Source organism: Narcine bancroftii, chromosome 8 (genome assembly GCF_036971445.1).
Source record: "Narcine bancroftii isolate sNarBan1 chromosome 8, sNarBan1.hap1, whole genome shotgun sequence".
Taxonomy (NCBI): Eukaryota; Metazoa; Chordata; class Chondrichthyes; order Torpediniformes; family Narcinidae; genus Narcine; species Narcine bancroftii.
The window spans coordinates 58901703-59043530 of NC_091476.1; the positions used below are offsets into that span (position 1 = coordinate 58901703).

Sequence of the window (141828 nt, forward strand, 5' to 3'; positions counted from 1 at the left end):
ACACACACATACAAACTCACACCCACGTACAAACTCACATATGCATACAGAAACAATCACACACACATTCAAACACACACACACACATTAAAAATACACACCAGCCCATTCACACACACACCCACATACATACAAACTCACACATCTACACACATACTCATACTCACACACATGCCTACACACACTCATATACACACACATACAAATATAATAACATATGTACACACCTAAACACACATACAAACACACACCCACACACTCACACACACGTACATACTCACACACACACCCACACACTCACTTAAACACACATAAAAGCATACTCACCCCACACACACATATCCATACACTCTCACACACACGTGCAAACAGACACTCACGCACTCACATGCAAACACACAAACCCACACACTCACACACTCACACACATACAGACACATACAAATGCACGTGCACACACATACACACACACACCCACACACACCCACAAACACTCACACACACAAACCAACACACCTTCACACACTCACATTCAAACACACAACCACACAAACACACACACACTCACACACACATATGCACTCATACAAATGAACACACACTCACAAACACACATGTAAACTCACACACACACATACAAACACACCCACACACACTCACATACAAATACTCACACACACACAAAACCACACGCACACACACTCACATACAAACACACACAAACAACCACACACATACACACACACATACAAACTCACACACACATTCACACACACACAAACCCACTCACATACGTACACATACACAAACGATCACACACATTCAAACACACACTCACACGCACGTTAACACACACACTCATATTCGCACACACTCACATTCACACACACTCACACACACATACATACAAACACACGCTCACACACTCACATTCAAACACTCACACACACAACCACACATGCACACACATACAAACATGCACACCCTCTCACACACACATATACAAACACACACCATAACGCACACATACAAACTCACACGCACGTACAAACTCACACACACACATACAGAAACAATCACACACACATTCAAACACACACTCACACACACATTAAAAAGACACACCAGCCCACACATACACTCACTCACACACACACATACAAACACACCTTCACACACACATTCACTCACAGACATGCTCACACATACCCACACACACACACAAATATAAACACACACACTCACATACAAACACACCTTCACACACACATTCACTCACAGACATGCTCACACATACCCACACACACACACAAATATAAACACACACACTCACAAACATATGCACATACTCACACTCACACACATAACCACACACATATATACACACACACTCAAACACACATACAAACACACACACTCACATATACACACATACACAAACTCTCACTCACAAACACACACTCAAACATATAAAAACATGCACCCAAAAACATTCACACACATTCAAACACACTCATACACACTTTTGCACACTCATAAAAATACACATAGCCACACAGATTCACACACTCACTCACACACACACACCCACACACACACACACATATACACTCACAAACACATACACATACATCCATTCACACATCCAAACACACACTCACACACACTTAAAACATCCACAAACAAACACACTCATTCACACACTCACACTCATATACAAATATGCCCTCACACTCACATACAAACACACACTCACACACACATACAGACACATTCAAATGCATGCACACACATACAAACACACCATCACACACACATACAAATTCACACACCCACACACTCCCACATACACACACGTACTCACACACACATCCACACACTCACTTACACACAAACATAAAAACATACACACCCCACACACACACACATCTATACACTCTCACACACACATACAAACAGACACTCACATGCAAACACACACCCACACAATCACACACATACAGACAAATACAAATGCACACGCACACACATACAAACACATACGAACACACACACATACAAACTCACACACACATTTGACACATACATACAAACACACACACCCACACACATACACAAACAAACACACCTTCACACACTCACATTCAAACACACACAACCACATACACACACTCACAAACACATAGGCACTCATACAAATGAACACACACTCACAAACACACATGTAAACTCACACACACACACACAAAACCACACCAACACACACTCACATACAAACACACACACACACAACCACACACACACACAACCACACACATACACACACACATACAAACTCACACACAATCACACACACACAAACCCACTCACATATGCACACATACACAATCACACACATTCAAACACACACACACACATTCAAACACACACTCACACACACATTAAAAATACACACCAGCCCATTCACACACACACCCACACACATACAAACTCACACACCTACACACATACTCATACTCACACACATGCCTACACACACTCATATACACACACATACAAATATAATAACACATGTACACACCTAAACACGCATACATACAAACACACACCCACACACTCACACACACATGAACATACTCACACACACACCCACACACTCACTTCCACACACATAAAAGCATACTCACCCCTCACACACATATCCATACACTCTTACACACACGTACAAACAGACACTCACGCACTCACACACATACAGACACATACAAATGCACGCGCACACACATACACCCACACACACTCACACACACATACAAACACTCACGCCCACACACACTCACACATACATGCTCACACTCACACAAAACCACAAGCAGACATATCCACACACACCTACACACACTCACACACACATACAAACACATACTCGCATAAACACACAGTCACTCAGACACACTCATGCACACATATACAAACACTCACAGTCATACACACATTCAAACACACTCATAGACACATTTACACACATAAAAATACACACAGCCACACACAAATATATACACACATACATGTATGTATACATGCACTCACACACTCACACACACCCACACATCTACACACACACACTCACATACACACACCCAAACACTCTCACATACACCCACTCACTCACACACACATTCAAATGCACCCTCACACACAAACACTCACACACATGACCACACACACATATACACATACACACTCACACAAACTCTCTCACACCCACATACAAACACATACACACGCACACACACATTCACAGACACACGTACAATACCCACTCACACACATGCACACACTCATAAACACACTCACAAACACATACACACACACCATACACATAAATACACACACACACATTCACCCACACAAATGCACACACACATACAAACACACCCTCACACATTCACACACACAAACTCACACACATACCAACACATCCTCAAACAATCACACATATTTTCACACACACACACTCTCTCACACATAGTCCCACATCTACACACATATGAACAGACACACTTACAATCACACTCACAAAGAAGCTCTTACACACCCACACACACTCACACACATATACACTCACAAACACATACACACACATCCACTCACACATACAAACACACTCTCACACACTTAAAACAACCACACACACATATACAAACACACCCTCACACGCTCACATACAAACACACACACTCTCACACACACATACAGACACATACAAATGCATGTGCACACACATACAAACACACAACCACATATACTCACACACACCTACATATTCTCACACACACCCACAAACAAGTACACACTCACACACAAACACACACATACATACACACACTCACACACTTATACACTCACAAACACATACACACATCCACTCACACATACAAACACACTCTCACACACTTAAAATAATCACATACACTCACACACATATACAAACACACATTCACATACAAACAGCCACACACCCCTACACACACAGACACATACAAATGCACGTGCACACAAATGCAAACACACAAAATCACACAAACACACACAAATACACACACATACAAACACATGCACACACTCACACACACACATATACAAACACACACCATAACACACGCAAATACAAACTCACACACACATGCAGAAACAATCACACACACATTCAAACACACACTCACACACACATTAAAAAGACACACCAGCCCACACATACACTCACTCACACACACACACACACACATACAAACACACCTTCACACACACATTCACTCACAGGCGTGCTCACACATACACCCACACACACACACAAATATAAACACACACACTCACTCACAAACATATGCACATACTCACACTCACACACATAACCACACACACATATACACACACACTCAAACACACATACAAACACACACACTCACATATACACACATACACAAACACTCACTCACAAACACACACTCACACATATAAAAACATGCACTCAAAAACATTCACACACATTCAAACACACTCATACACACTTTTGCACACTCATAAAAATACACATAGCCACACAGATTCACACACTCCCTCACACACACACACACCCACACACACACACTGACATATACACTCAGAAACACGTGCACATACATCCATTCACACATCCAAACACACACTCTCACACACTTAAAACATCCACAAACAAATACACTCATTCACACACTCACACTCATATACAAATACACCCTCACACTCACATACAAACACACACTCACACACACATACAGACACATTCAAATGCATGCACACACACATACAAACACACACCATCACACACACATACAAACTCACATACCCACACACTCTCACATACACACACATACTCACACACACACAGCCACACACTCACTTACACACAAACATAAAAACATACACACCCCACACACACATCTATACACTCTCACACACACGTACAAACAGACACTGACACACTCACATGCAAACACACACCCACACAATCACACACATACATACAAATACAAATGCACACGCACACACATACAAACACATACGAACACACACACATACAAACTCACACACACATTTGACACATACATACAAACACACACACCCACACACATACACAAACAAACACACCTTCACACACTCACATTCAAACACTCACAACCACATACACACACTCACAAACACATATGCACTCATACAAATGAACACACACTCACAAACACACATGTAAACTCACACACACATACAAACACACCCACACACACACTCACATACAAACACTCACACACACACAAAACCACACCCACACACACTCACATACAAACACACACACACAACCACATTATACACATACACACATACAAACTCACACACATTCACACACACACACAAACCCACTCACATATGCACACATACACAAACGATCACACACATTCAAACACACATTCATACGCACGTTAAAACACACACTCATATTCACACACACTCACACACACATACAAACACACCTCTGCACACTCACACACACTCGCTCACAGTCATGCTCACACATACACCCACACACATGCACACACATACAAACACTCACACATATTCACACATACTCACACTCACTCACAACCACAAACACACATAAGCAGACATGCACACACCTACACACACACACAAACACACACTTGCATGCACACAGACACTCGCATATGCATATGCACACATACATAAACACTCACTCACATATAAACACACTCATATACACACACATTCAAACACACTTATACACTCATTCACATACATACAAACACATCTTCACACACTCACTCAGACATGCTCTCACATACACCCACACACACTCATACACACATACAAACACAAACTCACACACAACTATGCACACATTTGCACACACCTACGCACACAAACGCACACAAACAAACACACACTCGCATACACACAGACACTCACATACGCACAGATACACAAACACTCACTCACATACAAACACACACTCATACACACACACATTCAAACACACTAATACAAACATTTACACACTTGTAAAAATACACACAGCCACACAAATTCACACACACACCCACTCACATACACACACATACACAAATGATCACACACACATTCAAACACACACTCACATGCACATTAAAACACACCTTCACATTCACACACCCACACACTCACACACATAAACACTTACTCACACTCACACACAACCACAAACACACATGCACACATGCACACACCTATACACACTCACACACATACAAACACACACTCACATACACACACAATCACTCAGACACACTCATACACACATATACAAACTCAGTCACACACACATGCACACATTCCAACACAATCATAGACACATTTACACACTCATAAAAATACACACAGCCACACAGATTCACACACACAGACACACACACACACACACACACACACACACACATATATATATATATATATACGTACACACACATACATATACAAACATCTCAAAATACTCACATCATGCACTCACACAAACCCACACATCTACACACACACACTCACATACACACACACCCAAACACTCTCACATACACCCACTCGCTCACACACACGTACAGACACTCACACACTCACATGTAAACACACACCCACACACTCACACACACATAGACACATACAAATGCACGCGCACACACATAAAAACACATATGAACACACACATACAAACTCACACACACATTTGACACACACACACATACAAACACACACACCCATACACACATATACACAAACAAACACACCTTCACATACTCACATTCAAACACACACAACCACACACACACAATCACAAACACATATGCACTAATACAAATGAACACATACTCACAAACACACATGTAAACTCACACACAAATATACAAACACACCCACATACACTCACATACAAACACACACACACAATCACACACATACACACACATACAAACTCACACACACATTTGACACACACACATACAAACACACACACCCACACACACATACACAAACAAAAACACCACACACTCTCATTCAAACACACACAACCACACACACTCACAAACACATATGCACTCACACAAATGAACACACACTCACAAACACACATATAAACTCACACACACACACATACAAACACACCCACACGCACTCACATACAAACACACACACACACAAAACCACACCCACTCATACTCAAATACAAACACACACACAACCACACACACACATACAAACTCTCACACACACACATTCACACACACACAAACCCACTCACATAAACACACATACACAAATGATCACACACATTCAAACACACTCTTTCTTTGGCTTGGCTTCGCGGACGAAGATTTATGGAGGGGGTAAAAAGTCCACGTCAGCTGCAGGCTCGTTTGTGGCTGACCAGTCCGATGCGGGACAGGCAGACACGATTGCAGCGGTTGCAAGGGAAAATTGGTTGGTTGGGGTTGGGTGTTGGGTATTTCCTCCTTTGCCTTTTGTCAGTGAGATGGGCTCTGCGGTCTTCTTCAAAGGAGGCTGCTGCCCGCCAAACTGTGAGGCGCCAAGATGCACGGTTTGAGGCGTTATCAGCCCACTGGCGGTGGTCAATGTGGCAGGCACCAAGAGATTTCTTTAGGCAGTCCTTGTACCTTTTCTTTGGTGCACCTCTGTCACGGTGGCCAGTGGAGAGCTCGCCATATAATACGATCTTGGGAAGGCGATGGTCCTCCATTCTGGAGACGTGACCCATCCAGCGCAGCTGGATCTTCAGCAGCGTGGACTCGATGCTGTTGACCTCTGCCATCTCGAGTACCTCGACGTTAGGGGTGTGAGCGCTCCAATGGATGTTGAGGATGGAGCGGAGACAACGCTGGTGGAAGCGTTCTAGGAGCCGTAGGTGGTGCCGGTAGAGGACCCATGATTCGGAGCCGAACAGGAGTGTGGGTATGACAACGGCTCTGTATACGCTTATCTTTGTGAGGTTTTTCAGTTGGTTGTTTTTCCAGACTCTTTTGTGTAGTCTTGCAAAGGCGCTATTTGCCTTGGCGAGTCTGTTGTCTCACATACATTAAAACACACACTCAAATTCACACACACTCACACACACACATACAAACACACCTCTGCACACTCATACACACTCGCTCACAGTCATGCTCACACAACCACAAACACACATAAGCACACATGCACACACCTACACACACACAAACACACACTTGCATACACACAGACACTCACATACGCATACGCACACATACATAAACACTCAGTCACATATAAACACACACTCATATACACACACATTCAAACACACTTATACACACATTCACATACATACAAACACATCTTCACACACTCACACACACTCACTCACAGACATGCTCACACATACACCCACACACACTCATACACACATACAAACACACAAACTCACACACAACTACACACACATATGCACACACCTACACACACTCACGCACACAAACAAACACACACTCGCATACACACAGACACTCGCATACACACAGATACATAAACACTCACTCACATACAAACACACTCTCATACACACGCACATTCAAACACACTAATACACACATTTACACACTTGTAAAAATACACACAGCCACACAAATTCACACACACAAACCCACTCACATACACACACACACACAAATGATCACACACACATTCAAACACACACTCGCATGAACATTAAAAAAACACTCACATTCACACACACTCACACATACAAATACACTTCCGCACACACACACTCACTCAGTCATGCTCACACATACTCCCACACACACTCATGCACACACACAAACACTTACACCTACACACTCGCACACTTACACACTTACTCACACTCACACACAACCACAAACACACATGCACACACCTATACACGCTCACACACATACAAACACACACTCGCATACACACACAATCACTCAGACACACTCATACACACATATGCAAACACTCAGTCACACACACATCCACACATTCCAACACATTCATAGACACATTTACACACTCATAAAATACACACAGCCACACAGATTCACACACACACTCGCACACACACACACACACATATATATATATGTATATATACATACACACACACACATAAATATACACACATCTCAAAATACTCACATACATGCACTCACAAACTCACACAAACCCACACATCTACACACACACTAACATACACACATACACCCAAACACTCTCACATACACTCACTCACTCACACACATATTCAAATGCACCATCACACACTCGCATACAAACACTCACACATGTGACCACACACACATACACACACGCACAAATTCTCTCACACCCACATACAAACACACACACACCCATACACACATTCACAGACACACATACACCCACTCACACATCTGCACACACTCATAAACACATTCACAAACATACACGCACACCCATACACATAAATACACACACACACAAATGCACGCACACACATACAAACACACCCTTACACATTCACACACAAACACACAAACTCACACACATACCAACACATCCTCAAATATTCACACATATTTTCACACACACACACTTTCTCTCACACATAGTCGCACAGCTACACACATATGAACACACACATTTACAAACACTCACCCCATACACATACAAACACACACATACAAACACACACATACAAACACACACATAAACACACATACAAACATACTAATGCACACATTTATACACTTGTAAAAATACACACAGCCACACAAATTCACACACACAAACCCACTCACATACACACACATACACAAATGATCACACACACATTCAAACACACACTCGCATGCACATTAAAAAACACTCACATTCACACATACAAATAACCTTCTACACACACACAAACACTCACACCCACACACTCGCACACTTACACACTTACCCACACTCACACACAACCACAAACACACATGCACACATGCACACACCTATACACGCTCACACACATACAAACACACACTCGCGCACACACTCACTCGCACACACTCGCACACACATTCAAATGCACCCTCACACACTCACATACAAACACACATACACACACCCATACACATACAGACACATACAAATGCATGTGCACACACATACGAACACACAACCACACACACACAAACACATAAATACACACACACATTCTCACACACACATACAAACAAACCCTCAAACATTTACACACTCACACAAACTCACACACATACCAACACATCCTCAAACATTCACACATATTTTCACACACACACTCTCTCTCTCACACATAGTCCCACATCTACACACATATGAATACACACACTTGCAAACACTCACACACACACAAAGAAACACTCACACAGCCACACACACTCACACACACAAACACCTTCACACACATGCACACAAATATTCACATACACATACAGACAGATCCACACACACTCACACACACATACACACTCATACAAATGTACACACACTCACACACACAAACACAGACTCACTCACACACGCATAGAATCTCACACACATACACACACATAAAAACACACACCGTTATACACACATACACACACAAACATACAAACTCACACACTCATACAATTCACACACCCACACACACTCACAAACACTCACACACATATACAAACACTCACACACATATACACTCACAACCACATACACATACATCCATTCACACATCCAAACACACACTCTCACACACTTAAAACAACCACAAACAAACACACTCATTCACACACACTCACACTCATCTACAAACACACCCTCACACACTCTCATACAAACACACACACTCTAATACACATACAGACACATACAAATACATGCACACACACATACAAACACACACCATCATACACACACACAAACTCACACACCCACGCACATACTCACACACCCACACACTCACTTACACACACACATAAAAGCATACACACCCCATGCACACACACATCTATAAACTTTCACACATATGTACAAACAGACACTCACACACTCACATGCCAACACACACACCCACACACTCACACACACATACAGACACACTCAAATGCATACTCAAACACATTCAAACACATACCAACCCACACACATACAAACTCACACACACATTTGACACACACACACATACATACAAACACACACACCCATACACACTCACACACAAACAAACACACCTTCACACACTCACATTCAAACACACACAACCACACACACACTCACACACACATATGCACTCATACAAATGCACACACACTCACAAACACACATGTAAACTGACACCCACACACATACAAATGCACCCACACACACTCACATACAAACACTCACACACACAACCACACACATACAAACACACGCACATACAAACTCACACACTTACAAACTCACACACACTCACACACACATTCACACATACAAACCCACTCACATACACAAACAATCACACACACATTCAAACACACACTCACACGCACATTAAAACACACACTCACATACACCCACACACATGCACACATACATACAAACACTCACACACATACACACATATTCACATTCACACACAACCACAAACACACATATGCACACATGCACACACCTACACACACATCTACAAACACACACTTGCATACAAACACACTCACTCAAACACACTCATGCACATATATACAAACACTTACAGTCACACACACATGTTCATATTCAAACACACTCATAGACACATTTACACACTCATAAAAATACACACAGTCACACAGATTCACACACACCCTCGCACATATATATGTATACACACACATACATATATACACATCTCAAAACACTCACATACATGCACTCACACACCCACACATCTACACACACACACTCACATACACACACACCCAAACACTCTCACATACACCCACCCACTCACACACATGACCACACACATACATACACAAACACTCTCACACCCACATACAAACACACACACCCACACACACATTCACAGACACACATACAACACCCACTCACACAGCTACACACACTCATAAACACACATACACACACCCATTAACATACAGACACATACAAATGCATGTGCACACACATACGAACACACAACCACACACACACAAACACATAAATACACACACACATTCTCACACACACATACAAACAAACCCTCAAACATTTACACACTCACACAAACTCACACACATACCAACACATCCTCAAACATTCACACATATTTTCACACACACACTCTCTCTCTCACACACATAGTCCCACATCTACACACATATGAACACACACACTTACAAACACTCACACACAAACACAAAGAAACACTCACACACCCCCACACACACAAACATATACACACCCTCACACACACATACACACAAACATTCACATACACATACAAACACACTCAATCACACCTACATATACCCACAAACATTTCTTCTTTGGCTTGGCTTCGCGGACGAAGATTTATGGAGGGGGTAAAAGTCCACGTCAGCTGCAGGCTCGTTTGTGGCTGACAAACATACGTACACACTAACACACACACACACTCACCCACATGCCAACACACACCCACTCACATACACAAACATATGCACTCACTTACACACCCAAACACACACACACATAGATACACACACACTCACACACATATACACTCACAACTCACATACACACACATCCACTCACACATACAAACACACTCTCACGCACTTAAAACAACCACACACACCCACACACACTCACACACATATACACTCACAAACACATACACACACATCCACTCACACATACAAACACACACTATCACACACTTAAAACAACCACACACACACCCACACAAACATATACAAACACACCCTCACACACTCACATACAAACACACACACACTCCCGCACACACATACAGACACATACAAATGCATGTGCACACACATACAAACACACAAACACACGCTCACACAAACACACTCACCCACACACACATACAAACACATCTTCAAACGCACTCACATTCAAACACACACCCACACATTCACACACTCCAACACACACATACACACTCATACAAATGTACACAATCTCACACACACACATGCTAACACATACCATTAAACACACTCTCACACACACATGCAAACTAATACACACATACACACACACTCATCCACACACACTCACTCACACACACTCACTCACACACACTCACACACACATTCAAATCCACCCTCACACACACATACAAACACTCACACACACAACCACACACACATACACACATATACACACACATGCACATACAAACACACACATACAAACTCACACACACACACATTCACACACGCACAAACCCATTCACATACTAACATACACAAACGATCACATACACATTCAAACACACACTCAGATGCACATTAAAACACACACAAACAAACACACACTTGCATACACACAGACACTCACATATGCACACATACACAAACACTCACTCACATACAAACACACACTCAAAAACACTTATACACACATATACACACTCATAAAAATACACACTGCCACACAGATTCACACACACCCTCACACACATATATGCACACACATACATATACACATATCCCAAAACACTCACATACATGTACTCACACACTCACACATACCCACACACCTACACAAACAGACTTACATACACACACACCCAAACACTCTCACATACACCCACCCACACTCACAGAAACACTCTCACACCCACATACAAAAACACACCCACACACATACATTCACATACACACATACAACACCCACTCGCACACCTACACACATTCATAAACACACTCACAACCACATACACACACACCCATACACATAAATACACACACACACATTCACACAAACTCGCACACACACATACCAACACATCCTCAAACACACACACACATATTTTCACACACTCTCTCACACCCACACATACTCCCACATCCATGCACATATGAACATACACACTTACAAACACTCACACACACATACACACTCACACACATACCCACACACTCACACTCAAACATTCACATACACATACAAACACACATCCACACACACCCACTAACATATGTATGCACTCACACACATATACACTCACACACATGCCACTTGCATACACACACACTCTCACTCACATACAAATACACACTCACACACATGCCACTTACATACACACACACTCTCACTCACATACAAATACACACTCACACACACACACACACTCCCTGCACACTCACACACACATACACATACACACAGGCTCAAACACACATACACACAAATATTCACATACAAATACAAACACACATCCACACACTCACACACATACCAACATATACTCACACACACCCACAAACATACATACACACTCACACACATACATTCACACACATGTCCACACAAACCCACTCATATACACCTACATATGCACTCACATACACACACAAAGACACACACATACACACACACTCATACATATACACTCACAAACACATACACACATCCACTCACACATGCAAACACACACTTAAAATAACCACACACACTCACACACATATACCAACACACACTCACATACATACACCCACACACCCCTACACACACATACAGACACATACAAATGCACGTGCACACAAATACAAACACACAGCATCACACACACATACAATTGACACACAACCACACACACTCACACAAACACACATCACACACACATACATTTGACACACAACCACACACACTCACACAAACACATTCACTCACACTCACATTCAAAAACACACACCCACACATTCAGACACACACATGCATACACACTCATACAAATGCACACACACACTCACACACACCATTAAACACACTCTCTCACACACATACAAACACACACACTCACTCGCACACACTCCCACACACATTCAAATGCTCCCTCACACACTCATATACAAACACTCACACACACAACCACACACATACACACATACAAACATGCACACACTCTCACACACACATATACAAACACACACCATAACACACATACAAACTCACACCCATGTGCAAACTCACACACACATACAGAAACAATCACACACACATTCAAACACACACTCACACACACGTTAAAAATACACACCAGTCCATTCACACACACACCCACACACATACAAACACACACACCTACACACATACTCATACTCACACACATGCCTACACACACTCATATACACACACATACAAATATAATAACACATGTACACACCTAAACACACATACAAACACACATCATCACACACATACAAACGCACACCCACACACTCACACACACATGCACATACTCACACACACACCCACACACACTTACACACACACATAAAAGCATACTCACCCCACATACACATATCTATACACTCTCACACACACACCCACACACACTTACACACACACATAAAAGCATACTCACCCCACATACACATATCTATACACTCTCACACACACGTACAAACAGACGCTCACACACTCACATGCAAACACACACACCCAAACACTCACACACATACAGACACATACAAATGCACGCACACACACATACTCACACACACTCACACACACAAACACACCTTCACACACTCACATTCAAACACACACAACCACACACACACACTCACACACACATATGGACTCATACAAATGAACACACACTCACAAACACACATGTAAACTCACACACACATACAAACACACCCACACACACAACCACACCCACACACACTCATACAAACACACACACAACCACACACACATACAAACTCACACACAAATACAAACTCACACACATATTCACACACACAAACCCACTCACATACACACACAAACACAAACGATCGCACACATTCAAACACACACTCACACGCACATTAGAACATACACTCACATTCACGCACACACATACAAACACACCTCTGCACACACACACTCTCACTCAGTCATGCTCACACATACACCCACACACACTCACACACACATACAAACACTCACGCCCACACACACTCACACATACATGCTTACACTCACACACAACCACAAGCAGACATATGCAGACACACCTACACACACTCACACACATACAAACACATACTCGCATAAACACACAGTCACTCAGACACACTCATACACACAAATACAAACACTCACGGTCATACACACATTCAAACACACTCATAGACACATTTACACACTCATAAAAATACACACAGCCACACACACATATATACACACATACATACATGTATGTACACATGCACTCACACACACCCACACATCTACACACACACACTCACATACACACACACCCAAACACTCTCACATACACCCACTCACTCACACACACATTCAAATGCACCCTCACACTCAAAAACACACACATGACCACACACACATATACACATACACACTCACACAAACTCTCTCACACCCACATACAAACACACACACCCACACACACATTCACAGACACACATACAACCACTCACACACCTGCACACACTCATAAACACACTCACAAACACATACACACACCCATACACATAAATGCACACACACACATTCACACACACAAATGCACACACAAATACAAACACACCCTCACACATTCACACACACAAACTCACACACATACCAACACATCCTCAAACAATCACACATATTTTCACACACACACTCTCTAACACATAGTCACACATCTACACACATATGAACACACACACTTACAATCACACTCACAAAGAAACACTCACACAGCCACACACACTCACACACATATATACTCACAAACAGATACACACCCACATCCTCTCACACATACAAACACACTCTCACACACTTAAAACGACCACACACACACATATACAAACACACCCTCACACACTCACATACAAACACACACACTCCCAAACACACATACGACACATACAAATGCATGTGCACACAAATACAAACACACAACCACACACACTCACACACACCTACATATACTCACACACACCCACAAACATACGTACACACATATGCACCCAAACACACACACACACTCACCCATACACTCACACCAAAATACACACACACACTCTCATACACACAAACATTCACATACACATACAAACACACATCCACACACACTCACCCACACACCCCTACACACACAGACACATGCAAATGCATGTGCACACAAATACAAACACAAAATCACACAAACACACACAAATACACACACATACAAACACATGCACACACTCACACACACATATACAAATACACACCATAACACACACACATACATACTCACACACACACATGCAGAAACAATCACACACACATTCAAACACACACTCACACACATTAAAAAGACACACCAGCCCACACATACACTCACTCACACACACACACATACAAACACACCTTCACACACACACTCACTCACAGACATGCTCACGCATACATCTACACACACACACAAATATAAACACACACACTCACAAACATATGCACATACTCACACTCACACACATAACCACACACATGTATACACACACTCAAAAACACATACAAACACACACACTAACATACACACATACACAAACTCTCACTCACAAACACACACTCACACATATAAAAACATGCACCCAAAAACATTCACACACACATTCAAACACACTCATACACACTTTTGCACACTCATAAATATACGCATAGCCATACAGATTCACACACTCCCTCACACAGACACACACACATACACTCACAAACACATACACATACATCCATTCACACATCCAAACACACACTCTCACACACAAACACACTCATTCACACACTCACACTCATATACAAATACACACTCACACACACATATAGACACATTCAAATGCATGCACACACACATACAAACACACACCATCACACACACAAACAAACTCACACACCCACACACTCTCACATACACACACGTACTCACACACACAGCCACACACTCACTTACACACAAACATAAAAAAATACACACCCCACACACACACATCTATACACTCTCACACACACGTACAAACAGACACTCACACACTCACATTTTAAGACACACCCACACACTCACACACATACAGACACATACAAATGCACACGCACACACATACTAACACATACAAACACGCACACATACAAACTCACACACACATTTGACACACACACATACAAACACACACCCACACACATACACAAACAAACACACCTTCACACACTCACATTCAAACACACACAACCACATACACACACTCACAAACACATATGCACTCATACAAATGAACACACACTCACAAACACACATGTAAACTCACACACACACATACAAACACACCCACACACACTCACATACAAACATTCACACACACACAAAACCACAACACACACACACACATACAAACACACACACACAACCACACACATACACACACATACAAACTCACACACACATTCAAACACACACAAACCCACTCACATACGCACACATACACAAACGATCACACACGTTCAAACACACACTCACACGCACGTTAACACACACTCATATTCACACACACTCACATTCACACACATACAAACACACCCTCACACACTCACATACAAACACACATACTCCCACACACACATACAGATACAAATGCATGTGCACACATATACAAACACACAACCACACACACTCACACACACCTATATATACTCACACACACCCACAAACATACGTACACACTCACACACATACACACACAAACACACACATACATACACACACTCACACACTTATACACTCACAAACACATACACACATCCACTCACACATACAAACACACTCTCACACACAAAATAATCACACACACTCACACACATATACAAACACACATTCACATACAAACACTCACACACCCCTATACACACAGACACATACAAATGCACGTGCACACAAATACAAACACAACATCACACAAACACACACAAATACACACACATACAAACACATGCACACACTCACACACACATATACAAATACACACCATAACACACACACATACATACTCACACACACACATGCAGAAACAATCACACACACATTCAAACACACACTCACACACACATTAAAAAGACACACCAACCCACACATACACTCACTCACACACACACACACACATACATACACACCTTCGCACACACACTCACTCACAGACATGCTCACACATACACCCACACACACACAAATATAAACACACACACTCACAAACATATGCACATACTCACACTCACACACATAACCACACACATATATACACACACACTCAAACACACATACAAACACACACACTCACATATACACACATACACAAACTCTCTCTCACAAACATACACTCACACATATAAAAACATGCACCCAAAACATTCACACACACATTCAAACACACTCATACACACTTTTGCACACTCATAAAAATACACATAGCCACACAGATTCACACACTCCCTCACACACACATACACTCACAAACACATACACATACATCCATTCACACATCCAAACACACACTCTCACACACAAACACACTCATTCACACACTCACACTCATATACAAATACACACTCACACACACATATAGACACATTCAAATACATGCACACACACATACAAACACACACCATCACACACACAAACAAACTCACACACCCACACACTCTCACATACACACACGTACTCACACACACAGCCACACACTCACTTACACACAAACATAAAAACATACACACCCCACACACACACATCTATACATTCTCACACACATGTACAAACAGACACTCACACACTCACATGCAAACACACACCCACACACTCACACACATACAGACACACACAAATGCACATGCACACACATACAAACACATATGAACACACACACATACAAACTCACACACACATTTGACACAGACACATACAAACACACACACCCACACACAAACACAAACAAACACACCTTCACACACTCACATTCAAACACACACAACCACATACACACACTCACAAGCACATATGCACTCATACAAATGAACACACACTCACAAACACACATGTAAACTCACACACACACATACAAACACTCACAGACACACAAAACCACACCCACACACACTCACATACAAACACACACACAACCACACACATACACACACACATACAAACTCACACTCACATACACACACATACACAAACGATCACACACATTCAAACACACACTCACACGCAGGTTAAAACACACACTCAAATTCACACACACTCACATTCACACACACACACACATACAAACATACCTCTGCACACTCACACACACTCGCTCACAGTCATGCTCACACATACACCCACACACACATACAAACACTCACACACATTCACACATACTCACACTCACACACAACCACAAACACACATAAGCACACATGCACACACCTACACACACACACAAACACACACTTGCATACACACAGACACTCGCATACGCATACGCACACATACATAAACACTCACTCACATATAAACACACACTCATACACACACATTCAAAAACACTTATACACACATTCACATACATACAAACACATCTTCACACACTCACACACACTCACTCACAGACATGCTCACACATACACCCACACACACTCATACACACATACAAACACACAAACTCACACACAACCACGCACACATATGCACACACCTACACACACTCACGCACACAAACAAACACACACTCGCATACACACAGACACTCGCATATGCACAGATACACAAACAATCACTCACATACAAACACACACTCATACACACGCACATTCAAACACACTAATACACACATTTACACACTTGTAAAAATACACACAGCCACACAAATTCACACACACTCACACACACAAACCCACTCACATACACACACATACACAAATGATCACACACGCATTCAAACACACACTCAGATGGAGGCGTGGCAAGATGGCGTAGGGAACGGACGTGCATTCCCGGTCTCCCCCAGGCAGTTATATAAATACCCGTTTTAAGAATATTTCTTTTCTGTTAAAAGACTTTGTTTTGTTTATCAATTGTTTTTAGTTTAAAATGGCAACAAAGATTAAGGAAAATAGAGTTCAAATACAGAACAAAACTACACTCTCCGACTTTGGAAGAAACTCGGCCTACTTGCCCAGACAGAACCACGGAGACAAGGCTGGAATTTTCTTTAGAACAGAGCTCATTAATTGGACTGTCGGATAAGCTGGCCTTGGACACCCCTCTGAAAGATTTTTAAAATGGCAACAAAGATTAAGGAAAATAGAGTTCAAATACAGAACAAAACTACACTCTCCGACTTTGGAAGAAACTCGGCCTACTTGCCCAGACAGAACCACGGAGTCAAGGCTGGAATTTTCTTTAGAACGGAGCTCATTAATTGGACTGTCGGATAAGCTGGCCTTGGACACCCCTCTGAAAGATGTTTAAAATGGCAACAAAGATTAAGGAAAATAGAGTTCAAATACAGAACAAAACTACACTCTCCGACTTTGGAAGAAACTCGACCTACTTGCCCAGACAGAACCACGGAGACAAGGCTGGAATTTTCTTAAGAACGGAGCTCATTAATTGGACTGTCGGATAAGCTGGCCTTGGACACCCCTCTGAAAGATGTTTAAAATGGCAACAAAGATTAATGAAAATAGAGTTCAAATACAGAACGAAACTACACTCTCCGACTTTGGAAGAAACTCGGCCTACTTGCCCAGACAGAACCATGGAGTCAAGGCTGGAATTTTCTTAAGAACGGAGCTCATTAATTGGACTGTCGGATAAGCTGGCCTTGGACACCCCTCTGAAAGATGTTTAAAATGGCAACAAAGATTAAGGAAAATAGAGTTCAAATACAGAACAAAACTACACTCTTCGACTTTGGAAGAAACTCGGCCTACTTGCCCAGACAGAACCACGGAGTCAAGGCTGGAATTTTCTTAAGAACGAAGCTCATTAATTGGACTGTCGGATAAGCTGGCCTTGGACACCCCTCTGAAAGATGGTGATGAATATTGATTTGAAATGTTTTATGAAGATAAATTGCAGTAATTGGCATTGGTTGCCCGTGAGTTTTAAAAATCCAGATAACATTAAAGTTTATTAGTGATTTTTTTTGGATGGAATATCGGAAGGATGAATTTATTATCTATAAATACAGAACAAAATTACATTCTTTGACTTTGGAAGAAATTTGACCTATTTGTCCAGACAGAGCTGGAGTTGGTGCTGGAATTTTCTCAAGAACAGAACTTATTAAAGTTGATTTCGGACTCCTTTTTGAAAGATGGCGACGAATGTTGATTTGAAATATTTGAAATATTTTCTGAAGATAAACATATATATGGAACTCCTTGACCTGCAATAAGGTTTATCAGTGAATTTTTTTTTTGGATGGAATATTGAAAGAGTGAATTTATTATCTGTGAGTATGCATACATTGCAAACAGATTTTAATAGTTTTGAAAAGTTTTTTTTTAAACTCAACAAGATCAGCTTAATATTGAGAAAATTGGAAAAAATGGAAACTTTATTATTAAATTTGGAAATTCAGTAGAAAGAAACTATGAACAAGATTGATGATTTATAAAATTAAAGTCGAAGGAACAATGTCCAAGAAGAGTTAAAAATTTTGAATAAGTTTTTCTTGAAAATAAACAATAATTTCAACTTAACATTGAGAAGATTGACAAAGTGGAAAATTTGGTATTAAATTGGGAAACACAGAAGAAAGAACATGAATAACATTGATGCTTTAGAAGATCAAGACCGAAGGAATTATGTTCAAGAAAATTTTAAAAGATTTGAAAAAAACTTTTTTTGAAAGTAAGCTACAAATTCAACTTGAGACTGAGAAGAATGGAAGATTCGGTGTTGAACTGGGATGTTCAGAGGTGTTTTAATTCAGTGGATGAAATTCAGGGAGACTTGAAAAAAAATTTTTTTTTGAACTTTTATTGATTGTAAACAATGTTTAACTCAGTGTTGGGAGGGTGGAAAGGGTGCAAAATTTAATATCAAGTTTGGATTTTCAAAAAAAAGAGTTTATGAATAAGATTGGTTAAATTGATGGACCGGGGTTTTATGGATATAAGAAATGATGATTTTTCGGTTTATACGTGTATTTTGTCTGCCTGGCGGGGGGAGGGAGTGGTACTTCTGCTCTCGAAAGTCATATGCCACTTGTGGTTTATACCACACCCATTTGGGTTTTTGGGAATTAACCACCACAAGGTGGTTTCCTAAGGGGTTAGGGGAGGTGGGGGGGGTCAAAATTTGAAAATTATTTAGTATCTATTATGTAATATTATACTAAGTCAATTTGAAATGAATGTATGGAGATACTATAAATAAATTTCAAAAAAAAACACACACTCAGATGCACATTAAAACACACACTCACATTCACAAACCCACACACTCACACACATACACACTTACTCACACTCACACAAAACCACAAACACACATGCACACACGCACACACCTATACACACTCACACACATACAAACACACACTCGCATACACACAATCACTCAGACACACTCATACAAACACTCAGTCACACACACATGCACACATTCCAACACAATCATAGACACATTTACACACTCATAAAAATACACACAGCCTCACAGATTCACACACACCCTTGCGCACACACACACTCATATATACTACATCTGTATGTATTCTTTGGCTTGGCTTCGCGGACGAAGATTTATGGAGGGGGTAAAAAGTCCACGTCAGCTGCAGGCTCGTTTGTGGCTGACAAGTCCAATGTGGGACAGGCAGACACGGTTGCAGCGGTTGCAGGGGAAAATTGGTTGGTTGGGGTTCGGTGTTGGGTTTTTCCTCCTTTGCCTTTTGTCAGTGAGGTGGGCTCTGCGGTCTTCTTCAAAGGAGGTTGCTGCCCGCCAAACTGTGAGGCGCCAAGATGCACGGTTTGAGGCGTTATCAGCCCACTGGCGGTGGTCAATGTGGCAGGCACCAAGAGATTTCTTTAGGCAGTCCTTGTACCTTTTCTTTGGTGCACCTCTGTCACGGTGGCCAGTGGAGAGCTCGCCATATAACACAATCTTGGGAAGGCGATGGTCCTCCATTCTGGAGACGTGACCCATCCAGCGCAGCTGGATCTTCAGCAGCGTGGACTCGATGCTGTCGACCTCTGCCATCTCGAGTACTTCGACGTTAGGGATGAAAGCGCTCCAATGAATGTTGAGGATGGAGCGGAGACAACGCTGGTGGAAGCGTTCTAGGAGCTCCGCTCCATCCTCAACATGTATTATATATATACATACACACACATACATATACACACATCTCAAAATACTCACATACATGCACTCACACAAACCCACACATCTATACACACACACTCACATACACACACACCCAAACACTCTCACATACACCCACTCACTCACACACAAATACAAACAGACACTCTCACACTCACATGCAAACACACACCCACACACTCACACACACATAGACACATACAAATGCATGCACACACAGATACAAACACATACGAACACACACATACAAACTCACACACACATTTGACACACACACACATACAAACACATACACCCACACACACACTCACAGACATACACACATACTCACACTCACACACACCTACACACTCATACACACACCTACACATTCACAGGCACACATACAACACCCACTCACACACCTGCACACACACATAAACACACTCACAAACACATATACGCACACCCATACACATAAATACACACACATTCACACACACAAATGCACACACACACACATTCACACACACACAAACTCACACACATACCAACACATCCTCAAACATTCACACATATTTTCACACACACTCTCTCTCACATAGTCCCACATCTACACACATATGAACACACACTTACAAACACTCACCCCACACACAAAGAAACACTCACACAGCCACACACACTCACACACAAACATACACACACACCTTCACACACACATATACACAAACATTCACATACACATACATATACTTCCACACACACTCACACACACACCTACATATACTCACACATACACACAAACATGTGTACACACTAACACACATACACTCACACACATGCCCACACACACCCACTCACATACACCCACATATGCACTCACTTACACACCCAAACCCACACACATAGATACACACACTCAAAAAAACATATACCTACACACATATACTCACATATACAAACACACTTTCGCACACTTAAAACAACCACACACACACACACTCACACACATATACAAACACGCCCTTTCACACTCACATACAAACACACACACACTCCCACACACATACAGACACATACCAATGCACATGCACACACATATTAACACACAACCACGCACTCACACAAACACACACTCACTCACACACGCATACAATCTCACACACCCACACACATACAAACACATCCTCAAACACACTCACATTCAAACACACACACACATTCACACACTCACACACATGCCCACACACACATACAGACTCACACAAACTCTCACACCCACATACAAACATACACACACCCACACACACATTCACAGACACACATACAACACCCACTCACACACCTGCACACACACATAAACACACTCACAAACACATACACACACACCCATACACATAAATACACACACACACAAATACACACACACATAAAAACACACCCTCACACATTCACACACACACACAAACTCACACACATACCAACACATCCTCAAACATTCACACATTTTCACACACACACTCTCTCTCACACATAGTCCCACATCTACGCACATATGAATACACACACTTACAAACACTCACACACACACAAAGAAACATTCACAGTCACACACACTCACACACACAAACATACACACACACATTCACACACATACACACAAACATTCACATACACATACAATCACATCCACACACACACATACACACTCATACAAATGTACAAACACACTCACACACACATGCAAACACACACCAAACACTCTCACACACACATGCAAACTCACACACGCATACAAACACACACATCCACACACACTCACTCACACACACATTCAAATGCATCCTCACACACTCACATACACTCACACATATGACCACACACACATACAAAACATACACACACACACACATACAAACTCACACACACTCACACACACACATTCACACACACAAACCCACTCACATACTTTTGTTAGAAACAGAATTTACCTTTAAAGAAATAGCTCGAGACAAAAATTGAGAACAAAGAACATTTATTATACAACAGTGCAAAGTTGGGTGCTTACCCTTACCCTGAGAATACACACACATACTAGGGCTCACCCAACTTTTATACAGTCAATTTCAGTATCAGAGTGCCCTCCCCTTTACATTCTTCTGTCCCCTGGATGGGTTTGGCATAGGCAATCCTTCCTGCCTATGTGCAGTTTCAGTACACTTGGAGGACCAGGGGGTATCCTGTGGGTGTCCCATCATGTCATTGTCCTTATTCACACCTTCCTGATTCTCGGGGCTACAGTCTCTTGGTATGCAGAGTTGACTCATCCTATCTAGGGTTGGCTAATTTAATATGTATAAATCTGTGTAAGGTTAGCTAATTAGATATGTAGGACTTGGTACTTCTATCTAGGGCTAGGAGACCTTTATCTGATCCAAACTACCTCAACTTCCTACATTCTATTGTACCTTACCATTCCTTATCTTAGTCTTATGGTGGCTCTTGTCACAAAGAAGATTCTTATGTTAATCGTGCTGACTCTGCTTTCCTGCATCCTAATCCCCAAGCTCATCCTGTTTGTACTGGTTACAGCCATTAACTGATGAATTTTAGTTTCTTCCATGTTCATAATTTTAGATCAATTTTCCCATCTCTCACACTAACACATACACAAACGATCACACTCACATACAAACACTCACACACATGCCCACACACACATACACACACATACACACTCACACAAATTCTTTCAGACCCACATACAAACACACGCACACACCAATACACACATTCACAGACACACATACAACACCCACTCACACACCTGCACACACAGATAAACACACTCACAAACACATATACGCACACCCATACACATAAATACACACACATTCACACACACAAATGCACAAAAACAAATGCACACACACATACAAACACACCCTCACACATTCACACACACACACACACAAACTCACACACATACCAGCACATCCTCAAACATTCACACATATTTTCACACACACACGCACTCTCTCTCACACATAGTCCCACATCTACACACATATGAACACACACACTTACAAACACTCATGCACACACACAAAGAAACACTCATACAGCCACACACACTCACACACACCTTCACACACACATACACACAAACATTCACGTACACATACAAACACATCCACACACACTCACACACACACCTACATGTACTCACACATACACACAAACATATGTACACACTAACACACATACACACACACATGCCCACACACACCCACTCACATACACCCACATATGCACTCACTTACACACCCAAACCCACAGACATAGATACACACACTCACAAACACATACACACACACATCCACTCACACATACAAACACACTCTCACACACTTAAAACAACCACACACACACTCACTCACATATACAAACACACCCTTACACACTCACATAAACACACACTCACTAACACACGCATACAATCTCACACACCCACACACATACAAACACATCCTCAAACACACTCACATTCAAACACACACCCACACATTCACACACTCACACATGCCCACACACACATACACACACATACACACTCACACAAACTCTCTCACACCCACATACAAACACACACACACCCACACTCACATTCACAGACACACATACAACACCCACTCACACACCTGCACACAGACATAAACACACTCACAATCACATACATGCACATCCATACACATAAATACACACACACATTCACACACAAATCCACACACACATACAAACACACCCTCACACATTCACACACACACACACACAAACTCACACACATACCAACACATCCTCAAACATTCAGACATATGCACTCTCTCTCTCTCACACATAGTCCCACATCTACACACATATGAATACACACACTTGCAAACACTCACACACACACAAAGAAACACTCACACAGCCACACACACTCACACACACAAACACCTTCACACACATGCACACAAATATTCACATACACATACAGACAGATCCACACACACTCACACACACATACACACTCATACAAATGTACACACACTCACACACACATGCAAACACACACCAAAAACTCTCACACACACACTCACTCACACACACATTCAAATGCATCCTCACACACTCACATACACTCACACATATGACCATACACACATACAAACATACACACACACGCACATACAAACTCACACACACTCACACACACACACATTCACACACACAAACCCACTCACATACTAACACATACACAAATGATCACACACATTCAAACACACACTCACGTGCACATTAAAAACACACATACAAACATTCACACACCCATACACACTCACACACACACTCATACACATACTAACAGATGCACACTCACATACACACACATACACACTCTCACTCACATACAAATACACACTCACACACATATAAACATGCACCCAAACACTCACACACACACACAAACATGCACTCACCTGTCATTCACACCAACATACACTCACACACACCCACACACACCCACTCACATACACACTAACATTCACATACACATACAAACACAATCCACACACACCTACATATACTCACGCAAACTCACTAACATATGTACGCACTCACACACACATACACTCACACACATGCCCACACACACCCACTCACCTACACCAACATATGCACTCATGTACACACACAAACACACACACATACATACACACACACTCACACACATATACACTCACAAACACATACACACATCCACTCACACATACAAACACACACTCTCACACTTAAAGTAACCACACACACCTACACACACTCACACGCATATACAAACACACCCACACACCCATACAGATGCATACAAATGCACGTGCATGCACAAACACACATCACACTCATACATTTGACACAACCACAAAAATCACACAAACACACTCACTCACACACGTACAAATTCACACACCCACACACGAATACAAACACATCCTCAAACACACTCACATTCAAACACACACTCACACATTCACACACCCACACATTCACACACACACATACGCACTCATACAAATGCACACACACACTCACACAAACACATGCAAACACACTCTCCCACACAAATGCAAACTCAGACACATACAAACACACACACATCCACACACACTCACTCGCACACACACTCACACACACATTCAAATGCACCCTCACACACTCACGTATGAACACTCACACACACAACCACACACATACACACACGTACATGCAAACTCACACACATACAAACTCACACACACATTGACACACACACAAACCCACTCACATACACGCACATACACAAATGATCACACACATTCAGACACTCACACACATTCACACACATACAAACATACCTTCACACACACTCACACACAGACATGCTCACTCATACAACCTACACACACTCACACACACATACAAACACACAAACTCACACACATACTAACACTCACACACAACCACACACACTTACACACACTCACACACACAAACAACCACACACTCGCATACACACAGACACTCGCATATGCACACATACACAAACACTCACTCGCATACAAACACACACTCATACACACACATTCAAACACACTTATACACACATTTACACTCTCGTAAAATACACACAGCCACACAGCACACACACCCTCACACACATATATACACACACATATACATATACACACATCCCAAAACACTCACATACATGTACTCACACACTCACACACACCCACACACCTACACAAATACCCAAACACTCTCACATATACCATCCACACACACTCACACAAACACTCTCACACCCACATACAAACACACACCCACACACTCATTCACATACACACATACAACACCCACTCACACCCTACACATCCATAAACACACTCACAAACACATACACGCACACCCATACACTTAAATACACACACATTCACAGACACAAATGCATACACACATACAAACACACCCTCACACATTCACACACTCACACACACATACCAACACATCCTCAAACACTCACACACATATTTTCACACTCTCTCACACACGCCCATACTCCCACATCCACGCACATATGAACACACACACACAAACACTCACACACCCATACACACTCACACACACCCACACACACACACTCACACACATACACACAAACGTTCACATACACATAAAAGCACACATCCACACACACTCACACACACCTACATATACTCACACACACCCACTAACATACGTACGCACTCACACACATACACTCACACACATGCCACTCGCATACACACACACTCTCACTCATTTACACTCACACACATAAAAAACATGCACCCAAACACACACACACATACACACAAATATTCACATACACATACAAACACACATCCACACACACTCACACACACACCTACATATACTCACAAACACCCACACACATATGTACACACTCACACACATACACTCACACACATGCCCACACACACCCACTCATATACACCTACATATGCACTCACATACACACAAACACACACATACATACACACTCACACAAATATACAATCACAAACACATACACACATCCACTCACACATACAGACACACTCTCACACACTTAAAACAACCACACACACTCACACACATATAGAAACACACACTCACATACAAACACCCACACAACCCTACACACACATACAGACACATACAAATGCATGTGCACACAAATGCAAACACACAACATCACACAAACACATACATTTGACACACAACCACACACACAAACACACACTCACTCACACAAACACACACTCACTCACACACCCACACACATACAAACACATCCTCAAACACACTCACATTCAAACACACACACCCACACATTCACACACTCACACACACATACACACTCATACAAATGCACACACACTGAGACACACCATTCAACACACTTTCTCACACACATGCAAACTCACATACATACAAACACACACACTCACTCGCACACACTTGCACACACATTCAAATGCACCCTCACACATTCATATTCAAACACTCATACACACAACCACACACATACAAACACATGCACACACACACATATACAAACACACACCATAACTGTCGGACTCTGGCTTTACTTTCATCCCTAACGTCGAAGTACTCGAGATGGCAGAGGTCGTCAGCATCGAGTCCACGCTGCTGAAGATCCAGCTGTGCTGGATGGGTCACGTCTCCAGAATGGAGGACCATCGCCTTCCCAAGATCGTGTTATATGGCTAGCTCTCCACTGGCCACCATGACAGAGGTGCACCAAAGAAAAGGTACAAGGACTGCCTAAAGAAATCTCTTGGTGCCTGCCACATTGACCACCGCCAGTGGGCTGATAACGCCTCAAATCGTGCATCTTGGCGCCTCACAGTTTGGCGGGCAGCAACCTCCTTTGAAGAAGACCGCAGAGCCCACCTCACTGACAAAAGGCAAAGGAGGAAAAACCCAACACCCAACCCCAACCAACCAATTTTCCCCTGCAACCGCTGCAACCGTGTCTGCCTGTCCCGCATCGGACTTGTCAGCCACAAACGAGCCTGCAGCTGACGTGGACTTTTTACCCCCTCCATAAATCTTCGTCCGCGAAGCCAAGCCAAAGAAGAAAGAAGAAAGAATTTAGTCTATGTGTAGTCTGAGTCCAGCGTGTTCTTTGAATGAAGTGATAGGAGAAGGTATTCGGTTCAACAGTCAATTTATTATACAGCACAAGAATAAAACTTAACAGAGCTCTGGGTCAATCGTTAGTTCATAGGTCACCTGCACAGTGAGCTACTCCCCAAGACTGACCCCTATTGTCAGTTGGCTCAGTTTATATAGGTCAACCTTATCATACAGAACAAAAGTTGGCTTCCTTTGCTAGATTTCATTATCATACAGAACAAAAGTTGTCTTCCTTTGCTAGATCTTTTTGCATAAGGGTTATCACAAGTCATCTCCTGTTTTGCAGATATCTGGGGTGTAGCACTCCCATCTTAATCCTTCAAGCCAGACTATCCTGTTGATTGGATCAGAAATTAATTCATCCCCAGATATTTCTAATCTGGCCAATTTCTGCTGTTCTCTTTAACACCTACTCCTGCCTTAATCTTCCTCCTAGACTGGTTTTCCATTCCCTTTGTTTCTTGCAGGCCATTCTTTGTTCTGGTCTGGTCTGTGTCTCCTGTGCTACTCACCACCTCCTTCAGTTTGAGCATTCCTCCTAAATCGTTTTATGCATTTCCTCTCCCTGTATTTGGGAGCAGACAATTTTGCTCAGCCAACTTTGCTCCATGCTGTGATTGCCACTTAATCGCATTCCTCTTTTCCCCTGAACCATGCAGTAAATATACACTTATTAATTATTTATTTATTTCATAATGTTTTAACCCCTAGATTCCAACAGTCCCCCTTTTGGTCTCATGAAAATGAGACCAACCACCTGTTACCTTATTAGACCGAGACCTCAGGAGTTATTGCAAGGGCCGGCATCTCTGACCTCTTGTAGTCACTATACTCTTGGGAGGGCAGTAGGGACAAATACATGCCTTGGGGTCTGGGGATGACTCTCTGTGACAACGCTCGTTGAAGCAGGCACTGGAGGCAGGGAAGGATGCACGGGATCAGGACCAACGCCAACACCACAACTCCAGCAACTAGCACTGCAGTCTGTATCCATCCCCAGGCTCCAGAGAACAAATTTCCCAGCCATGAGCTGCCCCAGGGTCGCCAGGTCTGAACCGGGACATGAGCTAATTTGCGAATGCCAGATGAAATCTCCTTTACTGCTTGCCCATTGTCATCGATTTTTAAACAACAATTAGTGAGATTCAATTTCCCACACACTCCCCCTTCAGTGGCTAACAAGTAGTCTAAAGCTAAGCGGTTCTGAAACACCGTGGCCCTAATCTGTTGCTGCTCTTCTGCCAACAGATCAAGGGCTGTGGCGGTGTCATTGGTGATAATTTCCAAAATAGCTTGTAAACGAATCAGACGGTTTAACATGTAAATTGGGGTTCGATATCCCCAAGACCCATTCTGGGCCCAAGTGGCAGGTCCGTAATAAGAAATAATGCGCTCTGGAGGCCAGTCCTCTCCCCACTCACCGATCTTTAAATCCCTCTTCTGGCGGAGCCCCTGATATACACGCGCTGCTAAAAGACGGGAGTCGTTCTGTGGTAACAGCACAAACTGTGGTTGAATGATACCTATACAGCACATTCCCCTCCAGTCTGGCTCCAAAAAAGTGTAAGCCGTATTCCCACAAATCCAATATAAACCCTCTGGGGCAAATCCGTGTGGATAGGGATGAGCCCAAAATTGTCTGAGTGAGGAAACCCCTTCATATGGATTAACGCCCGTGCAATTCCATACCACTTTCCCACGGGAGTTATCTGTTATAGGTCTGCAATTTGCTTCCTTCTGTGGGGACAGGAACCACCGGGGTCACTGAGGATGCCATCGAGGGAACTTCCCCAAGATTTTAATCCTTGTGCACCTCGAATCTCCTTTATAATGCTTGTCTTGCTCCTTCCTGATACATTCCTCTCCTAATGGGTGATTAGCTAGATGCCATGTCTGGCGGGGGAGCGTCTCATCTGCCGATCCGTGAAAACTCATCAACTCCCACACTTCCAGGGGCTCCCCGCTCCATGGCCATGATCCATCTCTTGTGGGTCCCCCACATGCCCAACAGTTTTTAACCCCCAAGAGTTCTGCCGTAGTTTGGCAAAGGTCTACCCATCTATTGTCACCTACTCTGTGAGTGGCAGCCTGGCGTTTAGCGTTGGCATAGATATCCCCCTTTTCTCTGTCCCATACGTATGGTTGTTTTCCCTTTTGCCACATGGGGTCCCACTGTATCCTCTGAATGGGAATTGAGCCCCCTTTCTCCTTATCTTGGTCTCCCTCCGGGGCACAAAACCATGTTACTCCTTGGGGACAGCGGTCTCGATTTGGCGTGAACTGTAAAGATCCCTTATTGAACTTAACATCATGGGGGGGCGTGGCAAGATGGCGTAGGGAGCGGACGTGCATTCCCGGTCTCCCCAAGGCAGTTATATAAATACCCGTTTTAAGAATATTTCTTTTCTGTTAAAAGTCTTTGTTTTGTTTATCAATTGTTTTTAGTTTAAAATGGCAACAAAGATTAAGGAAAATAGAGTTCAAATACAGAACTACACTCTCCGACTTTGGAAGAAACTCGGCCTACTTGCCCAGACAGAACCACGGAGTCAAGGCTGGAATTTTCTTAAGAACGGAGCTCATTAATTGGACTGTCGGATAAGCTGGCCTTGGACACCCCTCTGAAAGATGGTGATGAATATTGATTTGAAATGTTTTATGAAGATAAATTGCAGTAATTGGCATTGGTTGCCCGTGAGTTTTAAAAATCCAGATAACATTAAAGTTTATTAGTGATTTTTTTTGGATGGAATATCGGAAGGATGAATTTATTATCTATAAATACAGAACAAAATTACATTCTTTGACTTTGGAAGAAATTTGACCTATTTGCCCAGACAGAGCTGGAGTTGGTGCTGGAATTTTCTCAAGAACAGAACTTATTAAAGTTGATTTCGGACTCCTTTTTGAAAGATGGCGACGAATGTTGATTTGAAATATTTGAAATATTTTCTGAAGATAAACATATATATGGAACTCCTTGACCTGCAATAAGGTTTATCAGTGATTTTTTTTTTGGATGGAATATTGGAAGAGTGAATTTATTATCTGTGAGTATGCATACATTGCAAACAGATTTTAATAGTTTTGAAAAGGATTTTTTTTAAACTAAACAACAAGATCAGCTTAATATTGAGAAAATTGGAAAAAACGGAAACTTTATTATTAAATTTGGAAATTCAGTAGAAAGAAACTATGAACAAGATTGATGATTTATAAAATTAAAGTCGAAGGAGCAATGTCCAAGAAGAGTTAAAAATTTTGAATAAGTTTTTCTTGAAAATAAACAATAATTTCAACTTAACATTGAGAAGATTGACAAAGTGGAAAATTTGGTATTAAATTGGGAAACACAGAAGAAAGAACTTATGAATAACATTGATGCTTTAGAAGATCACGACCGAAGGAATTATGTTCAAGAAAATTTTAAAAGATTTGAAAAAAACTTTTTTTGAAAGTAAGCTACAAATTCAACTTGAGACTGAGAAGAATGGAAGATTCGGTGTTGAACTGGGATGTTCAGAGGTGTTTTAATTCAGTGGATGAAATTCAGGAAGACTTGAAAAAAAAAATTTTTTTTAAACTTTTATTGATTGTAAACAATGTTTAACTCAGTGTTGGGAGGGTGGAAAGGGTGCAAAATTTAATATCAAGTTTGGATTTTCAAAAAAAAGAGTTTATGAATAAGATTGGTTAAATTGATGGACCGGGGTTTGTTTTATGGATATAAGAAATGATGATTTTTCGGTTTATACGTGTATTTTGTCTGCCTGGGGGGGGGGAGGGAGTCATATGCCACGTGGTTTATACCACACCCATTTGGGTTTTTGGGAATTAACCACCATAAGGTGGTTTCCTAAGGGGTTAGGGGAGGTGGGGGGGGTGAAAATTTGAAAATTATTTAGTATCTATTATGTAATATTATACTAAGTCAATTTGAAATGAATGTATGGAGATACTATAAATAAATTTCAAAAAAAAAAAAGAATTTAACATCATACACTTGTCCATTATGCACACACTTACGTCCCGCGTGAGTCCCCACACAGTGTTCAGGAAAGTTAGTCCAATCAGCAAAGTACTGTTCTTTTTCGTTGTGCGACCCCCAGGCCGAGTGCACACACTTTGTACAGTGGTTTTCTACTCCAGCTCCTTCAAGGGCTCGGAATACCAGTACCCATAGTCCCCACATGGTATTCATCCCAGCTCCTTTCATTGTTTTGATGTCAATAAATTGATTATGCCGTCAACCACTGTTATACAGTCACCGTAGTCCAATAGTCTCTTTAAAAAGGGACGTTAAGTGTTCTTAGTCCGTGGTTGCTTCACAGGTTCTCAGTCACCTCCGTTCGAATCTGTTCCAGTGTCTGTGTAGGTGGGTCCGTTGCTGCACACTGACTCCAATGATACCATGTCTCACCTTTTCCTTGTAGTCGAACCGCGTGGGACGTCCTCTCCACCACTCTGTAGGGACCTGTCCACCTGGGCTCCGACCACTTTCTTTTGATGACCTTTAGCAGAAACCACTCCGCGACTGAAGGTATCGGTGTTTCCCCTTCTCTGTTGGGACTTGTGACCTGTTGTGAAAAATCTGACACCAGAGCCGTTAGTTTTTCATAATAAAGCTTGCATCCCATTGAACTTACCTCATTCTTCATAGTCTGAATTCCGGCTCCTGGTCCTGGAAACTGGTGCCCTGTTTGTAGTTCATATGGAGTAAATCCTGTCACAGAACTTACTGAACTCCTTATTGACATTAATGCCAGGGGCAAAGCATCCACCCAATTTAGTTTGGTCCGTGCCTGTACTTTCCCGATCTTACCTTTTATTGTTTGGTTCATCCTCTCCACTTTCCCTTGGGATTGTGGATGGTACACCGTTCCAAAGGCATGTTTCAATCCCAACATTGCTTCTACCTCCTGTAGATCGTTATTCTTAAAATGACTTCCATTATCGGACCTAATTTTTTTAGGAAATCCGTGTCTCGGAATATACTGGTTGATCAGGAATTTACATACCATCCTTGCATCTTGTCTTTTGGCAGGGATTGCCTCCGGCCACCCTGTGAACACATCTACTGCTACTAAGAGGTATCAATAGCCACTTACCCTCTCAATCATGTCCGTATAATCAAGTACGATTTCCTGCCCTGGTAACTTAGGTAGCGGGAACTGACCTTCATGTGGCTTTACAGTCGCCTTTACATTGAAAGTTATACATACCTCACACTCTCTAATATGGTTCTCCACCATCACCGGCAGGAAGGGGTGCCACCAATGTATCAAGTACCTTATCATCTGGTTCTTTCCACAGTGTGTTAGCCCATGCGCCTCCTCGAGGAGGGGTTTCATGAGTCCAGATGGTAAAACTGGCCTCCCGTCTATCGATCTCCATAATTCTTGATCCTTGGTTTCCCCCCTTTCCTCCCATACCATCCTTTCCTGAGGTGATGCCTTTGCTTGTTCCTGTACTATTACTTCTACCCTACACGGTGGTAATAAGTCATGTGCTGTTCTATCTGCCTGTATCATAATAAACTGAAGGCCGTATCCTGCTGCCCTTTTAGCGGCCATGTCTGCTTCCTGATTTCCCCGAGCCACCATCGTATCTGTTCTATCATGTCCTTTACATTTAAGAACTGCTAATGCCCTTGGCTTCAGGAGAGCCTCAGCCAGTTTCCTAACGTCCTTCTCGTGTTTAATTGGGGTCATTGCTGCTGTTAAAAACCCACTTCTAATCCATTGACTAAGTTCAACCTGTATTGTCCCTACCACATATGCCGAGTCTGTATATATATTGACCTCCTTCCCTTCTGCCCATTCTAATGCTGCTATCATTCCCTGTAGTTCTGCGAGTTGTGCTGACTCCTTTCCTCTCACTGTCCCTGTAATGATTTCTTTAAATCCTCCTGTAGTTTTTCGTACCACCGCATAGGCAGCTTTCAATCCATCTGTGGGGTGTCTGTAACAACACCCATCTGTAAACAAGGTTTCATCTGGTACTCTTAAGGGTGTAGCCTGTAAGTCAGGTCTTATTTTAATATCCTTCACTACCCTCTTCTCACAACAGTGTGGTTCTCCCTCTCCTATATTGTCTGCCATGTTAATGCCTTCATGGGTAAATGTAACATTTGGAGCATTCAGGATCTTTTCTAGTCTCGTCTGCCTTAGCGAAGTCATTGTAAATGCTGTCGAGCTCACAAATGCTACAATACTATGTGTTGTTAATACCGTCAGGCCATGTCCCATTACTATGTGTGCCACCTTTTGTAAAATCTTTGCTACTCCCGCTGCATGTCTCGTACATGGTGGGTGTCTGTCTTCCGTCGGGTCCAGTGTGACACTCACATACATGAGCACACATCTTCCACCCCCTTTTTTCTGAAAGAGAACACCATCAATTGTGTGTGCTTTTTCAGAAACATCCAAAAAGAAAGGTAGTTTATAATTTGGAATCGCCAAATCTGTAGCTGTTGTAAGAGCTTGCTTCAATAGAATAAAACTCATCTCAGCCTGTGCAGTCCAATCAAGTGTTGCTCCCAGATTCCTCATCCCCTGCTCATTCACCAAAGTTCGCAGTGGATGTGTCAACTCACCATACGATGGGATAAACTGCCTACTATAACCTGACAAACCCAAATACGAAAGCATCTCCTTTACTGTCTTTGGTTTTGGATGATGTAGTATCGCTGTTCGATGTGCAGGGGAAATCCCTGTGCCTTTCGCTGAGACCATTCTCCCTAAAAAGGTGACCACCTGCCTGCAGCATTGCAGCTTTGAGCGAGAGACTTTAAAGCCTGCCTTGAACAGCTGCACTAGCAGGAGACAGGTGGCCTCCAAACAGGAAGTATGATCAGGTGCTGCTAATAGGATGTCATCTACATACTGGATCAGAACTACCCCACCTGGCAGTGCTAGCCCCCCCCCAGCTGTTCTTTCAACACCTGATTGAAAATCCCTGGAGATAAGATGAAGCCCTGCGGAAGCCTAGTATACCACAACTTTCTACCTCTATACGTGAACGAAAACACATCTCTTAATGGTTCTGCCAGCGGCAAGCAAAAGAAAGCATTCGCTAAATCTATGCAAGAGAACCACTTGTGGTTAGGGGTTAAAGCAGTCATGGCAGTATATGGGTTTGGTACTGGAACTGTGGGTGTTCTCACAATACCATTGATGCGCCTTAAGTCATGGGCCATCTGATATTTGCCCGTGTCTTGTTTAGGAACAGGTAAGATGGGTGTATTCCAACTAGAACACGAATGTTCCAACACCCCTGAATACCTAAGGCCATCAATGGTATCTGCCAAACCTTCCTCAGCTTCAGGTTTGTGGGGATACTGCATCTGCCAAATAGGGGTGTAATCTGACAGTTCGAAGGTTATGGGATCAACCTGCTGACAAAAACCCACATCTGCTGATCCCACTGACCACAGGTTCTCAATCAGACTTGTCAGCCACAAATGAGCCTGCAGCTGACGTGGACATTTACCCCTCCATAAATCTTTGTCCGCGAAGCCAAGCCAAAGAAGACAAAGGAGGCTGAAAATGCCACTGGTGGAGACCCAGGGAGAGCGAGGAACGGAGATACAGCTGCCGTCAGCTCCACGCAGGCTTTGAACAGCCCATTCAAGGAGCCGATGATAGTTTTTTTTTTAAATCCCCTTCCATGGGGTCTCTGATTGGCAGCAGCTTCAAGGGTTGGCAGACTCTGGGTAAGCGGAGGACTGGAGCCGGGCACCAGAAAACGGAGAGACCAACCCCCGACTGAGAAGGAGAAGCAGAGGAGACAACCCAAGAGATGATGACCACGACGGCGGACCAATGAGGGGACTCTGCGGCTGGCGACTCAAGGTGAAGAACACATGGAGGCTGGGGGCTGCTGGAGACTGCTGTTGGGAGACTCGTGCTGGGCTTCAAATTGTTGAAGACTAGCTCGAAACTAGCTGAAGAGGAGCCAGGTATTGGAACTGGGATGGGAGGGGGTGCTGCAGGCACGGACTGTGTCGGAGGTTCGGATCTGGAGTTCGGGTTGCAATAGTTTGAATAGTTTGAATGTGGCTGAGGTGGCTGCAGAAGTGCTGGAGGCGAATCTACGAACACTCAGTGACGCTGGGGGGGAGGGGGGTGGGGACACTCTCTTTTGCTACTCTCTCTCTGACTGTAGAGGCACTTCTGGCAATTTCTGCCAGTGCAAAATCTGTCTGCCTGACAGTGGGCAAAAGCAATTTCATGGAGCATGACACTGTTTTATTACACGACAAAAAATTGAATGTCTATATGAACTGAGAGTCAGTTTTATTCCTCCCTAACCTGCTTCACCCTGTGTAACCAATTATATTGTATCATGCGTATTATTGTATTTCTCATAGTTCCGGAGCATATCTTTTCCCATGTTTCATTCTTTATCTTTATGTTTAGATCTTGTTCCCATCAGAGATCTTCCTTCTAAGTAATATAAGAAATAAAGAATTTGGACTCGATTTGGATGGAGCACAAAAAAGATTAATTATGATAGCCCTAGCTGTAGCAAAGAAATGTATTATGTCAACCTGGAAATTAGAAGACAACTTGAGAATACAACAATGGTACATAGAAATAAATAAATGTATTCCATTCGAAAAAATAACATATAATTTAAGAAATAACATCGCAATATTCGAACAAAAATGGGAACCATACATGAAATACAATAGAGAAATCCTACCATGGACCTCCACCACCTACAATGACAGAAGGAGAAGACAATGAAATGAATTGACTCAATATATAAAAGTAAAAGACAAAAGTAAAAATTTCTTGTTTATTTTTATTAAATTACGACATTGTTTAACGGGTTTAATGTATCTTATAGATTGAACTTTGAATAAATGGGAAGGAGGGGAGAGGGAGGGAGGGAAGGGAGGGGGGAAAAAGGGGAGAAAATGACTATATATTCAAGAGAAAAATGTCTGTATGTATTTTGGTCAGTATGGTTTATAGTGTGAAAAAAAAAAAAAAAATTTTAAAAAACCTGCTTCACCCAGAATCTTGACACTCAGCTAAGGTGAAGTTTAGGCTCATTTGCTCCAATAACTGTAATCAAGGCAGAGTGAGGAAGGGGGTGCCCCACTGTCTTGGGTAAACTTATACCTCTCATTTTGTTCATTTTAGATTGGTCACAGTGTTTGAGCTACCGAAAGAAAATAGACACACACACCGAGAGCAGTTCAGTTTATACAAAAGTTTATTACTAATTTAAAAGCTGATTTCACACTACAATATGCAAGCCCTTTCCAACTATACTTATCAACGCTTGGACTGGTCCCAACTGCCAAAGCGAGGCAACGACTGCACACTTGTAGTAGGTTGTCAGGGCGCCGGTAGCAGCTTCTCCACCTCCCCTGACCGGGACGTTGCTCGGACTCTGGCTGTTCTTCCTTCTTGAAAAGGGGTGTTCCCACCCCTCGGAGAGTCTAAACTTCAGCAGCAGGACCACAGGCTTATATACCCCAAAAACAATTAATCATGCGCCTACTCCTTCTAATATTTGTCAGTCAAAATCAAATTGAACATTACATTCTACAATTTAGAAGATTAATTATTATGGAACCAGGATGTTATGATTTCCTGGTTTATCTCGTAGATACAAAGACTTATTAAAACTTCTCGAGCAAGACAGGTTGTGACCAATTCGTCAATTTCAGAGTGTTGCATTTGACAACTGCTTTCCCTGGGCCTCACAGTGGAATTCCATTTCAAAGTGTATCTTCAGATAAGTCCCCATGGCTGAGTTTAATTACATCTGCTAGTTCTGAAAGTAAGGTGACCTGTGTGTGGACCCAGTGTCGTCAGTTCCACATAAGCAAAAAGCATCTGGGTACATGGTTTTAATCCTCCATTACACCCACACACAGTTTTCAAGTCTCAACTTGACAGCCACTCCTGATCATCAATGGGAAAAAAAACCTTTAATTCATGACATTTCACCAAAGGCTGAGAGAAATTCAGCAGGTCACATGGAAAACAAAGGGTAAATCCCTGATCTGGTGGCATGAATATCAAATTCTCCAATTTCCGCTGAGCCCCTCCCCATAACTCTTACCCTATCACACTGTGGTGCACTGTTAGACAGAATCAGACACAAACAAGGAAAAGACTGTACAACAGGCAAGCCTGGCCTTGCATGTACTTCTTGCCCGGCCTCATTAGTACTGTAGGCACTGCCTCACTCGTACTCCATTCCAAGACACACCAGTACTCCAGGATCAGACACACTCGTCTCCAGGCCGAGCTTTGCCAGTACTCCGGGCCCAGCCTCCCCAGTACTCCAGGCCCAGCCTCCCCAGTACTCCAGGCCCAGCCTCCCCAGTACTCCAGGCCCAGCCTCCCCAGTACTCCAGGCCCAGCCTCCCCAGTACTCCAGGCCCAGCCTCCCCAGTACTCCAGGCCCAGCCTCCCCAGTACTCCAGGCCCAGCCTCCCCAGTACTCCAGGCCCAGCCTCCCCAGTACTCCAGGCCCAGCCTCCCCAGTACTCCAGGCCCAGCCTCCCCAGTACTCCAGGCCCAGCCTCCCCAGTACTCCAGGCCCAGCCTCCCCAGTACTCCAGGCCCAGCCTCCCCAGTACTCCAGGCCCAGCCTCCCCAGTACTCCAGGCCCAGCCTCCCCAGTACTCCAGGCCCAGCCTCCCCAGTACTCCAGGCCCAGCCTCCCCAGTACTCCAGGCCCAGCCTCCCCAGTACTCCAGGCCCAGCCTCCCCAGTACTCCAGGCCCAGCCTCCCCAGTACTCCAGGCCCAGCCTCCCCAGTACTCCAGGCCCAGCCTCCCCAGTACTCCAGGCCCAGCCTCCCCAGTACTCCAGGCCCAGCCTCCCCAGTACTCCAGGCCCAGCCTCCCCAGTACTCCAGGCCCAGCCTCCCCAGTACTCCAGGCCCAGCCTCCCCAGTACTCCAGGCCCAGCCTCCCCAGTACTCCAGGCCCAGCCTCCCCAGTACTCCAGGCCCAGCCTCCCCAGTACTCCAGGCCCAGCCTCCCCAGTACTCCAGGCCCAGCCTCCCCAGTACTCCAGGCCCAGCCTCCCCAGTACTCCAGGCCCAGCCTCCCCAGTACTCCAGGCCCAGCCTCCCCAGTACTCCAGGCCCAGCCTCCCCAGTACTCCAGGCCCAGCCTCCCCAGTACTCCAGGCCCAGCCTCCCCAGTACTCCAGGCCCAGCCTCCCCAGTACTCCAGGCCCAGCCTCCCCAGTACTCCAGGCCCAGCCTCCCCAGTACTCCAGGCCCAGCCTCCCCAGTACTCCAGGCCCAGCCGCACCAGTACTCCAGGCCCAGCCGCACCAGTACTCCAGGCCCAGCCGCCCCAGTACTCCAGGCCCAGCCGCCCCAGTACTCCAGGCCCAGCCGCACCAGTACTCCAGGCCCAGCCTCCCCAGTACTCCAAGCCCAGCCTCCCCAGTACTCCAAGCCCAGCCTCCCCAGTACTCCAAGCCCAGCCTCCCCAGTACTCCAAGCCCAGCCTCCCCAGTACTCCAAGCCCAGCCTCACCAGTACTCCTGGCCCAGCCTCACCAGTACTCCTGGCCCAGCCTCACCAGTACTCCTGGCACAGCCTCACCAGTACTCCAGGCCCAGCCTCACTAGTACTCCAGGCCATCCTCCACTAGTACTTCAGGCCAGGCTTCACTAGTACTCTAGTCCCAGCTCCCCTCGTACTTCAGGCCAGCTACACTAATTCTCCAGGACCAGCCACACCAGTTTTCTAGACACAGTCTCATTAGTGCTCCAGTATCAGCCTCAACAGAACTCCAGGCCTTGCCACTCTCGTCATCCAGGCTCACGCTCACCTGATCTCCAGTCCCAGCCTCACCAGTACACCAGGACCAACCTCAGCAGTGCTCCAGGCCTGGCCACTCTAGTACTATACATCCAGCCTGACCAGTACTCCAGGCCAAGCATTACTAATACTCCAGAAGAAACATCACAAGCACACCAGGCATAGATTCATTAGAACTTCAGGCACGGCATCAGCAGTAGCCCAGGCTCTGCATCAGTAGTACACCAAGCCCAGTCCCACCAGTACTCCTGTCGGGGCCTCCCCGGTGCTCCGGGCGGCGCCTCCCCAGCACTCCAGGCCAAGCCTCCGCAGCACTCCAGGCCCGGCCTCCCCAGCACTCCAGGTCCGGCCTCCCCAGCACTCCAGGCCAAGCTCCACTATTACTTCAGGCCAGGCTTCACAAGTACTCTAGTCCCAGCTACCTCGTACTTCAGGCCAGCTACACTAATTCTCCAGGACCAGCCACACCAGTTTTCTAGACACAGTCTCATTAGTACTCGAGTATCAGCCTCCCCAGTACTCCAGGCCCAGCCTCCCCAGTACTCCAGGCCCAACTCCACTAGTACTTCAGGCCCGGTGTCACTAGTACTCCTGGACTAGCCTCACGAGTTCCCTAGGCTCAGCCACATTGGTACTCCTGTATCAGCCTCACAAGAACTCCAGACCTTGCCCTTCTAGTCATCCAGACTCACCCTCACCTGATCTCCAGTCCCAGATTCACCAGTACTCCACGCCCAGCCTTACCAGAACTCCAGGCCCAGCCTCAGTAGTACTCCAGGCCCAGTCTCACTAGTACTCCAGGCCCAGTCTCACTAGTACTCCAGGCCCAGTCTCACTAGTACTCCAGGCCCAGTCTCACTAGTACTCCAGGCCCAGTCTCACTAGTACTCCAGGCCCAGTCTCACTAGTACTCCAGGCCCAGTCTCACTAGTACTCCAGGCCCAGTCTCACTAGTACTCCAGGCCCAGTCTCACTAGTACTCCAGGCCCAGTCTCACTAGTACTCCAGGCCCAGTCTCACTAGTACTCCAGGCCCAGTCTCACTAGTACTCCAGGCCCAGTCTCACTAGTACTCCAGGCCCAGTCTCACTAGTACTCCAGGCCCAGTCTCACTAGTACTCCAGGCCCAGTCTCACTAGTACTCCAGGCCCAGTCTCACTAGTACTCCAGGCCCAGTCTCACTAGTACTCCAGGCCCAGTCTCACTAGTACTCCAGGCCCAGTCTCACTAGTACTCCAGGCCCAGTCTCACTAGTACTCCAGGCCCAGTCTCACTAGTACTCCAGGCCCAGTCTCACTAGTACTCCAGGCCCAGTCTCACTAGTACTCCAGGCCCAGTCTCACTAGTACTCCAGGCCCAGTCTCACTAGTACTCCAGGCCCAGTCTCACTAGTACTCCAGGCCCAGTCTCACTAGTACTCCAGGCCCAGTCTCACTAGTACTCCAGGCCCAGTCTCACTAGTACTCCAGGCCCAGTCTCACTAGTACTCCAGGCCCAGTCTCACTAGTACTCCAGGCCCAGTCTCACTAGTACTCCAGGCCCAGTCTCACTAGTACTCCAGGCCCAGTCTCACTAGTACTCCAGGCCTATTTCACTCGCACTACATGTGAAGCATAGTACTCCAGGCCCAGCTTTAATAGTACTTCTGACCCACCATCAAGAGCAATCCAGAACATTCTCACTAGTTCTCCAGGCCCAGTCTCACCAGTACTCCAGGTCTAGCCTCACCAGTACTCCTGGCCCAGCCTCACCAGTACTCCAGGCCAAGCTCCACTAGTACTTCAGGCCAGGCTTCACTAGTACTCTAGTCCCAGCTCCTTCGTACTTCAGGCCAGCTACACTAATTCTCCAGGACCAGATACAGTCTCATTAGTACTCCAGTATCAGCCTCCCCAGTACTCCAGGACCAGCCTCCCCAGTACTCCAGGACCAGCCTCCCCAGTACTCCAGGCCCAGCCTCCCCAGTACTCCAGGCCCAGCCTCCCCAGTACTCCAGGCCCAGCCTCCCCAGTACTCCAGGCCCAGCCTCCCCAGTACTCCAGGCCCAGCCTCCCCAGTACTCCAGGCCCAGCCTCCCCAGTAGTCCAGGCCCAGCCTCCCCAGTAGTCCAGGCCCAGCCTCACCAGTACTCCTGGCCCAGCCTCACCAGTACTCCTGGCCCAGCCTCACCAGTACTCCTGGCCCAGTGTTGAGCTCGTCGAAAGAACCAAAGACTTGTTGATCCAAACCAAGGCTTTTATTAGCAAAAGACCGGAGCTCTTCACAGGTGGCCGACCAGTCCGGAATGATCCGACCTGGCTAGGGACACAACCCTTTAAGGCCCAAACAATAGGTGTGGCTTAGCTCTCAGCCAATCGCTGTAAGCACAGTCTAGATACAGTAACTATATACACTATGTACATTGGTGATAGATCTGTACTATCACACCCAGCCTCACCAGTATTCCAGGCCCAGCTTCCCCTGTACTCCAGGCCCAGCCTCACCAGTACTCCAGGCCCAGCCTCACCAGTACTCCAGGCCCAGCCTCACCTGTACTCCTGGCACAGCCTCACCAGTACTCCAGGCCCAGCCTCACCAGTACTCCAGGCCAACCTCCACTACTACTTCAGGCCAGAATTCACTAGTACTCTAGTTCCAGCTCCCCTCGTACTTCAGGCCAGCTACACTAATTCTCCAGGACCAGCCACACCAGTTTTCTAGACCCAGTCTCATTAGTACTCCACTATCAGCCTCAGCAGAACTCCAGGCCTTTCCCCTCTCATCATCCAGGCTCACGTTCACCTGATCTCCAGTCCCAGCCTCACCAGTACACCAGGACCAATCTCAGCAGTGCTCCAGGCCTGGCCCCCTCTAGTACTATACGTCCAGCCTGACCAGTACTCCAGGCCAAGCATTACTAATACTCCAGAAGAAATATCACAAGCACACCAGGCATAGATTCATTAGAACTTCAGGCACGGCATCAGCAGTAGCCCAGGCTCTGCATCAGTAGTACACCAAGCCCAGTCCTACTAGTACTCCTGTCGGGGCCTCCCCGGTGCTCCTGGCGGCGCCTCCCCAGCACTCCAGGCCAAGCCTCCCCAACACTCCAGGTCCAGCCACCCCAGTACTCCAAGCCCAGCCTCCCCAGTACTCCAGGCCCAGCCTCACCAGTACTCCTGCCCCACCCTCACCAGTACTCCAGGCCGAGCCTCACGAGTACTCCAAGCCCAGCCTCCCGAGTACTCCAGGTCCATTCTCACCAGTACTCCAGGCCCAGCCTTACCAATACTTCTGGCCCAGACTCACCAGTACTCCAGACCCAGCCTCGCCAGGACTCCAGGCCCGGCCTCCCCAGCACTTCAGGTCCAGCCTCCCCAGTACTCCAGGCCCAGCTTCCCCAGAACTCCATGCCCAGCTTCCCCAGTACTCCAGGCCCAGCCTCCCCAGTACTCCAGGCCCAGCCTCACCAATATTCCAGTCCCAGCCTCCCCAGTACTCCAGGCCCAGCCTCACCAGTACTCCAGGCCCAGTCTCACCAGTACTCCAGGCCCAGCCTCGCAAGTACTCGAGGCCAAGCTCCACTAGTACTTCAGGCCAGGCTTCACTAGTACTCTAGTCCCAGCTCCCCTCGTACTTCAGGCCAGCTACACTAATTCTCCAGGACCAGCCGCACCAGTTTTCTAGACCGAGTCTTATTAGTACTCCAGTATCAGCCTCAGCAGAACTCCAGGCCTTGCCCCTCTCGTCATCCAGGCTCACGCGCACCTGATCTCAAGTCCCAGCCTCAGCAGTACACCAGGACCAGCCTCAGCAGTGCTGCAGGCCTGGCCCCTCTAGTACTATACGTCCAGCCTGACCAGTAATCCAGGCCAAGCATTACTAATACTCCAGAACAAACATCACAAGCACACCAGGCATAGATTCATTAGACCTTCAGGCACGGCGTCAGCAGTAGTCCAGGCTCTGCATCAGTAGTACACCAAGCCCAGTCCCACCAGTACTCCTGGCGGGGCCTCCCCGGTGCTTCTGGCCCGGCCTCCCCGGTGCTAGTCGCCTGGCCTCCCCGGTGCTCCTGGCCCGGCCTCCCCGGTGCTCCTGGCGCGGCTTCCCCGGTGCTCCTGGCCCGGCCTCCCCGGTGCTCCTGGCCCGGCCTCCCCGGTGCTCCTTGCGCGGCCTCCCCGGTGCTAGTGGCCGTGCCTCCCCGGTGCTCCTGGCCCGGCCTGCCCGATGCTCCTGGCCCGGCCTCCCCGGTGCTCCTGGCCCGGCCTCCCCAGCACTCCAGGTCCCGCCACCCCAGTACACCAGGACCAGCCTCCCCAGTAATCCAGGCCCAGCCTCACCAGTACTCCAGGCCCAGCCTCCCCAGTACTCCAGGCCCAGCCTCACCAGTACTCCAGGCCCAACTCCACTAGTACTTGAGGCCCGGTGTCACTAGAACTCCTGGACCAGCCTCATGAGTTCCCTAGGCTCAGCCACATTGGTACTCCAGAATCAGCCTCACAAGAACTCCATACCTTGCCCTTCTAGTCATCCAGACTCACCCTCACCTGATCTCCAATTGCACATTCACCAGTACTCCAGGCCCAGCCTCACCAGAACTCCAGACCCAGCTTCACTAGTACTTCTGACCCAGCATCAAGAGCAATCCAGGCCATTCTCACTAGTTCTCCAGGCCCAGCCTCACCAGTACTCCAGATCCAACCTCACCAGTACACCAGGCCCAGCCTCACCTGTACTCCAGGCCCAGCCTCACCAGTACTCCAGGACCAGCCTCACTAGTACACCAGGCCCAGCCTCACCTCTACTCAAAGGCCCAGCCGCACCAGTACTCCAGGCCCAGTCTCCCCAGTACTCCAGGCGCAGCCTCACCAGTACTCCAGGCCAGCCTCACCAGTACTCCAGGCCGAACCTCACAAGTACTCAAGGCCCAGCCTCACCAGTACTCCAGGCCCAGCCTCACCAGTACTTCAGCCCAGAGTCACTAGTACTGGACCAGCCTCACCAGTTCCCTAGGCCCAGCCACATTGGTACTCCAGTATCAGCCTCACCAGAACTCCAGACCTTGACCTTCTATTCCTCCAGACTCACGCTCACCTGATCTCCAGTCCCAGACCACCAGTACTCCAGGCCATCCTCACTAGTTCTCTAGGCCCAGCCTCACCAGAAGTCCAGGCCCAGCCTCAGTAGTACTCCAGACCGTCTCACTAGTACTCCAGGCCTATTTCACTCGCACTACATGTGAAGCTTCACCAGAACGGCAGGCCCAGCTTCACTAGTACTTCTGACCCAGCATCTAGAGCAATCCAGGCCATTCTCACTAGTTCTCCAGGCCCAGCCTCACCAGTACTCCAGATCCAGCCTCACCAGTACTCCAGGCCCAGCCTCACCAGTACTACAGGACCAGCCTCACTAGTACACCAGGCCCAGCCTCATCTGTACTCCAGGCCCAGCCGCACCAGTACTCCAGGCCCAGCCTCACCAGTACTCCAGGCCCAACTCCACTAGTACTTCAGCCCGGCGTCACTAGTACTCCTGGACCAGCCTCACCAGTTCCCTAGGCCCAGCCACATTGGTACTCCAGAATCAGCCTCACCAGAACTCCAGAACTTGACCTTCTATTCCTCAGACTCACCCTCACCTGACTTCCAGTCCCAGACCACCAGTACTCCAGGCCATCCTCACTAGTTCTCTAGGCCCAGCCTCACCAGTTCTCCAGGCCAAGCTCCACTAGTACTTCAGGCCAGGCTTCACCAGTACTCTAGTCCCAGATCCCCTCGTACTTCAGTCCAGCTACACTAATGCTCCAGGACGAGCCACACCAGTTTTCTAGACCAAGTCTCATTAGTACTTCAGTATCAGCCTCAGCGGAACTCCAGGCCTTGCCCCTCTAGTCATCCAGGCTCACACTCACCTGATCTCCAGACCCAGCCTCACCAGTAAACAAGGCACAGCCTCAGCAGTGCTCCAGGCCTGGCCACTCAAGTACTATACGTCCAGCCTGAGCAGTACTCCAGGCCCAGCATTACTAATGCTCCAGAACAAACATCACAAGCACACCAGGCATAGATTCATTAGACCTTCATGCACGGCGTCAGCAGTAGTCCAGGCTCTGCATCAGTAGTACACCAAGCCCAGTCCCACCAGTACTCCTGGCGGGGCCTCCCCGGTGCTTCTGGCCCGGCCTCCCCGGTGCTAGTCGCCTGGCCTCCCCGGTGCTCCTGGCCCGGCCTCCCCGGTGCTCCTGGCGCGGCTTCCCCGGTGCTCCTGGCCCGGCCTCCCCGGTGCTCCTGGCCCGGCCTCCCCGGTGCTCCTGGCCCGGCCTCCCCGGTGCTAGTGGCCCTGCCTCCCCGGTGCTCCTGGCCCGGCCTCCCCGGAGCTCCTGGCCCGGCCTCCCCGGTGCTCCTGTCCGGGCCTCCCCGCTGCTCCTGGCCCGGCCTCCCCAGCGCTCCAGGCCCGGCCTCCCCAGCACTCCAGGTCCCGCCACCCCAGTACTCCAGGACCAGCCTCCCCAGTAATCCAGGCCCAGCCTCACCAGTACTCAAGGCCCAGCCTCCCCAGTACTCCAGGCCCAGCGTCCCCAGTACTCCAGGCCCAGCCTCACCAGTACTCCAGGCCCAACTCCACTAGTACTTCAGGCCCGGTTTCACTAGAACTCCTGGACCAGCCTCATGAGTTCCCTAGGCTCAGCCACATTGGTACTCCAGTATCAGCCTCACAAGAACTCCAGACCTTGCCCTTCTAGTCATCCAGACTCACCCTCACCTGATCTCCAGTTGCACATTCACTAGTACTCCAGGCCCAGCCTCACCAGAACTCCAGACCCAGCTTCACTAGTACTTCTGACTCAGCATCAAGAGCAATCCAGGCCATTCTCACTAGTTCTCCAGGCCCAGCCTCACCAGTACTCCAGATCCAGCCTCGCCAGTACACCAGGCCCAGCCTCACCTGTACTCCAGGCCCAGCCTCACCAGTACTCCAGGACCAGCCTCACTAGTACACCAGGCCCAGCCTCACCTCTACTCCAGGCCCAGCCGCACCAGTACTCCAGGCCCAGCCTCCCCAGTATTCCAGGCGCAGCCTCACCAGTACTCCAGGCCCAGCCTCACCAGTACTCCATTCCCAGCCTCACAAGTACTCAAGGCCCAGCCTCACCAGTACTCCTGGCCCAGCCTCACCAGTATTCCAGGCCCAGCCTCCCCAGTACTCCAGGCCCAGCCTCACCAGTACTTCAGCCCGGAGTCACTAGTACTGGACCAGCCTCACCAGTTCCCTAAGCCCAGCCACATTGGTACTCCAGTATCAGCCTCACCAGAACTCCAGACCTTGACCTTCTATTCCTCCAGACTCACCCTCACCTGATCTCCAGTCCCAGACCACCAGTACTCCAGGCCATCCTCACTAGTTCTCTAGGCCCAGCCTCACCAGAAGTCCAGGCCCAGCCTCAGTAGTACTCCAGACCGTCTCACTAGTACTCCAGGCCCAGTCTCACTAGTACTCCAGGCCTATTTCACTCGCACTACATGTGAAGCTCCACCAAAACGGCAGGCCCAGCTTCACTAGTACTTCTGACCCAGCATCAAGAGCAATCCAGGCCATTCTCACTCGTTCTCCATGCCCAGCCTCACCAGTACTCCAGATCCAGCCTCACCAGTACTCCAGGCCCAGCCTCACCAGTACTACAGGACCAGCCTCACTAGTACACCAGGCCCAGCCTCACCTGTACTCCAGGCCTAGCCGCACCAGTACTCCAGGCCCAGCCTCACCAGTACTCCAGGCGCAGCGTCCCCAGTACTCCAGGCCCAACTCCACTAGTACTTCAGACCGGCGTCACTAGTACTCCTGGACCAGCCTCACCAGTTCCCTAGGCCCAGCCACATTTGTACTCCAGAATCAGCCTCACCAGAACTCCAGAACCTGACCTTCTATTCCTCAGACTCACCCTCACCTGACTTCCAGTCCCAGACCACCAGTACGCAAGGCCATCCTCACTAGTTCTCTAGGCTCAGCCTCACCTGTTCTCCAGGCCAAGCTCCACTAGTACTTCAGGCCAGGCTTCACCAGTACTCTAGTCCCAGATCCCCTCGTACTTCAGTCCAGCTACACTAATAATCCAAGACTAGCCACACCAGTTTTCTAGACCAAGTCTCATTAGTACTCCAGTATCAGCCTCAGCAGAACTCCAGGCCTTGCCCCTCTAGTCATCCAGGCTCACGCTCACCTGATCTCCAGACCCAGCCTCACCAGTACACCAGGCCCAGCCTCAGCAGTGCTCCAGGCCTGGCCACTCAAGTACTATACGTCCAGCCTGAGCAGTACTCCAGGCCCAGCATTACTAATACTCCAGAACAAACATCACAGGTACACCAGGCATAGATTCATTAGACCTTCATGCACGGCGTCAGCAGTAGTCCACGCTCTGCATCAGTTGTACACCAAGCCCATTCCCACCGGTGCTCCTGGCCCGGCCTCCCCGGTGCTCCTGGCCCGGCCTCCCCGGTGCTCCTGGCCCGGCCTCCCCGCTGCTCCTGGCCCGGCCTCCCCGGTGCTTCTGGCCCGGCCTCCCCGGTGCTCCTCACCCGGCCTCCCCGGTACTCCAAGCCCATCCTCCCCAGTACTCCAGGCCCAGCCTCCCCAGTACTCCAGGCCCAGCCTCACCAGTACTCCTGCCCCAGCCTCACCAGTACTCCAGGCCGAGCCTCACCAGTACTCCAAGCCCAGCCTCCCAAGTACTCCAGGCCCAGCCTCACCAGTACTCCAGGCCCAACTCCACTAGTACTTCAGGCCCGGTGTCACTAGTACTCCTGGACCAGCCTCACGAGTTCCCTAGGCCAAGCCACATTGGTACTCCAGTATCAGCCTCACCAGAACTCCAGACCTTGCCCTTCTAGTCATCCAGACTCACCCTCACCTGATCTCCAGTCCCAGATTCACCAGTACTCCAGGCCCAGCCTCACCAGAACTCCAGGCCCAGCCTCAGTATTACTCCAAACCGTCTCACAAGTACTCCAGGACCAGTCTCACTAGTACTCCAGGCCTATTTCACTCGAACTACATGTGAAGCCTCACCAGTACTCCAGGGCCAGCCTCACCAGTACTCCAGGCCCAGCCTCACCAGTACTCCAGGCCCAGCCTCACCAGTACACCAGGCCCAGCCTCGCATGTACTCCAGTCCCAGCCTCACCAGTACACGTGGCCCAGCCTCAGCAGTGCTCCAGGCCTGGCCACTCTAGTACTATACGTCCAGCCTGACCAGTACTCCAGGCGCAGCATTACTAATACTCCAGAACAAACATCACAAGTACAACATTAGAACTTCAGGCACGGCGTCAGCAGTAGTCCAGGCTCTGCATCAGTTGTACACCAAGCCCAGTCCCACCAGTACTCCTGGACGGGCCTCCCCGGTGTTCCTGGCCCAATCTCCCCGGTGCTCCTGTCCAGGTCTCCCCGGTGCTCCTGGCCTGGCCTCCCCAGTGCTCCTGGCCCAGCATCCCCGGTGCTCCTGGCCCGGCATCCCTGGTGCTCCTGGCCTGGCCTCCCCGGTGCTCCTGTCCCGGCCTCCCCGGTGCTCCAGTCCCGGCCTCCCCGGTGCTCCTGTCCCGGCCTCCCCAGTGCTCCTGACCCGGACTCGCCGGTGCTCCTGGCCCGGCTTCGCCGGTGCTCCTGGCTCGGCCTCCCCAGCACTCCAGGCCCGGCCTCCCCAGCACTCCAGGACCCGCCTCCCCAGTACTCCAGGCCCTGCTTCGCCAGTACTCCAGGCCCAGCCTCACCAGTACTCCAGGCCCAGCCACATTGGTACTCCAGTATCAGCCTCACCAGAACTCCAGACCTTGCCCTTCTAGTCATCCAAACTCACCCTCACCTGATCTCCAGTCCCAGATTCACCGGTACTCCAGGCCCAGGCTCACCAGCACTCCAGGCCCAGCCTCAGTAGTACTCAAGACCGTCTCACTAGTACTCCAGGCCCAATCTCACTAGTAGTCCAGGCCTATTTCACTCGCACTACATGTGAAGCCTCACCAGAACTCCAGGCCCAGCTTCTCTATGTGAGAGATGGGAAAACTGATCTAAAATTATGAACATGAAGGAAACTAAAATTCATACATCAGTTAATGGCTGTAACCAGTACAAACAGGATGAACTTGGGGATTAGGATGCAGGAAAGCAGAATCAGCACAATTAACATAAGAATCTTCTAGTCTTTGTGACAAGACTAAGATAAGGAGTGGTAAGGAACAATAGAATGTAGGAAGTTGAGGTAGTCTGGAACAGATAAGGGTCTCCTAGCCCTGGACAGAAGTACCAAATCCTACATATCTAATTAGTTAACCTTACAGAGATTTATACATGTTAAATTAGCCAACCATAGAAAGGATGAGCCAACTCTGCATATCAAGAGACTGTAGCCCCGAGAATCAGGAAGATGTGAATAAGGACAATAACATGAAGGGACACCGACAGGTTACCCCCTGGTCCTCCAAGTATACTGAAATTGCACGTAGGCAGGCAGGATTGCCTAATGCCAAACCTCTCCAGCAGGAGGCAGAAGAATGTAAGGGGGAGGGTATTCCAATACTGAAATCAACTGTATAAAAGTTGGGTGAGCCCCAGTATATGTGTGTATTCCCAGGGTAAGGGGAAGCACCCAACTTTGCATTGTTGCTGTAATAAATGTTCTTTGTTCTCAATTTTTGTCTCGAGCAATTTCTTTAAAGGTACTTCTATTTCTAACAAATGGGGGCTCGCCCGGGATCACACTCCCTCCACTGACAGAGTACCCCGACGACGAGAGTAGGTGCACCCCGGCTGATTCAGCTGGACTCACGGACGACGGGTGGCTGGTCAGTGGAAGAAGCGAGTGATATCCGAGAAGAGGCATTGAGAACTAACGACGGAAGGAAGCGCGCTAGAGCATTCCTACTGGAACCCGGTAAGACAAATTTTACTTGCCTCTCAGAATGGGAAATATGGGTAGCAAGGAAGAGAGTCCTGGTTCAGGATGTGAAGATCAGATAACTACATACAACCCGCCCGGGTTGATGTTATCTGAGTGGGGCACGGGAAGGACCCGTGGAAAGGACAAACTGACCATGGTCAGGTATTGTTGTAGGGACTGGGTTAAATACCCGATAAAAGGGAGCTCCGTGTACTGGCCAAAACTCGGATCCGAGATGACTGGATGTGTCAAGCATTGAACATCTGGCTCTATCAAAACCAGAGAGATAACCTAGAGAGCAGAGAATATGCAGCCTGCTGGCTTAGGGGATCATTTGATCAATTGGTTTTGAAAGAAAAAGAGTACAAGGACAAGAGAGAGGAGGAACCTTTTGTCCCTGAACCACAAGGGTGGGATGTGTTACATTCCCTCCCTCCACCTTATGTTCCTCCTATGCCGGCTCCTATCTTTCCTCCCCCTCCTATAACCTACCCTTCTGCACCTTCCCCACCTCCCCCACCACTAGAGAAGAGAGAAGAGAGCAGGAGTGGTATGATGACTCGCTCACAAAGCACTCGATTACCACCCCTGTTGACAGGAGAGAGAGGTAACTTTAATTCAGAACAGAGTGAGACTCTTCAGGAAGAAAGGGCAGAACCCTTTGATTCATTTCCCAGGGAGCAGGAACCCAGACCTAATAAGCTAGAAACCAACTGGATGAGACCACTGTGGGAAGTTCCCATGGGAGAGGGTCTCGGTTTCGTAAATGTGCCCCTGACCAGTACTGAAGTGCGTAACTTTAAGAAAGAACTGACCTCACTGATAGAAGATCCCCAGGGATGTGCCGAACAGTTAGACCAATTTTTGGGACCAAATATATATACAATATGGGGGTCTCGACATAGAATCCCCAGCAGGGGAACAATTGGTACTAACTGGTTTTGTTACCAACTCAGTCCCAGACATTAGAAGAAAATTACAAAAGACAGAAAATTGGCATGAGCAGGGAATAACCCAGCTTCTACAGATAGCACAAAAAAGCATTTGTCCAGACATCTGAGGATAAGCAGAAAGCAAAGGCTAAAATTTTAATGCAAGCAGTTAAAGGAATAGTAGATGAGTAACATGAAAAAAGGCAGGGACTGTGTGCCAGCTCCTGAATGTTGGGAGAAGTGCAGCGAGTGGGAGAGTAGAGACCAGAGATAATTTCATAAATCACGACTTCCCACTTCAGTCACTGACCAATATTGATTAAAATTCATGCTAAAATTTAAATGTCATAAAGGATCGTTTATCAATACTGTAGAATGAGCGAATTTAACTACCAGTTAATTCCAATTTATGAAATAAATTGTATTCAAATGTGATTTTGCACAGGGAGTACCTGAGAGTTGAGTGATGTTATAACATTTGCAGGGAGAAATGTTTGCGCAAATTGGGTGAGTTCTATACATCTTAACTTTAAGTGTATGTGAGATAAAGAAAGGATCTGATGTGTAAAGTGGCTGGATCAGCCAGTTGAAGGGGGAGTGTGCATGTCCCTTTAAGTGCACTGTGGCACTTGAAATTGAGGCTTCAGGCTCTTGTCTTGCAGTTAGAGGTATGGAGTCCTATCAATACATTTAGTACATTTCTTCTACACATTCAGCAGTCAAGGTCCGTGAGTTTAAAGGTCACCCACCTCTGGAGAATAAAGATACCTCTGGGGATTCCTATGGGGATTCCTATAAGTTTAATCATTCATTTCTCTGGTGCATTTTCCTCTGGAGTGAAATTAATGCCTCAGCACAATTTCTCTGTATTGCCGCTGTTATTTAATTCATGATAACTTTCCCCCATTCATCAGGTTTATATTTAAATCCGGTAGTGCGGAAGTTACATTGTAAATAATCACGGAGGTAAACCCTGCGCAACTGGATTCATCTTAATGGAGAAATAAACCTGCGAACTGGTCTATGGTGCTGTGTGAGTACTGCAATAGGTGGAATATGATTTAAATTGGTGGCGTAGTTCAGAACAATTGGGTGCATAAGAATAATAATATCATTAAGAACTCACAGATCTTGTACCAGATGCTATTCAGTACATCTTGACTTAAGGACTGGAGAAATTGGCATGTTAGAATGAGATTGGCATGGCACCAATATTTCTTGATTCAATAATGACTCCACAAGCTCCAGGATTCATGCAGCAGAACTTTTAAGTGGAATATAATAGAAACTAGCCTGTACTTAAATGATTGTGTGTGCAATCTTCATAAGAACATCTTTTAACTTTTTTTGGTGCCTGTTTTACAGACTGTTTTAAATAAGGCCAGCTCCTGTGAGCTGTGGCACAAGGCATTTTACTTAAGGCAGAACTAAAGGTTGAATATGTTTCAAGTTCTCTTGCAGGGGCTCTTGTGCTGCAATGTCTGTTATGTACTCACTCTAACAAATTGGAGGGTTGTGCCCCATACAGACAAGCAGCTCCAACTGCATTTTAATAAGGTCTAACATATTCAAAACCCATGGAAATATGGTTTGTGTTTCATTTTACAATTTTTACACTAACACAAAGGAAAGTCAGATTGTTATTCATTTTATTAAAATCTAGTGATTGGTTATATGTAAAAGCATGGCAAGAGGAACAACTAAAACCTGCCTGGGATGGTCCCTACTGTGTACTTTTAATTACAGACACCGCAGTACAAACAAGAGAAAAAGGCTGGACCCACATTCAAAGAATTAAACCAGCTACCGAACCACAGAATCACGACAGTCAAACTCAACCCTCCACCTGGCGTGCAGTGCCTCATCCTTCTGACCTGAAAGTGACACTACACCGTGAAAAAGTGCCGTAATGTTGTTTTTACCATTTATTGTATTGTTTAATTGTTGCTTCTCCATTTCTGGGACAGCACTTAATTACTCACAATGTATTAAGTCCTCCTGGGATAGGGGCAGCAGAGGTCACAATTATTTTCCTTTAGAATGTAGACAGGGCATAGATTTAATGTATAGTCATAGTGGGGTATGGGTTAACAAGGGATTCCAATACGGACCAGGGGAACTGAACAGCTTTAGTGGAGTACATCTAATTTGTATCTTAGCCTACACAGGTATTAAAGACAGGAGTTTTAAAGCGATAGCACAAAGGACATGGTGGGACAAAGACAGACAGAATGGTAGTCAGGATTGTACATGTTGCAGAGAGAGAGCACCCTCCCAGTGCTCCTGGCCCGGCCTCACCGGTGCTCCTGGCCCTGCCTCCCCGGTGCTCCTGGCCCTGCTTCCCCGGTGCTCGTGGCCCGGCCTCGCAGGTGCTCCTGGCCTGGCCTCCCCGATGGTCCTGGCCCGGCCTCCCCTGTGCTCCTTGCCCGGCCTCCCAGATGCTCCTGGACCAGCCTCCCCGCCGCTCCTGTCCAGGCCTTCCCTGCACTGCAGGCCCGGCCTCCCCAGAACTCCAGGCCCAGCCTCACCAGTACTCCAGGCCCAGCCTCACGAGTACTCCAGGCCCAGCCTCACAGTACTCCAGGCCGGGCCTCACAAGTACTCGAGGCCAAGGTCCACTAGTACTTCTGGCCAGGCTTCACCAGTACTCTAGTCGCAGCTCCCCTCATACATCAGGCCAGCCACACTAATTCTCCAGGACCAGCCACACCAGTTTTCTAAACCCAGTCTCATGAGTACTCCAGTATTAGCCTAAGCAGACCTCCAGGCCTTTCCACTCCAGTCATCCAGGATCACGCTCACCAGATCTCCAGTCGCAGCCTCACCAGTACACCAGGACCAGCATCAGCAGTGATCCAGGCCTGGCCCCTAAAGTACTATACGTCCAGCCTGACCAGTACTCCAGGCCCAGCATTACTAATACTCCGGAACAAATATCACAAGTACACCAGGCAGAGATTCATTAGAACTTCAGGCGCGGCGTCAGCAGTAGTCCAGGCTCTGCATCAGTAGTACACCAAGCCCAGTCCCACCAGTACTTCTGGCGGGGCCTCCCCGGTGCTCCTGGAGGTGCCTCCCCGATGCTCCTGGCCCGGCCGCCCCAGTGCTCCTGGACCGGCTTCCCCGGTGCTCCTGGCCCGTCCTCGCCAGTGCTCCTGGCCCGGCCTCCCCGGTGCTCCTGGACCGGCCTCGCAGGTGCTCCTGGCCCGGCCTCCCCGGTGCTCGTGGCCCGGCCTCCCAGATGTTCCTGTCCCGGGCTGCCTGGTGCTCGTTGCCCGGCCTCCTCGGTGCTCCAGGCCTCGGCTCCCAGGTGCTCCTGGCCAGGCCTCCCCGGTGCTCCTTTCCCGGCCTCCCCAGCACTGCAGGCCCGGCCGCCCCAGTACTGCAGTCCCGGCCACCCCAGCACTCCAGGCCCTGCCTCGCCAGCACTTCAGGTCCAGCCTCCCCACTACTCCAGGCCCAGCCTCCCCAGTACTCCAGCCCCTGCCTCCCCAGTACCCCAGGCCCAGCTTCATCAGTACCCCTGGCCCAGCCTCACCATTACACTAGGCCCATCTCCCCAGTACTCCAGGCCCAGCCTCACCACTACTCCAGGCCCAGCCTCACCAGTACTCCAGGCCCAGCCTCAACAGTACTCCTGGCCCAGCCTCACCAATACTCCTGGCCCATCCTCACCAGTACTCCAGGCCCAGCCTCGCAAGTACTCGAGGCCAAGCTCCACTAGTACTTCAGGCCAGGCTTCACCAGTACTCTAGTCCCAGCTCCCCTCGTACTTCAGGCCAGATACACTAATTCTCCAGGTCCAGCCACACCAGTTTTCTAGACCCAGTCTCATTAGTACTCCAGTATCAGCATCAGCAGACCTCCAGGCCTTGCCCCTCTAGTCATCCATGCTCACGCTCACCTGATCTCCAGTCCTAGCCTCACCAGTACACGAGGCCCAGCCTCAGCAGTGCTCGAGGCCTGGCCACTCTAGTACTATAGGTCCAGCCTGACCAGTACTCCAGGCCCAGCATTACTAATACTCCAGAAAAAAAATCACCAGTACACCAGGCATAGATTTATTAGAACTTCAGGCACGGCGTCAGCAGTAGCCCAGGCTCTGCATCAGTAGTACACCAAGCCCAGTCCCACCAGTGCTCCTGGCAGGGCCTCCCGGTGCTCCTGGACCGGCCACCCCGGTGCTCCTGGCCAGGCCTCCCTGGTGCTCCTTTCCCGGCCTCCCCGGTGCTCCTGGCCCGGTCTCCCCTGTGCTCCTGGCCCGGCCTCCCTGGTGCTCCTGGCCCTGCCTCCCCGGTGCTCCTGGCCCTGCCTCCCCGGTGCTCCTGGCCCTGCCTCCCCAGTGCTCCTGGCCTTGCCTCCCCGATGGTCCTGGCCCGGCCTCCCCGGTGCTCCTGGCCCGGTCTCCCCTGTGCTCCTGGCCCGGCCTCCCTGGTGCTCCTGGCCCTGCCTCCCCGGTGCTCCTGGCCCTGCCTCCCCGGTGCTCGTGGCCCGGCCTCCCCAGTGCTCCTGGCCTTGCCTCCCCGATGGTCCTGGCCCGGCCTCCCCGGTGCTCCTGGCCCGGCCTCCCAGGTGCTCCTGGACCAGCCTCCACGCCGGTCCTGTCCAGGCCTTCCCAGCACTGAAGGCCCGGTCTCCCCAGTACTGCTGGACAGGCCACCCCAGCACTCCAGGCCCGGCATCCCCAGCTCATCAGGTCCAGCCTCTCCAGTACTCCAGGCCCAGCCTCACCAGTACTCCAGGCACAGCCTCACCAGTACTCCAGGCCCAGCGTCACCAGTACTCCTGACCCAGCCTCACCAGTACTCCTGGCCCAGCCTCACCAGTACTCCTGGTACAGCCTCATCAGTACTCCAGGCCCAGCCTCACAAGTACTCAAGGCCAAGGTCCACTAGTACTTCAGGCCAGGCTTCACCAGTACTCTAGTCCCAGCTCCCCTCGTACTTCAGGCCAGCTACACTAATTCTCCAGGACCAGCCACAGCAGTTTTCTAGACCCACTCTCATTAGTACTCCAGTATCAGCCTAAGCAGACCTCCAAGCCTTGCCCCTCTCGTCAACCAGGCTCAAGCTCACCTGATCTCCAGTCCCAGCCTCACCAGTACACCAGGACCAGCCTCAGCAGTGCTCCAGGCCTGGCCCCTCCAATACTATACGTCCAGCCTGACCAGTACTCCAGGCCAAGCATTACTAATACTCCGCAACAAACATCACAAGTATACCAGGCATAGATTCAATAGAACTTCAGGCGCGGCGTCAGCAGTAGTCCAGGCTCTGCATCAGTAGTACACCAAGCCCAGTCCCAGCAGTACTTCTGGCGGGGCCTCCCCGGTGCTCCTGGCGGTGCTTCCCCGATGCTCCTGGCCCGGCCTCCCCGATGCTCCTGGCCCGGCCTCGCCGGTGCTCCTGGGCCGGCCTCGCCGCTGCTCCTGGCCCGGCCTCGCCGCTGCTCCTCGCCCGGCCTCACCGGTGCTCCTGCCCGGCGTACCTGGTGGTCCTGGCCCGGACTCCCCGGTGCTCCTGGCCCGGCCTCCCCGGTGCTCCTGGCCCGGCCTCCCCGGTGCTCCTGGACCGGCCTCCCCGGTGCTCCTGGCTCGGCCTCCCCAGCGCTCCAGGCCAGGCCTCCCCGTTGCTCCTGGCACGGCCTCCCCAGCACACCAGGTCCCACCTCCCCTGTACTCCAGTCCCAGCCTCCCCAGTTCTCCAGGCCCAGCCACACCAGTACTCCAAGCCCAGCCTCCCCAGTACTCCAGGCACTGCGTCCCCAGTTCTCCAGGCCCAGCCTCACCAGCACTCCAGGCCAAACTCCCCTCGTACTTCAGGCCAGTTACACTAATTCTCGAGGACCAGCCACACCAGTTTTCTAGAACCAGTCTCATTAGTACTCCAGTATCAGCCTCAGCAGACCTCCAGGCCTTGCGCCTCTAGTCATCCAGGCTCACGCTCACCTGATCTCCAGTCCAGGCCTCACCAGTACACCAGGACCAGCCGCAGCAGTGCTCCAGGCCTGGCCCCTCTAGTACTATATATCCAGCCTGACCAGTACTCCAAGCCAAGCATTACTAATACTCAGGAACAAACATCACAAGTACACCAGGCATAGATTCATTAGAACTTCAGGCACGACGTCAGCAGTCGTTCAGGCTCTGCATCAGTAGTACACCAAGCCCAGTCCCAGCAGTACTCCTGGCGGGGCCTCCCCGGTGCTCCTGGCCCAGTCTCCCCTGTGCTTCTGGCCCGGCCTCCCCGGTGCTCCTGGCCCGGCCTCCCTGGTGCTCCTTTCCCGGCCTCCCCGGTGCTCCTGGCCCGGTCTCCCCTGTGCTCCTGGCCCGGCCTCCCTGGTGCTCCTGGCCCTGCCTCCCCGGTGCTCCTGGCCCTGCCTCCCCGGTGCTCGTGGCCCGGCCTCCCCAGTGCTCCTGGCCTTGCCTCCCCGATAGTCCTGGCCCGGCCTCCCCGGTGCTCCTGGCCCGGCCTCCCAGGTGCTCCTGGACCAGCCTCCAGCCGGTCCTGTCCAGGCCTTCCCAGCACTGCAGGCCCGGTCTCCCCAGTACTGCTGGACAGGCCACCCCAGCACTCCAGGCCCGGCCTCCCCAGCACATCAGGTCCAGCCTCTCCAGTAATCCAGGCCCAGCCTCACCAGTACACCAGGCACAGCCTCACCAGTACTCCAGGCCCAGCGTCACCAGTACTCCTGACCCAGCCTCACCAGTACTCCTGGCCCAGCCTCACCAGTACTCCTGGTACAGCCTCACAAGTACTCCAGGCCCAGCCTCACAAGTACTCAAGGCCAAGGTCCACTAGTACTTCAGGCCAGGCTTCACCAGTACTCTAGTCCCAGCTCCCCTCGTACTTCAGGCCAGCTACACTAATTCTCCAGGACCAGCCACAGCAGTTTTCTAGACCCACTCTCATTAGTACTCCAGTATCAGCCTAAGCAGACCTCCAAGCCTTGCCCCTCTAGTCATCCGGGCTCACGCTCACCTGATCTCCAGTCCAGGCCTCACCAGTACACCAGGACCAGCCTCAGCAGTGCTCCAGGCCTGGCCCCTCCAATACTATACGTCCAGCCTGACCAGTACTCCAGGCCAAGCATTACTAATACTCCGGAACAAACATCACAAGTATACCAGGCATAGATTCAATAGAACTTCAGGCGCGGCGTCAGCAGTAGTCCAGGCTCTGCATCAGTAGTACACCAAGCCCCGTCCCAGCAGTACTTCTGGCGGGGCCTCCCCGGTGCTCCTGGCGGTGCTTCCCCGATGCTCCTGGCCCGGCCTCCCCGATGCTCCTGGCCCGGACTCGCCGGTGCTCCTGGGCCGGCCTCGCCGCTGCTCCTGGCCCGGACTCGCAGCTGCTGCTGGCCCGGCCTCACCGGTGCTCCTGCCCGGCGTACCTGGTGGTCCTGGCCCGGACTCCCCGGTGCTCCTGGCCCGGCCTCCCCGGTGCTCCTGCCCCGGCCTCCCCGGTGCTCCTGGACCGGCCTCCCCGGTGCTCCTGGCTCGGCCTCCCCAGCGCTCCAGGCCAGGCCTCCCCGTTGCTCCTGGCACGGCCTCCCCAGCACACCAGGTCCCGCCTCCCCTGTACTCCAGGCCCAGCCTCCCCAGTACTCCAGGCACTGCGTCCCCAGTTCTCCAGGCCCAGCCTCACCAGCACTCCTGGCCAAACTCCCCTCGTACTTCAGGCCAGTTACACTAATTCTCGAGGACCAGCCACACCAGTTTTCTAGATCCAGTCTCATTAGTACTCCAGTATCAGCCTCAGCAGACCTCCAGGCCTTGCGCCTCTAGTCATCCAGGCTCACGCTCACCTTATCTCCAGTCCAGGCCTCACCAGTACACCAGGACCAGCCGCAGCAGTGCTCCAGGCCTGGCCCCTCTAGTACTATATATCCAGCCTGAACAGTACTCCAAGCCAAGCATTACTAATACTCAGGAACAAACATCACAAGTACACCAGGCATAGATTCATTAGAACTTCAGGCACGACGTCAGCAGTCGTTCAGGCTCTGCATCAGTAGTACACCAAGCCCAGTCCCAGCAGTACTCCTGGCGGGGCCTCCCCGGTGCTCCTGGCCCAGTCTCCACTGTGCTTCTGGCCCGGCCTCCCCGGTGCTCCAGGCCCAGCCTCCCCAGCGTGGCAGGCCCGGCCTCCCCAGCACTGCAGCCCACTCATCCCAGCACTCCAGGCCCAGCCGCCCCAGTACTCCAGGCCCGGCCACCCAAGCACTCCAGCCCCAGCCTCCCCAGTACTCCAGGCCCAGCCTCCCCAGAACTCCAGACCTAGCCTCACCAGTTCTCCAGGCCCAGCCTCCCCAGTACTCCAGGCTCAGCCTCCCCAGTCCACCAGGCCCATGCTCACCAGTACTCTAGGCCCAGCATCACCAGTACTCCAGGCCCAGCCTCACGATTACTCCAGGCCCAGCCTCGCCAGTACTCCAGGCCCAGCCTCACCAGTACTCCAGGGCCAGCCTCACCAGTTCTCTAGGGCCAGCCTCACAAGTACTCCAGGCCCAGCCTCACCAGTACTCCAGGCCCAGCCTCACCAGTACTCCAGGACCAGCCTCACCAGTTCTCCAGGCCGAACCTCACCAGTACTCCAGGCCTATTTAACTCGCACTCCATGTGAAGCCTCCCAAGCACTCCAGTCCCAGCCTCCCCAGCACTCCAGTCCCAGCCACCTCAGGACTCCAGGCCCAGCCTCCCCAGCACTCCAGGCCCAGCCTCCCCAGCACTCCAGGTCCCGACTACCCAGTACTCCAGGCCCAGCCTATCCAGTACTCCAGGTACAGCTTCCCCGGTACTCTTGGCACAGCCTCACCAGTAATCCAGTCCCAGCCTCACCAGTACTCCAGGCCCAGCCTCCCCTGTACTCCAGGCCCAGCCTCACCAGTACTCCAGGCCCGGCCTCACATGAACTCATGGCCCGGCATCCCCAGTGCTCCTAGCGTGGCCTCGTCGGTGCTCCTGGCCCGGCCTCGCCGGTGCCCCTGGCCCGACCTCCCCGCTGCTCCTGGCCCGGCCTCGCCGGTGTTCCTGGCCCGGCCTCGCCGGTGCTCCTGGCCCGGCCTCGCGGGTGGTCCTGGCCCGTCCTCGCGGGTGCTCCTGGCCCGGCCTCCCCTGTGCTCCTGGCCCTGCCTCCCCGGTGCTCCTGGCCCGGCCTCCCCGGTGCTCCTGGCTCGGCCTCCCCAGCGCTCCAGGCCAGGCCTCCCCGGTGCTCCTGGCACGGCCTCCCCAGCACTCCAGGTCCCGCCTCCCCTGTACTCCAGGCCCAGCCTCCCCAGTTCTCCAGGCCCAGCCACACCAGTACTCCAAGCCCAGCCTCCCCAGTACTCCAGGCCCTGCGTCCCCAGTTCTCCAGGCCCAGCCTCACCAGCACTCCAGGCCAAACTCCCCTCGTACTTCAGGCCAGTTACACTAATTCTCGAGGACCAGCCACACCAGTTTTCTAGATCCAGTCTCATTAGTACTCCAGTATCAGCCTCAGCAGACCTCCAGGCCTTGCGCCTCTAGTCATCCAGGCTCACGCTCACCTGATCTCCAGTCCAGGCCTCACCAGTACACCAGGACCAGCCTCAGCAGTGTTCCAGGCCAGGCCCCTCTAGTACTATATATCCAGCCTGACCAGAACTCCAGGCCAAGCATTACTAATACTCAGGAACAAACATCACAAGTACACCAGGCATAGATTCATTAGAACTTCAGGCACGACGTCAGCAGTCGTTCAGGCTCTGCATCAGTAGTACACCAAGCCCAGTCCCAGCAGTACTCCTGGCGGGGCCTCCCCGGTGCTCCTGGCCCAGTCTCCCCTGTGCTTCTGGCCCGGCCTCCCCGGTGCTCCAGGCCCGGCCTCCCCAGCGTGAAAGGCCCGGCCTCCCCAGCACTGCAGCCCACTCATCCCAGCACTCCAGGCCCAGCCTCCCCAGCACTTCAGGTCCAGCCTCCCCAGTACTCCAGGCCCGGCCACCCCAGCACTCCAGGCCCAGCCTCCCCAGTGCTCCAGGCCCAGCCTCCCCAGAACTCCAGACCTAGCCTCCCCAGTCCACCAGGCCAATGCTCACCAGTACTCTAGGCCCAGCATCACCAGTACTCCAGGCCCAGCCTCACCAGTACTCCAGGCCCAGCCTCGCCAGTACTCCAGGCCCAGCCTCACCAGCACTCCAGGCCCGGCCTCCCCAGCACATCAGGTCCAGCCTCTCCAGTACTCCAGGCCCAGCCTCACCAGTACTCCAGGCACAGCCTCACCAGTACTCCAGGCCCAGCGTCACCAGTACTCCTGACCCAGCCTCACCAGTACTCCAGGCCCAGCCTCACAAGTACTCAAGGCCAAGGTCCACTAGTACTTCAGGCCAGGCTTCACCAGTACTCTAGTCCCAGCTCCCCTCGTACTTCAGGCCAGCTACACTAATTCTCCAGGACCAGCAACAGCAGTTTTCTAGACCCACTCTCATTAGTACTCCAGTATCAGCCTAAGCAGACCTCCAAGCCTTGCCCCTCTCGTCATCCAGGCTCACGCTCACCTGATCTCCAGTCCCAGCCTCACCAGTACACCAGGACCAGCCTCAGCAGTGCTCCAGGCCTGGCCCCTCCAATACTATACGTCCAGCCTGACTAGTACTCCAGGCCAAGCATTACTAATACTCCGGAACAAACATCACAAGTATACCAGGCATAGATTCAATAGAACTTCAGGCGCGGCGTCAGCAGTAGTCCAGGCTCTGCATCAGTAGAACACCAAGCCCAGTCCCAGCAGTACTTCTGGCGGGGCCTCCCCGGTGCTCCTGGCGGTGCTTCCCCGATGCTCCTGGCCCGGCCTCCCTGGTGCTCCTGGACCGGCCTCCCCGGTGCTCCTGGCTCGGCCTCCCCAGCGCTCCAGGCCAGGCCTCCCCGTTGCTCCTGGCACGGCCTCCCCAGCACACCAGGTCCCGCCTCCCCTGTACTCCAGGCCCAGCCTCCCCAGTTCTCCAGGCCCAGCCACACCAGTACTCCAAGCCCAGCCTCCCCAGTACTCCAGGCACTGCGTCCCCAGTTCTCCAGGCCCAGCCTCACCAGCACTCCAGGCCAAACTCCCCTCGTACTTCAGGCCAGTTACACTAATTCTCGAGGACCAGCCACACCAGTTTTCTAGAACCAGTCTCATTAGTACTCCAGTATCAGCCTCAGCAGACCTCCAGGCCTTGCGCCTCTAGTCATCCAGGCTCACGCTCACCTGATCTCCAGTCCAGGCCTCACCAGTACACCAGGACCAGCCGCAGCAGTGCTCCAGGCCTGGCCCCTCTAGTACTATATATCCAGCCTGACCAGTACTCCAAGCCAAGCATTACTAATACTCAGGAACAAACATCACAAGTACACCAGGCATAGATTCATTAGAACTTCAGGCACGACGTCAGCAGTCGTTCAGGCTCTGCATCAGTAGTACACCAAGCCCAGTCCCAGCAGTACTCCTGGCGGGGCCTCCCCGGTGCTCCTGGCCCAGTCTCCCCTGTGCTTCTGGCCCGGCCTCCCCGGTGCTCCTGGCCCGGCCTCCCTGGTGCTCCTTTCCCGGCCTCCCCGGTGCTCCTGGCCCGGTCTCCCCTGTGCTCCTGGCCAGGCCTCCCCGGTGCTCCTGGCCCGGCCTGCCCGGTTCTCCTGGCCCTGCCTCCCCGGTGCTCCTGGCACGGCCTCCCTGGTGCACCTGGCCCGGACTCCCCGATGCTCCTGTCCAGGCCTCGCCGTTACTCCTGGCCCGGCCTCGCCTGTGCTCCTGGCCCGGCCTCACCGGTGCTCCTGGCCCGGCCTCCCCGGTGCTCGTGGCCCGGCCTCCCAGATGTTCCTGGCCCGGGCTGCCTGGTGCTCGTTGCCCTGCCTCCTCGGTGCTCCAGGCCTCGGCTCCCAGGTGCTCCTGGCCAGGCCTCCCCGGTGCTCCTTTCCCGGCCTCCCCAGCACTGCAGGCCCGGCCGCCCCAGTACTGCAGGCCCGGCCACCCCAGCACTCCAGGCCCTGCCTCGCCAGCACTTCAGGTCCAGCCTCCCCACTACTCCAGGCCCAGCCTCCCCAGTACCCCAGGCCCAGCTTCATCAGTACCCCTGGCCCAGCCTCACCATTACACTAGGCCCATCTCCCCAGTACTCAAGGCCCAGCCTCACCAGTACTCCAGGCCCAGCCTCAACAGTACTCCTGGCCCAGCCTCACCAATACTCCTGGCCCATCCTCACCAGTACTCCAGGCCCAGCCTCGCAAGTACTCGAGGCCAAGCTCCACTAGTACTTCAGGCCAGGCTTCACCAGTACTCTAGTCCCAGCTCCCCTCGTACTTCAGGCCAGATACACTAATTCTCCAGGTCCAGCCACACCAGTTTTCTAGACCCAGTCTCATTAGTACTCCAGTATCAGCATCAGCAGACCTCCAGGCCTTGCCCCTCTAGTCATCCATGCTCACGCTCACTTGATCTCCAGTCCTAGCCTCACCAGTACACGAGGCCCAGCCTCAGCAGTGCTCGAGGCCTGGCCACTCTAGTACTATAGGTCCAGCCTGACCAGTACTCCAGGCCCAGCATTACTAATACTCCAGAAAAAAAATCACCAGTACACCAGGCATAGATTTATTAGAACTTCAGGCACGGCGTCAGCAGTAGTCCAGGCTCTGCATCAGTAGTACACCAAGCCCAGTCCCACCAGTGCTCCTGGCCCGGCCTCCCTGGTGCTCCTTTCCCGGCCTCCCCGGTGCTCCTGGCCCGGTCTCCCCTGTGCTCCTGGCCCGGCCTCCCTGGTGCTCCTGGCCCTGCCTCCCCGGTGCTCCTGGCCCTGCCTCCCCGGTGCTCGTGGCCCGGCCTCCCCAGTGCTCCTGGCCTTGCCTCCCCGATGGTCCTGGCCCGGCCTCCCCAGTGCTCCTGGCCTTGCCTCCCCGATGGTCCTGGCCCGGCCTCCCCGGTGCTCCTGGCCCGGCCTCCCAGGTGCTCCTGGACCAGCCTCCACGCCGGTCCTGTCCAGGCCTTCCCAGCACTGAAGGCCCGGTCTCCCCAGTACTGCTGGACAGGCCACCCCAGCACTCCAGGCCCGGCATCCCCAGCTCATCAGGTCCAGCCTCTCCAGTACTCCAGGCCCAGCCTCACCAGTACTCCAGGCACAGCCTCACCAGTACTCCAGGCCCAGCGTCACCAGTACTCCTGACCCAGCCTCACCAGTACTCCTGGCCCAGCCTCACCAGTACTCCTGGTACAGCCTCATCAATACTCCAGGCCCAGCCTCACAAGTACTCAAGGCCAAGGTCCACTAGTACTTCAGGCCAGGCTTCACCAGTACTCTAGTCCCAGCTCCCCTCGTACTTCAGGCCAGCTACACTAATTCTCCAGGACCAGCCACAGCAGTTTTCTAGACCCACTCTCATTAGTACTCCAGTATCAGCCTAAGCAGACCTCCAAGCCTTGCCCCTCTCGTCAACCAGGCTCACGCTCACCTGATCTCCAGTCCCAGCCTCACCAGTACACCAGGACCAGCCTCAGCAGTGCTCCAGGCCTGGCCCCTCCAATACTATACGTCCAGCCTGACCAGTACTCCAGGCCAAGCATTACTAATACTCCGGAACAAACATCACAAGTATACCAGGCATAGATTCAATAGAACTTCAGGCGTGGCGTCAGCAGTAGTCCAGGCTCTGCATCAGTAGTACACCAAGCCCAGTCCCAGCAGTACTTCTGGAGGGGCCTCCCCGGTGCTCCTGGCGGTGCTTCCCCGATGCTCCTGGCCCGCCCTCCCCGATGCTCCTGGCCCGGCCTCGCCGGTGCTCCTGGGCCGGCCTCGCCGCTGCTCCTGGCCCGGCCTCGCTGCTGCTCCTGGCCCGGCCTCACCGGTGCTCCTGCCCGGCGTACCTGGTGGTCCTGGCCCGGACTCCCCGGTGCTCCTGGCCCGGCCTCCCCGGTGCTCCTGGCCCGGCCTCCCCGGTGCTCCTGGACCGGCATCCCCGGTGCTCCTGGCTCGGCCTCCCTGGTGCTCCTGGCTCGGCCTCCCTGGTGCTCCTGGCCCGGCCTCGCCGGTGCTCCTGGGCCGGCCTCGCCGCTGCTCCTGGCCCGGCCTCGCCGCTGCTCCTGGCCCGGCCTCGCCGCTGCTCCTGGCCCGGCCTCACCGGTGCTCCTGCCCGGCGTACCTGATGGTACTGGCCCGGACTCACCGGTGCTCCTGGCCCGGCCTCCCCGGTGCTCCTGGCCCGGCCTCCCCGGTGCTCCAAGCCCAGCCTCCCCAGTACTCCAGGCACTGCGTCCCCAGTTCTCCAGGCCCAGCCTCACCAGCACTCAAGGCCAAACTCCCCTCGTACTTCAGGCCAGTTACACTAATTCTCGAGGACCAGCCACACCAGTTTTCTAGAACCAGTCTCATTAGTACTCCAGTATCAGCCTCAGCAGACCTCGAGGCCTTGCGCCTCTAGTCATCCAGGCTCACGCTCACCTGATCTCCAGTCCAGGCCTCACCAGTACACCAGGACCAGCCGCAGCAGTGCTCCAGGCCTGGCCCCTCTAGTACTATATATCCAGCCTGACCAGTACTCCAAGCCAAGCATTACTAATACTCAGGAACAAACATCACAAGTACACCAGGCATAGATTCATTAGAACTTCAGGCACGACGTCAGCAGTCGTTCAGGCTCTGCATCAGTAGTACACCAAGCCCAGTCCCAGCAGTACTCCTGGCGGGGCCTCCCCGGTGCTCCTGGCCCAGTCTCCCCTGTGCTTCTGGCCCGGCCTCCCCGGTGCTCCTGGCCCGGCCTCCCTGGTGCTCCTTTCCCGGCCTCCCCGGTGCTCCTGGCCCGGTCTCCCCTGTGCTCCTGGCCCGGCCTCCCTGGTGCTCCTGGCCCTGCCTCCCCGGTGCTCCTGGCCCTGCCTCCCCGGTGCTCGTGGCCCGGCCTCCCCAGTGCTCCTGGCCTTGCCTCCCCGATAGTCCTGGCCCGGCCTCCCCGGTGCTCCTGGCCCGGCCTCCCAGGTGCTCCTGGACCAGCCTCCAGCCGGTCCTGTCCAGGCCTTCCCAGCACTGCAGGCCCGGTCTCCCCAGTACTGCTGGACAGGCCACCCCAGCACTCCAGGCCCGGCCTCCCCAGCACATCAGGTCCAGCCTCTCCAGTAATCCAGGCCCAGCCTCACCAGTACTCCAGGCACAGCCTCACCAGTACTCCAGGCCCAGCGTCACCAGTACTCCTGACCCAGCCTCACCAGTACTCCTGGCCCAGCCTCACCAGTACTCCTGGTACAGCCTCACAAGTACTCCAGGCCCAGCCTCACAAGTACTCAAGGCCAAGGTCCACTAGTACTTCAGGCCAGGCTTCACCAGTACTCTAGTCCCAGCTCCCCTCGTACTTCAGGCCAGCTACACTAATTCTCCAGGACCAGCCACAGCAGTTTTCTAGACCCACTCTCATTAGTACTCCAGTATCAGCCTAAGCAGACCTCCAAGCCTTGCCCCTCTAGTCATCCGGGCTCACGCTCACCTGATCTCCAGTCCAGGCCTCACCAGTACACCAGGACCAGCCTCAGCAGTGCTCCAGGCCTGGCCCCTCCAATACTATACGTCCAGCCTGACCAGTACTCCAGACCAAGCATTACTAATACTCCGGAACAAACATCACAAGTATACCAGGCATAGATTCAATAGAACTTCAGGCGCGGCGTCAGCAGTAGTCCAGGCTCTGCATCAGTAGTACACCAAGCCCCGTCCCAGCAGTACTTCTGGCGGGGCCTCCCCGGTGCTCCTGGCGGTGCTTCCCCGATGCTCCTGGCCCGGCCTCCCCGATGCTCCTGGCCCGGACTCGCCGGTGCTCCTGGGCCGGCCTCGCCGCTGCTCCTGGCCCGGCCTCGCAGCTGCTGCTGGCCCGGCCTCACCGGTGCTCCTGCCCGGCCTCCCCGGTGCTCCTGGCCCGGCCTCCCCGGTGCTCCTGGCCCGGCCTCCCCGGTGCTCCTGGACCGGCCTCCCCGGTGCTCCTGGACCGGCCTCCCCGGTGCTCCTGCCTCGGCCTCCCCAGCGCTCCAGGCCAGGCCTCCCCGTTGCACCTGGCACGGCCTCCCCAGCACACCAGGTCCTGCCTCCCCTGTACTCCAGGCCCAGCCTCCCCAGTACTCCAGGCACTGCGTCCCCAGTTCTCCAGGCCCAGCCTCACCAGCACTCCAGGCCAAACTCCCCTCGTACTTCAGGCCAGTTACACTAATTCTCGAGGACCAGCCACACCAGTTTTCTAGAACCAGTCTCATTAGTACTCCAGTATCAGCCTCAGCAGACCTCGAGGCCTTGCGCCTCTAGTCATCCAGGCTCACGCTCACCTGATCTCCAGTCCAGGCCTCACCAGTACACCAGGACCAGCCGCAGCAGTGCTCCAGGCCTGGCCCCTCTAGTACTATATATCCAGCCTGAACAGTACTCCAAGCCAAGCATTACTAATACTCAGGAACAAACATCACAAGTACACCAGGCATAGATTCATTAGAACTTCAGGCACGACGTCAGCAGTCGTTCAGGCTCTGCATCAGTAGTACACCAAGCCCAGTCCCAGCAGTACTCCTGGCGGGGCCTCCCCGGTGCTCCTGGCCCAGTCTCCACTGTGCTTCTGGCCCGGCCTCCCCGGTGCTCCAGGCCCAGCCTCCCCAGCGTGGCAGGCCCGGCCTCCCCAGCACTGCAGCCCACTCATCCCAGCACTCCAGGCCCAGCCTCCCCAGCACTTCAGGTCCAGCCTCCCCAGTACTCCAGGCCCGGCCACCCAAGCACTCCAGGCCCAGCCTCCCCAGTACTCCAGGCCCAGCCTCCCCAGAACTCCAGACCTAGCCTCACCAGTACTCCAGGCCCAGCCTCCCCAGTACTCCAGGCTCAGCCTCCCCAGTCCACCAGGCCCATGCTCACCAGTACTCTAGGCCCAGCATCACCAGTACTCCAGGCCCAGCCTCACGATTACTCCAGGCCCAGCCTCACAAGTACTCCAGGCCCAGCCTCACCAGTACTCCAGGCCGAGCCTCACCAGTACTCCAGGACCAGCCTCACCAGTTCTCCAGGCCGAGCCTCACCAGTACTCCAGGCCTATTTAACTCGCACTCCATGTGAAGCCTCCCAAGCACTCCAGTCCCAGCCTCCCCAGCACTCCAGTCCCAGCCACCCCAGGACTCCAGGCCCAGCCTCCCCAGCACTCCAGGCCCAGCCTCCCCAGCACTCCAGGTCCCGACTACCCAGTACTCCAGGCCCAGCCTATCCAGTACTCCAGGTACAGCTTCCCCGGTACTCTTGGCACAGCCTCACCAGTAATCCAGTCCCAGCCTCACCAGTACTCCAGGCCCAGCCTCCCCTGTACTCCAGGCCCAGCCTCACCAGTACTCCAGGCCCGGCCTCACATGAACTCATGGCCCGGCATCCCCAGTGCTCCTAGCGTGGCCTCGTCGGTGCTCCTGGCCCGGCCTCGCCGGTGCCCCTGGCCCGACCTCCCCGCTGCTCCTGGCCCGGCCTAGCTGGTGTTCCTGGCCCGGCCTCGCCGGTGCTCCTGGCCCGGCCTCGCGGGTGGTCCTGGCCCGTCCTCGCGGGTGCTCCTGGCCCGGCCTCCCCTGTGCTCCTGGCCCTGCCTCCCCGGTGCTCCTGGCCCGGCCTCCCCGGTGCTCCTGGCTCGGCCTCCCCAGCGCTCCAGGCCAGGCCTCCCCGGTGATCCTGGCACGGCCTCCCCAGCACTCCAGGTCCCGCCTCCCCTGTACTCCAGGCCCAGCCTCCCCAGTTCTCCAGGCCCAGCCACACCAGTACTCCAAGCCCAGCCTCCACAGTACTCCAGGCCCTGCGTCCCCAGTTCTCCAGGCCCAGCCTCACCAGCACTCCAGGCCAAACTCCCCTCGTACTTCAGGCCAGTTACACTAATTCTCGAGGACCAGCCACACCAGTTTTCTAGAACCAGTCTCATTAGTACTCCAGTATCAGCCTCAGCAGACCTCCAGGCCTTGCGCCTCTAGTCATCCAGGCTCACGCTCACCTGATCTCCAGTCCAGGCCTCACCAGTACACCAGGACCAGCCTCAGCAGTGCTCCAGGCCAGGCCCCTCTAGTACTATATATCCAGCCTGACCAGAACTCCAGGCCAAGCATTACTAATACTCAGGAACAAACATCACAAGTACACCAGGCATAGATTCATTAGAACTTCAGGCACGACGTCAGCAGTCGTTCAGGCTCTGCATCAGTAGTACACCAAGCCCAGTCCCAGCAGTACTCCTGGCGGGGCCTCCCCGGTGCTCCTGGCCCAGTCTCCCCTGTGCTTCTGGCCCGGCCTCCCCGGTGCTCCAGGCCCGGCCTCCCCAGCGTGAAAGGCCCGGCCTCCCCAGCACTGCAGCCCACTCATCCCAGCACTCCAGGCCCAGCCTCCCCAGCACTTCAGGTCCAGCCTCCCCAGTACTCCAGGCCCGGCCACCCCAGCACTCCAGGCCCAGCCTCCCCAGTGCTCCAGGCCCAGCCTCCCCAGAACTCCAGACCTAGCCTCCCCAGTCCACCAGGCCAATGCTCACCAGTACTCTAGGCCCAGCATCACCAGTACTCCAGGCCCAGCCTGACCAGTACTCCAGGCCCAGCCTCGCCAGTACTCCAGGCCCAGCCTCACCAGTACTCCAGGGCCAGCCTCACCAGTTCTCTAGGGCCAGCCTCACAAGTACTCCAGGTCCAGCCTCACCAGTACTCCAGGCCCAGCCTCACCAGTACTCCAGGGCCATCCTCACCAGTACTCCAGGCCCAGCCTCACCAGTACTCCAGGACCAGCCTCACCAGTTCTCCAGGCCGAGCCTCCCCAGTACCCCTGGCCCAGCCTCCCCAGTACTCCAGGCTCAGCCTCACCAGTACACCAGGCCCAGCCTTACCAGTACTCCAGGCCCAGCCTCAGCAGTACTCCAGGCCCAGCCTCACCAGTACTCCAGGCCTACTTAACGCGCACTCCATGTGAAGCCTCCCAAGCACTCCAGGCCCAGCCTCCCCAGCACTCCAGTCCCAGCCTCCCCAGGACTCCAGGCCCAGCCTCCCCAGCACTCCAGGCCCAGCCTCCCCAGCACTCCAGGTCCCACCTACCCAGTACTCCAGGCCCAGCCTATCCAGTACTCCAGGTCCAGCTTCCCCGGTACTCTTGGCACAGCCTCACCAGTAATCCAGTCCCAGCCTCACCAGTACTCCAGGCCCAGCCTCCCCTGTACTCCAGGCCCAGCCTCACCAGTACTCCAGGCCCGGCCTCACATGAACTCATGGCCCGGCATCCCCTGTGCTCCTAGCACGGCCTCGTCGGTGCTCCTGGCTCGGCCTCGCCGGTGCTCCTGGCCCGACCTCCCCGCTGCTCCTGGCCCAGCCTCGCCGGTGCTCCTGGCCCGGCCTCCCCACTGCTCCTGACCCGGCCTCGCGGGTGCTCCTGGCCCGTCCTCGCGGGTGCTCCTGGCCCGGCCTCCCCAGTACTCCAGGCCCAGCCTCACCAGTAAACCAGGCCCAGCCTCCCCAGTTCACCAGGCCCTGCGTCCCCAGTTCTCCAGGCCCAGCCTCCACGTTTCTCCTGGCCCGGCCTCTCCGGTGCTCCTGGCCCAGCCTCCCCGGTGCTCCTGGCCCGGCCTCCCTGGTGCTCCTGGCCCGGCCTCCCAGGTGCTCCTGGCCCGGCCTCACCAGTACTCCTGGCACAGCCTCACCAGTACTCCAGGCCCAGCCTCACAAGTACTCAAGGCCAAGGTCCACTAGTACTTCAGGCCAGGCTTCACCAGTACTCTAGTCCCAGCTCCCCTCGTACTTCAGGCCAGCTACACTAATTCTCCAGGACCAGCCACACCAGTTTTCTAGACCCACTCTCATTAGTACTCCAGTATCAGCCTCAGCAGACCTCCAAGCCTTCCCCCTCTAGTCATCCAGGCTCACGCTCACCTGATCTCCAGTCCCAGCCTCACCAGTACACCAGGACCAGCCTCAGCAGTGCTCAAGGACTGGCCCCGCTAATACTATGCATCCAGCCTGACCAGTACTCCAGGCCAAGCATTACTAATACTCCGGAACAAACATCACAAGTATACCAGGCATAGATTCAATAGAACTTGAGGCGCGGCGTCAGCTGTAGTCCAGGCTCTGCATCAGTAGTACACCAAGCCCAGTCCCAGCAGTACTTCTGGCGGGGCCTCCCCGGTGCTCCTGGCGGTGCTTCCCTGATGCTCCTGGCGTGGCCGCCCCGATGCTCCTGGCCCGGCCTCGCCGGTGCTCATGGCCCAGCCTCGCCTGTGCTCCTGGCCCGGCCTTGACGCTGCTCATGGCCCGGCCTCGCCTGTGCTCCTGGCCTGGCCTCGCCGCTGCTCCTGGCCCGGCCTCACCGGTGCTCCTGCCCGGCGTTCCCAGTGGTCCTGGCCCGGACTCCCCGGTGCTCCTGGCCCGGCCTCCCCGGTGCTCCTGGACCGGCCTCCCCGGTGCTCCTGGCCCGACCTCCCCGGTGCTCCCGGCTCGGCCTCCCCAGCGCTCCACGCCAGGCCTCCCCGGTGCTCCTGGCTCGGCCTCCCCAGCACTCCAGGTCCCGCCTCCCCTGTACTCCAGGCCCAGCCTCCCCAGTACTCCAGGCCCAGCCACACCAGTACTCCAGGCCCAGCCTCACCAGTACTCCAAGCCCAGCCTCCCCAGTATTCCAGGCCCTGCATCCCCAGTTCTCCAGGCCCAGCCTCACCAGCACTCCAGGACAAACTCCCCTCGTACTTCAGGCCAGTTACACTAATTCTCCAGGACCAGCCACATTAGTTTTCTAGAACCAGTCTCATTAGTACTCCAGTATCAGCCTCAGCAGACCTCCAGGCCTTGCGCCTCTAGTCATCCAGGCTCACACTCACCTGATCTCCAGTCCAGGCCTCACCAGTACACCAGGACCAGCCTCAGCAGTGCTCCAGGCCTGGCCCCTCTAGGACTATATATCAAGCCTGACCAGTACTCCAGGCCAAGCATTACTAATACTCAGGAACAAATATCACAAGTACACCAGGCATAGATTCATTAGAACTTCAGGAACGACGTCAGCAGTCGTTCAGGCTCTGCATCAGTAGTACACCAAGCCCAGTCCCAGCAGTACTCCTGGCGGGGCCTCCCCAGTGCTCCTGGCCCAGTCTGCCCTGTGCTTCTGGCCCGGCCTCCCCGCTGCTCCTGGCCCGTCCTCGCGGGTGCTCCTGGCCCGGCCACCCCGGTGCTCCTGGCCCGGCCTCCCTGGTGCTCCTGGCCTGGCCTCCCCAGTACTCCAGGCCTAGCCTCACCAGTACTCCAGGCCCAGCCTCTCCAGTACACCAGGCCCTGCGTCCCCTGTTCTCCAGGCCCAGCCTCACCAGTACTCCAGGCTAAACTCCACTAGTACTTCAGGCCCGGCGTCACTAGTGCTCCTGGACCAGCCTCACGAGTTCCCTAGGCCAAGCCACATTGGTACTCCAGTATCAGCCTCACAAGAACTCCAGACCTTGCCCTTCTAGATATCCTGACTCACCCTCACCTGATCTCCAGTCCCAAATTCACCAGTACACCAGGCCCAGCCTTACCAGTACTCCAGGCCCAGCCTCAGCAAAACTCCACGCCCAGCCTCCCAGGACTCCAGGCCCAGCCTCCCCAGCACTCCAGGTCCCGCCTACCCAGTACTCCAGGCCCAGCCTATCCAGTACTCCAGGTCCAGCTTCCCCAGTACTCTTGGCACAGCCTCACCAGTAATCCAGTCCCAGCCTCACCAGTACTCCAGGCCCGGCCTCACATGAACTCATGGCCCAGCATCCACTGTGCTCCTAGCGCGCCCTCGTCGGTGCTCCTGGCCCGGCCTCCCCGCTGCTCCTGGCCCATCCTCGCGGGTGCTCCTGGCCCGGCCTCCCCGGTGCTCCTGGCCCGGCCTCCCCGGTGCTCCTGCCCCGGCCTCCCCAGTACTCCAGGCCCAGCCTCACCAGTACTCCAGGCCCAGCCTCCCCAGTACACCAGGCCCTGCGTCCCCAGTTCTCCAGGCCCAGCCTCACCAGTACTCCAGGCTAAACTCCACTAGTACTTCAGGCCCGGTGTCACTAGTGCTCCTGGACCAGCCTCACGAGTTCCCTAGGCCAAGCCACATTGGTACTCCAGTATCAGCCTCACCAGAACTCCAGACCTTGCCCTTCTAGTCATCCTGACTCACCCTCACCTGATCTCCAGTCCCAGATTCACCAGTACTCCAGGCCCAGCCTCACCAGCACTCCAGGCCCAGCCTCAATAGTACTCCAGACCGTTTCAATAGTACTCCAGGCCCAGTCTCACTAGTACTCCAGGTCTATTTCACTCGCACTACTTGTGAAGCCTCACCAGAACTCCAGGCCCAGCTTCACTAGTACTTCATACCCAGCATCAAGAGCAATCCAGGCCATTCTCACTAGTTCCCCAGGCCCAGCCTCACCAGTACTCCAGGCCAAGCTCCACTGTCCTTCAGGCTAGGCTTCAACAGTACTCTAGTCCCAGCTCCCCTCATACTTCTGGCCAGCTACACTAAAATTCCAGGACTCGCCACACCAGTATTCTAGACCCAGCTTCATTAGTACTCCAGTATCAACCTCAGCAGAACTCCAGGCCTTGCCCCTCTAGTCATCCAGGCTCACGCTCACCTGATCTCCATTCCCAGCTTTACCAGTACACGTGGCCCAGCCTCATTAGTGCTCCAGGCCTGGCCACTCTAGTACTATACGTCCAGCCTGACCAGTACTCAAGGCGCAGCATTACAAACCCTGCAGAACAAACATCACAAGTACACTAGGCATAGATTCATTAGAACTTCAGGCACGGCGTCAGCAGTAGTCCAGGCTCTGCATCAGTAGTACACCAAGCCCAGTCCCACGAGTACTCCTGGCGAGGCCTCCCCGGTGCTCCTGGCATGGCCTCGCCGGTGCTCCTGTCACGGCCTCCCCGGTGCCCCTGGCCCGGCCTCCCCGGTGCTCCTGGCCCGGCCTCCCCAGCGTGGCAGGCCCGGCCTCCCCAGCACTGCATCCCAATCATCCCAGCACTTCAGGTCCAGCCTCCCCAGTACTCCAGGCCCGGCCACCCCAGCACTCCAGGCCCAGCCACCCCAGTGCTCCAGGCCCAGCCTCCCCAGAACTCCAGACCTAGGATCACCAGTACACCAGGCCCAGCTTCCCCAGTACTCCAGGCTCAGCCTCCCCAGTCCACAGGGCCCATGCTCACCAGTACTCTAGGCCCAGCATCACCAGTACTCCAGGCCCAGCCTCACCAGTACTCCAGGCCCAGCCTCGCCAGTACTCCAGGCCCAGCCTCACCAGTACTCCAGGGCCAGCCTCACCAGTTCTCTAGGGCCAGCCTCACAAGTACTCCAGACCCAGCCTCACCAGTACTCCAGGCCCAGCCTCACCAGTACTCCAGGGCCATCCTCACCAGTACTCCAGGCCCAGCCTCACTTTTACTCCAGGACCAGCCTCACCAGTTCTCCAGGCCGAGCATCCCCAGTACCCCAGGCCCAGCCTCCCCAGTACTCCAGGCTCAGCCTCACCAGTACACCAGGCCCAGCCTTACCAGTACTCCAGGCCCAGCCTCAGCAGTACTCCAGGGCCAGCCTCACCAGTACTCCAGGCCTATTTAACTCGCACTCCATGTGAAGCCTCCCAAGCACTCCAGGCCCAGCCTCCCCAGGACACCAGGCCCAGCCTCTCCAGCACTCCAGGCACAGCCTCCCCAGCACCTCAGGTCCCGCCTACCCAGTACTCCAGGCCCAGCCTATCCAGTACTCCAGGCCCAGCTTCCACGGTACTCTTGGCACAGCCTCACCAGTAATCCAGTCCCAGCCTCACCAGTACTCCAGGCCCAGCCTCCCCTGTACTCCAGGCCCAGCCTCACCAGTACTCCAGGCCCGGCCTCACATGAACTCATGGCCCGGCATCCCCCGTGCTCCTAGCGCGGCCTCGTCGGTGATCCTGGCACGGCCTCGCCGGTGCTCCTGGCCCGACCTCCCCGCTGCTCCTGGCCCGGCCTCGCCGGTGCTCCTGGCCCGGCCTCCCCGCTGCTCCTGGCCCGGCCTCGCGGGTGCTTCTGGCCCGTCCTCGCGGGTGCGCCTGGCCCATCCTCGCGGGTGCTCCTGGCTCATCCTCGCGGGTGCTCCTGGCCCGGCCTCCCCGGTGCTCCTGGCCCGGCCTCCCCGGTGCTCCTGGCCCAGCCTCCCCAGTACACCAGGCCCTGCGTCCCCAGTTCTCCAGGCCCAGCCTCACCAGTACTCCAGGCTAAACTCCACTAGTACTTCAGGCCCGGCGTCACTAGTGCTCCTGGACCAGCCTCACGAGTTCCCTAGGCAAAGCCACATTGGTACTCCAGTATCAGCCTCACCAGAACTCCAGACCTTGCCCTTCTAGTCATCCTGACTCACCCTCACCTGATCTCCAGTCCCAGATTCTCCAGTACTCCAGGCCCAGCCTCACCAGCACTCCAGTCCCAGCCTCAATAGTACTCCAGATCGTCTCACTAGTACTCCAGGCCCAGTCTCACTAGTACTCCAGGCCTATTTCACTCGCACTACATGTGAAGCCTCACCAGAACTCCAGGCCCAGCTTCACTAGTACTTCATACCCAGCATCAAGAGCAATCCAGGCCATTCTCACTAGTTCCCCAGGCTCAGCCTCACCAGTACTCCAGGCCAAGCTCCACTGTCCTTCAGGCCAGGCTTCACCAGTACTCTAGTCCCAGCTCCCCTCATACTTCTGGCCAGCTACACTAAAATTCCAGGACTCGCCACACTAGTTTTCTAGACCCAGCTTCATTAGTACTCCAGTATCAGCCTCAGCAGAACTCCAGGGCTTGCCCCTCTAGTCATCCAGGCTCACGCTCACCTGATCTCCAGTCCCAGCTTCACCAGTACACGTGGCCCAGCCTCATTAGTGCTCCAGGCCTGGCCACTCTAGTACTATACGTCCAGCCTGACAAGTACTCAAGGCGCAGCATTACAAACCCTCCAGAACAAACATCACAAGTACACTAGGGATAGATTCATTAGAACTTCAGGCACGGCGTCAGCAGTAGTCCAGGCTCTGCATCAGTAGTACACCAAGCCCAGTCCCACGAGTACTCCTGGCGAGGCCTCCCCGGTGCTCCTGGCATGGCCTCGCCGGTGCTCCTGTCACGGCCTCCCCGGTGCCCCTGGCCCGGCCTCCCCGGTGCTCCTGGCCCGGCCTCCACGTTTCTCCTGGCCCGGCCTCTCCGGTGCTCCTGGCCCAGCCTCCCCGGTGCTCCTGGCCCGGCCTCCCCGGTGCTCCTGGCCCGGCCTCCCCGGTGCTCCTGGCCCGGCCTCCCCGGAGCTCCTGGCACAGCCTCACCAGTACTCCAGGCCCAGCCTCACAAGTACTCAAGGCCAAGGTCCACTAGTATTTCAGGCCAGGCTTCACCAGTACTCTAGTCCCAGCTCCCCTCGTACTTCAGGCCAGCTACACTAATTCTCCAGGACTAGCCACACCAGTTTTCTGGACCCACTCTCATTAGTACTCCAGTATCAGCCTCAGCAGACCTCCAAGCCTTCCCCCTCTAGTCATCCAGGCTCACGCTCACCTGATCTCCAATCCCAGCCTCACCAGTACACCAGGACCAGCCTCAGCAGTGCTCAAGGACTGGCCCCGCTAATACTATACGTCCAGCCTGACCAGTACTCCAGGCCAAGCATTACTAATACTCCGGAACAAACATCACAAGTATACCAGGCATAGATTCAATAGAACTTCAGGCGCGGCGTCAGCTGTAGTCCAGGCTCTGCATCAGTAGTACACCAAGCCCAGTCCCAGCAGTACTTCTGGCGGGGCCTCCCCGGTGCTCCTGGCGGTGCTTCCCCGATGCTCCTGGCCTGGCCACCCCGATACTCCTGGCCCGGCCTCGCTGGTGCTCATGGCCCAGCCTCGCCTGTGCTCCTGGCCCGGCCTTGCCGCTGCTCCTGGCCCGGCCTCGCCTGTGCTCCTGGCCTGGCCTCGCCGCTGCTCCTGGCCCGGCCTCGCCTGTGCTCCTGGCCCGGCCTCACCGGTGCTCCTGCCCGGCGTACCCAGTGGTCCTGGCCCGGACTCCCCGGTGCTCCTGGCCCGGCCTCCCCGGTGCTCATGGCCCGGCCTCCCCGGTGCTCCTGGCCTGGCCTCCCCGGTGCTCCTGGCTCGGCCTCCCCAGCGCTCCAGGCCAGGCCTCCCCGGTGCTCCTAGCTCGGCATCCCCAGCACTCCAGGTCCCGCCTCCCCTGTACTCCAGGCCCAGACTCCCCAGTACTCCAGGCCCAGCCTCACCAGTACTCCAAGCCCAGCCTCCCCAGTATTCCAGGCCCTGCGTCCCCAGTTCTCCAGGCCCAGCCTCACCAGCACTCCAGGCCAAACTCCCCTCGTACTTCAGGCCAGTTACACTAAATCTCCAGGACCAGCCACACTAGTTTTCTAGAACCAGTCTCATTAGTAATCCAGTATCAGCCTCAGCAGACCTCCAGGCCTTGCGCCTCTAGTCATCCAGGCTCATGCTCACCTGATCTCCAGTCCAGGCCTCACCAGTACACCAGGACCAGCCTCAGCAGTGCTCCAGGCCTGGCCCCTCTAGTACTATATATCAAGCCTGACCAGTACTCCAGGCCAAGCATTACTAATACTCAGGAACAACCATCACAACTACACCAGGCATAGATTCATTAGAACTTCAGGCACGACGTCAGCAGTCGTTCAGGCTCTGCATCAGTAGTACACCAAGCCCAGTCCCAGCAGTACTCCTGGCGGGGCCTCCCCGGTGCTCCTGGCCCAGTCTCCCCTGTGCTTCTGGCCCGGCCTCCCCGGTGCTCCTGGCCCGGCCTCCCCGCTGCTCCTGGCCCGTCCTCGCGGGTGCTCCTGGCCCGGCCTCCCCGGTGCTCCTGGCCCGGCCTCCCCGGTGCTCCTGGCCCGGCCTCCCCAGTACTCCAGGCCCAGCCTCACCAGGCCCAGCCTCCCCAGTACACCAGGTCCTGCGTCACCAGTTCTCCAGGCCCAGCCTCACCAGTACTCCAGGCTAAACTCCACTGTCCTTCAGGCCAGGCTTCACCAGTACTCTAGTCCCAGCTCCCCTCATACTTCTGGCCAGCTACACTAAAATTCCAGGACTGGCCACACCAGTTTTCTAGACCCAGCTTCATTAGTACTCCAGTATCAGCCTCAGCAGAACTCCAGGCCTTGCCCCTCTAGTCATCCAGGCTCACGCTCACCTGATCTCCAGTCCCAGCTTCACCAGTACACGTGGCCCAGCCTAATTAGTGCTCCAGGCCTGGCCACTCTAGTACTATACGTCCAGCCTGACCAGTACTCAAGGCGCAGCATTACAAACCCTCCAGAACAAACATCACAAGTACACTAGGCATAGATTCATTAGAACTTCAGGCACGGCGTCAGCAGTAGTCCAGGCTCTGCATCAGTAGTACACCAAGCCCAGTCCCACGAGTACTCCTGGCGAGGCCTCCCCGGTGCTCCTGGCATGGCCTCGCCGGTGCTCCTGGCACGGCCTCCCCGGTACCCCTGGCCCGGCCTCCCCGGTGCTCCTGGCCCGGCCTCCACGTTTCTCCTGGCCCGGCCTCTCCGGTGCTCCTGGCCCAGCCTCCCCGGTGCTCCTGGCCCGGCCTCCCCGGTGCTCCTGGCTCGGCCTCCCCGGTGCTCCTGGCCTGGCCTCACCAGTACTCCTGGCACAGCCTCACCAGTACTCCAGGCCCAGCCTCACAAGTACTCAAGGCCAAGGTCCACTAGTACTTCAGGCCAGGCTTCACCAGTACTCTAGTCCCAGCTCCCCTCATACTTCAGGCCAGCTACACTAATTCTCCAGGACCAGCCACACCAGTTTTCTAGACCCACTCTCATTAGTACTCCAGTATCAGCCTCAGCAGACCTCCAGGCCTTGCGCCTCTATTCATCCAGGCTCACGCTCACCTGATCTTCAGTCCAGGCCTCACCAGTACACCAGGACCAGCCTCAGCAGTGCTCCAGGCCTGGCCCCTCGAGTACTATATATCCAGCCTGACCAGTACTCCAGGCCAAGCATTACTAATACTCAGGAACAAACATCACAAGTACACCAGGCATAGATTCATTAGAACTTCAGGCACGACGTCAGCAGTCGTTCAGGCTCTGCATCAGTAGTACAACAAGCCCAGTCCCAGCAGTACTCCTGGCGGGGCCTCCCCGGTGCTCCTGGCCCTGTCTCCCCTGTGCTTCTGGCCCGGCCTCCCCGGTGCTCCAGGCCCGGCCTCCCCAGCGTGGCAGGCCCGGCCTCCCCAGCACTGCAGCCCACTCATCCCAGCACTCCAGGCCCAGCCTCCCCAGCACTTCAGGTCCAGCCTCCACAGTACTCCATGCCCAGCCTCGCCAGTACTCCAGGGTCAGCCTCACCAGTTCTCTAGGGCCAGCGTCACAAGTACTCCAGGCCCAGCCTCACCAGTACTCCAGGCCCAGCCTCACCAGTACTCCAGGGCCATCCTCACCAGTACTCCAGGCCCAGCCTCACCAGTACTCCAGGACCAGCCTCACCAGTACTCCAGGCCCAGCCTCCCCAGTACCCCAGGCCCAGCCTCCGCAGTACTCCAGGGTCAGCCTCACCAGTCCACCAGGCCCAGCCTTACCATTACTCCAGTCCCAGCCTCCCCAGTACCACAGGCCCAGCCTCTGCAGTACTCCAGGGTCAGCCTCACCAGTACACCAGGCCCAGCCTCCCCAGCACTCCAGTCCCAGCCTCCCCAGGACTCCAGGCCCAGCCTCCCCAGGACTCCAGGCCCAGCCTCCCCAGCACTCCAGGCCCAGCCTCCCCAGCACTCCAGGTCCCGCCTACCCAGTACTCCAGGCCCAGCCTATCCAGTACCCCAGGTCCAGCTTCCCCGGTACTCTTGCAACAGCCTCACCAGTAATCCAGTCCCAGCCTCACCAGTAATCCAGGCCCAGCCTCCCCTGTACTCCAGGCCCAGCCTCACCAGTACACCAGGCCCGGCCTCACATGAACTCATGGCCCGGCATCCCCTGTGCTCCTAGCGCGGCCTCGTCGGTGCTCCTGGCCCGGCCTCGCCGGTGTTCCTGGCCCGGCCTCCCCGCTGCTCCTGGCCCGGCATCGCCGGTGCTCCTGGCCCGGCTTCCCTGCTGCTCCTGGCCCATCCTCGCGGGTGCACCTGGCCCGGCCTCCCCGGTGCTCCTGGCCCGGCCTCCCCGGTGCTACTGGCCCAGCCTCCACAGTACACCAGGCCCTGCGTTCCCAGTTCTCCAGGCCCAGCCTCACCAGTACTCCAGGCTAAACTCCACTAGTATTTCAGGCCCGGCGTCACTAGTGCTCCTGGACCAGCCTCACGAGTTCCCTAGGCCAAGCCACATTGGTACTCCAGTAGTAGCCTCACCAGAACTCCAAACCTTGCCCTTCTAGTCACCCTGACTCACCCTCACCTGATCTCCAGTCCCAGATTCACAAGTACTCCACGCCCAGCCTCACCAGCATTCCAGGCCCAGCCTCAATAGTACTCCAGACCGTCTCACTAGTACTCCAGGCCCAGTCTCACTAGTATTCCAGGCCTATTTCACTCGCACTACATGTGAAGCCTCACCAGAACTCCAGGCCCAGCTTCACTAGTACTTCATACCCAGCATCAAGAGCAATCCAGGCCATTCTCACTAGTTCCCCAGGCCCAGCCTCACCAGTACTCCAGGCCAAGCTCCACTGTCGTTCAGGCCAGGCTTCACCAGTACTCTAGTCCCAGCTCCCCTCATACTTCTGGCCAGCTACACTAAAATTCCAGGACTCGCCACACCAGTTTTCTAGACCCAGCTTCATTAATACTCCAGTATCAGCCTCATCAGAACTCCAGGCCTTGCCCCTCTCGTCATCCAGGCTCACGCTCACCTGATCTCCAGTCCCAGCTTCACCAGTACACGTGGCCCAGCCTCATTAGTGCTCCAGGCCTGGCCACTCTAGTATTATACGTCCAGCCTGACCAGGACTCAAGGCGCAGCATTACAAATCCTCCAGAACAAACATCACAAGTACACTAGGCATAGATTCATTAGAACTTCAGGCATGGCGTCAGCAGTAGTCCAGGCTCTGCATCAGTAGTACACCAAGCCCAGTCCCACGAGTACTCCTGGCGAGGCCTCCCCGGTGCTCTTGGCATGGCCTCGCCGGTGCTCCTGGCACGGCCTCCCCGGTGCCCCTGGCCCGGCCTCCCCGGTGCTCCTGGCCCGGCCTCCACGTTTCTCCTGGCCCGGCCTCCCCGGTGCTCCTGGCCCGGCCTCCCCGGTGCGCCTGGCCCGGCCTCCACGGTGCTCCTGGCCCGGCCTCCCCGGTGCTCCTGGCCCGGCCTCCCTGGTACTCCTGGTCCAGCCTCCCCAGCACTTCAGGACCAGTCTCCCCAGTACTCCAGGCCCAGCCACCTCAGTATTCCAGGCCCAGCCTCACCAGTACTACAGGCCCAGCCTTCCAAGTACTCCAGGTCCAGCCTCACCAGAACTCCTGGCCCAGCTTCACCAGTACTCCAGTACTCCAGGCCCAGCCTCACCAGTAATCCAAGCCCAGACTCACCAGAACTCCCGCGCGAGCCTCACCAGTACTCCAGGCCCAGCCTCACCAGTACTTCAGGTCCAGCCTCACCAGTAATCCAGGACCAGCCTCACCAGTACTCCAGGACAAGCCTCACCAGTACTCCAGGCCCAGCCTCACCAATGCTCAAGGCCCAGCCTCCCCAGTATTCCAGACGCAGCCTCACAAGTACTCCAGTCCCAGCCTCACCAGTACTCCTGGCCCAGCATCACCAGAAGTCCAGGCCCAGCGTCACCAGCACTCCAGGCCCAGCCTCCCCACTATTCCAGGCCCCGCCTCACCAGTACTCCAGGCCCAGCCTCACCAGTACTCCTGGCCCAGCCTCACCAGTTCACTAGGGCCAGCCTCACAAGTACTCCAGGCCCAGCCTCACCAGCATTCCAGGCCCAGCCTCAATAGTACTCCAGACCGTCTCACTAGTACTCCAGGCCCAGTCTCACTAGTATTCCAGGCCTATTTCACTCGCACTACATGTGAAGCCTCACCAGAACTCCAGGCCCAGCTTCACTAGTACTTCATACCCAGCATCAAGAGCAATCCAGGCCATTCTCACTAGTTCCCAGGCCCAGCCTCACCAGTACTCCAGGCCAAGCTCCACTGTCCTTCAGGCCACGCTTCACCAGTACTCTAGTCCCAGCTCCCCTCATACTTCTGGCCAGCTACACTAAAATTCCAGGACTCGCCACACCAGTTTTCTAGACCCAGCTTCATTAGTACTCCAGTATCAGCCTCAGCAGAACTCCAGGCCTTGCCCCTCTAGTCATCCAGGCTCACGCTCACCTGATCTCCAGTCCCAGCTTCACCAGTACACGTGGCCCAGCCTCATTAGTGCTCCAGGCCTGGCCACTCTAGTACTATACGTCCAGCCTGACCAGTACTCAAGGCGCAGCATTACAAACCCTCCAGAACAAACATCACAAGTACACTCGGGATAGATTCATTAGAACATCAGGCACGGCGTCAGCAGTAGTCCAGGCTCTGCATCAGTAGTACACCAAGCCCAGTCCCACGAGTACTCCTGGCGAGGCCTCCCCGGTGCTCCTGGCATGGCCTCGCCGGTGCTCCTGGCACGGCCTCCCCGGTACCCATGGCCCGGCCTCCCCGGTGCTACTGGCCCGGCCTCCACGTTTCTCCTGGCCCGGCCTCTCCGGTGCTCCTGGCCCATCCTCGCGGGTGCTCCTGGCCCGGCCTCCCCGGTGGTCCTGGCCCGGCCTCCCCGGTGCTCCTGGCCCAGCCTCCCCATTACACCAGGCCCTGCGTCCCCAGTTCTCCAGGCCCAGCCTCACCAGTACTCCAGGCTAAACTCCACTAGTACTTCAGGCCCGGCGTCACTAGTGCTCCTGGACCAGCCTCACGAGTTCCCTAGGCCAAGCCACATTGGTACTCCAGTATCAGCCTCACCAGAACTCCAGACCTTGCCCTTCTAGTCATCCTGACTCACCCTCACCTGATCTCCAGTCCCAGATACACCAGTACTCCACGCCCAGCCTCACCAGCATTCCAGGCCCAGCCTCAATAGTACTCCAGACCGTCTCACTAGTACTCCAGGCCCAGTCTCACTAGTATTCCAGGCCTATTTCACTCGCACTACATGTGAAGCCTCACCAGAACTCCAGGCCCAGCTTCACTAGTACTTCATACCCAGCATCAAGAGCAATCCAGGCCATTCTCACTAGTTCCCAGGCCCAGCCTCACCAGTACTCCAGGCCAAGCTCCACTGTCCTTCAGGCCACGCTTCACCAGTACTCTAGTCCCAGCTCCCCTCATACTTCTGGCCAGCTACACTAAAATTCCAGGACTCGCCACACCAGTTTTCTAGACCCAGCTTCATTAGTACTCCAGTATCAGCCTCAGCAGAACTCCAGGCCTTGCCCCTCTAGTCATCCAGGCTCACGCTCACCTGATCTCCAGTCCCAGCTTCACCAGTACACGTGACCCAGCCTCATTAGTGCTCCAGGCCTGGCCACTCTAGTACTATAAGTCCAGCCTGACCAGTACTCAAGGCGCAGCATTACAAATCCTCCAGAACAAACATCAAAAGTACACTAGGCATAGATTCATTAGATCTTCAGGCACGGCGTCAGCAGTAGTCCAGGCTCTGCATAAGTAGTACACCAAGCCCAGTCCCACGAGTACTCCCCTCGCCGGTGCTCCTGGCACGGCCTCCCCGGTGCTCCTGGCCCGGGCTCTCCGGTGCTCCTGGCCCGGCCTCCCCGGTGCTCCTGGCCCGGCCTCCCTGGTACTCCTGGCCCAGCCTCCCCAGCACTTCAGGACCAGCCTCCCCAGTACTCCAGGCCCAGCCACCCCAGTATTCCAGGCACAGCCTCACCAGTACTACAGGCCCAGCCTTCCCAGTACTCCAGGCCCAGCCTCACCAGAACTCCTGGCCCAGCTTCAGCAGTACTCCAGTATTCCAGGCCCAGCCTCACCAGTAATCCAGGCCAAGACTTACCAGAACTCCCGCGCGAGCCTCACCAGTACTCCACGCCCAGCCTCACCCGTACTTCAGGTCCAGCTTCACCAGTACTCCAGGAGCAGCCTCACCAGTACTCCAGGACAGGCCACACCAGTACTCCAGGCCCAGCCTCACCAGTACTCCAGGCCCAGCCTCACCAGTACTCCAGGCCCAGCCTCCCCAGTATTCCAGACGCAGCCTCACAGGTACTCCAGTCCCAGCCTCACCAGTACTCCTGGCCCAGCCTCACCAGTAGTCCAGGCGCAGCCTCCACAGTACTCAAGGCCCAGCGTCACCAGCACTCCAGGCCCAGCCTCCCCACTATTCCAGGCCCCGCCTCAACAGTACTCTAGGCCCAGCCCCACCAGTACTCCTGGCGCAGCCTCACCAGTACTCCAGGCCCAGCCTTACCAGAACCCCAGCGCCAGCCTCACCAGTACTCCAGGCCCAGTCTCACCAGTACTCCAGGTCCAGCCTCACCAGTACACCAGGACCAGCATCACCAGTACTCCAGGCCCAGCCTCACCAGTACACCAGGCCCAGCCTCCCCAGTACTCCAGGCCCAGCCTCCCCAGTACTCCAGGCCCAGCCTCCCCAGTACTCCAGGCCCAGCCTCACCAGTACTCCAGGCCCAGCCTCCCCAGTACCCCAGGCCCAGCCTCCGCAGTACTCCAGGGTCAGCCTCACCAGTACACCAGGCCCAGCCTCCCCAGCACTCCAGTCCCAGCCTCCCCAGGACTCCAGGCCCAGCCTCCCCAGCACTCCAGGCCCAGCCTCTCCAGCACTCCAGGTCCCGCCTACCCAGTACTCCAGGCCCAGCCTATCCAGTACTCCAAGTCCAGCTTCCCCGGTACTCTTGGCACAGCCTCACCAGTAATCCAGTCCCAGCCTCACCAGTACTCCAGGCCCAGCCTCCCCTGTACTCCAGGCCCAGCCTCACCAGTACTCCAGGCCCGGCCTCACATGAACTCATGGCCCGGCATCACCTGTGCTCCTAGCGCGGCCTCGTCGGTGCTCCTGGCCCGGCCTCGCCGGTGCTCCTGGCCCGGCCTCCCCGCTGCTCCTGGCCCGGCCTCGCCGGTGCTCCTGGCCCGGCCTCCCTGCTGCTCCTGGCCCGGCCTCGCGGGTGCTCCTGGCCCATCATCGCGGGTGCTCCTGGCCCGGCCTCCCCGGTGCTCCTGGCCCGGCCTCCCCGGTGCTCCTGGCCCAGCCTCCACAGTACACCAGGCCCTGCGTCCCCAGTTCTCCAGGACCAGCCTCACCAGTACTCCAGGCTAAACTCCACTAGTACTTCAGGCCCGGCGTCACTAGTGCTCCTGGACCAGCCTCACGAGTTCCCTAGGCCAAGCCACATTGGTACTCCAGTAGCAGCCTCACCAGAACTGCAGACCTTGCCCTTCTAGTCATCCTGACTCACCCTCACCTGATCTCCAGTCCCAGATTCACCAGTACTCCACGCCCAGCCTCACCAGCATTCCAGGCCCAGCCTCACTAGTACTCCAGACTCTCACTAGTACTCCAGGCCCAGTCTCACTAGTATTCCAGGCCTATTTCACTCGCACTACATGTGAAGCCTCACCAGAACTCCAGGCCCAGCTTCACTAGTACTTCATACCCAGCATCAAGAGCAATCCAGGCCATTCTCACGTGTTCCCCAGGCCCAGCCTCACCAGTACTCCACTGTCGTTCAGGCCAGGCTTCACCAATACTCTAGTCCCAGCTCCCCTCATACTTCTGGCCAGCTACACTAAAATTCCAGGACTCGCCACACCAGTTTTCTAGACCCAGCTTCATTAATACTCCAGTATCAGCCTCATCAGAACTCCAGGCCTTGCCCCTCTCGTCATCCAGGCTCACGCTCACCTGATCTCCAGTCCCAGCTTCACCAGTACACGTGGCCCAGCCTCATTAGTGCTCCAGGCCTGGCCACTCTAGTACTATACGTCCAGCCTGACCAGGACTCAAGGAGCAGCATTACAAATCCTCCAGAACAAACATCACAAGTACACTAGGCATAGATTCATTAGAACTTCAGGCACGGCGTCAGCAGTAGTCCAGGCTCTGCATCAGTAGTACACCAAGCCCAGTCCCACGAGTACTCCTGGTGAGGCCACCCCGGTGCTCCTGGCATGGCCTCGCCGGTGCTCCTGGCACGGCCTCCCCGGTGCCCCTGGCCCGGCCTCCCCGGTGCCCCTGGCCCGGCCTTTACGGTGCTACTGGCCCGGCCTCCCCGGTGCTCCTGGCCCGGCCTCCACGGTGCTCCTGGCCCGGCCTCCCCGGTGCTCCTGGTTCGGCCTCCCTGGTACTCCTGGCCCAACCTCCCCAGCACTTCAGGACCAGTCTCCCCAGTACTCCAGGCCCAGCCACCCCAGTATTCCAGGCCCAGCCTCACCAGTACTACAGGCCCAGCCTTCCCAGTACTCCAGGTCCAGCCTCACCAGAACTCCTGGCCCAGCTTCACCAGTACTCCAGTACTCCAGGCCCAGCCTCAACAATAATCCAAGCCCAGCCTCACCAGAACTCCCGCGCGAGCCTCACCAGTACTCCAGGCCCAGCCATCACCAGTACTTCAGGTCCAGCCTCACCAGTAATCCAGGACCAGCCTCAGCAGTACTCCAGGACAAACCTCACCAGTACTCCAGGCCCAGCCTCACCAATACTCAAGGCCCAGCCTCCCCAGTATTCCAGACGCAGCCTCACAAGTACTCCAGTCCCAGCCTCACCAGTAGTCCTGGCCCAGCCTCACCAGTAGTCCAGGCGCAGCCTCCACAGGACTCCAGGCCCAGCGTCACCAGCACTCCAGGCCCAGCCTCCCCACTATTCCAGGCCCCGCCTCACCAGTACTCCAGGCCCAGCCTCACCAGTACTCCTGGCCATGCCTCACCAGTTCTCTAGGGCCAGCCTCACAAGTACTCCAGGCCCAGCCTCACCAGTACTCCAGGCCCAGCCTCACCAGTACTCCAGGGCCATCCTCACCAGTACTCCAGGCCCAGCCTCACCAGTACTCCAGGACCAGCCTCACCAGTACTCCAGGCCCAGCCTCCCCAGTACCCCAGGCCCAGCCTCCGCAGTACTCCAGGGTCAGCCTCACCAGTACACCAGGCCCAGCCTTACCAGTACTCCAGGCCCAGCCTCCCCAGTACCCCAGGCCCAGCCTCTGCAGTACTCCAGGGTCAGCCTCACCAGTACACCAGGCCCAGCCTCCCCAGCACTCCAATCCCAGCCTCCCCAGGACTCCAGGTCCGGCCTCCCCAGCACTCCAGGCCCAGCCTCCCCAGCACTCCAGGTCCCGCCTACCCACTACTCCAGGCCCAGCCTATCCAGTACTCCAGGTCCAGCTTCCCCGGTACTCTTGGCACAGCCTCACCAGTAATCCAGTCCCAGCCTCACCAGTACTCCAGGCCCAGCCTCCCCTGTACTCCAGGCCCAGCCTCACCAGTACTCCAGGCCCGGCCTCACATGAACTCATGGCCCGGCATCCCCTGTACTCCTAGCGCGGCCTCGTCGGTGCTCCTGTCCCGGCCTCGCCGGTGCTCCTGGCCCTGCCTCCCCGCTGCTCCTGGCCCGGCCTTGCCGGTGCTCCTGGCCTGGCCTCCCTGCTGCTCCTGGCCCGGCCTCGCGGGTGCTCCTGGCCCATCCTCGCGGGTGCTCCTGGCTCATCCTCGCGGGTGCTCCTGGCCCGGCCTCCCCGGTGCTCCTGGCCCGGCCTCCCCGGTGCTCCTGGCCCAGCCTCCCTAGTACACCAGGCCCTGCGTCCCCAGTTCTCCAGGCCCAGCCTCACCAGTACTCCAGGCTAAACTCCACTAGTACTTCAGGCCCGGCGTCACTAGTGCTCCTGGACCAGCCTCACGAGTTCCCTAGGCCAAGCCACATTGGTACTCCAGTATCAGCCGCACCAGAACTCCAGACCTTGTCCTTCTAGTCATCCTGACTCACCCTCACCTGATCTCCAGTCCCAGATACACCAGTACTCCACGCCCAGCCTCACCAGCATTCCAGGCTGTGAGAGATGGGAAAATTGACCTAAAATTATGAACATGGAAGAAACTAAAGTTCATCAGTAAAATGGCTGAAACCAGTTCAAACAGGATAAGTTTGGGGCTTAGGATGCAGGAAAGCAGAGTCAGCACGATTAACATAAGAATCTTCTATCCTTTGTGACAAGACCATAGGACTAAGATAAGGAATGGTAAGGTACAATAGAATGTAGGAAGTTGAGGTAGTCTGGATCAGATAAGGGTCTCCTAGCCCTGGACAGAAGTACCAAGTCATACATTTCTAATTAGCTAACCATACACAGATTTATACATATGAAATTAGCCAACCCTAGATAGAATGAGTCAACTCTGCATATCAAGAGACTGTAGCCCAGAGAATCAGGAAGGTGTGAATAAGGACAATGACATGATGGGGCACCCACAGGATACCCCCTGGTCCTCCAAGTGTACTGAAACTGCACGTAGGCAGGAAGAATTACCTATGCCAAACCCATCCAGGGGGCAGAAGAATGTAAGGGGGAGGGCATTCTGATACTGAAATTGACTGTATAAAAGTTGGGTGAGCCCCAGTATGTGTGTGTATTCCCAGGGTAAGGGGAAGCACCCAACTTTGCATTGTTGTAGTAATAAATGTTCTTTGTTCTCAATTTTTGTCTCGAGCAATTTCTTTAAAGGTACTTTAATTCCTAACAAATGGGGGCTCGTCCGGGATCACACTCCCTCCACTGACAGAGTACCCCGACGACGAGAGTAGGTGCACCCCGGCTGATTCAGCTGGACTCACGGGCGACGGGTGGCTGGTCAGTGGAAGAAGCGAGTGATATCCGAGAAGAGGCATTGAGAACAAACGGCGGAAGGACGCGCGCTAGAGCAGTACTGCCAGAACTCGGTAAGAGTATTTTACTTGTTCCTAAGTATGGGAATAGCGGACAGTAGAGATGAGAGTCCTGACACAGGACGTGACCACCAGATAGCTACGTACAGCCCGCTTGGGATGATGTTATCTGAGTGGGGCACAGGAAAGACCCGCGGTAAAGACAAACTGACGACGGTCAGGTATTGTTGTAATGAATGGGTGGGATACCCGGTTAAAGGGAGCTCCGTGTACTGGCCAAAATTCGGATCCGAGGATGAATGGATGTGTGAAGCTTTGAACTTATGGCTCTATCAAAACCAGCCAATGTTGAGAGCAGGGAACATGCAGCCTGCTGGCTCAAGGGATCCATTGAACAGCTGGTTTTGAATGAGAAAGAATCCAGGGATAAGAGAGAGGAGGAACCTCTTGTCCCTGAATCACAGGGTTGGGATGTGTTACATTCCCTCCCTCCACCCTATGTTCCTCCTATGCCGGCTCCTATCTTTCCTTCCCCTCCTATGACCTACCCTTCTGCACCTTCCCCACCTCCCCCACCACTAGAGAAGAGAGAAGAGAGCAGGAGTGGTATGATAACTTGCTCACAAAGCACTCGATTACCACCTCTGTTGGCAGGAGAGAGAGGTAACTTTAATTCAGAACAGCGTGAGACTCTTCAGGAAGAAAGGGCAGAACCCTTTGATTCATTTCCCAGGGAGCAGGAACCCAGACCTAATAAGCTAGAAACCAATTGGATGAGACCACTGTGGGAAGTTCCCATGGGAGAGGGTCTCGGTTTCGTAAATGTGCCCCTGACCAGTACTGAAGTGTGTAACTTTAAGAAAGAACTGACCTCCCTGATAGAAGATCCCCAGGGATGTGCTGAACAGTTAGACCAATTTTTGGGACCAAATATATATACAATATGGGGGTCTCGACATAGAATCCCCAGCAGGGGAACAATTGGTACTAACAGGTTTTGTTACCAACTCAGCCCCAGACATTAAGAGAAAATTACAAAAGACAGAAAATTGGCATGAGCAGGGAATAACCCAGCTTCTACAGATCACACAAAAAGCATTTGTCCAGACATCTGAGGATAAGCAGAAAGCAAAGGCTAACATTTTGATGCAAGCAGTTAAAGTAATAGTAGATGAGTAACATGGAAAAGGCAGGGACTGTGTGCCAGCTCCTGAATGTTGGGAGAAGTGCAGGGAGTGGGAGAGTAGAGACCAGAGATAATTTCATAAATCACGACTTCCCACTTCAGTCACTGACCAATATTGATTAAAATTCATGCTAAAATTTAAATGTCATAAAGGATCATTTTTCAATACTGAAGAATTAGCGAATTTAACTACCAGTTAATTCCAATTTATGAAATAAATTGTATTCAAATGTGATTTTGCACAGGGACTACCTGAGAATAGTGATGTTATAACATTTGCAGGGAGAAATGTTTGCGCAAATAGGGTGAGTTCTATACATCTTAACTTTAAGTGTATGTGAGATAAAGAAAGGATCTGATGTGTAAAGTGGCTGGATCAGCCAGTTGAAGGGGGAGTGTGCATGTCCCTTTAAGTGCACTGTGGCACTTGAAATTGAGGCTTCAGGCTCTTGTCTTGCAGTTAGAGGTATGGAGCCCTATCAACACATTTAATACATTTCTTCTACACATTCAGCAGTCAAGGTCCGTGAGTTTAAAGATCACCCACCTCTGGAGAATAAAGATACCTCTGGGGATTCCTATGGGGATTCCTATAAGTTTAATCATTCATTTCTCTGGTGCATTTTCCTCCGGAGTGAAATTAATGCCTCAGCACAATTTCTCTGTATTGCCGCTGTTATTTAATTCATGATAACTTTCCCCCATTCATCAGGTTTATATTTAAATCCGGTAGTGCGGAAGTTACATTGTAAATAATCACGGAGGTAAATCCTGCGCAACTGGATTCAGCTTAATGGAGAAATAAACCTGCGAACTGGTCTATGGTGGTGTGTGAGTACTGCAATAGGTGGAATATGATTTAAATTGGTGGCATAGTTCAGAACAATTGGGTGCATAAGAATAATAATATCATTAAGAACTCACAGATCTTGTACCAGATGCTATTCAGTACATCTTGACTTAAGGACTGGAGAAATTGGCATGTTAGAATGAGATTGGCATGGTACCAATATTTCTTGATTCAATAATGACTCCACAAGCTCCAGGATTCATGCAGCAGAACTTTTAAGTGGAATATAATAGAAACTAGCCTGTACTTAAATTATTGTGTGTGCAATCTTCATAAGAACATCTTTTAACTTTTTTTGGTGCCTGTTTTACAGACTGTTTTAAATAAGGCCAGCTCCTGTGAGCTGTGGCACAAGGCATTTTACTTAAGGCAGAACTAAAGGTTGAATATGTTTCAAGTTCTCTTGCAGGGGCTCTTGTGCTGCAATGTCTGTTATGTACTCACTCTAACAAATTGGAGGGTTGTGCCCCATACAGACAAGCAGCTCCAACTGCATTTTAATAAGGTCTAACATATTCAAAACCCATGCAAATATGGTTTGTGTTTCATTTTACAATTTTTACACTAACACAAAGGAAAGTCACAGATTGTTACAAAGTGCCGTAATTTAACATTTTTTTTCGTTTCTTTAATGGTTTATTCAGTTATTGTTGTATTTTACTTGTCTTTTGATTATTCAGTTATTGTTGTATTTTATTGCAGTTTTCAATGAGCTTTACATTTATTGTGTTTTATTCAGTTCTTATTGTATTTTATTGCAGTTTTCAATGAGCTTTACATTTATTGTGTTTTATTCAGTTCTTATTGTATTTTATTGCAGTTTTCAATGAGCTTTACATTTATTGTGCTTTATTCAGTTCTTATTGTATTTTAATGCTGTTTTTAATGAGCTTTACATGTATTGTTCATTGTTGTTTACTAATTTCTTTGGAATATTGTTCGTTAATGTTTTAAGCCCCCCTGGAATAGGGGCAGCAGAGGTTACAATTCAGCTCCTTTAGAATGTAGACAGGGCATAGATTTAATGTATAATCATAATGGGATATAAGGGATCCCAATACGGACCAGGGGAATTAAACAGCTTTAGTGGAGTACATCTAATTTGTATCATAGCCTACACAGGTATTAAAGACAGGAGTTTTGAAGCGATAGCACAAAGGACATGGTGGGACAAAGACAGACAGAATGGTAGTCAGCATTGTACATGTAACAGAGAGAGAGAGAGTTAATACATATGCTAATGTACACAGACAGGCTGCAACTCACAAGTTCAATGATATATATGCTAATGTTAGCAGACAAGCTGCAACACACAGTTAAATCACAAGAAACAATCCCCCCCCTGCTTGGTCACTTTTCATCACCCCATGAAAGGGAGCACCAGTTTCCAACAACGTGAGCTGCTTGACACTTTAATATCAGGCTCCAAACAGCCTTCGGAGATCGGTGGCCCTAGGGTTCGGGGCTGAAGAGGACATCAGATACGAGCCACAATCAAACGGAACCGCCTGACTACTGCTACTCGTTCGCTGCTGAAGGCAGCGCTTCTCATAGACTGCTACTCGTTCGCTGCTGAAGGCAGCGCTTCTCATAGACTGCTACTTGTTCGCTGCTGAAGGCAGCGCCTCTCACAGACTTCGTCGGGACAACACTTACAAAGGTCGTGTGCTTCAAAGACACTGCTTCAATATTTCAACGTATGGGATGGACTAGACTCTTTACTGAGAACTGGAGCCTGATACTCCAAACCCTAATAAGCAGCTGGACTCACTCCCCTGACCTTCATGGTGCTCCCCTACCTAAAGACTTTACACAGACATTACAATTCGGTTATTGACCAGCTGGGTAAAACTACACCTTACACTTGAAAGATCAGTGTTACTGATCTAAAAGAAAAGTGAGGAGAGGGGGGGGGGGGGATCAGTCACACTGACACTAGTAACCAAAGATCAGTAACACTGATCATGGTGAAAGATCAGTATTACTGATCTAAAAGAAAAGTGAGGATTGTGAGAGATGGGAAAATTGACCTAAAATTATGAACATGGAAGAAACTAAAGTTCATCAGTAAAATGGCTGAAACCAGTTCAAACAGGATAAGTTTGGGGCTTAGGATGCAGGAAAGCAGAGTCAGCACGATTAACATAAGAATCTTCTATCCTTTGTGACAAGACCATAGGACTAAGATAAGGAATGGTAAGGTACAATAGAATGTAGGAAGTTGAGGTAGTCTGGATCAGATAAGGGTCTCCTAGCCCTGGACAGAAGTACCAAGTCATACATTTCTAATTAGCTAACCATACACAGATTTATACATATGAAATTAGCCAACCCTAGATAGAATGAGTCAACTCTGCATATCAAGAGACTGTAGCCCAGAGAATCAGGAAGGTGTGAATAAGGACAATGACATGATGGGGCACCCACAGGATACCCCCTGGTCCTCCAAGTGTACTGAAACTGCACGTAGGCAGGAAGAATTACCTATGCCAAACCCATCCAGGGGGCAGAAGAATGTAAGGGGGAGGGCATTCTGATACTGAAATTGACTGTATAAAAGTTGGGTGAGCCCCAGTATGTGTGTGTATTCCCAGGGTAAGGGGAAGCACCCAACTTTGCATTGTTGTAGTAATAAATGTTCTTTGTTCTCAATTTTTGTCTCGAGCAATTTCTTTAAAGGTACTTTAATTCCTAACACAGGCCCAGCATCAATAGTACTCCAGACCGTCTCACTAGTACTCCAGGCCCAGTCTCACTAGTATTCCAGGCCTATTTCACTCGCACTACATATGAAGCCTCACCAGAACTCCAGGCCCAGCTTCACTAGTACTTCATACCCAGCATCAAGAGCAATCCAGGCCATTCTCACTAGTTCCCAGGCCCAGCCTCACCAGTACTCCAGGCCAAGCTCCACTGTCCTTCAGGCCACGCTTCACCAGTACTCTAGTCCCAGCTCCCCTCATACTTCTGGCCAGCTACACTAAAATTCCAGGACTCGCCACACCAGTTTTCTAGACCCAGCTTCATTAGTACTCCAGTATCAGCCTCAGCAGAACTCCAGGCCTTTCCCCTCTAGTCATCCAGGCTCACGCTCACCTGATCTCCAGTCCCAGCTTCACCAGTACACGTGACCCAGCCTCATTAGTGCTCCAGGCCTGGCCACTCTAGTACTATACGTCCAGCCTGACCAGTACTCAAGGCGCAGCATTACAAATCCTCCAGAACAAACATCAAAAGTACACTAGGCATAGATTCATTAGATCTTCAGGCACGGCGTCAGCAGTAGTCCAGGCTCTGCATAAGTAGTACACCAAGCCCAGTCCCACGAGTACTCCTGGTGAGGCCTCCCCGGTGCTCCTGGCATGGCCTCGCCGGTGCTCCTGGCCCGGCCTCCCCGGTGCCCCTGGCCCGGCCTCCCCGGTGCCCCTGGCCCGGCCTCCCCGGTGCTCCTGGCCCGGCCTCCACGTTTCTCCTGGCCCGGCCTCTACGGTGCTACTGGCCCGGCCTCCCCGGTGCTCCTGGCCCGGCCTCCACGGTGCTCCTGGCCCGGCCTCCCCGGTGCTCCTGGTTCGGCCTCCCTGGTACTCCTGGCCCAACCTCCCCAGCACTTCAGGACCAGTCTCCCCAGTACTCCAGGCCCAGCCACCCCAGTATTCCAGGCCCAGCCTCACCAGTACTACAGGCCCAGCCTTCCCAGTACTCCAGGTCCAGCCTCACCAGAACTCCTGGCCCAGCTTCACCAGTACTCCAGTACTCCAGGCCCAGCCTCAACAATAATCCAAGCCCAGCCTCACCAGAACTCCCGCGCGAGCCTCACCAGTACTCCAGGCCCAGCCATCACCAGTACTTCAGGTCCAGCCTCACCAGTAATCCAGGACCAGCCTCAGCAGTACTCCAGGACAAACCTCACCAGTACTCCAGGCCCAGCCTCACCAATACTCAAGGCCCAGCCTCCCCAGTATTACAGACGCAGCCTCACAAGTACTCCAGTCCCAGCCTCACCAGTAGTCCTGGCCCAGCCTCACCAGTAGTCCAGGCGCAGCCTCCACAGGACTCCAGGCCCAGGGTCACCAGCACTCCAGACCCAGCCTTCCCAGTACTCCAGGCCCAGCCGCCCCAGTAGTCCAGACCTAGCCTCACCAGTACTCCTGGTCGAGCCTCACCAGTGCTCCAGGCCCAGCCTCGCCAGTACTCAAGGCTCAGCCTACCTTGTCCACCAGGCCCATCTTCACCAGTACTCCAGGCCCAGCCTCACCAGAACTCCAGGCCCAGCCTCACCAGTACTCCAGGCCCAGCCTTGCCAGTAATCCAGGCCCAGCCTCACCGGTACTCCTAGGCCTGCCTCTCCAGTTCTCTAGGGCCAGCTTCACAAGTACTCCAGGCCCAGCCTCCCCAGTACTCCAGGCTCAGCCTCCCTTGTCCACCAGGCCAATCTTCACCAGTACTCCAGGCCCAGCCTCACCAGTACACCAGGCCCAGCCTCAACAGTACTCCAGACCTAGCCTCACCAGTACTCCTGGTCCATCCTCACCAGTACTCCAGGCCCATCCTCCCCAGTACTCCAGGCTCAGCCTCCCTTGTCCACCAGGCCCATCTATACCAGTACTCCAGTGCGAGCCTCACCAGTACTCCAGGCCCAGCCTCACCAGTACTCCAGGCCCAGCCTTGCCAGTAATCCAGGCCCAGCCTCACCAGTACTCCAGGGCCAGCCTCACGAATTCTCTAGGGCCAGCTTCACAAGTACTCCAGGTCCAGCCTCACCAGTACTCCAGGTCAAGCCTCACCAGTAATCCAGGCCCAGCCTCACCAGTACTCCATGTCCAGCCTCACCAGTACTCCAGGTCAAGCCTCACCAATACTCCAGGCCCAGCCTCACCAGTACTCCAGGCCCAGACTCACCAGTACTTCAGGCCCAGCCTCACCAGTACTCCAGGCCCAGGCTCCCCAGTATTCCAGGTGCAGCCTCACCAGTACTCCAGGCCCAGACTCACCAGTACTCCTGGCCCAGCCTCACCAGTACTCCAGGCCCAGCCTCCCCAGTACTCCAGGACCAGCGTCACCAGCGCTCCAGGCCCAGCCTCCCCAGTATTCCAGGCCCAGCTTCACCAGTACTCCAGGCCCAGCCTCACCAGTACTCCAGGCCCAGCCTCACCAGTACACCAGGCCCAGCCTCACCATTACTCCAGGCCTATTTCACTCGCTCTCCATGTGAAGCCTCCCCAGCACTCCAGGCCCAGCCTCCCCAGCACTCCTGTGCCAGCCTCCACAGGACTCCAGGCCCAGCCTTCCCAGCACTCCAGGCCCAGCCTCCCCAGCACTCCAGGTCCCGCCTACCCAGTAATCCAGGCCCAGCCTCACCAGTACTCCAAACCCAGCCTCCCCTGTACTCCAGGCCCAACCTCACCAGGCCCGGCCTCACATGAACTCATGGCCCGGCCTCCCCTGTGCTCCTAGCGCGGCCTCGCCGGTGCTCCTGGCCTGGCCTCCCCGGTTCTCCTGTCCCGGCCTCCCCGATGCTCCTGGCCCGTTCTCCCCAGTGCTCCTGGCCCGGCCTCGCCGGTGCTCCTGGACCGCCCTCCCCAGTGCTCCTGGCCCGGCCTACCCGGTGCTCCTGGCCCGGCCTCTTCGGTACTCCTGGCCCAGCATCACCAGTACTCCAGGCCCAGCCTCACCAGTACTCCTGGCCCAGCCTCACAAGTACTCCAGGCCCAGCCTCACCAGTACTCCAGGCCCAGCATCACCAGTACTCCAGGCCCCGCCTCACCAGAACTCCAGCGCCAGCCTCCCCAGTACTCCAGGCCCAGCGTCACCAGCGCTCAAGGCCTATCCTCCCCAGTCTTCCAGGCCCAGCCTCACCAGTACTCCAGGCCCAGCCTCACCAGTACTCCTGGCCCAGCCTCACCAGTACTCCAGGCCCAGCCTCACCAGTACTCCTGGTCCAGCCTCGCCAGTGCTCCTGGCCCGGCCTCCCCGCTGCTCCTAGCGCGGCCTTGCCGTTGCTCCTGGCCCAGACTCGCCGGTGCTCCTTGCCCGGCCTCCCCGCTGCTCCTGACCCGGCCTCGCCGGTCCTGCAGGCGTGGCCTCCCCGGTGCACCTGGCCCGGCCTCCCCGGTGCTCCTGGCCCGGCCTCTTCGGTACTCCTGGCCCAGCATCACCAGTACTCCAGGCCCAGCCTCACCAGTACTCCTGGCCCAGCCTCACAAGTACTCCAGGCCCAGCCTCACCAGTACTCCAGGCCCAGCATCACCAGTACTCCAGGCCCCGCCTCACCAGAACTCCAGCGCCAGCCTCCCCAGTCTTCCAGGCCCAGCCTCACCAGTACTCCAGGCCCAGCCTCACCAGTACTCCTGGCCCAGCCTCACCAGTACTCCAGGCCCAGCCTCACCAGTACTCCAGGCCCAGCCTCACCAGTTCTCCAGGCCCGGCCTCACATGAACTCATGGCCCGGCCTCCTCGGTGCTCCTAGCACGGCCTCGCCGGTGCTCCTGGCCCAGCCTCTCCGGTATTCCTGGCCCGGACTCCCCGCTGCTCCTGGCCCGGCCTCGCCGGTGCTCCTGGCCTGGCCCCCCCCGGTGCTCCTGTCCCGGCCTCGCCGGTGCTCCTGGCCCAGCCTCTCCAGTACTCCAGGCTCAGCCTCCCTTGTCCACCAGGCCCATCCTCACCAGTACTCCAGGCCCAGCCTCACCAGTACTCCAGGCCCAGCCTCCCCAGTACTCCAGGCTTAGCCTCCCCAGTACTCCAGGCTCAGCCTACCTTGTACACCAGGCCCATCTTCACCAGTACTCCAGGCCCAGCCTCACCAGTACTCCAAGCCCAGCCTCACCAGTACTCCAGGCCCAGCCTTGCCAGTAATCCAGGCCCAGCCTCACCAGTAATCCAGGCCCAGCCTCACCAGTACTCCTGGGCCAGCCTCACCAGTTCTCTAGGGCCAGCTTCACAAGTACTCCAGGCCCAGCCTCCCCAGTACTCCAGGCTCAGCCTCCCTTGTCCACCAGGCCCATCTTCAACAGTACTCCAGGCCCAGCCTCACCAGTACTCCAGGCCCAGCCTCACCAGTACTCCAGACCTAGCCTCACCAGTACTCCTGGTCCAGCCTCACCAGTACTCCATGCCCAGCCTCCCAAATACTCCAGGCTCAGCCTCCCTTGTCCACCAGGCCCATATATTACCAGTACTTCAGGCCCAGCCTCACCAGTACTCCAGGCCCAGCCTCACCAGTACTCCAGGCCCAGCCTCCCCAGTATTCCAGGCGCAGCCTCACCAGTACTCCAGGCCCAGACTCACCAATACTCCTGGCCCAGCCTCACCAGTACTCCAGGCCCAGCCTCCACAGTATTCCACGCCCAGCCTCACCCGTACTCCAGGCCCAGCCTCACCCGTACTCCTGGCCCAGCCTCACCAGTACTCCAGGCCCAGCCTCACCAGCACTCCAGGCACAGCATTACCAGTACTCCAGGCCCCGCCTCACCAGAACTCCAGCGCCAGCCTCACCAGTACTCCAGGCCCAGCCTCACCAGTACATTAGGTCCAGCCTCACCAGTACTCCAGGACTATTTCACTCGTACCATGTGAAGCCTCCCCAGCACTCCAGGCCCAGCCTCCCCAGCACTCCAGGCCCAGCCTCCCCTGCACTCCAGTCCCAGCCTCCCCAGGACTCCAGGCCCAGCCTCCCCAGCACTCCAAACCCAGCCGCCCCAGCACTCCAGGTCCCGCGTACCCAGTACTCAAGGCCCAGCCTTCCTAGTACTCCAGGTCCAGCTTCACCAGTACTCCTGGCACATCCTCACCAGTTATCCAGGCCCAGCCTCACCAGTACTCCAGGCCCCGTCACCCCTGTACTCCAGTCCCAGCCACCCCAGGATTCCAGGCCCAGCCTTCCCAGTACTCCAGTTCCAGCTTCCCCAGTACTCCTGGCACTGCGTCACAAGTACTCCAGGCCCAGCCTCACCAGTACTCCAGGCCCAGCCTCCCCTGTACACCAGACCCAGCCTCACCAGTACTCCAGGCCCGGCCTCACATGAACTAATGGCCCGGCCTCCCCGGTGCAGATAGCGCGGCCTCGCCGTTGCTCCTGGCGCAGCCTCGCCGGTGCTCCTGGCCCGGCCTCCCCGCTTCTCCTGGACAGGCCTCGCCGGTCCTTCTGGCCTGGTCTCCCCGGTGCACCTGCCCAGCCTCCACAGTGCTCCTTGCCCGGCCTCTCCGGTGCTCCTGGCGGGTTCTCTACGGTGCTTCTGGCCCGGCCTCCCCGGTGCTCCTGGCCCTGCCTCGCCGGTGCTCCTGGCCCGGCCTCGCCTGTGCTCCTGGCCATGCCTCGGCGGTGCTCCTGGTGCGGCCTTCCCGTTGCTCCTGGCACGACCTCCCCAGCGCTGCAGGCCCGGCCTCCCCAGCACTGCAGCCCACTCATCCCAGCACTCCAGGCCTAGCCTCCCCAGCACTACAGGTCCAGCCTCCCTAGTACTCCAGGCCCGGCCACCCCAGCACTCCAGACCCAGCCTTCCCAGTACTCCAGGCCCAGCCGCCCCAGTAGTCCAGACCTGGCCTCACCAGTACTCCTGGTCGAGCCTCACCAGTGCTCCAGGCCCAGCCTCCCCAGTACTCAGGGCTCAGCCTACCTTGTCCACCAGGCCCATCTTCACCAGTACTCCAGGCCCAGCCTCACCAGTACTCCAGGCCCAGCCTCACCAGGCCCAGCCTTGCCAGTAATCCAGGCCCAGCCTCACCAGTACTCCTGGTCCTGCCTCACCAGTTCTCTAGGGCCAGCTTCACAAGTACTCCAGGCCCAGCCTCCCCAGTACTCCAGGCTCAGCCTCCCTTGTCCACCAGGCCCATCTTCACCAGTACTCCAGGCCCAGCCTCACCAGTACTCCAGGCCCAGCCTCACCAGTACTCCAGACCTAGCCTCACCGGTACTCCTGGTCCAGCCTCACCAGTGCTCCAGACCTAGCCTCACCAGTACTCCAGGCCCAGCCTCACCAGTACTCCAGGCCCAGCCTCCCCAGTACTCCAGGCTCAGCCTCCCTTGTCCACCAGGCCCATCTATACCAGTACACCAGGCCGAGCATCACCAGTACTCCAGGCCCAGCCTCACCAGTACTCCAGGCCCAGCCTTGCCAGTAATCCAGGCCCAGCCTCACCAGTACTCCAGGGCCAGCCTCACGAATTCTCTAGGGCCAGCTTCACAAGTACTCCAGGTCCAGCCTCAGCAGTACTCCAGGTCAAGCCTCACCAGTACTCCAGGCCCAGCCTTACCAGTACTCCAGGCCCCGCCTCACCAGAACTCCAGCGCCAGCCTCACCAGTAATCGAGGCCAAGCCTCACCAGTACATTAGGTCCAGCGTCACCAGTACTCCAGGACTATTTCACTCGCACTCCATGTGAAGCCTCCCCAGCACTCCAGGCCCAGCCTCCCCTGCACTCCAGTCCCAGCCTCCCCAGGACTCCAGGCCCAGCCTCCCCAGCACTCTAGGCCCAGCCTTCCCAGCACTCCAGTCCCAGCCACCACAGGATTCCAGGCCCAGCCTTCCCAGTACTCCAGTTCCAGCTTCCCCAGTAATCCTGGCACAGCGTCACCAGTACTCCAGGCCCAGCCTCACCAGTACTCCAGGCCCAGCCTCCCCTGTACTCCAGACCCAGCCTCACCAGTATTCCAGGCCAGGCCTCACATGAACTAATGGCCCAGCCTCCCCGGTGCAGATAGTGCGTCCTCGCCGTTGCTCCTGGTCCAGCCTCGCCAGTGCTCCTGGCCCGGCCTCCCCGCTGCTCCTGGCCCGGCCTCGCCGGTCCTTCTGGCCTGGTCTCCCCGGTGCACCTGGCCCCGCCTCCCCGGTGCTCCTTGCCCGGCCTCCCCGGTGCTCCTGGCCCGGCCTCCCCGGTGCTCCTGGCACGACCTCCCCAGCGCTGCAGGCCCGGACTCCCCAGCACTGCAGCCCACTCATCCCAGCACTCCAGACCCAGCCTTCCCAGTACTCCAGGCCCAGCCGCCCCAGTAGTCCAGACCTAGCCTCACCAGTACTCCTGGTCGAGCCTCACCAGTGCTCCAGGCCCAGCCTCGCCAGTACTCAAGGCTCAGCCTACCTTGTCCACCAGGCCCATCTTCACCAGTACTCCAGGCCCAGCCTCACCAGAACTCCAGGCCCAGCCTCACCAGTACTCCAGGCCCAGCCTTGCCAGTAATCCAGGCCCAGCCTCACCGGTACTCCTAGGCCTGCCTCTCCAGTTCTCTAGGGCCAGCTTCACAAGTACTCCAGGCCCAGCCTCCCCAGTACTCCAGGCTCAGCCTCCCTTGTCCACCAGGCCCATCTTCACCAGTACTCCAGGCCCAGCCTCACCAGTACACCAGGCCCAGCCTCAACAGTACTCCAGACCTAGCCTCACCAGTACTCCTGGTCCATCCTCACCAGTACTCCAGGCCCAGCCTCCCCAGTACTCCAGGCTCAGCCTCCCTTGTCCACCAGGCCCATCTATACCAGTACTCCAGTGCGAGCCTCACCAGAACTCCAGGCCCAGCCTCACCAGTACTCCAGGCCCAGCCTTGCCAGTAATCCAGGCCCAGCCTCACCAGTACTCCAGGGCCAGCCTCACGAATTCTCTAGGGCCAGCTTCACAAGTACTCCAGGTCCAGCCTCACCAGTACTCCAGGTCAAGCCTCACCAGTAATCCAGGCCCAGCCTCACCAGTACTCCATGTCCAGCCTCACCAGTACTCCAGGTCAAGCCTCACCAATACTCCAGGCCCAGCCTCACCAGTACTCCAGGCCCAGACTCACCAGTACTTCAGGCCCAGCCTCACCAGTACTCCAGGCCCAGGCTCCCCAGTATTCCAGGTGCAGCCTCAACAGTACTCCAGGCCCAGACTCACCAGTACTCCTGGCCCAGCCTCACCAGTACTCCAGGCCCAGCCTCCCCAGTACTCCAGGACCAGCGTCACCAGCGCTCCAGGCCCAGCCTCCCCAGTATTCCAGGCCCAGCTTCACCAGTACTCCAGGCCCAGCCTCACCAGTACTCCAGGCCCAGCCTCACCAGTACACCAGGCCCAGCCTCACCATTACTCCAGGCCTATTTCACTCGCTCTCCATGTGAAGCCTCCCCAGCACTCCAGGCCCAGCCTCCCCAGCACTCCTGTGCCAGCCTCCCCAGGACTCCAGGCCCAGCCTTCCCAGCACTCCAGGCCCAGCCTCCCCAGCACTCCAGGTCCCGCCTACCCAGTAATCCAGGCCCAGCCTCACCAGTACTCCAAACCCAGCCTCCCCTGTACTCCAGGCACAACCTCACCAGGCCCGGCCTCACATGAACTCATGGCCCGGCCTCCCCTGTGCTCCTAGCGCGGCCTCGCCGGTGCTCCTGGCCCAGCCTCGCAGGTATTCCTGGCCAGGACTCCCCGCTGCTCCTGGCCCGGCCTCGCCGTTGCTCCTGGCCTGGCCTCCCCGGTTCTCCTGTCCCGGCCTCCCCGATGCTCCTGGCCCGTTCTCCCCAGTGCTCCTGGCCCGGCCTCGCCGGTGCTCCTGGACCGCCCTCCCCAGTGCTCCTGGCCCGGCCTACCCGGTGCTCCTGGCCCGGCCTCTTCGGTACTCCTGGCCCAGCATCACCAGTACTCCAGGCCCAGCCTCACCAGTACTCCTGGCCCAGCCTCACAAGTACTCCAGGCCCAGCCTCACCAGTACTCCAGGCCCAGCATCACCAGTACTCCAGGCCCCGCCTCACCAGAACTCCAGCGCCAGCCTCCCCAGTACTCCAGGCCCAGCGTCACCAGCGCTCAAGGCCTATCCTCCCCAGTCTTCCAGGCCCAGCCTCACCAGTACTCCAGGCCCAGCCTCACCAGTACTCCTGGCCCAGCCTCACCAGTACTCCAGGCCCAGCCTCACCAGTACTCCTGGTCCAGCCTCGCCAGTGCTCCTGGCCCGGCCTCCCCGCTGCTCCTAGCGCGGCCTTGCCGTTGCTCCTGGCCCAGACTCGCCGGTGCTCCTTGCCCGGCCTCCCCGCTGCTCCTGACCCGGCCTCGCCGGTCCTGCAGGCGTGGCCTCCCCGGTACACCTGGCCCGGCCTCCCCGGTGCTCCTGGCCCGGCCTCTTCGGTACTCCTGGCCCAGCATCACCAGTACTCCAGGCCCAGCCTCACCAGTACTCCTGGCCCAGCCTCACAAGTACTCCAGGCCCAGCCTCACCAGTACTCCAGGCCCAGCATCACCAGTACTCCAGGCCCCGCCTCACCAGAACTCCAGCGCCAGCCTCCCCAGTCTTCCAGGCCCAGCCTCACCAGTACTCCAGGCCCAGCCTCACCAGTACTCCTGGCCCAGCCTCACCAGTACTCCAGGCCCAGCCTCACCAGTACTCCAGGCCCAGCCTCACCAGTTCTCCAGGCCCGGCCTCACATGAACTCATGGCCCGGCCTCCTCGGTGCTCCTAGCACGGCCTCGCCGGTGCTCCTGGCCCAGCCTCTCCGGTATTCCTGGCCCGGACTCCCCGCTGCTCCTGGCCCGGCCTCGCCGGTGCTCCTGGCCTGGCCCCCCCCGGTGCTCCTGTCCCGGCCTCGCCGGTGCTCCTGGCCCAGCCTCTCCAGTACTCCAGGCTCAGCCTCCCTTGTCCACCAGGCCCATCCTCACCAGTACTCCAGGCCCAGCCTCACCAGTACTCCAGGCCCAGCCTCCCCAGTACTCCAGGCTTAGCCTCCCCAGTACTCCAGGCTCAGCCTACCTTGTACACCAGGCCCATCTTCACCAGTACTCCAGGCCCAGCCTCACCAGTACTCCAAGCCCAGCCTCACCAGTACTCCAGGCCCAGCCTTGCCAGTAATCCAGGCCCAGCCTCACCAGTAATCCAGGCCCAGCCTCACCAGTACTCCTGGGCCAGCCTCACCAGTTCTCTAGGGCCAGCTTCACAAGTACTCCAGGCCCAGCCTCCCCAGTACTCCAGGCTCAGCCTCCCTTGTCCACCAGGCCCATCTTCAACAGTACTCCAGGCCCAGTCTCACCAGTACTCCAGGCCCAGCCTCACCAGTACTCCAGACCTAGCCTCACCAGTACTCCTGGTCCAGCCTCACCAGTACTCCATGCCCAGCCTCCCAAATACTCCAGGCTCAGCCTCCCTTGTCCACCAGGCCCATATATTACCAGTACTTCAGGCCCAGCCTCACCAGTACTCCAGGCCCAGCCTCACCAGTACTCCAGGCCCAGCCTCCCCAGTATTCCAGGCGCAGCCTCACCAGTACTCCAGGCCCAGACTCACCAATACTCCTGGCCCAGCCTCACCAGTACTCCAGGCCCAGCCTCCACAGTATTCCAGGCCCAGCCTCACCCGTACTCCAGGCCCAGCCTCACCCGTACTCCTGGCCCAGCCTCACCAGTACTCCAGGCCCAGCCTCACCAGCACTCCAGGCACAGCATTACCAGTACTCCAGGCCCCGCCTCACCAGAACTCCAGCGCCAGCCTCACCAGTACTCCAGGCCCAGCCTCACCAGTACATTAGGTCCAGCCTCACCAGTACTCCAGGACTATTTCACTCGTACCATGTGAAGCCTCCCCAGCACTCCAGGCCCAGCCTCCCCAGCACTCCAGGCCCAGCCTCCCCTGCACTCCAGTCCCAGCCTCCCCAGGACTCCAGGCCCAGCCTCCCCAGCACTCCAAACCCAGCCGCCCCAGCACTCCAGGTCCCGCGTACCCAGTACTCAAGGCCCAGCCTTCCTAGTACTCCAGGTCCAGCTTCACCAGTACTCCTGGCACATCCTCACCAGTTATCCAGGCCCAGCCTCACCAGTACTCCAGGCCCCGTCACCCCTGTACTCCAGTCCCAGCCACCCCAGGATTCCAGGCCCAGCCTTCCCAGTACTCCAGTTCCAGCTTCCCCAGTACTCCTGGCACTGCGTCACAAGTACTCCAGGCCCAGCCTCACCAGTACTCCAGGCCCAGCCTCCCCTGTACACCAGACCCAGCCTCACCAGTACTCCAGGCCCGGCCTCACATGAACTAATGGCCCGGCCTCCCCGGTGCAGATAGCGCGGCCTCGCCGTTGCTCCTGGCGCAGCCTCGCCGGTGCTCCTGGCCCGGCCTCCCCGCTTCTCCTGGACAGGCCTCGCCGGTCCTTCTGGCCTGGTCTCCCCGGTGCACCTGCCCAGCCTCCCCAGTGCTCCTTGCCCGGCCTCTCCGGTGCTCCTGGCGGGTTCTCTACGGTGCTTCTGGCCCGGCCTCCCCGGTGCTCCTGGCCCTGCCTCGCCGGTGCTCCTGGCCCGGCCTCGCCTGTGCTCCTGGCCATGCCTCGGCGGTGCTCCTGGTGCGGCCTTCCCGTTGCTCCTGGCACGACCTCCCCAGCGCTGCAGGCCCGGCCTCCCCAGCACTGCAGCCCACTCATCCCAGCACTCCAGGCCTAGCCTCCCCAGCACTACAGGTCCAGCCTCCCTAGTACTCCAGGCCCGGCCACCCCAGCACTCCAGACCCAGCCTTCCCAGTACTCCAGGCCCAGCCGCCCCAGTAGTCCAGACCTGGACTCACCAGTACTCCTGGTCGAGCCTCACCAGTGCTCCAGGCCCAGCCTCCCCAGTACTCAGGGCTCAGCCTACCTTGTCCACCAGGCCCATCTTCACCAGTACTCCAGGCCCAGCCTCACCAGTACTCCAGGCCCAGCCTCACCAGGCCCAGCCTTGCCAGTAATCCAGGCCCAGCCTCACCAGTACTCCTGGTCCTGCCTCACCAGTTCTCTAGGGCCAGCTTCACAAGTACTCCAGGCCCAGCCTCCCCAGTACTCCAGGCTCAGCCTCCCTTGTCCACCAGGCCCATCTTCACCAGTACTCCAGGCCCAGCCTCACCAGTACTCCAGGCCCAGCCTCACCAGTACTCCAGACCTAGCCTCACCGGTACTCCTGGTCCAGCCTCACCAGTGCTCCAGACCTAGCCTCACCAGTACTCCAGGCCCAGCCTCACCAGTACTCCAGGCCCAGCCTCCCCAGTACTCCAGGCTCAGCCTCCCTTGTCCACCAGGCCCATCTATACCAGTACTCCAGGCCGAGCATCACCAGTACTCCAGGCCCAGCCTCACCAGTACTCCAGGCCCAGCCTTGCCTGTAATCCAGGCCCAGCCTCACCAGTACTCCAGGGCCAGCCTCACGAATTCTCTAGGGCCAGCTTCACAAGTACTCCAGGTCCAGCCTCAGCAGTACTCCAGGTCAAGCCTCACCAGTACTCCAGGCCCAGCCTCACCAGTACTCCAGGTCCAGCCTCACCAGTACTCAAGGTCAAGCCTCACCAATACTCCAGGCCCAGCCTCAACAGTACTTCAGGCCCAGTCTCACCAGTACTCCAGGCCCAGGCTCCCCAGTATTCCAGGTGCAGCCTCACCAGTACTCCAGGCCCAGACTCACCAGTACTCCTGGCCCAGCCTCACCAGTACTCCAGGCCCAGCCTCCCCAGTATTCCAGGACCAGCGTCACCAGCGCTCCAGGCCCAGCCTCCCCAGTATTCCAGGCCCAGCTTCACCAGTACTCCAGGCCCAGCCTCACCAGTACTCCAGGCCCAGCCTCACCAGTACACCAGGCCCAGCCTCACCATTTTTTTCTTTGGCTTGGCTTCGCGGACGAAGATTTATGGAGGGGGTAAAAAGTCCACGTCAGCTGCAGGCTCGTTTGTGGCTGACCAGTCCGATGCGGGACAGGCAGACACGATTGCAGCGGTTGCAAGGGAAAATTGGTTGGTTGGGGTTGGGTGTTGGGTTTTTCCTCCTTTGCCTTTTGTCAGTGAGGTGGGCTCTGCGGTCTTCTTCAAAGGAGGCTGCTGCCTGCCAAACTGTGAGGCGCCAAGATGCACGGTTTGAGGCGTTATCAGCCCACTGGCGGTGGTCAATGTGGCAGGCACCAAGAGATTTCTTTAGGCAGTCCTTGTACCTTTTCTTTGGTGCACCTCTGTCACGGTGGCCAGTGGAGAGCTCGCCATATAATACGATCTTGGGAAGGCGATGGTCCTCCATTCTGGAGACGTGACCCATCCAGCGCAGCTGGATCTTCAGCAGCGTTGACGCGATGCTGTCGACCTCTGCCATCTCGAGTACCTCGACGTTAGGGGTGTGAGCGCTCCAATGGATGTTGAGGATGGAGCGGAGACAACGCTGGTGGAAGCGTTCTAGGAGCCGTAGGTGGTGCCGGTAGAGGACCCATGATTCGGAGCCGAACAGGAGTGTGGGTATGACAACGGCTCTGTATACGCTTATCTTTGTGAGGTTTTTCAGTTGGTTGTTTTTCCAGACTCTTTTGTGTAGTCTTCCAAAGGCGCTATTTGCCTTGGCGAGTCTGTTGTCTATCTCATTGTTGATCCTTGCATCTGATGAAATGGTGCAGCCGAGATAGGTAAACTGGTTGACCGTTTTGAGTTTTGTGTGCCCGATGGAGATGTGGGGGGGCTGGTAGTCATGGTGGGGAGCTGGCTGATGGAGGACCTCAGTTTTCTTCAGGCTGACTTCCAGGCCAAACATTTTGGCAGTTTCCGCAAAGCAGGACGTCAAGCGCTGAAGAGCTGGCTCTGAATGGGCAACTAAAGCGGCATCATCTGCAAAGAGTAGTTCACGGACAAGTTTCTCTTGTGTCTTGGTGTGAGCTTGCAGGCGCCTCAGATTGAAGAGACTGCCATCCGTGCGGTACCGGATGTAAACAGCGTCTTCATTGTTGGGGTCTTTCATGGCTTGGTTCAGCATCATGCTGAAGAAGATTGAAAAGAGGGTTGGTGCGAGAACACAGCCTTGCTTCACGCCATTGTTAATGGAGAAGGGTTCAGAGAGCTCATTGCTGTATCTGACCCGACCTTGTTGGTTTTCGTGCAGTTGGATAATCATGTTGAGGAACTTTGGGGGACATCCGATGCGCCCTAGTATTTGCCAAAGCCCTTTCCTGCTCACGGTGTCGAAGGCTTTGGTGAGGTCAACAAAGGTGATGTAGAGTCCTTTGTTTTGTTCTCTGCACTTTTCTTGGAGCTGTCTGAGGGCAAAGACCATGTCAGTGGTTCCTCTGTTTGCGCGAAAGCCGCACTGTGATTCTGGGAGAATATTCTCAGCGACACTAGGTATTATTCTATTTAGTAGAATCCTAGCGAAGATTTTGCCTGCAATGGAGAGCAACGTGATTCCCCTGTAGTTTGAGCAGTCTGATTTCTCGCCTTTGTTTTTGTACAGGGTGATGATGGTGGCATCACGAAGATCCTGAGGCAGTTTACCTTGGTCCCAACAAAGCTTGAAAAACTCATGCAGTTTGGCATGCAGAGTTTTGCCGCCAGCCTCCCAGACTTCTGGGGGGGATTCCATCCATACCTGCTGCTTTGCCACTTTTCAGTTGTTCGATTAGCCTCACCATTACTCCAGGCCTATTTCACTTGCACTCCATGTGAAGCCTCCCCATCACTCCAGGCCCAGCCTCCCCAGCACTCCTGTGCCAGCCTCCCGAGGACTCCAGGCCCAGCCTTCCCAGCACTCCAGGCCCAGCCTCTCCAGCACTCCAGGTCCCACCTACCCAGTAATCCAGGCCCAGCCTCACCAGTACTCCAAACCCAGCCTCCCCTGTACTCCAGGCACAACCTCACCAGGCCCGGCCTCCCCGGTGCTCCTAGCGCGGTATCGCCGGTGCTCCTGGCCCAGCCTCGTAGGTATTCCTGGCCAGGACTCCCCGCTGCTCCTGGCCCGGCCTCGCCATTGCTCCTGGCCTGGCCTCCCCGGTTCTCCTGTCCCGGCCTCCCCGATGCTCCTGGCCCGTTCTCCCCAGTGCTCCTGGCCCGGCCTCGCCGGTGCTCCTGGACCGGCCTCCCCGGTGCTCCTGGCCCGGCCTCGCCGGTGCTCCTGGCCCGGCCTCGCCGGTGCTAATGGCCCGGCCTCGCCGGTGATCCTAGCGCGGCCTTGCCGTTGCTCCTGGCCCAGACTCGCCAGTGCTCCTGGCCCGGCCTACCCGCTGCTCCTGGCCTGGCCTCGCCGGTCCTCCAGGCCTGGCCTCCCCGGTGCACCTGGCCCGGCCTCCCCGGTGCTCCTGGCCCGGCCTCTCCGGTTCTCCTGGCCCAGCGTCACCAGTACTCCAGGCCCAGCCTCACCAGTACTCCTGGCCCAGCCTCACAAGTACTCCAGGCCCAGCCTCACCAGTACTCCAGGCCCAGCCTCACCAGTACTCCAGGCCCAGCCTCCCCTGTACTCCAGACCCAGCCTCACCAGTACTCCAGGCCAGGCCTCACATGAACTAATGGCCCAGCCTCCCCGGTGCAGATAGCGCGGCCTCGCCGTTGCTCCTGGCCCAGCCTCGCCAGTGCTCCTGGCCCGGCCTCCCCGCTGCTCCTGGCCTGGCCTCGCCTGTCCTTCTGGCCTGGTCTCCCCGGTGCACCTGGCCCGGCCTCCCCGGTGCTCCTTGCCCGGCCTCTCCGGTGCTCCTGGCCGGTTCTCTACGGTGCTCCTGGACCGGCCTCGCCGGTGCTCCTGAACCGGCCTCCCCGGTGCTCCTGGCCCGGCCTCCCCGATGCTGCTGGCCCTGCCTCGCCGGTGCTCCTGGCCCGGCCTCGCCTGTGCTCCTGGCCATGCCTCGGCGGTGCTCCTGGTGCGGCCTTCCCGATGCTCCTGGCCCGGCCTCCCCTGTGCTCCTGGCCCGGTCTCCGCTGTGCTTCTGGCCCGTCCTCCCCGGTCCTCCAGGCCCGGCCTCCCCGGTGCTCCTGGCACGACCTCCCCAGCGCTGCAGGCCCGGACTCCCCAGCACTGCAGCCCACTCATCCCAGCACTCCAGACCCAGCCTTCCCAGTACTCCAGGCCCAGCCGCCCCAGTAGTCCAGACCTAGCCTCACCAGTACTCCTGGTCGAGCCTCACCAGTGCTCCAGGCCCAGCCTCGCCAGTACTCAAGGCTCAGCCTACCTTGTCCACCAGGCCCATCTTCACCAGTACTCCAGGCCCAGCCTCACCAGAACTCCAGGACCAGCCTCACCAGTATTCCAGGCCCAGCCTTGCCAGTAATCTAGGCCCAGCCACACCAGTACTCCTGGGCCTGCCTCACCAGTTCTCTAGGGCCAGCTTCACAAGTACTCCAGGCCCAGCCTCCCCAGTACTCCAGGCTCAGCCTCCCTTGTCCACCAGGCCCATCTTCACCAGTACTCCAGGCCCAGCCTCACCAGTACTCCAGGCCCAGCCTCACCAGTACTCCAGACCTAGCCTCACCGGTACTCCTGGTCCAGCCTCACCAGTGCTCCAGACCTAGCCTCACCAGTACTCCAGGCCCAGCCTCACCAGTACTCCAGGCCCAGCCTCCCCAGTACTCCAGGCTCAGCCTCCCTTGTCCACCAGGCCCATCTATACCAGTACTCCAGGCCGAGCATCACCAGTACTCCAGGCCCAGCCTCACCAGTACTCCAGGCCCAGCCTTGCCAGTAATCCAGGCCCAGCCTCACCAGTACTCCAGGGCCAGCCTCACGAATTCTCTAGGGCCAGCTTCACAAGTACTCCAGGTCCAGCCTCAGCAGTACTCCAGGTCAAGCCTCACCAGTACTCCAGGCCCAGCCTCACCAGTACTCCAGGTCCAGCCTCACCAGTACTCAAGGTCAAGCCTCACCAATACTCCAGGCCCAGCCTCAACAGTACTCCAGGCCCAGACTCACCAGTACTTCAGGCCCAGTCTCACCAGTACTCCAGGCCCAGGCTCCCCAGTATTCCAGGTGCAGCCTCACCAGTACTCCAGGCCCAGACTCACCAGTACTCCTGGCCCAGCCTCACCAGTACTCCAGGCCCAGCCTCCCCAGTACTCCAGGACCAGCGTCACCAGCGCTCCAGGCCCAGCCTCCCCAGCACTCCAGGCCCAGCCTCACCAGTACTCCAGGCCCAGCCTCACCAGTACACCAGGCCCAGCCTCACCATTACTCCAGGCCTATTTCACTTGCACTCCATGTGAAGCCTCCCCATCACTCCAGGTCCAGCCTCCCCAGCACTCCTGTGCCAGCCTCCCGAGGACTCCAGGCCCAGCCTTCCCAGCACTCCAGGCCCAGCCTCTCCAGCACTCCAGGTCCCACCTACCCAGTAATCCAGGCCCAGCCTCACCAGTACTCCAAACCCAGCCTCCCCTGTACTCCAGGCACAACATCACCAGGCCCGGCCTCCCCGGTGCTCCTAGCGCGGTATCGCCGGTGCTCCTGGCCCAGCCTCGTAGGTATTCCTGGCCAGGACTCCCCGCTGCTCCTGGCCCGGCCTCGCCGTTGCTCCTGGCCTGGCCTCCCCGGTTCTCCTGTCCCGGCCTCCCCGATGCTCCTGGCCCGTTCTCCCCAGTGCTCCTGGCCCGGCCTCGCCAGTGCTCCTGGACCGGCCTCCCCGGTGCTCCTGGCCCGGCCTCGCCGGTGCTAATGGCCCGGCCTCGCCGGTGATCCTAGCGCGGCCTTGCCGTTGCTCCTGGCCCAGACTCGCCAGTGCTCCTGGCCCGGCCTACCCGCTGCTCCTGGCCCGGCCTCGCCGGTCCTCCAGGCCTGGCCTCCCCGGTGCACCTGGCCCGGCCTCCCCGGTGCTCCTGGCCCGGCCTCTCCGGTTCTCCTAGCCCAGCGTCACCAGTACTCCAGGCCCAGCCTCACCAGTACTCCTGGCCCAGCCTCACAAGTACTCCAGGCCCAGCCTCACCAGTACTCCAGGCCCAGCCTCACCAGTACTCCAGGCCCAGCCTCCCCTGTACTCCAGACCCAGCCTCACCAGTACTCCAGGCCAGGCCTCACATGAACTAATGGCCCAGCCTCCCCGGTGCAGATAGCGTGGCCTCGCCGTTGCTCCTGGCCCAGCCTCGCCAGTGCTCCTGGCCCGGCCTCCCCGCTGCTCCTGGCCCGGCCTCCCCGCTGCTCCTGGCCCAGCCTCGCCTGTTCTTCTGGCCTGGTCTCCCCGGTGCACCTGGCCCGGCCTCCCCGGTGCTCCTTGCCCGGCCTCTCCGGTGCTCCTGGCCGGTTCTCTACGGTGCTCCTGGCCCGGCCTCGCCGGTGCTCCTGAGCCGGCCTCCCCGGTGCTCCTGGCCCGGCCTCCCCGGTGCTGCTGGCCCTGCCTCGCCGGTCCTCCTGGCCCGGCCTCGCCTGTGCTCCTGGCCATGCCTCGGCGGTGCTCCTGGTGCGGCCTTCCCGATGCTCCTGGCCCGGCCTCCCCTGTGCTCCTGGCCCGGTCTCCGCTGTGCTTCTGGCCCGTCCTCCCCGGTCCTCCAGGCCCGGCCTCCCCGGTGCTCCTGGCACGACCTCCCCAGCGCTGCAGGACCGGACTCCCCAGCACTGCAGCCCACTCATCCCAGCACTCCAGACCCAGCCTTCCCAGTAGTCCAGGCCCAGCCGCCCCAGTAGTCCAGACCTAGCCTCACCAGTACTCCTGGTCGAGCCTCACCAGTGCTCCAGGCCCAGCCTCGCCAGTACTCAAGGCTCAGCCTACCTTGTCCACCAGGCCCATCTTCACCAGTACTCCAGGCCCAGCCTCACCAGAACTCCAGGACCAGCCTAACCAGTACTCCAGGCCCAGCCTTGCCAGTAATCGAGGCCCAGCCTCACCAGTACTCCTGGGCCTGCCTCACCAGTTCTCTAGGGCCAGCTTCACAAGTACTCCAGGCCCAGCCTCCCCAGTACTCCAGGCTCAGCCTCCCTTGTCCACCAGGCCCATCTTCACCAGTACTCCAGGCCCAGCCTCACCAGTACTCCAGGCCCAGCCTCAACAGTACTCCAGACCTAGCCTCACCAGTACTCCTGGTCCAGCCTCACCAGTACTCCAGGCCCAGCCTCCCCAGTACTCCAGGCTCAGCCTCCCTTGTCCACCAGGCCCATCTATACCAGTACTCCAGGGCGAGCCTCACCAGTACTCCAGGCCCAGCCTCACCAGTACTCCAGGCCCAGCCTTGCCAGTAATCCAGGCCCAGCCTCACCAGTACTCCAGGGCCAGCCTCACGAATTCTCTAGGGCCAGCTTCACAAGTACTCCAGGTCCAGCCTCACCAGTACTCCAGGTCAAGCCTCACCAGTAATCCAGGCCCAGCCTCACCAGTACTCCAGGTCCAGCCTCACCAGTACTCCAGGTCAAACCTCACCAATACTCCAGGCCCAGCCTCACCAGTACTCCAGGCCCAGACTCACCAGTACTTCAGGCCCAGCCTCACCAGTACTCCAGGCCCAGGCTCCCCAGTATTCCAGGTGCAGCCTCACCAGTACTCCAGGCCCAGACTCACCAGTACTCCTGGCCCAGCCTCACCAGTACTCCAGGCCCAGCCTCCCCAGTACTCCAGGACCAGCGTCACCAGCGCTCCAGGCCCAGCCTCCCCAGTATTCCAGGCCCAGCTTCACCAGTACTCCAGGCCCAGCCTCACCAGTACTCCACGCCCAGCCTCACCAGTACACCAGGCCCAGCCTCACCATTACTCCAGGCCTATTTCACTCGCTCTCCATGTGAAGCCTCCCCAGCACTCCAGGCCCAGCCTCCCCAGCACTCCTGTGCCAGCCTCCCCAGGACTCGAGGCCTAGCCTTCCCAGCACTCCAGGCCCAGCCTCCCCAGCACTCCAGGTCCCGCCTACCCAGTAATCCAGGCCCAGCCTCACCAGTACTCCAAACCCAGCCTCCCCTGTACTCCAGGCCCAACCTCACCAGGCCCGGCCTCACATGAACTCATGGCCCGGCCTCCGCGGTGCTCCTGGCACGACCTCCCCAGCGCTGCAGGCCCGGACTCCCCAGCACTGCAGCCCACTCATCCCAGCACTCCAGACCCAGCCTTCCCAGTACTCCAGGCCCAGCCGCCCCAGTAGTCCAGACCTAGCCTCAACAGTACTCCTGGTCGAGCCTCACCAGTGCTCCAGGCCCAGCCTCGCCAGTACTCAAGGCTCAGCCTACCTTGTCCACCAGGCCCATCTTCACCAGTACTCCAGGCCCAGCCTCACCAGAACTCCAGGACCAGCCTCACCAGTACTCCAGGCCCAGCCTTGCCAGTAATCCAGGCCCAGCCTCACCAGTACTCCTGGGCCTGCCTCACCAGTTCTCTAGGGCCAGCTTCACAAGTACTCCAGGCCCAGCCTCCCCAGTACTCCAGGCTCAGCCTCCCTTGTCCACCAGGCCCATCTTCACCAGTACTCCAGGCCCAGCCTCACCAGTAATCCAGGCCCAGCCTCAACAGTACTCCAGACCTAGCCTCACCAGTACTCCTGGTCCAGCCTCACCAGTACTCCAGGCCCAGCCTCCCCAGTACTCCAGGCTCAGCCTCCCTTGTCCACCAGGCCCATCTATACCAGTACTCCAGGGCGAGCCTCACCAGTACTCCAGGCCCAGCCTCACCAGTACTCCAGGCCCAGCCTTGCCAGTAATCCAGGCCCAGCCTCACCAGTACTCCAGGGCCAGCCTCACGAATTCTCTAGGGCCAGCTTCACAAGTACTCCAGGTCCAGCCTCACCAGTACTCCAGGTCAAGCCTCACCAGTAATCCAGGCCCAGCCTCACCAGTACTCCAGGTCCAGCCTCACCAGTACTCCAGGTCAAACCTCACCAATACTCCAGGCCCAGCCTCACCAGTACTCCAGGCCCAGACTCACCAGTACTTCAGGCCCAGCCTCACCAGTACTCCAGGCCCAGGCTCCCCAGTATTCCAGGTGCAGCCTCACCAGTACTCCTGGCCCAGCCTCACCAGTACTCCAGGCCCAGCCTCCCCAGTACTCCAGGACCAGCGTCACCAGAGCTCCAGGCCCAGCCTCCCCAGTATTCCAGGCCCAGCTTCACCAGTACTCCAGGCCCAGCCTCACCAGTACTCCAGGCCCAGCCTCACCAGTACACCAGGCCCAGCCTCACCATTACTCCAGGCCTATTTCACTCGCTCTCCATGTGAAGCCTCCCCAGCACTCCAGGCCCAGCCTCCCCAGCACTCCTGTGCCAGCCTCCCCAGGACTCGAGGCCTAGCCTTCCCAGCACTCCAGGCCCAGCCTCCCCAGCACTCCAGGTCCCGCCTACCCAGTAATCCAGGCCCAGCCTCACCAGTACTCCAAACCCAGCCTCCCCTGTACTCCAGTCCCAACCTCACCAGGCCCGGCCTCACATGAACTCATGGCCCGGCCTCCGCGGTGCTCCTGGCACGACCTCCCCAGCGCTGCAGGCCCGGACTCCCCAGCGCTGCAGGCCCGGACTCCCCAGCACTGCAGCCCACTCATCCCAGCACTCCAGACCCAGCCTTCCCAGTACTCCAGGCCCAGCCGCCCCAGTAGTCCAGACCTAGCCTCACCAGTACTCCTGGTCGAGCCTCACCAGTGCTCCAGGCCCAGCCTCACCAGTACTCAAGGTCAAGCCTCACCAATACTCCAGGCCCAGCCTCAACAGTACTCCAGGCCCAGACTCACCAGTACTTCAGGCCCAGTCTCACCAGTACTCCAGGCCCAGGCTCCCCAGTATTCCAGGTGCAGCCTCACCAGTACTCCAGGCCCAGACTCACCAGTACTCCTGGCCCAGCCTCACCAGTACTCCAGGCCCAGCCTCCCCAGTACTCCAGGACCAGCGTCACCAGCGCTCCAGGCCCAGCCTCCCCAGTATTCCAGGCCCAGCTTCACCAGTACTCCAGGCCCAGCCTCACCAGTACTCCAGGCCCAGCCTCACCAGTACACCAGGCCCAGCCTCACCATTACTCCAGGCCTATTTCACTTGCACTCCATGTGAAGCCTCCCCATCACTCCAGGCCCAGCCTCCCCAGCACTCCTGTGCCAGCCTCCCGAGGACTCCAGGCCCAGCCTTCCCAGCACTCCAGGCCCAGCCTCTCCAGCACTCCAGGTCCCACCTACCCAGTAATCCAGGCCCAGCCTCACCAGTACTCCAAACCCAGCCTCCCCTGTACTCCAGGCACAACCTCACCAGGCCCGGCCTCCCCGGTGCTCCTAGCGCGGTATCGCCGGTGCTCCTGGCCCGGCCTCGCCGTTGCTCCTGGCCTGGCCTCCCCGGTTCTCCTGTCCCGGCCTCCCCGATGCTCCTGGCCCGTTCTCCCCAGTGCTCCTGGCCCGGCCTCGCCGGTGCTCCTGGACCGGCCTCCGCGGTGCTCCTGGCCCGGCCTCGCCGGTGCTAATGGCCCGGCCTCGCCGGTGATCCTAGCGCGGCCTTGCCGTTGCTCCTGGCCCAGACTCGCCAGTGCTCCTGGCCCGGCCTACCCGCTGCTCCTGGCCCGGCCTCGCCGGTCCTCCAGGCCTGGCCTCCCCGGTGCACCTGGCCCGGCCTCCCCGGTGCTCCTGGCCCGGCCTCTCCGGTTCTCCTGGCCCAGCGTCACCAGTACTCCAGGGCGAGCCTCACCAGTACTCCAGGCCCAGCCTCACCAGTACTCCAGGCCCAGCCTTGCCAGTAATCCAGGCCCAGCCTCACCAGTACTCCAGGGCCAGCCTCACGAATTCTCTAGGGCCAGCTTCACAAGTACTCCAGGTCCAGCCTCACCAGTACTCCAGGTCAAGCCTCACCAGTAATCCAGGCCCAGCCTCACCAGTACTCCAGGTCCAGCCTCACCAGTACTCCAGGTCAAACCTCACCAATACTCCAGGCCCAGCCTCACCAGTACTCCAGGCCCAGACTCACCAGTACTTCAGGCCCAGCCTCACCAGTACTCCAGGCCCAGGCTCCCCAGTATTCCAGGTGCAGCCTCACCAGTACTCCAGGCCCAGACTCACCAGTACTCCTGGCCCAGCCTCACCAGTACTCCAGGCCCAGCCTCCCCAGTACTCCAGGACCAGCGTCACCAGCGCTCCAGGCCCAGCCTCCCCAGTATTCCAGGCCCAGCTTCACCAGTACTCCAGGCCCAGCCTCACCAGTACTCCAGGTCCAGCCTCACCAGTACACCAGGCCCAGACTCACCATTACTCCAGGCCTATTTCACTCGCTCTCCATGTGAAGCCTCCCCAGCACTCCAGGCCCAGCCTCCCCAGCACTCCTGTGCCAGCCTCCCCAGGACTCGAGGCCTAGCCTTCCCAGCACTCCAGGCCCAGCCTCCCCAGCACTCCAGGTCCCGCCTACCCAGTAATCCAGGCCCAGCCTCACCAGTACTCCAAACCCAGCCTCCCCTGTACTCCAGGCCCAACCTCACCAGGCCCGGCCTCACATGAACTCATGGCCCGACCTCCGCGGTGCTCCTGGCACGACCTCCCCAGCGCTGCAGGCCCGGACTCCCCAGCACTGCAGCCCACTCATCCCAGCACTCCAGACCCAGCCTTCCCAGTACTCCAGGCCCAGCCGCCCCAGTAGTCCAGACCTAGCCTCACCAGTACTCCTGGTCGAGCCTCACCAGTGCTCCAGGCCCAGCCTCGCCAGTACTCAAGGCTCAGCCTACCTTGTCCACCAGGCCCATCTTCACCAGTACTCCAGGCCCAGCCTCACCAGAACTCCAGGCCCAGCCTCACCAGTACTCCAGGTCCCGCCTACCCAGTAATCCAGGCCCAGCCTCACCAGTACTCGAAACCCAGCCTCCCCTGTACTCCAGGCCCAACCTCACCAGGCCCGGCCTCACATGAACTCATGGCCCGGCCTCCCCTGTGCTCCTAGCGCGGCCTCGCCGGTGCTCCTGGCCCAGCCTCGCAGGTATTCCTGGCCAGGACTCCCCGCTGCTCCTGGCCCGGCCTCGCCGTTGTTCCTGGCCTGGCCTCCCCGGTTCTCCTGTCCCGGCCTCCCCGATGCTCCTGGCCCATTCTCCCCAGTGCTCCTGGCCCGGCCTCGCCGGTGCTCCTGGACCGCCCTCCCCAGTGCTCCTGGCCCGGCCTACCCGGTGCTCCTAGCCCGGCCTCGCCGGTGCTAATGGCCCGGCCTCGCCGGTGCTCCTAGCGCGGCCTTGCCGTTGCTCCTGGCCCAGACCCGCCGGTGCTCCTTGCCCGGCCTCCCCGCTGCTCCTGACCCGGCCTCGCCGGTCCTCCAGGCCTGGCCTCCCCGGTGCTCCTGGCCCGGCCTCTTCGGTACTCCTGGCCCAGCATCACCAGTACTCCAGGCCCAGCCTCACCAGTACTCCTGGCCCAGCCTCACAAGTACTCCAGGCCCAGCCTCACCAGTACTCCAGGCCCAGCCTCACCAGTACTCCCGGCCCCGCCTCACCAGAACTCCAGCGCCAGCCTCCCCAGTACTCCAGGCCCAGCGTCACCAGCGCTCAAGGCCTATCCTGCCCAGTCTTCCAGGCCCAGCCTCACCAGTAATCCAGGCCCAGCCTCACCAGTACTCCTGGCCCAGCCTCACCAGTACTCCAGGCCCAGCCTCACCAGTACTCCAGGCCCAGCCTCACCAGTTCTCCAGGCCCGGCCTCACATGAACTCATGGCCTGGCCTCCTCGGTGCTCCTAGCACGGCCTCGCCGGTGCTCCTGGCCCAGCCTCGCCGGTATTCCTGGCCCGGACTCCCCGCTTTTCCTGGCCCGGCCTCGCCGGTGCTCCTGGCCTGGCACCCCCGGTGCTCCTGTCCCGGCCTCGCCGGTGCTCCTGGCCCAGCCTCTCCAGTACTCCAGGCTCAGCCTCCCTTGTCCACCAGGCCCATCCTCACCAGTACTCCAGGCCCAGCCTCACCAGTACTCCAGGCCCAGCCTCCCCAGTACTCCAGGCCCAGCCTCCCCAGTACTCCAGTCTCAGCCTACCTTGTACACCAGGCCCATCTTCACCAGTACTCCAGGCCCAGCCTCACCAGTACTCCAGGCCCAGCCTCACCAGTACTCCAGGCCCAGCCTTGCCAGTAATCCAGGCCCAGCCTCACCAGTACTCCTGGGCCAGCCTCACCAGTTCTCTAGGGCCAGCTTCACAAGTACTCCAGGCCCAGCCTCCCCAGTACTCCAGGCTCAGCCTCCCTTGTCCACCAGGCCCATCTTCAACAGTACTCCAGGCCCAGCCTCACCAGTACTCCAGGCCCAGCCTCACCAGTACTCCAGACCTAGCCTCACCAGTACTCCTGGTCCAGCCTCACCAGTACTCCAGGCCCAGCCTCCCCAGTACTCCAGGCTCAGCCTCCCTTGTCCACCAGGCCCATATATACCAGTACTTCAGGCCCAGCCTCACCAGTACTCCAGGCCCAGCCTCACCAGTACTCCAGGCCCAGCCTCCCCAGTATTCCAGGCGCAGCCTCACCAGTACTCCAGGCCCAGACTCACCAATACTCCTGGCCCAGCCTCACCAGTACTCCAGGCCCAGCCTACACAGTATTCCAGGCCCAGCCTCACCCGTACTCCAGGCCCAGCCTCACCCGTACTCCTGGCCCAGCCTCACCAGTACTCCAGGCCCAGCCTCACCAGCACTCCAGGCACAGCCTTACCAGTACTCCAGGCCCCGCCTCACCAGAACTCCAGCGCCAGCCTCACCAGTACTCCAGGCCCAGCCTCACCAGTAAATTAGGTCCAGCCTCACCAGTACTCCAGGACTATTTCACTCGCACCATGTGAAGCCTCCCCAGCACTCCAGGCCCAGCCTACCCAGCACTCCAGGCCCAGCCTCACCAGTGCTCCTGGCCCGGCCTCCCCGCTGCCCCTGGCCCGGCCTCGCCGGTCCTTCTGGCCTGGTCTCCCCGGTGCACCTGGCCCGGCCTCCCCGGTGCTCCTTGCCCGGCCTCTCCGGTGCTCCTGGCCGGTTCTCTCCGGTGCTCCTGGCCCGGCCTTGCCGGTGCTCTTGAACCGGCCTCCCCGGTGCTCCTGGCCCGTCCTCCCCGGTGCTGCTGGCCCTGCCTCGCCGGTGCTCCTGGCCCGGCCTCGCATGTGCTCCTGGCCATGCCTCGGCGGTGCTCCTGGTGCGGCCTTCCCGGTGCTCCTGGCCCGGCCTCCCCTGTGCTCCTGGCCCGGTCTCCGCTGTGCTTCTGGCCCGTCCTCCCCGGTCCTCCAGGCCCGGCCTCCCCGGTGCTCCTGGCCCGGCCTACCCGGTGCTCCTAGCCCGGCCTCGCCGGTGCTAATGGCCCGGCCTCGCCGGTGCTCCTAGCGCGGCCTTGCCGTTGCTCCTGGCCCAGACCCGCCGGTGCTCCTTGCCCGGCCTCCCCGCTGCTCCTGACCCGGCCTCGCCGGTCCTCCAGGCCTGGCCTCCCCGGTGCTCCTGGCCCGGCCTCTTCGGTACTCCTGGCCCAGCATCACCAGTACTCCAGGCCCAGCCTCACCAGTACTCCTGGCCCAGCCTCACAAGTACTCCAGGCCCAGCCTCACCAGTACTCCAGGCCCAGCCTCACCAGTACTCCCGGCCCCGCCTCACCAGAACTCCAGCGCCAGCCTCCCCAGTACTCCAGGCCCAGCGTCACCAGCGCTCAAGGCCTATCCTGCCCAGTCTTCCAGGCCCAGCCTCACCAGTAATCCAGGCCCAGCCTCACCAGTACTCCTGGCCCAGCCTCACCAGTACTCCAGGCCCAGCCTCACCAGTACTCCAGGCCCAGCCTCACCAGTTCTCCAGGCCCGGCCTCACATGAACTCATGGCCTGGCCTCCTCGGTGCTCCTAGCACGGCCTCGCCGGTGCTCCTGGCCCAGCCTCGCCGGTATTCCTGGCCCGGACTCCCCGCTTTTCCTGGCCCGGCCTCGCCGGTGCTCCTGGCCTGGCACCCCCGGTGCTCCTGTCCCGGCCTCGCCGGTGCTCCTGGCCCAGCCTCTCCAGTACTCCAGGCTCAGCCTCCCTTGTCCACCAGGCCCATCCTCACCAGTACTCCAGGCCCAGCCTCACCAGTACTCCAGGCCCAGCCTCCCCAGTACTCCAGGCCCAGCCTCCCCAGTACTCCAGGCTCAGCCTACCTTGTACACCAGGCCCATCTTCACCAGTACTCCAGGCCCAGCTTCACCAGTACTCCAGGCCCAGCCTCACCAGTACTCCAGGCCCAGCCTTGCCAGTAATCCAGGCCCAGCCTCACCAGTACTCCTGGGCCAGCCTCACCAGTTCTCTAGGGCCAGCTTCACAAGTACTCCAGGCCCAGCCTCCCCAGTACTCCAGGCTCAGCCTCCCTTGTCCACCAGGCCCATCTTCAACAGTACTCCAGGCCCAGCCTCACCAGTACTCCAGGCCCAGCCTCACCAGTACTCCAGACCTAGCCTCACCAGTACTCCTGGTCCAGCCTCACCAGTACTCCAGGCCCAGCCTCCCCAGTACTCCAGGCTCAGCCTCCCTTGTCCACCAGGCCCATATATACCAGTACTTCAGGCCCAGCCTCACCAGTACTCCAGGCCCAGCCTCACCAGTACTCCAGGCCCAGCCTCCCCAGTATTCCAGGCGCAGCCTCACCAGTACTCCAGGCCCAGACTCACCAATACTCCTGGCCCAGCCTCACCAGTACTCCAGGCCCAGCCTACACAGTATTCCAGGCCCAGCCTCACCCGTACTCCAGGCCCAGCCTCACCCGTACTCCTGGCCCAGCCTCACCAGTACTCCAGGCCCAGCCTCACCAGCACTCCAGGCACAGCCTTACCAGTACTCCAGGCCCCGCCTCACCAGAACTCCAGCGCCAGCCTCACCAGTACTCCAGGCCCAGCCTCACCAGTACATTAGGTCCAGCCTCACCAGTACTCCAGGACTATTTCACTCGCACCATGTGAAGCCTCCCCAGCACTCCAGGCCCAGCCTACCCAGCACTCCAGGCCCAGCCTCACCAGTGCTCCTGGCCCGGCCTCCCCGCTGCCCCTGGCCCGGCCTCGCCGGTCCTTCTGGCCTGGTCTCCCCGGTGCACCTGGCCCGGCCTCCCCGGTGCTCCTTGCCCGGCCTCTCCGGTGCTCCTGGCCGGTTCTCTCCGGTGCTCCTGGCCCGGCCTTGCCGGTGCTCTTGAACCGGCCTCCCCGGTGCTCCTGGCCCGTCCTCCCCGGTGCTGCTGGCCCTGCCTCGCCGGTGCTCCTGGCCCGGCCTCGCCTGTGCTCCTGGCCATGCCTCGGCGGTGCTCCTGGTGCGGCCTTCCCGGTGCTCCTGGCCCGGCCTCCCCTGTGCTCCTGGCCCGGTCTCCGCTGTGCTTCTGGCCTGTCCTCCCCGGTCCTCCAGGCCCGGCCTCCCCGGTGCTCCTGGCACGACCTCCCCAGCGCTGCAGGCCCGGACTCCCCAGCACTGCAGCCCACTCATCCCAGCACTCCAGACCCAGCCTTCCCAGTACTCCAGGCCCAGCCGCCCCAGTAGTCCAGACCTAGCCTCACCAGTACTCCTGGTCGAGCCTCACCAGTGCTCCAGGCCCAGCCTCGCCAGTACTCAAGGCTCAGCCTACCTTGTCCACCAGGCCCATCTTCACCAGTACTCCAGGCCCAGCCTCACCAGAACTCCAGGCCCAGCCTCACCAGTACTCCAGGCCCAGCCTTGCCAGTAATCCAGGCCCAGCCTCACCAGTACTCCTGGGCCTGCCTCACCAGTACTCTAGGGCCAGCTTCACAAGTACTCCAGGCCCAGCCTCCCCAGTACTCCAGGCTCAGCCTCCCTTGTCCACCAGGCCCATCTTCACCAGTACTCCAGGCCCAGCCTCACCATTACTCCAGGCCCAGCCTCAACAGTACTCCAGACCTAGCCTCACCAGTACTCCTGGTCCAGCCTCACCAGTACTCCAGGCACAGCCTCCCCAGTACTCCAGGCTCAGCCTCCCTTGTCCACCAGGCCCATCTATACCAGTACTCCAGGGCGAGCCTCACCAGTACTCCAGGCCCAGCCTCACCAGTACTCCAGGCCCAGCCTTGCCAGTAATCCAGGCCCAGCCTCACCAGTACTCCAGGGCCAGCCTCACGAATTCTCTAGGGCCAGCTTCACAAGTACTCGAGGTCCAGCCTCAGCAGTACTCCAGGACAAGCCTCACCAGTACTCCAGGCCCAGCCTCACCAGTACTCCAGGCCCAGCCTCACCAGTACTCCAGGTCCAGCCTCACCAGTACTCCAGGTCAAGCCTCACCAATACTCCAGGTCCAGCCTCACCAGTACTCCAGGCCCAGCCTCACCAGTACTCCAGGCCCAGCCTCACCAGTACACCAGGCCCAGCCTCACCATTACTCCAGGCCTATTTCACTCGCTCTCCATGTGAAGCCTCCCCAGCACTCCAGGCCCAGCCTCCCCAGCACTCCTGTGCCAGCCTCCCCAGGACTCCAGGCCCAGCCTTCCCAGCACTCCAGGCCCAGCCTCCCCAGCACTCCAGGTCCCGCCTACCCAGTAATCCAGGCCCAGCCTCACCAGTACTCCAAACCCAGCCTCCCCTGTACTCCAGGCCCAACCTCACCAGGCCCGGCCTCACATGAACTCATGGCCCGGCCTCCGCGGTGCTCCTGGCACGACCTCCCCAGCGCTGCAGGCCCGGACTCACCAGCACTGCAGCCCACTCATCCCAGCACTCCAGACCCAGCCTTCCCAGTACTCCAGGCCCAGCCGCCCCAGTAGTCCAGACCTAGCCTCACCAGTACTCCTGGTCGAGCCTCAACAGTGCTTCAGGCCCAGCCTCGCCAGTACTCAAGGCTCAGCCTACCTTGTCCACCAGGCCCATCTTCACCAGTACTCCAGGCCCAGCCTCACCAGAACTCCAGGCCCAGCCTCACCAGTACTCCAGGCCCAGCCTTGCCAGTAATCGAGGCCCAGCCTCACCAGTACTCCTGGGCCTGCCTCACCAGTTCTCTAGGGCCAGCTTCACAAGTACTCCAGGCCCAGCCTCCCCAGTACTCCAGGCTCAGCCTCTCTTGTCCACCAGGCCCATATTCACCAGTACTCCAGGCCCAGCCTCACCAGTACTCCAGGCCCAGCCTCAACAGTACTCCAGACCTAGCCTCACCAGTACTCCTGGTCCAGCCTCACCAGTACTCCAGGCCCAGCCTCCCCAGTACTCCAGGCTCAGCCTCCCTTGTCCACCAGGCCCATCTATACCAGTACTCCAGGTCGAGCCTCACCAGTACTCCAGGCCCAGCCTCACCAGTACTCCAGGCCCAGCCTTGCCAGTAATCCAGGCCCAGCCTCACCAGTACTCCAGGGCCAGCCTCACGAATTCTCTAGGGCCAGCTTCACAAGTACTCCAGGTCCAGCCTCACCAGTACTCCAGGTCAAGCCTCACCAGTAATCCAGGCCCAGCCTCACCAGTACTCCAGGTCCAGCCTCACCAGTACTCCAGGTCAAGCCTCACCAATACTCCAGGCCCAGCCTCACCAGTACTCCAGGCCCAGACTCACCAGTACTTCAGGCCCAGCCTCACCAGTACTCCAGGCCCAGGCTCCCCAGTTTTCCAGGTGCAGCCTCACCAGTACTCCAGGCCCAGACTCACCAGTACTCCTGGCCCAGCCTCACCAGTACTCCAGGCCCAGCCTCCCCAGTACTCCAGGACCAGCGTCACCAGCGCTCCAGGCCCAGCCTCCCCAGTATTCCAGGCCCAGCTTCACCAGTACTCCAGGCTCAGCCTCACCAGTACACCAGGCCCAGCCTCACCAGTACTCCAGGCCCAGCGTCACCAGCGCTCAAGGCCTATACTCCCCAGTCTTCCAGGCCCAGCCTCACCAGTACTCCAGGCCCAGCCTCACCAGTACTCCTGGCCCAGCCTCACCAGTACTCCTTGCCCGGCCTCCCCGCTGCTCCTGACCCGGCCTCGCCGGTCCTCCAGGCCTGGCCTCCCCGGTGCACCTGGCCCGGCCTCCCCGGTGCTCCTGGCCCGGCCTCTTCGGTACTCCTTGCCCAGCATCACCAGTACTCCAGGCCCAGCCTCACCAGTACTCCTGGCCCAGCCTCACAAGTACTCCAGGCCCAGCCTCACCAGTACTCCAGGCCCAGCCTCACCAGTACTCCAGGCCCAGCGTCACCAGCGCTCAAGGCCTATACTCCCCAGTCTTCCAGGCCCAGCCTCACCAGTACTCCAGGCCCAGCCTCACCAGTACTCCTGGCCCAGCCTCACCAGTACTCCAGGCCCAGCCTCACCAGTACTCCAGGCCCAGCCTCACCAGTTCTCCAGGCCCGGCCTCACATGAACTCATGGCCCGGCCTCCTCGGTGCTCCTAGCACGGCCTCGCCGGTGCTCCTGGCCCAGCCTCGCCGGTATTCCTGGCCCGGACTCCCCGCTGCTCCTGGCCCACCCTCGCCGGTGCTCCTGGCCTGGCCCCCCTGGTGCTCCTGTCCCGGCCTCGCCGGTGCTCCTGGCCCAGCCTCTCCAGTACTCCAGGCTCAGCCTCCCTTGTCCACCAGGCCCATCCTCACCAGTACTCCAGGCCCAGCCTCACCAGTACTCCAGGCCCAGCCTCCCCAGTACTCCAGGCCCAGCCTCCCCAGTACTCCAGGCTCAGCCTACCTTGTACACCAGGCCAATCTTCACCAGTACTCCAGGCCCAGCCTCACCAGTACTCCAGGCCCAGCCTCACCAGTACTCCAGGCCCAGCCTTGCCAGTAATCCAGGCCCAGCCTCACCAGTACTGCTGGGCCAGCCTCACCAGTTCTCTAGGGCCAGCTTCACAAGTACTCCAGGCCCAGCCTCCCCAGTACTCCAGGCTCAGCCTCCCTTGTCCACCAGGCCCATCTTCAACAGTACTCCAGGCCCAGCCTCACCAGTACTCCAGGCCCAGCCTCACCAGTACTCCAGACCTAGCCTCACCAGTACTCCTGGTCCAGCCTCACCAGTACTCCAGGCCCAGCCTCCCCAGTACTCCAGGCTCAGCCTCCCTTGTCCACCAGGCCCATATATACCAGTACTTCAGGCCCAGCCTCACCAGTACTCCAGGCCCAGCCTCACCAGTACTCCAGGCCCAGCCTCCCCAGTATTCCAGGCGCAGCCTCACCAGTACTCCAGGCCCAGACTCACCAACACTCCTGGCCCAGCCTCACCAGTACTCCAGGCCCAGCCTCCACAGTATTCCAGGCCCAGCCTCACCCGTACTCCAGGCCCAGCCTCACCCGTACTCCTGGTCCAGCCTCACCAGTACTCCAGGCCCAGCCTCACCAGCACTCCAGGCACAGCCTTACCAGTACTCCAGGCCCCGCCTCACCAGAACTCCAGCGCAAGCCTCACCAGTACTCCAGGCCCAGCCTCACCAGTACATTAGGTCCAGCCTCACCAGTACTCCAGGACTATTTCACTCGCACCATGTGAAGCCTCCCCAGCACTCCAGGCCCAGCCTCCCCAGCACTCCAGGCCCAGCCTCCCCTGCACTCCAGTCCCAGCCTCCCCAGGATTCCAGGACCAGCCTCCCCAGCACTCCAAACCCAGCCGCCCCAGCACTCCAGGTCCCGCGTACCCAGTACTCGAGTCCCAGCCTTCCTAGTACTCCAGGTCCAGCTTCACCAGTACTCCTGGCACATCCTCACCAGTACTCCAGGCCCAGCCTCACCAGTACTCCAGACCCCGCCACCCCTGTACTCCAGGCCCAGCGTCAACAGTACTCCAGGACTATTTCACTCGCACTCCATGTGAAGCCTCCCCAGCACTCGAGGCCAAGCCTCCCCAGCACTCCAGTCCCAGCCACCCCAGAATTCCAGGCCCAGCCTTCCCAGTACTCCAGTTCCAGCTTTCCCAGTACTCCTGGCACTGCGTCACAAGTACTCCAGGCCCAGCCTCACCCTTACTCCAGGCCCAGCCTCCCCTGTACTCCAGACCCAGCCTCACCAGTACTCCAGGCCCGGCCTCACATGAACTAATGGCCCGGCCTCCCCGGTGCAGATAGCGCGGCCTCGCCGGTGCTCCTGAACCGGCCTCCCCGGTGCTCCTGGCCCGGCCTCCCCGGTGCTCCTGGACAGGCCTCGCCGGTGCTCCTGGCCCAGCCTCGCCTGTGCTCCTGGCCATGCCACGGCGGTGCTCCTGGTGCGGCCTTCCCGGTGCTCCTGGCACGACCTCCCCAGCGCTGCAGGCCCGGCCTCCCCAGCACTGCAGCCCACTCATCCCAGCACTCCAGGCCTAGCCTCCCCAGCACTACAGGTCCAGCCTCCCTAGTACTCCAGGCCCGGCCACCCCAGCACTCCAGACCCAGCCTTCCCAGTACTCCAGGCCCAGCCGCCCCAGTAGTCCAGACCTAGCCTCACCAGTACTCCTGGTCGAGCCTCACCAGTGCTCCAGGCCCAGCCTCCCCAGTACTCAGGGCTCAGCCTACCTTGTCCACCAGGCCCATCTTCACCAGTATTCCAGGCCCAGCCTCACCAGTACTCCAGGCCCAGCCTCACCAGTACTCCAGGCCCAGCCTTGCCAGTAATACAGGCCCAGCCTCACTAGTACTCCTGGGCCTGCCTCACCAGTTCTCTAGGGCCAGCTACACAAGTACTCCAGGCCCAGCCTCCCCAGTACTCCAGGCTCAGCCTCCCTTGTCCACCAGGCCCATCTTCACCAGTACTCCAGGCCCAGCCTCACCAGTACTCCAGGCCCAGCCTCACCAGTACTCCAGACCTAGCCTCACCAGTACTCCTGGTCCAGCCTCACCAGTACTCCAGGCCCAGCCTCCCCAGTACTCCAGGCTCAGCCTCCCTTGTCCACCAGGCCCATCTATACCAGTACTCCAGGGCGAGCCTCACCAGTACTCCAGGCCCAGCCTCACCAGTACTCCAGGCCCAGCCTTGCCAGTAATCCAGGCCCAGCCTCACCAGTACTCCAGGGCCAGCCTCACGAATTCTCTAGGGCCAGCTTCACAAGTACTCCAGGTCCAGCCTCAGCAGTACTCCAGGTCAAGCCTCACCAGTACTCCAGGCCCAGCCTCACCAGTACTCCAGGTCCAGCCTCACCAGTACTCCAGGTAAAGCCTCACCAATACTCCAGGCCCAGCCTCAACAGTACTCCAGGCCCAGACTCACCAGTACTTCAGGCCCAGTCTCACCAGTACTCCAGGCCCAGGCTCCCCAGTATTCCAGGTGCAGCCTCACCAGTACTCCAGGCCCAAACTCACCAGTACTCCTGGCCCAGCCTCACCAGTACTCCAGGCCCAGCCTCCCCAGTAGTCCAGGACCAGCGTCACCAGCGCTCCAGGCCCAGCCTCCCCAGTATTCTAGGTCCAGCTTCACCAGTACTCCAGGCCCAGCCTCACCAGTACTCCAGGCCCAGCCTCACCAGTACACCAGGCCCAGCCTCACCATTACTCCAGGCCTATTTCACTCGCACTCCATGTGAAGCCTCCCCAGCACTCCAGGCCCAGCCTCCCCAGCACTCCTGTGCCAGCCTCCCGAGGACTCCAGGCCCAGCCTTCCCAGCACTCCAGGCCCAGCCTCTCCAGCACTCCAGGTCCCACCTACCCAGTAATCCAGGCCCAGCCTCACCAGTACTCCAAACCCAGCCTCCCCTGTACTCCAGGCACAACCTCACAAGGCCCGGCCTCACATGAACTCATGGCCCGGCCTCCCCAGTGCTCCTAGCGCGGTCTCGCCGGTGCTCCTGGCCCAGCCTCGCAGGTATTCCTGGCCAGGACTCCCCGCTGCTCCTGGCCCGGCCTCGCCGTTGCTCCTGGCCTGGCCTCCCCGGTTCTCCTGTCCCGGCCTCCCCGATGCTCCTGGCCCGTTCTCCCCAGTGCTCCTGGCCCGGCCTCGCCGGTGCTCCTGGACCGGCCTCCCCGGTGCTCCTGGCCCGGCCCACCCGGTGCTCCTGGCCCGGCCTCGCCGGTGCTAATGGCCCGGCCTCGCCGGTTATCCTAGCGCGGCTTTGCCGTTGCTCCTGGCCCAGACTCGCCAGTGCTCCTGCCCGGCCTACCCGCTGCTCCTGGCCCGGCCTCGCCGGTCCTCCAGGCCTGGCCTCCCCGGTGCACCTGGCCCGGCCTCCCCGGTGCTCCTGGCCCGGCCTCTCCGGTACTCCTGGCCCAGCGTCACCAGTACTCCAGGCCCAGCCTCACCAGTACTCCTGGCCCAGCCTCACAAGTACTCCAGGCCCAGCCTCACCAGTACTCCAGGCCCAGCCTCACCAGTACTCCAGGACCCGCCTCACCAGATCTCCAGCGCCAGCCTCCCCAGTACTCCAGGCCCAGCGTCACCAGCGCTCAAGGCCTAGCCTCCCAAGTCTTCCAGGCCCAGCCTCACCAGTACTCCAGGCCCAGCCTCACCAGTACTCCTGGCCCAGCCTCACCAGTACTCCAGGCCCAGCCTCACCAGTACTCCAGGCCCAGCCTCACCAGTTCTCCAGGCCCGGCCTCACATGAACTCATGGCTCGGCCTCCTCGGTGCTCCTGTCCTGGCCCCCCCGGTGCTCCTGTCCCGGCCTCGCCGGTGCTCCTGGCCCGGCATCGCCAGTACTCCTGGCCCAGCCTCACCAGTGCTCCTGGCCCAGCCTCTCCAGTACTCCAGGCTCAGCCTCCCTTGTCCACCAGGCCCATCCTCACCAGTACTCCAGGCCCAGCCTCCCCAGTACTACCGACCTAGCATCACCAGTACTCCTGTCCCAGCCTCACCAGTACTCCTGGCCCAGCCTCACCAGTACTCCGGGCCAAGCCTCACCAGTACTCAAGGCCAAGGTCCACTCGTACTTCAGGCCAGGGTTCACCAGTACTATGGTCCCAGCTCCCCTCGTACTTCAGGCCAGCTACACTAATTCTCCAGGACCAGCCACACCAGTTTTCTAGACCCAGTCTCATTAGTACTCCAGTATCAGCCTCAGCAGACCTCCAAGCCTTGCCCCTCTAGTCATCCAGGCTCACGCTCACCTGATCTCCAGTCCCAGCCTCACCAGAACACCAGCACCAGCCTCAGCAGTGCTCCAGGCCTGGCCCCTCTAGTACTATATCTCCAGCTTGTCCAGTACTCCAGGCCAAGCATTACTAATACTCCGGAACAAACATCACAAATACACCAGGCAGAGATTCATTACAACTTCAAGCGCGGCGTCAGCAGTAGTTCAGGCTCTGCATCAGTAGTACACCAAGCCCAGTCCCACCAGTACTTCTAGCGGGGCCTCGCCGGTGCTCCTGGCCCGTCCTCGGCGGTGCAACTGGTGCGGCCTCCCCGGTGGTCCTGGCCCGTCCTCCCCGGTGGTCCTGGTCCAGCCTCGCCGGTGTTCCTGGACCGTCCTCCCCGGTGCTCCAGGACCGGCCTCACCGGTGCTCCTGGCCCGGCCTCCCCGGTGCTCCTGTCCCGGCCTCCCCGGTGTTCCTGGCCATGCCTCCCCGGTTGTACTAGCCCGGCCTCGCCACTGCTCCTGGCCCGGCCTCCCCGGTGCACCTGGCCCGGCCTCCCCGGTCCTCCTGGCCCGGACTCCCCAGTTCTCCTGGCCCGGCCTCCCCGGTACTCCTGGCCAAGCCTCCCCAGCACTTCAGGACCAGCCTACCCAGTACTCCAGGCCCAGCCTCCACAGTATTCCAGACCCAGCCTCACCAGTACTACAGGCCCAGCCTCCCCAGTACTCCAGGACCAGCCTCACCAGTACTCCAGGCCCAGCCTCACCAGAACTCCAGCGCCAGCCTCACCAGTAGTCCAGGCCCAGCCTCACCAGTACTCCATGTCCAGCCTCACCAGTACTCCAGGCCCAGCCTCACCAGTACTCCAGGCCCAGTCTCACCAGTACTCCAGGCCCAGCCTCACCAGTACTCCAGGCCCATCCTCCACAGTATTCCAGGCGCAGCATCACCAGTACTCCAGGCCCAGCCTCACCTGTACTCCAGGCCAGCCTCACCAGTACTCCTGGCCCAGCCTCACCAGTACTCCAGGCCCAGCCTCACCAGTACTCCAGGCCCAGCCTCACCAGTACTCCAGGCCCCGCCTCACCAGAAATCCAGCGCCAGCCTCACCAGTACTCCAGGCCCAGCCTCACCAGTACATTAGGTCCAGCCTCACCAGTACTCCTGGCCCAGCCTCACCAGTACTCCAGGCCCAGCCTCACCAGTACTCCAGGCCCAGCCTCACCAGTACTCCAGGCCCCGCCTCACCAGAAATCCAGCGCCAGCCTCACCAGTACTCCAGGCCCAGCCTCACCAGTACATTAGGTCCAGCCTCACCAGTACTCCAGTACTATTTCACTAGCACTCCATGTGAAGCCTCCCCAGCACTCCAGGCCCAGCCTCCCCAGCACTCCAGGCCTAGCCTCCCCTGCACTCCAGTCCCAGCCTCCCCAGCACTCCAGGTCCCGCGTACCCAGTACTCAAGGCCCAGCCTTCCTAGTACTCCAGGTTCAGCTTCACCAGTACTCCTGGCACAGCCTCACCAGTACTCTAGGCCCAGCCTCACCAGTACTCCAGGCCCCGCCACCCCTGTACTCCACACCTAGCCTTACCAGTACTCCAGGGCCAGCCTCACCAGTTCTCTAGGGCCAGCCTCACAAGTACTCCAGGCCCAGCCTCACCAGTAATCCAGGCCCAGCCTCACCAGTACTCCAGGCCCATCCTCACCAGTATTTCAGGCCCAGCATCACCAGTACTCCAGGACCAGCCTCACCAGTACTCCAGTCCCAGCCTCCCCAGTATTCCAGGCCCAGCCTCCCCAGCACTCCAGTCCCAGCCTCCCCAGTATTCCAGGCCCAGCCTCCCCAGCACTCCAGGCCCAGCCTACCCAGCATTCCAGGTCCCGCCTACCAAGTACTCAAGACCCAGCCTTCCCAGTACTCCAGGTCCAGCTTCCCCAGTACTCCTGGCACAGCCACACCAGTACTCCAGGCCCAGCCTCACCAGTACTCCAGGCCCTGCCTCCCCTGTACTCCAGGCCCAGCCTCACCAGTACTCCAGGCCCGGCCTCACATGAACTAATGGCCCGGCCTCACCGGTCCTCCTAGCGCGGCCTTGCCGTTGCTCCTGGCCCAGCCTCGCCGGTGCTCCTGGCACGTCCTACCCGAAGCTCCTGGCCCGGCCTCTCCGGTGCTCCTGGCCGGTTCTCCCCGGTGCTCCTGGCCCGGCAACGCCAGTGTTCCTGGACCGGCCTCCCCGGTACTCCTGGCCCGGCCTCCCCGGTGCTCCTGGCCCGGCCTCGCCTGTGCTCCTAGCCCGGCCTCGCCAGTACTCCTGGCCCAGCTTCACCAGTACTCTGGCCAAGCCTTCCCAGTACTCCAGGCCCAGCCTCCCCAGTAGTCCATACCTAGCCTCACCAGTACTCCTGGCCCAGCCTCACCAGTACTCTAGGCCCAGCCTCCCCAGTACTCCAGGCTCAGCCTCCCTTGTCCACCAGGCCCATCCTCACCAGTACTCCAGGCCCAGCCTCACCATTACTCCAGGCCCAGCCTCACCAGTACTCCAGGCCCAGCCTTGCCAGTACTCCAGGCCCAGTCTCACCAGTAGTCCAGGGCCAGCCTCACCAATTCTCTAGGGCCAGCCTCACAAGTACTCCAGGCCCAGCCTCACCAGTACTCCAGGACCAGCCTCACCAATACTCCAGGCCAGCCTCAACAGTACCCCTGGCCCAGCCTCACCAGTACTGCAGGCCCAGCCTCACCAGTACTGCAGGCACAGCCTCCCCAGTACTCCAGGCCCAGCCTAACCAGTACTCCAGGCCTATTTCACTCGCACTCCATGTGAAGCCTCCCCAGCACTCCAGGCCCAACCTCACCAGTTGTCCCGGGCCATCCTCACCAGTACTCAAGGCCCAGCCTCACCAGTACTCCAGGACCAGCCTCACCAGTACTCCAGGACCAGCCTCACCAGTACTCCAGGCCCAGCCTCACCAGTACTCTAGACCCAGCCTCCCCAGTGCTCCAGGCCCATCCTCCCCAGTACTCCAGGCCCAGCCTCATTCGTACTCCAGGCCCAGCCACCCCAGTACTCAAGGCCCAGCCTCACCAGTACTCCAGGCCCAGACTCACCAGTACTCCTGGACCAGCCTCACCAGTACTCCAGGCCCAGCCTCACCCTGAACTCCAGCAGCATCCTCACCAGTACTCCAGGCCCAGCTTCACCAGTACTCCAGGTCCAGCCTAACCAGTACACCAGTAATAGCATCACCAGTACTCCAGGACCAGCCTCACCAGTACTCCAGGCCCAGCCTCACCAGTACTCCAGGCCCGCCACCCTAGTACTCCAGGCCCATCTTCACCAGTACTCCAGGCCCAGCCTCACCAGTACTCCTGGAGCAGCCTCAACACTACTCCAGGCCCAGCCTCACCAGTACTCCAGGCCCAGCCTCACCAGTACTCCAGGCCAAGCCTCACCAGAACTCCAGCACCAGCCTCACCAGTACTCCAGGCCCAGCCTGACCAGTACTCCAGGCCCAGCCACCCCAGTACTCCAGGCCCAGCCTCATCAGTACTCCAGGCCCAGACTCACCAGTACTCCAGGCCCAGCCACCCCAGTACTCCAGGCCCAGCCTCACCAGTACTCCAGGCCCAGACTCACCAGTACTCCTGGACTAGCCTCACCAGTACTCCAGGCCCAGCCTCACCAGTACTCCTGGCCCAGACTAACCAGTACTCCAGGCCCAGCCTCACCAGTACTCCATGCCCTGCCTCACCAGTACTCCAGGACCTTCCTCACCTGTACTCCAGGCCCAGCCTCCCCAGTACTCGAGGCCCAGGCTCCCCAGTACTCCAGGCCCAGCCTCACCAGTACTCCAGGCCCGCCACCCTAGTACTCCAGGCCCATCTTCACCAGTACTCCAGGCCCAGCCTCACCAGTACTCCTGGAGCAGCCTCAACAGTACTCCAGGCCAAGCCTCACCAGTACTCCAGGCCCAGCCTCACCAGTACTCCAGGCCAAGCCTCACCAGAACTCCAGCACCAGCCTCACCAGTACTCCAGGCCCATCCTCACCAGTACTCCAGGCCCAGCCACCCCAGTACTCCAGGCCCAGCCTCACCAGTATTCCAGGCCCAGACTCACCAGTACTCCTGGACTAGCCTCACCAGTACTCCAGGCCCAGCCTCATCAGTACTCCAGGCCCAGCCTCACCAGAACTCCAGCAGCAGCCTCACCAGTACTGCAGGCCCAGCCTCACCAGTACTCCAGGTCCAGCCTAATCAGTACACCAGTAACAGCATCACCAGTACTCCAGGCCCAGCCTCACCAGTACTACAGGCCCAGCCTAACCAGTCCTCCAAGACCAGGCTCACCAGTTCGCCAGGCCCTGCCTCACCAGTACTCCAGGCCCAGCCTCATCAGTACTCCAGGCCCAGCCTCATCTGAAATCCAGCACCAGCCTCACCAGTACTCCAGGCCCAGCCTCACCAATACTCCAGACCCAGACTAACCAGTACTCCAGGCCCAGCCTCACCAGTATTCCATGCCCAGCCTCATCAGAAATCCAGCACCAGCCTCACCAGTACTCCAGGCCCAGCCTCACCAGTACTCCAGGCCCAGCCTCACCAGTACTCCAGGTCCAGCCTAACCAGTACACCAGTAACAGCATCACCAGTACTCCAGGCCCAGCCTCACCAGTACTCCAGGCCCAGACTAACCAGTACTCCAGGCCCAGCCTCACCAGTACTCCAGGACCAGCCTCATCAGAAATCCAGCACCAGCCTCACCAGTACTCCTGGCCCGGCCTCGCCAGTGCTTCTGGCCTGCCCTCCCAGCTGCTCCTGGCCCGGCCTCGCTGGTGCTCCTGGCCCGGCCTCCCCAGTGCTCCTGGCCCGGCCTCCCCGGTGCTCCTGGCCCGGCCTCCCCGGTGCTCCTGGCCCGGCCTCCCCGGTGCTCCTGGCCCGGCCGCCCCGGTGCTTCTGGCCCGGCCTCCCCGGTGCTCCTTGCCCGGCCTCCCCGGTGCTCCAGGCCCGGCCTCCCCAGCGCTGCAGGCCCGGCCTCCCCAGCACTGCAGGCCCACTCATCCCAGCACTCCAGGCCCAGCCTCCCCAGCACTTCAGGTCCTGCCTCCCCAGTACTCCAGACCCAGCCTCACCAGTACTCCAGACCCAGCCTCACCATTCTCCATGCCTGGCCTCACCAGTTCTCCATTCGCAACCTCACCAGGCTTGCTTCACAAGTACTCACTCTTCTCTTAAATTCAGTTCTTGCCATTAAGACCAGCATCTTATTTGCTCTCTAATTACCTGTTCCATCTGCAAATCAACCATTTCCATTCGGTGCACCAACACCCCAAGTCCCTGTGAACAACTGTCTGCTGCAATCTTTCACCATTTCAGTAATAATCCAAACTACCATTTTTCCTTCATAAATGCAGGCTGCTCATGGACGCGTTCAGCCAAAGGATGCTGGATAATTCTGTGACTCTATGTGGAATTGTGTGCACGTTACTCAGTCTGATCCTAGTTTTTACTGAAAAGTGTGCCAGAAGTGACGAATCCTTTCAGGGGATCTATCATATCCGAATTTTGTTTGCCTGCGATAAGAATTCTTTCCTCATCAGCTGTGTCAATGACTTGAGACCATGAGATCTTGGCAAAGAAAAACCAAAGCCAATGTAATCAGCCTGACCCCCAGCCAACTCTCAGAGAAGAGGGTGCAGCAGGAAATGCAAAAGCTCAGCACAACTGCAAAAGGATATCTTATTTGTTTTCCATCAGTAAGAGACTATGTGATTAATGGGCCTGCTATTTTGATTGTTGAGAGATTAACCACAAAATTATATTTTGTGTTTAAAGGAAAAGGTTACTTTTATTGTCACATAATAATACATGTAAAGGTTAAAAAGCTGTGTGTTTTAATGTTGTCCCTGTCCCTTTAAGAGACTATTGTTTGTAGTGTTACCATAGTGATTATGATGTAATATCTTCCCAGTCTAACCACTTGCTCATTATTCTTCAGAATGTGAAGGAAGTGTGAACATGGGAAATATTTCTATGTTTCTCATAATACTTTATTGCATCTCTTTAACATTTGAGCTTCTTTATATACATTTTATATCTCTTTCATAAAGTAAATACTTTGTTATTCATTGTTATGAAAATCTTAATCTGAAGCTATGCAAAATGTTAATCTGTTTTATCAGCAAATTAAAACTACATGAAGCAGCCGCCATAGAGTTGGATTCATTGGATTAAAGAATTCAGAATAGCACAGCATATTTTGAAATTAGGATTTCTTAGAATAACCAAAGTGTGGTCTCTAATACATTGAAAATGTAACTTACATAAAACACTTAAACTTTTGCCTGCTGTAAGGCAAACATGAGCATTGTCTGGCCTGTAGGCCTGTATTGCCTGTAGGAGAAAGAAGCAGAGTGCATGGATTTGTCCCCAGGCACAGCCTGGCTTCACGGACTCCAGTTTAAACCATCGGCAACTCGAGCTCCAGATCCAAGCCCCCAATATGATCAGGTAGCCTTCAGCTTCAGAGGGCTTTCAAGAGCTCTTCTTACCCTCAGCAGCTTCTTGAATACTGGTTTCGATACCTGGTCCCCATGAGCCAGCAGCCCTTAGTCAGTGTGAATCCTTTGGCCACAAGTCGCCAACGGCCTGCAGTGCCAGTGGTTCAATTCACAGCAAAGCAAAGGAAATGCAGAGCAGTTCCAGCTGCGTGGGGGATGATGGGAAATGAAGTTGGCCATTGCTTGGTGCGTATGTATGCGCCATGGCACCAGTATCCGTGCCTCCTGAAAACTGCATCAACGCCCCAGCCGCCTCCAGGCTGAAAGGGGACATTGGAGCAGGCTCTTCTGGGCCTGCATGAAAAGGTAAGAAATACCTTATCATTGGGCTTTTAAACTGGCCTCCATGTGGAGGCCGACTATGAAGAGGCAAAGAGTCTGCACCCCTTCATGGGACGCCGCTGAGCACAGGCACCGGTATCTTGGCCACAGATTTTTAAAAAGCACCGTCTACTCTTTCAAAGCCTGCACAGAGCTGTCGCCAATTGGACCGGGTGGTAGGACCCTGTCGAGCAGCAGTGTGTCTCCTGGGTCTGTACCAGCGGTGGTGCTGCCGTTAGAGCATCTCCACCAGTACCGTCAATTTTCTTTGGCTCTCTTGCCCTCAAGTTACTCTGTACGGGAGGTGGATTCATACCATTGAGTGGATTCAATTCCAGAATAATGTGGAAGAGAACACAAGCCCAAGAGACTGGTTCCACCAAACAGGGAGTTCAGGCACCTGCCTGCTTTACGCTCATCACTTGACAAAGGGCCCAGGCCCAACCATTGGTCACCCTTTCCATCCTATGGTTGCTGCATGACCTGCTGAGTTTCTCCAGCCCACTGTCCTCACAGATATTGGACCTCAAAAGTATTATCATTTTCAGTCCTGATGCCATCGCTTCACTGATGAAGGTCGTTGGGCGGTGCAGTGGTGAAGCAGGTAGAACTGCTGCTTCACCAAATCCAAGATCTGGGTTCAATCCCA

General features: G+C 55.4%; 15 protein-coding genes across 15 annotated transcripts; all 15 read left to right on the forward strand.

Moving 5' to 3' along the window:
- Positions 1 to 1267: 1267 nt before the first annotated feature.
- LOC138742003 (LIM domain-containing protein A-like) lies at positions 1268 to 27252 on the forward strand (the record flags this gene model as incomplete). The annotated part of the gene is given in 10 exon segments (XM_069896198.1): positions 1268 to 1423; positions 2468 to 2553; positions 5702 to 5793; positions 7000 to 7106; positions 7316 to 7355; positions 8275 to 8362; positions 8479 to 8698; positions 11171 to 11228; positions 13421 to 13480; positions 27242 to 27252. Coding segments are annotated over 10 exon segments (918 nt in total), but the record flags the coding sequence as incomplete, so codon positions are not given.
- Positions 27253 to 46635: 19383 nt separating this feature from the next.
- On the forward strand, positions 46636 to 48658 carry LOC138742004 (proline-rich protein 36-like). Its single transcript, XM_069896199.1, has 5 exons — positions 46636 to 46887; positions 47011 to 47172; positions 47234 to 47807; positions 47977 to 48082; positions 48199 to 48658. The coding sequence occupies exons 1-5, from the start codon at positions 46636 to 46638 to the stop codon at positions 48656 to 48658; spliced, it is 1554 nt and encodes a 517-aa protein (XP_069752300.1).
- A 1646-nt stretch (positions 48659 to 50304) lies between these two features.
- On the forward strand, positions 50305 to 53453 carry LOC138742005 (proline-rich protein 36-like). Its single transcript, XM_069896200.1, has 7 exons — positions 50305 to 50826; positions 51012 to 51446; positions 51567 to 51667; positions 51769 to 52056; positions 52180 to 52260; positions 52384 to 52949; positions 53143 to 53453. The coding sequence occupies exons 1-7, from the start codon at positions 50305 to 50307 to the stop codon at positions 53451 to 53453; spliced, it is 2304 nt and encodes a 767-aa protein (XP_069752301.1).
- A 5715-nt stretch (positions 53454 to 59168) lies between these two features.
- LOC138742006 (proline-rich protein 36-like) lies at positions 59169 to 61373 on the forward strand. The gene is made up of 4 exons (XM_069896201.1): positions 59169 to 59834; positions 60010 to 60063; positions 60157 to 61005; positions 61098 to 61373. The coding sequence occupies exons 1-4, from the start codon at positions 59169 to 59171 to the stop codon at positions 61371 to 61373; spliced, it is 1845 nt and encodes a 614-aa protein (XP_069752302.1).
- A 3064-nt stretch (positions 61374 to 64437) lies between these two features.
- LOC138742008 (proline-rich protein 36-like) lies at positions 64438 to 66115 on the forward strand. Its single transcript, XM_069896202.1, has 3 exons — positions 64438 to 64608; positions 64715 to 65549; positions 65742 to 66115. Exons 1-3 carry the CDS (start codon positions 64438 to 64440, stop codon positions 66113 to 66115), a joined length of 1380 nt encoding a protein of 459 aa, XP_069752303.1.
- A 5725-nt stretch (positions 66116 to 71840) lies between these two features.
- On the forward strand, positions 71841 to 73456 carry LOC138742009 (proline-rich protein 36-like). Its single transcript, XM_069896203.1, has 3 exons — positions 71841 to 72230; positions 72314 to 72436; positions 72530 to 73456. The coding sequence occupies exons 1-3, from the start codon at positions 71841 to 71843 to the stop codon at positions 73454 to 73456; spliced, it is 1440 nt and encodes a 479-aa protein (XP_069752304.1).
- A 2867-nt stretch (positions 73457 to 76323) lies between these two features.
- LOC138742010 (proline-rich protein 36-like) lies at positions 76324 to 78801 on the forward strand. The gene is made up of 5 exons (XM_069896204.1): positions 76324 to 76753; positions 77014 to 77373; positions 77513 to 78062; positions 78179 to 78269; positions 78670 to 78801. Exons 1-5 carry the CDS (start codon positions 76324 to 76326, stop codon positions 78799 to 78801), a joined length of 1563 nt encoding a protein of 520 aa, XP_069752305.1.
- Positions 78802 to 78918: 117 nt separating this feature from the next.
- LOC138742011 (proline-rich protein 36-like) lies at positions 78919 to 81024 on the forward strand. Its single transcript, XM_069896205.1, has 4 exons — positions 78919 to 79573; positions 79674 to 80354; positions 80448 to 80604; positions 80856 to 81024. Exons 1-4 carry the CDS (start codon positions 78919 to 78921, stop codon positions 81022 to 81024), a joined length of 1662 nt encoding a protein of 553 aa, XP_069752306.1.
- Positions 81025 to 87671: 6647 nt separating this feature from the next.
- On the forward strand, positions 87672 to 101362 carry LOC138742012 (proline-rich protein 36-like). The gene is made up of 11 exons (XM_069896206.1): positions 87672 to 87872; positions 87974 to 88123; positions 88695 to 89544; positions 89623 to 90303; positions 90891 to 91042; positions 91113 to 91865; positions 91935 to 92776; positions 92962 to 93041; positions 98985 to 99075; positions 99215 to 100027; positions 100129 to 101362. The coding sequence occupies exons 1-11, from the start codon at positions 87672 to 87674 to the stop codon at positions 101360 to 101362; spliced, it is 5847 nt and encodes a 1948-aa protein (XP_069752307.1).
- Positions 101363 to 101421: 59 nt separating this feature from the next.
- LOC138742013 (proline-rich protein 36-like) lies at positions 101422 to 107228 on the forward strand. Its single transcript, XM_069896207.1, has 8 exons — positions 101422 to 102327; positions 102375 to 103401; positions 103500 to 103904; positions 103957 to 104234; positions 104332 to 105228; positions 105329 to 105526; positions 105602 to 106077; positions 106202 to 107228. The coding sequence occupies exons 1-8, from the start codon at positions 101422 to 101424 to the stop codon at positions 107226 to 107228; spliced, it is 5214 nt and encodes a 1737-aa protein (XP_069752308.1).
- Positions 107229 to 107356: 128 nt separating this feature from the next.
- LOC138742015 (proline-rich protein 36-like) lies at positions 107357 to 114124 on the forward strand. The gene is made up of 6 exons (XM_069896208.1): positions 107357 to 108262; positions 108310 to 109336; positions 109435 to 109839; positions 109892 to 110169; positions 110267 to 111393; positions 113281 to 114124. Exons 1-6 carry the CDS (start codon positions 107357 to 107359, stop codon positions 114122 to 114124), a joined length of 4587 nt encoding a protein of 1528 aa, XP_069752309.1.
- Positions 114125 to 118493: 4369 nt separating this feature from the next.
- On the forward strand, positions 118494 to 119905 carry LOC138742016 (proline-rich protein 36-like). Its single transcript, XM_069896209.1, has 2 exons — positions 118494 to 118624; positions 118726 to 119905. Exons 1-2 carry the CDS (start codon positions 118494 to 118496, stop codon positions 119903 to 119905), a joined length of 1311 nt encoding a protein of 436 aa, XP_069752310.1.
- Positions 119906 to 119909: 4 nt separating this feature from the next.
- LOC138742017 (proline-rich protein 36-like) lies at positions 119910 to 121933 on the forward strand. Its single transcript, XM_069896210.1, has 3 exons — positions 119910 to 120454; positions 120532 to 121296; positions 121375 to 121933. Exons 1-3 carry the CDS (start codon positions 119910 to 119912, stop codon positions 121931 to 121933), a joined length of 1869 nt encoding a protein of 622 aa, XP_069752311.1.
- On the forward strand, positions 121930 to 124185 carry LOC138742018 (uncharacterized protein DKFZp434B061-like). Its single transcript, XM_069896211.1, has 4 exons — positions 121930 to 122252; positions 122370 to 122589; positions 122674 to 123049; positions 123152 to 124185. The coding sequence occupies exons 1-4, from the start codon at positions 121930 to 121932 to the stop codon at positions 124183 to 124185; spliced, it is 1953 nt and encodes a 650-aa protein (XP_069752312.1).
- A 9640-nt stretch (positions 124186 to 133825) lies between these two features.
- Positions 133826 to 139923, forward strand: LOC138742019 (proline-rich protein 36-like). Its single transcript, XM_069896212.1, has 10 exons — positions 133826 to 134172; positions 134311 to 134509; positions 134573 to 135788; positions 135887 to 136331; positions 136416 to 136698; positions 136823 to 137271; positions 137319 to 137823; positions 137925 to 138673; positions 138729 to 139514; positions 139713 to 139923. The coding sequence occupies exons 1-10, from the start codon at positions 133826 to 133828 to the stop codon at positions 139921 to 139923; spliced, it is 5190 nt and encodes a 1729-aa protein (XP_069752313.1).
- The last annotated feature ends 1905 nt before the right edge of the window (positions 139924 to 141828 follow it).

What these genes read in the sequence shown, in the direction of transcription:
- LOC138742011 (XM_069896205.1), top strand. Translation starts at nt 78,919, where the DNA reads ATGGCCTCGCCGGTGCTCCTGTCACGGCCTCCCCGGTGCCCCTGGCCC. An exon ending in CACCAGGCCCAGCCTTACCA is followed by an intron (nt 79,574 to 79,673) that starts GTACTCCAGGCC and finishes CAAGCACTCCAG; the next exon opens with GCCCAGCCTCCCCAGGACAC. An exon ending in CCCTAGGCAAAGCCACATTG is followed by an intron (nt 80,355 to 80,447) that starts GTACTCCAGTAT and finishes CAGATTCTCCAG; the next exon opens with TACTCCAGGCCCAGCCTCAC.
- LOC138742004 (XM_069896199.1), top strand. Translation starts at nt 46,636, where the DNA reads ATGTACATTGGTGATAGATCTGTACTATCACACCCAGCCTCACCAGTA. An exon ending in CTCGAGGCCAAGCTCCACTA is followed by an intron (nt 47,808 to 47,976) that starts GTACTTCAGGCC and finishes CTCGTCATCCAG; the next exon opens with GCTCACGCGCACCTGATCTC. An exon ending in CTATACGTCCAGCCTGACCA is followed by an intron (nt 48,083 to 48,198) that starts GTAATCCAGGCC and finishes CTGCATCAGTAG; the next exon opens with TACACCAAGCCCAGTCCCAC.
- LOC138742015 (XM_069896208.1), top strand. Translation starts at nt 107,357, where the DNA reads ATGCTCCTGGCCCGTTCTCCCCAGTGCTCCTGGCCCGGCCTCGCCGGT. An exon ending in ATGCCTCGGCGGTGCTCCTG is followed by an intron (nt 110,170 to 110,266) that starts GTGCGGCCTTCC and finishes CTCCAGGCCTAG; the next exon opens with CCTCCCCAGCACTACAGGTC. An exon ending in CTCCAGGCCCAGCCTCACCA is followed by an intron (nt 111,394 to 113,280) that starts GTACTCCAGGCC and finishes CCATCACTCCAG; the next exon opens with GCCCAGCCTCCCCAGCACTC.
- LOC138742008 (XM_069896202.1), top strand. Translation starts at nt 64,438, where the DNA reads ATGCTCACCAGTACTCTAGGCCCAGCATCACCAGTACTCCAGGCCCAG. An exon ending in CTCCAGGCCCAGCCTCACCA is followed by an intron (nt 64,609 to 64,714) that starts GTACTCCAGGCC and finishes CTCCATGTGAAG; the next exon opens with CCTCCCAAGCACTCCAGTCC. An exon ending in TTCTAGATCCAGTCTCATTA is followed by an intron (nt 65,550 to 65,741) that starts GTACTCCAGTAT and finishes ACTAATACTCAG; the next exon opens with GAACAAACATCACAAGTACA.
- LOC138742013 (XM_069896207.1), top strand. Translation starts at nt 101,422, where the DNA reads ATGCTCCTGGCCCGTTCTCCCCAGTGCTCCTGGCCCGGCCTCGCCGGT. An exon ending in ATGCCTCGGCGGTGCTCCTG is followed by an intron (nt 104,235 to 104,331) that starts GTGCGGCCTTCC and finishes CTCCAGGCCTAG; the next exon opens with CCTCCCCAGCACTACAGGTC. An exon ending in CTCCAGGCCCAGCCTTGCCA is followed by an intron (nt 106,078 to 106,201) that starts GTAATCCAGGCC and finishes CTTGTCCACCAG; the next exon opens with GCCCATCTTCACCAGTACTC.
- LOC138742009 (XM_069896203.1), top strand. Translation starts at nt 71,841, where the DNA reads ATGCTCCTGGCCCGGACTCGCCGGTGCTCCTGGGCCGGCCTCGCCGCT. An exon ending in CTCCAGGCCAAACTCCCCTC is followed by an intron (nt 72,231 to 72,313) that starts GTACTTCAGGCC and finishes CTCCAGTATCAG; the next exon opens with CCTCAGCAGACCTCGAGGCC. An exon ending in CTCCAGGCCTGGCCCCTCTA is followed by an intron (nt 72,437 to 72,529) that starts GTACTATATATC and finishes TAGATTCATTAG; the next exon opens with AACTTCAGGCACGACGTCAG.
- LOC138742019 (XM_069896212.1), top strand. Translation starts at nt 133,826, where the DNA reads ATGAACTCATGGCTCGGCCTCCTCGGTGCTCCTGTCCTGGCCCCCCCG. An exon ending in ATTACAACTTCAAGCGCGGC is followed by an intron (nt 134,510 to 134,572) that starts GTCAGCAGTAGT and finishes CAGTACTTCTAG; the next exon opens with CGGGGCCTCGCCGGTGCTCC. An exon ending in CTCCAGGCCCAGCCTCACCA is followed by an intron (nt 137,272 to 137,318) that starts GTACTCTAGACC and finishes CATCCTCCCCAG; the next exon opens with TACTCCAGGCCCAGCCTCAT.
- LOC138742006 (XM_069896201.1), top strand. Translation starts at nt 59,169, where the DNA reads ATGCTCCTGGCCCGGCCGCCCCAGTGCTCCTGGACCGGCTTCCCCGGT. An exon ending in CTTCAGGCCAGGCTTCACCA is followed by an intron (nt 59,835 to 60,009) that starts GTACTCTAGTCC and finishes CTCCAGTCCTAG; the next exon opens with CCTCACCAGTACACGAGGCC. An exon ending in CTCGAGGCCTGGCCACTCTA is followed by an intron (nt 60,064 to 60,156) that starts GTACTATAGGTC and finishes TAGATTTATTAG; the next exon opens with AACTTCAGGCACGGCGTCAG.
- LOC138742005 (XM_069896200.1), top strand. Translation starts at nt 50,305, where the DNA reads ATGCACGGCGTCAGCAGTAGTCCAGGCTCTGCATCAGTAGTACACCAA. An exon ending in GAAGTCCAGGCCCAGCCTCA is followed by an intron (nt 51,668 to 51,768) that starts GTAGTACTCCAG and finishes CCAAAACGGCAG; the next exon opens with GCCCAGCTTCACTAGTACTT. An exon ending in CTCCAGGCCAAGCTCCACTA is followed by an intron (nt 52,261 to 52,383) that starts GTACTTCAGGCC and finishes TTAGTACTCCAG; the next exon opens with TATCAGCCTCAGCAGAACTC.
- LOC138742012 (XM_069896206.1), top strand. Translation starts at nt 87,672, where the DNA reads ATGGCCCGGCCTCCCCGGTGCTACTGGCCCGGCCTCCACGTTTCTCCT. An exon ending in CTCCAGGACCAGCCTCACCA is followed by an intron (nt 90,304 to 90,890) that starts GTACTCCAGGCT and finishes CTCGTCATCCAG; the next exon opens with GCTCACGCTCACCTGATCTC. An exon ending in CAGCCTCCCCACTATTCCAG is followed by an intron (nt 91,866 to 91,934) that starts GCCCCGCCTCAC and finishes CCAGTTCTCTAG; the next exon opens with GGCCAGCCTCACAAGTACTC.
- LOC138742010 (XM_069896204.1), top strand. Translation starts at nt 76,324, where the DNA reads ATGGCCCGGCCTCGCCTGTGCTCCTGGCCTGGCCTCGCCGCTGCTCCT. An exon ending in CTCCAGGCCCAGCCTCACCA is followed by an intron (nt 77,374 to 77,512) that starts GTACTCCAGGCT and finishes TTGCCCTTCTAG; the next exon opens with ATATCCTGACTCACCCTCAC. An exon ending in CTCCAGGCTAAACTCCACTA is followed by an intron (nt 78,063 to 78,178) that starts GTACTTCAGGCC and finishes TTGCCCTTCTAG; the next exon opens with TCATCCTGACTCACCCTCAC.
- LOC138742017 (XM_069896210.1), top strand. Translation starts at nt 119,910, where the DNA reads ATGGCCCGGCCTCCGCGGTGCTCCTGGCACGACCTCCCCAGCGCTGCA. An exon ending in CTCCAGGCCCAGCCTCACCA is followed by an intron (nt 120,455 to 120,531) that starts GTACACCAGGCC and finishes CCATCACTCCAG; the next exon opens with GCCCAGCCTCCCCAGCACTC. An exon ending in CTCCAGGTCAAGCCTCACCA is followed by an intron (nt 121,297 to 121,374) that starts GTAATCCAGGCC and finishes CCAATACTCCAG; the next exon opens with GCCCAGCCTCACCAGTACTC.
- LOC138742018 (XM_069896211.1), top strand. Translation starts at nt 121,930, where the DNA reads ATGAACTCATGGCCCGACCTCCGCGGTGCTCCTGGCACGACCTCCCCA. An exon ending in CTCCAGGTCCCGCCTACCCA is followed by an intron (nt 122,253 to 122,369) that starts GTAATCCAGGCC and finishes CTGTGCTCCTAG; the next exon opens with CGCGGCCTCGCCGGTGCTCC. An exon ending in CTCCTGGCCCAGCCTCACCA is followed by an intron (nt 123,050 to 123,151) that starts GTACTCCAGGCC and finishes CGGTGCTCCTAG; the next exon opens with CACGGCCTCGCCGGTGCTCC.
- LOC138742016 (XM_069896209.1), top strand. Translation starts at nt 118,494, where the DNA reads ATGGCCCGGCCTCCGCGGTGCTCCTGGCACGACCTCCCCAGCGCTGCA. An exon ending in CTCCAGGCCCAGCCGCCCCA is followed by an intron (nt 118,625 to 118,725) that starts GTAGTCCAGACC and finishes CTTGTCCACCAG; the next exon opens with GCCCATCTTCACCAGTACTC.